Source organism: Alligator mississippiensis, chromosome 12 (assembly GCF_030867095.1).
Source record: "Alligator mississippiensis isolate rAllMis1 chromosome 12, rAllMis1, whole genome shotgun sequence".
Taxonomy (NCBI): domain Eukaryota; kingdom Metazoa; phylum Chordata; order Crocodylia; family Alligatoridae; genus Alligator; species Alligator mississippiensis.
Window position 1 is genome coordinate 47219700 of NC_081835.1, and position 144179 is coordinate 47363878.

Below are 144179 nucleotides of genomic sequence, written 5' to 3' on the forward strand. Positions count from 1 at the left end.
ATGGATATTGGGGTTTATTATTCTGTCTAGAACTTGTGCTAACTAAAGTAAAAAATGTTTGGTTTCTGGAACCTTTATGTATATTTGCTTCCACTATCACAATGTCCCTAAATAGGTGAACTTGAAACTGAGACACCCTGAAAGGTTGGGCACAGTAAAGGATCACTGCATTGTCACCTAGTGCTCCTTGTTTTATTAACTTCTAAGGATGGAGATGTTCTTTTCAATTTCTCTCTGTGTCTCTCTCTCTGTCTCTCTCCGTGCCCTATCTGAAATACAAAAAGTCTGTTTGAAATTCCCAAAGTAGTCAAGGTTTGTTTTTCATTCTGCTTTGGAACAAACCCTAAAGCCTTTCTGATGTTTCTGTAAAACAGAATTGTACCAAAACATCTGTTACTGGATAAAAAACCTGGGCTCTTTGATTCAAGCATCTTTCCCCTTCTCCCACCCACTCTCTCAAAAATCCCCTCCAATTAACACTGATCTCAATATTTAGCAGAAGCCCATTAGTTTTGATGAAATGACTCATTTCTGCCAAAAGTATCATGGCCAGCTCAAATGATATACATAGAAACCCCAGCATTCCATCCAAACTCCTGACTGAGACCTCTAGAAGACACTGTAATACAAATAATGGCGACCATCTGCAAACACGAACAAAGGCTGAATCTAGCAAATTATGCAGAGTATGATCAGTACTAATAGAGTAACCACCAGGGTCATCCATGGGGGGCGAATTGGGGTGACTGCCCCGGGTCCCGCACTTTTGGGGGCACCGTGGAGCCAGGCCAGCTTCACCTCCAGCCACTTGCCACCCCCCACTGCTGCTGCTGCTGTATCCAGGCCCCACACAAGCTGATTTAACCCGGGCCCGCAACCCTGCTATGGTCGTCTCTGGTAACCACTTCAGGTAACACCCTGAGGAAGGTAAACATCTACAGATTTTGCAGCTCCCCTTCTCTGATCCAGTCTCTCCCTCTCTTCTACCCTCTTTTTGACCTCACCATTTTCCCTTACCTCCCAGCCATCTCACCTCCCTTATAAAGAACATTTCAGTGCATTATGGGAATACTCCCAAAAAGCATACAGCAAAATTACTGCTCATGCTCAGACCTCAGTTGCTCACCTAAGCGGCAAAAAATGTCAGATTCCCCAAGATAGTTGCTAGGATGCGTTCTCTGTATTATATTGCTCAGCATTATGCAGCCACCTGCTCACTCATCCAGGTGTACCACAAATACCAAAGTCAGCCAGCTAAGTGGAAGCCAATATCTTTTAGGGTAATGAAAAAACCCCACAAGGATTCTTCCTCACTTCAGTGCTTCAAATCTGGGGGAAGCAGACAAGTCATCCATGACAATGAAATGAGAGAGCGCAACAACATGTGGTTCAACTTGAGACCGTACGGCTTGTCAAGCGCTGGGTGGGTCATGGATGCTCTCCATACGCTAAAGGGGATGTTAGGGAATGAAAAGTCAGAATCCTACCTTCCAAGCAAGGAAGATTTGATGAGCCACTGAGGAGTCTGGATAGAGATACATGGAACTCCTCCCTCAGACCAGCCCATCCATGTGGCTTCCGCATGGTTTTATATAGAGCAGTGCTTCCCCTGGCTGACCCTCACTCCTACATTCTGCTCCCCTCTCCGAGAGCAGTTGGCGTCAGCTGGGAAATCCATACTTTGCCAAGGTAAGCAGATCATATTCAACACCTGCTTCTCCCTCTCCCTATTCTGCAATCCTCTTGCTAGGCCCATGTGAGAAAGCTTATGTAGTGGAAGATTCGTAAGTCTCTTGATTACTCTGCATTATGCAGCCAACTTAAATAGACAAACTGGCCAGCCTTGTGTACACCTCTACTAATCAGCATCACGGTTGTAACCATATACTAAGGTGTTTGGGTTCACTCAAGCAGCATGTTGTAGTACTATCTCCTTCATGAATAATAGATCCATAGCTGTCTTCCCTCCCTTTTCCTCTGGAAGCAGTTTCATGCTGTGCATACTTGGAATGTTTATCAGGTGCGTCTCTCGGAGTAGGACCACACTATCAGATTCCCCGTTTAATTTCCTCCTGTTTCAGGCACAAGCTATGTGAGAAATGGCCCCAAGAAAATCCCAGGGAGTTAATTAGCAGGGGCAGGTGCAAGGGCTACCGTTTGCATTTTTCTGGTGGCTTTATTTTCAAAAAACATTTTTATTGCTTCTGGGCACAATTGACTGGATCAAGCTGCCAGGATCTCCATTCTTCCTGAGAAATTTCAGTACCTGGATCATGAAAGTGTAGCCACAAAACAAGAATTCACATTATTTATGCTCCAGAATCAGTTCTTTGGCAAAGAAACCCACAAAAACAAAGACAGTCAAGCCCACAGAGATTCATGAGATGTTAAAGCCAGAAGGGACCACTAGAATTATCTAAAGTCCCTCATGATGTAGCCTCATAATTTACCTACTAAACCCACTGTAACACCCAGCTAGTATTTTAGCTAGATTCCACTTCTTAAGGAATCTAGACATACAAGCCTAAAAATGAGATGGCCCATGATGCATGTTCACTTGCTTCCTGTCCACATTTTCACAGGTCTGCTCTGAAAACACTATACAGCCCTGTCAAAATAGGTGTTAAGAGACTTTTCTACCTTCTTGATGTAATGTTATCACATCACAATGCTGAACCATGGCACAAAATATAATGCAGCTAGCTCTCTGTTAGTTAGCGGAATAAGCTCCGTGGGATCTATAGGCATGGAAACTTGTTTGAATTTTTATCGCTCCATGCCCTGATTCTGATCAAGTACCCATGTATTGTCGGCCTCTTGTCGGCTCAGATCAAGCATAGTCCTATGCTTGCCTGGCAAGGGAAACACCGTGACCACTGAGGTGGTCTTCCTAGTCACATTCGGGAAAGACAGCTCTCCTGGCATGGGGAGAGTACCTGCCAAGGTAATGTATAGTAAACCTCCCACTTAGCTGCTGGGGTGGGAAGGTCTCGGCTTTTTGCCCACTTTATGGAAAGGGGAAACTCCTCCCTGACTTGCTCCTGGGGCCTTATGGCTGAGGGCAAGCAAACCTCAGGAGCATCCGAACCCCAAGCCTCCGGGCTTGGGCCTGCAAGTAGGGTGCCTGTCAAAGGTTTTGGAAACATCTGAAGCCCCAGATGGGGGTGGAAGATGTTTGCCGGTAGTAGGGCCACTTATGGTTCTGGACTGACTCTCGGATTTGGGATTTGTTTTGGCTAATTTGGCTTGGAATATAGAAAAATTTAAAAATGTATTGTAGTTAAGTTACTCTTGAGTCACTTCAGTGTAAGTAAGAGGAGTGGTCGGGACAAATCCCACTATGTGGGGTAGGAATCTTTTATTTTGACAGGTTTGTTACTGTCAACCTCAGTTCAAAATGGCCACCAGCCTGATTCTCCAATCCCTGCCACATTGTCCTAAAACTACCTTGTTTTACTTTCTTGAGGAGAAGCTGGTGTTGGCAGAAGTGCTGGAGGGAAGGAATGCAGCAGCTGCTTTAGCCCAAAGGTCAGAGGCAGGTGGTGTGAACAAGAGAGGGTTAAAAACCTGCACTATAAAGGGATTGTGAGGCTAACAGTCACTGAGAAGCAGAGAAGAGACTTAGAGAAGATGATTGGGATGAAGTAAAGCCATAGTTCTTATAGATAAAAGGGGGGAAAGTAGGGCCCTCAAAGACCCCAATGCAAGAGGCCCTTGGAAAACCTCAGACACAAAGCTCGTTGCCTGGAAACTAATGATGCCCCCTGTTATTGTCAGAAACAGGAAATGGCCACAAGCGCAATAATCCGGGCCCTGCTGCTGCCACTGTCTTTTCCTCTTGACTCAGAGAGGTAGTAAGGAGGAGGGGAGTGGGGGAGAGAGGCTTTATTGTTCAGCCGGCTCCCAGGGTGTCACCATGCCCTTGGAATCAGGGGAGACTCTAAACCCACTGCTGTTTAATCTGGATGATCAGTTGCCATGACAACCAAGCAGGCCAGGCATCCTGAAGGTTAGAGGCAAACCCATATCTCAGTAAGAGGGAATGCAAGGTCAAGGTGTATATGCATATACTTATGCTCACCATATATGCCTGTGTGCTCACACACAGACATGCACACACTCGCATGTACTTGCACATGTACACAGCTACAAATATGCAAATAAATGCACATATGCACACACACACACACATGCCCTTGGGTGGGTACATGCATGAATTCCTGTGCCCAGTTCCATTGACCAACTTCCCTTGGCAGAGCATTGTAACCTGTTACAAGATAGGAACTAGCCGGGGACAGAACAGCATGAGAAAATACACAAGATACTACATGCCAAAACTGCAGTATTATGGCATCTCACAACATTTACTAGAAACAATGTGATTACACAGCCCAAATCAAGAACCACACAACGGAGTTACTAACTTGATATTACAACTATGTTATAACACACTGCATAGCAAGGAAATGATCATGACATATCAATGTGGAAGAGCTATGACAAAGGGAGTGAACATTTTGTGGAAGATCTTCCCCATTTTAAACTGATTTTCACAAAATGTAATGAAATCGCTCCTTTCACAATTAATAGAAAACACTATTAGTATTAGGATTTTTCCAATCCCTGATGATAGGCTCAGGTCCTTACATAGTACTGCAAGTTAACTGAGGCCAAATAACATTCAGAAATCTGATTCAGAAGCCAATCCCTTTCCCAAGTATCTGTAAAGACCAAATACCATAGTACTTTGTTCCCCTTGTTACAGCTAATAGCATCTCTTATGGTGTAAGAGATGCAAATTCTTTCTGTGTGAATGATCAAGCAGGAGTAGTAGCAGCACCTAACAAGGTTGCCCAACAGTTTCCATTGTAAGACCCAACTTTCAATTGCTTATATAGCCAAGCTAACTGATTTGGCTGAAGTTTTCCCTGCTCATTCTCTCCCTCATGCCAGTTTTGGAAATGTCAATAAAAACCTTTCTGCCATTTCCAGGAATGACTCCAGGCAAATATTCCTTGTTTTGCTTGTGTGTGCTGGATCTAACATTTCCAAACTTTGCTTATAAGCCACATGAACATCTATGTGATGCCCCACAATGGAAATTCTGGTGATTCCTATTGCAACTTTAATCATGTTCTTTTTGTCATGACCCAAAGGTCTGATTTTTTTTGTGTATGCTTCGTCACTAAGAATTATCCCCGTGGGTTTGCAACTTCATTGCACGGAGGAGTTCTGCTGCGCAGCGAACCCGCGTGCAAAGGAGTGTTCCCGCCACTTTGCAGCGATCTTTGCAGGGTGCATTTCCTTTGCAACACAGAAATGCACGGTGCAAAGATTTCCCGCTCGTCGTATGCAAATTTGTGCCCCGCAATTGGCTAGTTCTAAATTATTCACACGTGGCGGCTAGCGATTGGCCTGCTAGCTGTATAAGAGGCTTGAGCAGTTTCTGCCCAAGCCGAAGAGGACTCCGCATCCATCTCGTGGGGACTCTGGGTGTGCGCGGCAGGGTAATAGAAACCCTGTGTGTCGCTCAGAGGGGTTTGGCGGCCTGATCCACCGCCCACCTCTTCCCGTCTTCGAATGGAGCCTACTATAAGACGTAACGACGAGTTTAATGCGCACTTGTCCTGGACATACGGAGTTTGTCGTGTTCTGTCTGCATGGAGCCTTGCAACCTCCACGTGTGTTCGTGTTTTTTGTTGTAACCGCACCTCAAGCAAGTTCTCAGCCTACACCACGACCATCTCGGTGTAAGTAAAATAATCTTAAAATCAACCGTTACGTGTCTGTGCCTAATTCTAGCTTGGCGCCCGCCCTCTCCGACCCGGCCTGCCCGGGCTGCTGGCCACAGCCCGCGTGCAGAGCGATGAAAGCGACCCGGGGTCAGACCCGGCGCGCACACTTGTAACAGTTTTTTGGTTCAACTCCCTAGGTTTTTAAAATGGCAAAGTCACACATTCAGAAGTTAGTAAATGCCAGGATTAAGGTTGCCTGAAAAACCTTAATTTGGTCCCCTACTGTGTAGCCATTATGAGATGGTCTTTAATTACTTGATCAGCCTATTTTTTTCCCAACAGGAGCCCGTTCTCATTCAGTGTCCAGGATGGACAGTACTCAGTTAATGAGCAGCTATCTCAACATTATGTTTTCTCCTGGTTGTTCAGTGTGTGGCCTCAGGCCTTATTTACTGCACATTATTCAAACCCTGCTATGAAGACAGAATTAGCAGTTTCCTAATGGGTTGTTCTGTGGCACACATCACAATGAGTGCCGAGTATTTCACAAACATTAACCAATTCATGTTCACAACACATTTGCGAAGTGAAAGGTTGGTATGGTCCCCATTTTACAGGTGGCAGAGGCACAAGAAGATTCAGGTAAGAGATTTCCACTAAGTTTGACTCCTGTTGTTTCTTTTGCAGCTATGGGTGCCACTCAATACTTCTGCAAATCAGACATCAGGGTCTCAGCTCAGATACCGAGAAGGTCAGTGACCACCTGTAAAGTCTGCTTTAAGCAGCTTGACCAGCACTGCACAGGAGCTTTGTGGTGGAGGTAGCAGTCATAGACAGCTGTCCTAACCTTGAACCTGTCGTTTGACTTTTAATAATCCTATGTTGCATTTACTACACACCTTCCAGCATCTGCAACAAATGAGGTAAGCAGACGTGTAATAAGGCAGCTCCATACTCTGGGCAGTGGCTCAGCACAGGACAGTGCCAGCTGCTGTACTGCTGGTAGATATGGTGCAGCCATTTCCTAGCAGCAGTGGCTATCCCCTTCCTCCAAAAATGGTACCTGGGGCTACTGCCCCAGTTGCTCCCACTCAGTTCTACTACTACAGGTACCAGACAGCAGTCTTCTTAACTACACAGTCCTGATTCATAACAGATTCTGACATATGCACTGAATGAAGTAGGGGGTCTATGAAAAAAAATTTCTGCAATCATGTAATTAAAGACTGGATCATTATGTATACACAGAAGGGTACCAAATTAAGGTTTCACAGGGTAAATTAAGTCATCTCAAATTGAGATGGAAATTAGACTTGAACACCTGAAATCCCCCTGGTTTGAGTATTCTTCGTATACATTGATTAGGGGTGTGCGAACTAGGCCCTATTCGATTTGGATTCAGCCCAAATCGGGGACAGTAATTTGATTCGTTTATTCGGATCACTGTCCCCGAGTCAATTTGGCCGAATCTGAATCTAAAGATTCGATGCTGATTCGGACATAGACACAGCTTTAAAAGTTTTTTCTACACACGTCGAGGTACCAGCGCAGCTCGTGAACGCTGCGATGCTGTGGCTGATGGAGCATCCCATAGGAGCGTGGTGGGCCCCCACGTTCTTGGCAGTGAACCTGGAAGTGGACCAGAAGCACTTCTGGGTCCACAGGGGCGTGTGTGGGGCTCCCCCCAGCTTGGCAATTGGCCGAAGGGGGACCCCGGGTGACCCCCAGACCCAAAAGGCACCAGTCAGTGAGCCAGGGAGTGCGGGGGGGGGGGCCCCCAGCGTGCTCTCCGATGGACCCAGAAGTGGACTGAAAGTGCTTCTGGTACACTTCTGGGTCTGTTGCCGAGTGCACTGGGGAGCCCCCACACTCCTGTGAGATGCTCCATGCACCCCAGCATCGCAGCATTCAGGAGCCGCCCGCTACCGAGAGGTATGTAGAAAAAACATTTAAAGCTGTGTCTATGTCCAAATCGCCGAATCTCTCCGAATCAATTCGGAGGGTCCCGATTTGATTCAGAGAGATTAAAAGGTCTTCTGATTCCATTCAGATTCAGAGATTTGGCCACCGAATTGGGCCGAATCTCCACCGAATCAAATCGGGGACTGAAGCTTCACACAGCCCTAACTTTTATCATCAATGTCCTGAGCACTTCAGAGAGTAAGACAATGTCCCTACCCGGAAGAACTTAAAGTTTGGTTAAACTGCACACTGGTAAGGGAGGGAGTTGCAAAGGCAAATTATATGAAAGAAACATAATTGAACAATGAAGTTAGGCAGCTGCCTTACTAGTTGTACAAGTACATGTGAGTATGTGTGTATGTGTGCACACCTGTTATTTCTCTGGGCCTTTTCCAGAGATCAGAGCCAATTGAAGCTGATGGAAAGATTCCCAAGAAGCCTGAATCCTCTGATGAGGCAGCAGAGTTGATATAGGAGGGCAATGGCATGTTGACAGAGCTGGGGTGGAATTTGGACAAAATGAATCCAGATTACAATTTCAAACAAAAACCAGTTAAACTGATATTCTGATGGACTAAGCCTAGAAATGGTGGGGGTGGCTTCAGCTTTGGGATCAGTTAAGGCAAAAACACCAGAGTAAAGCCCAAGTGAAGACTAGCGCAACAAACTGAATGGATACACATAGCTCATTCGCTGCATTGTCTCAGTACCGGAGCCATGTGGCTTTCATTAAACTTGTTTAAACTGATCCCTTTGCCCCTCAGTCCCCAGCTGTTTCCCTAACCAAGAGGGTGTTAATCTCTCATCCCTTTAGTTCAAGGAGTCATTGTCATCTGATCAGAGCCATTGCAATGCACCCCCTTCCTGATTGTCCCTGCTTGGCAGATTTGGCTTTTGTCTGGGCAAGTGCTCTTCTGATTCATTGAATGGGCTAGGCTGTGTGCACGAGAAAAATCAAAGAGACTGAAAATGTCTCAGCTCCCAAAGGGAGAGCAGAGAGCTTCAGACAGCCAGGGGCAGATCTGTGCACTACTAGCAAGCATTGGAGGGCACCCCAGCTTCTGTGATCCCTCATCTCTACCTTCCTCCTCCTCCTTCTCTTCACTGACCAAAACATCCAAGACCCAGCTGGGTATGTCATGGTCCTGAACTGCTTTTCTGCACAGAAGACCCAGTTTGCTCTTGTCTCTTTTCATTCCTCCCTCTCCCTCTCCCTCTTCAAACTGTAAGCAAGGAGACACATCAAACCTCTGACCAGCTTCCACATATTGATAAGGGGTAGGGAAAAGGAGGTCAAATGCTGTCAGTTCTAGAGGGGTGCAAGAGAGTCTAGGATACACACCCAGTTTTTACAAACAGCTCGAGGCAGAGGGGTCTTTCCATTGGGTCCCAATGAGACTCTAAAACCACCCCCATGCTCAGTGCAGGGAACATCATGGGAAAGTCAGAGTTCACCAACTCATAACACCCCTCACCTTGATCTAATCTGAGCCAAGAATTGTTCAAACAAGAGCTTTCAAGACAGCTGCCAGGTTAGTCAGCAGTGGGGTCTGAACCACTGGCCTCTAGACCTGAAAGCACAAATCAGAACAGCAGTAATCCTCAGCCTTCACTGGCCCACAAACACCAGCCAGCAAGTAATTCTTTGTGAGACAATATCCTACATTGTTCTCTCTGTCAGTTTGAACTTAAAGTTTCCAGTGGCTATGAGTTGTTGACCATTACTCTGTTGCATGGGCAACAGATCCAGGCCCTGAGGCAATGGGTTGGAACAGATTTAAATCCTGTGGGACAGCCATGTACATTAACATGGATGTGGATCCATGGGTTACACTCAAGAGAAAGCCAAAGCAGTGGAAGGAGCTGAGAGAGGTCTAGCAGCTGCACTTCCTGGAGGGAGTAAATCACTTTGGCAGGGGTCGGACAGCATTCAGGTGCGATATACATCTACACTGCCTGGGTGAATCTGGTGCCTCTCCAAACCATAATAACATCTCCCCTTGAGAAGTTGACACCCCGTCCCACTCTCCAACTGCTTCTTTGCCACATCCCTTATTTGCACCATCTTCCAAGGTAGAAGCTCAAAATGTGTGGTTTTAAATGTACGCTGCTGCCTCCATCCCATCCATTCTGCTTCCTCAGAAGGCACTGAGGAGATCCCCTCCTCCTTTTCTTGTCTCTGGTGATCTCTGTCTTGACACATCTCTGAGGATAAGATGATTGCCCAGCAAGGGCCCTCCTGATCCTCTGTCATTAGGGGGCTAAGACTCTTCAGGACAGGCCAGCAGCTGGAAGATTAGAGTAGGCACCTGGCTACCTCACAAAAGGGCTGAAAGAGGCAGAGGGAGAAGGACTCTGGACTCCCTAAGAAAAGAGGAAAAAGGGGGAAGGAGAAGTCGATACCACGGAGTGATGGGGAGGGCTTGGAAAGGAGCAGGTGTTATATGATGGGGTCAACAGGGAGGGATCAGGTGCTGTATAATGGAGAGGTTGAATAGACCCCATTAAAGCTTCATGCTGATGCTCTAACCATCTGGAACTGGGCCAGCCATTTTCTCCTCACCCTGAGGAGCGATTACAGAGGACACGTTGCTCTCTGTGCACGTGTAATTAGACCATTGTGCTGCACCCGAGGCTGGGACCCCTACGCTGGATGAGTTCGCTTCCCTTGCCTCACCTGCCCTGCTGGGAACACCGCAAGCCAGAGGAGAGCCCGCAGCACAGCCTCTGCCTGCCCTTGAAACCCTGTCTTGTGGTAGAAATAAATTGCCTCAGATTCCTGTAACTCAGGCAGAAAACCCAGGCCCCTTGCTGATAAAAACAGCCGGCCTGGACAGCATTGCCATGGCAACCTGCACTTTTTTCCCCCCTCCCTTTGTTCAGCTGCGGACCCAGACTTTTGTGCCCAGTCATAATGGGGCCAGGCTGTTGGGATGTTTGAGGGGTGAGGTGAGAGGAATTTCATTCAGCCGTGTCTTGCTTGGCCTGTCTCCTTCCGAAAGTTGAGAGCATGGAATGTTATTGACCGCGGCCCCCCGCAGGGAAGGAGCCATTCAAGACAGCACTAGACCGGAGGGTGAAGAAAAGGCATTCCTGGCCCCCTCCCTCATGCTCTCTCTCTCTCACACACACACACCCTTTTATTTCCTTATCTCATTTTCTGTAACTTCTCTCCCCACAGCAGCTCTTACCGAACACAACAAAACCCTTCAGAGTTTTACCTCATGCTCACCGGCCTTGAGCTGAGATGTATTAAGTCGCCAGAGAGTGTTGCCCTATGGTGGCACCTTCCACTGGAGCATCTCAGAGGGTTTCACAGACATTTAAGCCCCTGACACTTGCCAAGCCCTGAAAAGACCAGAGAGCCGTGGGGGCTCAACTTCTCCAAAACCCTGAAGAATTTCTGTTGGGCTCCCCATCCCCTCCCACTCACTCTTCCATACTAAAACCAATTAGTAGATTTGTGTGCTCTTGGTCAAGTCAGCCAAAAAGCCTCAAAAGAACAGACAAACAGAACCAGAAATACAGTGGCTGGTATTTTAAAGGAACTTAACAAAAGAGGCACCCAAATCAAGCAAAGGAAACATCTGGGCTGAGACGACAGGACGATTTCCCCAAATATTGGGCTCTTTCAATGAAGGTTGTTCTGTTTTGTTTTGTTTTGTTTTTATCCTCACCAAAGTAATCAATTAAATCTATATTCCTCCAGTCATTTTCACTTCAGCTGAACAAAGACAATGAGCAATTTTCAAAGACCTACCAGGATGGGGGTGGGCAAGATGACCTCTGGTAATGGATTCCTTCTTCCTGCCCAACATCTTATTATTCCCTCCCTATTCCAGCAATGCATTTGACACCAAGCATGTATACCCACCCATGGGCAGCAAACTGCTCCCTGACTAGATAACTTCCAAGTTGGCTGTGTGCTATGTAGGGGACAGCCCCTAGCCCAGTGAACAGGATAGACTTGCTATTAATGCCAGGATGCACACAACTCTACCGGGGTACTAGGATGGATATGGGACTTCAAAATGAGGAAGGAAACTCTTCTGTATTGATATAGTGATTGTGCCCTGAAATGGCAACAGTGGACCCTCAGGACAGGGCCCCACACAACATTGTGCCTTTCCATGTTAGCCATGTTGTACCATGGTCCCCCCCCCCCCACAAAAAAAAACTTCCCCATCATTACAGCTTTCTAGTGGAAGTGCTGGTGTTGAGCAGCCACTAGCATTTTGGTTACCATGTTTCATAGTTTCATAGATGTTAGGATCAGAAGGGAGCTATTAGTTCATCAAGTCTGACCCCCTGCCCTGGGCAGGAGTGAGTGCTGGGGTCAGATGACCCCAGCCAGGTGTCTGTCCAATTTCCTTTTAAATACCTCCAAAGAAGGTGACAGCACCACCCTACTGTTATTCAACTCTACTCAGACAGTACAGTGGACATGTGTTAGCAATATTGTTACCAGCTGGTGCTAGCATTGGCAGAGCTGTGTTAGTTGTAGCATTGATAAAAGATAAAAAGATAAGTGTAGATCAGGCTTGTCCAACATACAGCCAAGGCATTTTCTGTGGCCCATGGTGCTGCGACATGAGTTGATTGGTAACTGGGAACAGAGCAGCTCAGCAGCCAGGCCTGCAGTAGTGTCTCCCTTCCCTGTCCCAAGACAGACAGAGTCAGTCCCACAGCACCCATGGCACGAGTTTTGCTTGTCCGCAGCTTGAGGGGCAGTTCCCCCCAAACCCCTGCACCGACCTTCTTGAAACTTGGCAGGCTTTGTGGCCTCAGTAAGAGCTACCAGCCCTGCCGTTTTGACCCCCCTGTGGTGTAACACACAGCCCTGACATGAGTTTAGCTTTCATGAATTTGGGGTACAGTTCCCCCCAAACCCCTGCACTGATCGTCTTGAAGCTTGGCAAGTTTCATGCTCTCAGCAGAAGCTACCATCCCTGCAAGTTTTGTCCAAATTGGACAAAAAACAACAAAGTTACAGATATTTCATTGATTCCCCCACTATACCCTATGGCTGGATTTCTGATGCGGCTCCGAAGCTTCAGAGTCACTTCGGCCGGATCAAGGCACAAACCCGGTCTGGAGCTCCGGATCGGATCATGGCCGTCAGAAGCGGCCGGATCCGAAGCCGGATCAGATCACTGCCAACTTGCACAGGCCTAGTAGATAAGACCATGGAGCTTTTTCAGTTGAGTCCATATCTGGAGCACATTCAATAAAAGCGCTACACTCTGGCATCTTTTAGACTTGAAATACAGAAGTTGCTTTGGGCTGTGTTAGCTGTAAAGCATTAAATACAACCTCAAAGCACCGTAGGAATCACGTGGAAGCAAAACCCATGCTAGAACTAGTGGAACAAAAGCAACAGTACAAGGGAGATATGCATTTCAGCCCCTTTCCCTGCTCTAGTCTTGGCAAATTATGTCCAAATGCCTTTCAAAGCAGCTCCTCCAATTCTATATTCAAGTTTCTGAAAGCAACTCCCAAGTAAGCATTGAAATACTAAGCCAAGCTGAAATTGCTACTTTTACTATATTCCTTAGCATTCAAGGGTGGACCAGGTATTGCTAGGATATTAGCACTAGCAATTCTTGGGTATCTGTCATAGGATCCACTCCTAATTTAGAAATGTCAGAGCAGGTTTAGAAAAGCAGACTGACTGAGGCCACAAGGGTGAAAGGCCCATCGTACAAGGAGTTCCAAAGACAGGGCAAGCAGAGAAAACTTATTTAAGGAGATGAATGGGAACATGGACCCAGAATGAGCATATAGGTTCAGAGAGAAGTCACTGTTGAAAGGCACAGCAGGGATCTTGGAAAAGGCATGAAAAAGAAGACCAGTTCATGAAGAACAAGGAAGGGATGCAAAGATATATAAGGGACAAGGAGATGCAAAAGGCAATTCCATTGGGAGATATTTACCATGTTTTTTTTCCCTAAGGGCACAATTAAAGCTGACAGCTGGTTTAATCCAACTAGTTCCTACAACTCTGTACTAGTTACCCAACACCATGAAACCAATCAAAACAACAGTAGTTATTGGACTACTCGCTACTTTCCAGCTCCCTCAGTTTTCCCCCAGGGCCCATACTCCTCCACTCAAGTGTTTCCAAACAAGATATTCTCTTCTCAGGATATGGAGTATCTCTCTATTGCACTTGCACATATATTTTTGATAGTGCAGCTGGCAGGCAAACTTGCCAGACTGTTCTTCTTTGTAAATCTCCCTTCTTTAATGTCAACACAATCAATTTACTCCTCCATAAGCCCCCTCACAAGAGCATAAATTCATTCAGAATACAGTTCCACCACCTGAAAAGCTCAATCCCACAATCCTTCACTCCTCCATAAGCTTCCTTGCCATACAAATAAAGACAGCTGGATAATTTCTAAAGGTTGCTTTTAAATACATAGTTAAGTAAGTGGTGGCTACTTTTTTTATTTCACACCCTGAAAGCGTGCCCATAACATGCTGCACAAACTAAACATGCCAACTACAGGCGGAGCCAACAGCTGCAACCACTTGTCTGTCCGGCTGTGCTTAGGCTAATGCCAGTCCAGCTGCCTCAGCACTCCACTATTAATTGGGAACTTCGCTTTGCCTTCACATACTTTGTGCAAAATGCAGCAGGTGGATTGTGCCCTCATTAGCTGCTGAGCCGACTTTGGAAGCAAAATGAGGCATCTGTGGATCTGCAGTCTCCCAAGCACACACTACTGCACCACCATCCTACATCTGTTTGTCTCTCCAAGTTTGGATGGTCAAGATGAAGTTGTGTTCTCCAGGGCAGAAGTGTGCACCAGCCAGAACCACAGCAGGGCTAGAAACACCCAATGACAGCATTGTTCAATGTGCTTAAAGTACCCATCTGCCTGCTCACAAGAAGTTAGCAACATACAATCCATCTGTGTGTCACACACTCATTCACTGTACACTGTAACAAACCTGACATGGTGAGCTAGTTTGGATTGCCCCTGTCCATTAAGATGTTCCCAGGTTTGTTGGAGAGGCAACACAGGCCAGGATTCAGAAAGGGCCCATAGGTCACCATTTAGCTGCCTCACATATTTAAAATCCTGGCTAATCCAGGACACTGTGTTCCAGCTAATGCACTGCATTACAGCAGCACCCTTCATAGAATTTGTCACCCCCAACTGGGGCCCAAATAACTGATATGTATGCAGAAGACCCAGCTTCCAAGTGACCCAAGATATTTACACAGCCCCTGTGATTCTACAGCCAAGGAACAAAGTTTCTCACAATGTGTTTTCCTTCTATTTTCCAGCTAGGAAATTATGGAAGAGGGGGAGAGGTACCTTGCTCAGTGTCAGAGAGGGCATCTGCAGAACAAGGAATTGAACCCAGGTCCTGTAAGCTCCAAGTCTAGGTCTAAATCACTGAATCATCTCTAAGACAGCTAATATGAAAAGGCACAGTGTTGTAGCCCTGTCCTGAGGGCCCAGTGTTGCCATTTCAGGGCACAATCACCGCATCAGTACAGAAGAGTTTCCTTCCTCATTTTGAAATCCTATATGCATCCTAGTAACCCGGTAGAGTTGTGTGCATCCTGGCATTGATAGCAAGTCTATCCTGTTCACTGGGTTAGGGGCTGTCCCCTACATAGCACACAGCCAACTTGGAAGTTATCTAGTAGTTAGGGAGGAATTTGTACTATGAATGTCAAATATGGCTATGGCCTCAACTGTCCAGCTCAATGGTTGGCTGGAACTCCCTCCACACTTTCATTATAGCCATTTCAAGGCACCTCATGACTGGAGGAGCAAAAGCATTGGCCTCCCTTTTTAGAGGAGGAACAAAAAGCTGTACTGCCACCAGGGGATGTACAAGGAGCTGCCCCTCTTCCATTTTCTTAAAGCTATAATTTCAAGAAGCCAAGACATATTTTTTTAGGGCAGGCAGAGATGTAACTATTAGGCCTGTGCAAAGCAGCTAGTACAGGGGTGGGCAAAATATGGCGTGCGGGCCGGATGTGGCCTGCCAAGCACTTCCCTCTGGCCCATGGAGTCCCTTCAAAACCCACGTAATGGTGGCTGCCTCTTTAAAAGCCTCCAGCACCACCAGCCACCGGCTACAGCACCTCAGGCTGTTTCCTTGGGTTCTGGTTGCGAGGCAACCGACCCTGCCCTCAGCCTGCCCCAGCTGGCCTCACCCCAGCCCGGCTCAGGCCACGTTTGCAGCTTGAGAGGGGCGGGGGGGCTGGGCCAGAACCTGGTGGCGCCGGTGAGGGGAAACAGTGTCTGGGTCGGGTTCTGCTTTGCTCCATGGGACTGGAAAGCGCCCCGCCCTGCAGGTAAGCCCAGGAAAGCAGCTGCTGGGCAGGCTTTCCCCGTGCCATGCTGCTCGAGCTGTGCAGGGTCGGGCTGGGCCGGCACTGGGGAGGGGAGGCAGCAGCTGGGCCGCAGCTCCGGCCCAGCCAGCACCAGGGAGGAGAGGTGGCAGCGAAGCCATGTGCTGCTCAGGGCAGGATGAGCCCGGCCGGAGTGGCAGGGGCTCAGCTGCATTTTCCCCCTACCTGTACTGGTCAGTCCTGAGTGGCACATGGCTCCGCTGCTGCTTCTGCTGGCTGGTGCAGACCCCGCCGGGCTCACCCCATCCCCAGCAGGACTTGGGAAGCTGGCTTCAGCCGCATGCTGCTCTGGATGGGATAGACCCGGCCAGGTCTGCACCGGCCAGGAAAGGCGGCATGCAGCTTAAGTCGGCTCCTCACGTGCTGCTGGGGATGGGAGGAGCCCGGCCAGGTCTGCACTGGCTGGCAGAAGCGGCAGCGGAGCTGTGTGCTGCTCAGGACTGACTGGTGCAGGCAGAGGGAAAGTGCAGCTAAGCCCCTGCTGCTCCAGCCAGGCTCGTCCCATCCCAAGTGGCACACGGCTCTGCTGCCACTTCTCCTGGCCGGTGCAGACCTGGCCAGGCTCCTCCCATCCCCAGGAGCACATGAGGAGCCGACTTCAGCTGCATGCCGCCTTTCCTGGCCGGTGCAGACCCAGCCAGGCTTCTCCTATCCGGAGCAGCATGCAGCTGAAGCCTGCTTCCCAGGTGCTGCTGGGGACAGAGCGAGCCCAACTGGGTCAGCACTGGCTAGCAGAAGCGGTGGCAAAGCCTCCTCCTTTTGGGACCAGCTGGCACAGGTAGGGGGAAAGTTATGGGGGAGGTCTGATGCCCCTGAACCCCCACTGCTGGGGCAGGATGTTAGAGGGGTCACAACCCCTTGCTATCTGGTAAATTGTGCAAGGGGAGGGACTTCAGGTGGCAAAGGTCAGGGGGCGGGGCTTCTGGTGGCAAGGGTCAGGGGCGGGACGTCCGGTCCCAAGATGGTGACCAGGGGGTGGGGCAACTGAAGGAGCGGGGCTACCCATGAGGCCCTCGACAGCTCGCCAAAACTCATCAAGTGGCCCTCTGCCCAAAATAATTGCCTGCCCCGGGTTAGTATCAGCTTTGGATTTGGCCGGTTCAGGGGACAGTGATTCGATTTTGTGATTCAAATCACTGTCCCAATTTGATTCGGCCAAATCTGATTTGGAGATTTGGCAGCAGCCGAATCTCTGAATCAGCCAGGTCGGGCCCATCCCCCGCCCCTCTCCCAGCCCAGCAAAGGCTGCCTGCCGGCCCCAGCTCCCAGCACTTGGGGGAAAAAAAGCCCCGGCTCAGCAGGTGCTGCCAGGTGGGGGGCGATCCCCACTGCCCCCCACTGTCCCATGCTGCATGGGGTGCTCTGCACAAGCTCCCGAACCCCTCCCACATACACTCCCCCAGCCCCAGAATGGGTGCCCTGCATGGGCCAGCTCTGGCCCTTTAAGAAAAAAAAAAACCTGAAGAAACCCCGAGACACGCCCTCCTGCTGGTGGGGGAGGGGTGATCCCTGCTGCCCCCACTGCCCCACAGCATGTGGGGGGCTCTGCACAAGCCCCCAAAGCCCCGAGGCTACATCAGGAGTGGTGAGTCCCAGGCTTTTCCTTGGCTTTTTTTTTTCTTAAAGGACCAGAGCTCTGACAGGTGGGGCAGCCGAGGGAGCAGGGGGAGGGGCCCAGGGGGCTTGTGCAGAGCCCCCCATGCAGTGGGGGGCAGTGGGGATCCCCCCCCCGGCAGCATCCAGTGAGCACCGGGGTTTTCTTTAAAGTACCGGGAGCTGGGGTGGGCAGGGGCAGCCATGGGGGGGGGGGCCTGGGGGAGCAGGGGAAAGTGGGGGGGCTGGCAGGGGTCCCCCCATGGTTCCCTCCCCTGCCCCTATTACTTACCAGCTCAGAGTGGCTGCAGCTCCCTGCTGCAGCCACCTGGAACTGCCCGACTCATCAAAGCTCTTCGAATCTTTGCCAAAGATTCGGAGATCTTTGAATCAATTTGGACCTTTAAATTGGTCCCCTGATTCGATTCAGATTCAGAGATTCGGCCACTGAATCGGGCTGAATCTCCTTCGAATCAAATCACCACAGAAGCTTCGCACAGCCCTAGTAACTAATACGTTTTGTGCCTGGGCAAAACTCCCCTGTATGCAGAGTGCTGCCGAATGCTGGAGAGCGTGGGCAGAAGTGGGGCCAGGAAGAAGAGTGGTCTGACCTGCCCCAGATGTTCCCTCCACCAGTTCCTATTATAAGGTACTGTGGGGCTGCTGCAAAGAATGGGGGGGGTATCATTCTGGTGCCTCCTCTAAGTTTGCATCCAGGACTGGTACCCATTCCCCTCCCCCCTACTTACACTTGGGAGGCCAGGGATCAGCAACATTTTGCAGGAGAGGGGCTCTTTAATGGAGCTCAGGCAAAGCTGCTGCAGCTTCTCCCCACCACCTGGGCAAAGTCCCCTGCCACAAAAATGCTGCTGAATCCCTACCTCATGAAAATGCCATAAAAACCTGTCCCTCTGGGCCATAAATTGCTAACTCCTGCTCTAAGCCAGTGCTACACAACTGAAGTGCTTTTGGCATGGATGTAGGGTAGAACAGTAATAGGGACAAACCCAAAGCATTATGGGTGCTGAGGGCCCACTGTACCACTGTAGGACTTGTCTAGAGAGTCTCCTTTCCTGTTCCTAACCTACAGCTACAGTGACTTGCTAACCAAACACAGGTTATAAATCCCTGCCAGTACATCCTGATCCCGAGCCACCACTGCATATTATACCTCCAATTCTTATTTCCAAGCTTCCCATTTCTCTTCAGTTTGTGGCATTCTACTGAGTGCCATGGGGTCTGTAGGAGGTACTGGAGGCAGCTATATACACCACCCTTCTGCAAAGGGCTGCTAGCCCTTGACATTTGCTGATTTCAGGACCAGAAAGGTAAGCAGAAGGAAGCGAGACACAGACTTTGCAGAGGAGCAATATTAGAAGTTCTACTGTTAACTTCTCAAATTAAAAAAGATTAGAAAGCACAAGTTAAAATTCTTCCTTAGGACACCCTACCTGGTGGGAAAACCAGGACCATTTCCCTTATCTGCCTCCCAATTAGCACAGCCTAAATCATTCCAGCTTTGTGTTACCAAAAACAAAAGCAGGTCCCTCCACAACCTTTTAAACAAGCAGCATAAGAAACATAGGACTCCCTCTTTACAGCAATTCCTCTCTTCTTCCAGAGTAGATTGTTCAGAATATTAGGGAAGGAAGACAAAGAGTCGAAGACAAAGACAGGACCAGTGGATGAAATGTTCTATGACAGCACAATACTTGAAGCACCTGATACTTCACAGATTGATGCTCTGATGCATGCCACAGCCAGTGGAAAATTTCATGACAAGTTGGGACAGGACTTCAGTTACTGCAATGCAGTCCCTTATCATTTGGGCCAAAGGATAGTTTCTCATTAACTATTAGCAAGACAGTGCTTCTGAACTTCAGCACAACTGATCTCATCCAGAGGGAAAACATTAGCCAGTTCATTACAACATTAAGCATCTTTTAAGACTTTTGTGCAGTTAGAACTCCCATTGAGTTCACTGAATTTTTCGTGTGTAAGGAATGTAAAACGAGGCTGTATGCAGCCTGAATGAAAGGAAGGTAAAGGGTGCAAACACAGCCACAGCCAATTTGTTTTTAAAAATCTGAAAAGAACAGAGTATTTTGCAGCCTCCCTCCAGTTTTACTGCCAACTAATCTAAGGAACCAACCAACATTTTGTATGCACATCATTCAAAGACTTCTGCAAAGGAATATTTGACAGGGATCATTTCAGAGAGAGGTGCTGGATATATCTTGAATTTTCAAATCAACATACAAAAATCCACCCTCTGATCCTGTTTCCTACGCTGTGTCATAATATTGCCCTCCAAGAAAGTCTCATCTGCCCATCCAATTAGTGAAAGAGTATTACCTATGTTTCCAATGAGACAATAGACAATTAAGTTACCATTTCATTTGGCTATAATAAGATTCTTGTTTTCTATCCTAAACCTTTTTGTGGGGTTGCAGTTTACTGCTAGCACAATACTGCTAGCTGTATTTTATTCTCCCCCCACAAACATGTATACACTTCAGTGGTGGATTAAATGATTTATAAATGCTTCTAGGTTTATAAGCATAAGATCATTATCATTATTAATGAAGTTTAGTTACCTCACTGCAGCAAAACAGCCTGAGAAGTTCCTAGATTTGCTTTTCTGTGTGAAGACCAGAGATAAAAATTTAGAGAAGATCAAACAAATGAAAAATACATCAAGACAAACCATAAATGATGTCAACTTTTCAGCAAATTACACACTTTGCATTTGGTGTCAGCAATATTTTTTGATCCTAGAGGATTTTATAATGCATCATCCCTGAATTGTACTTCTTGTTAGGCTGCAATTTTATCTTAGAAGGGTTATATTGACTCAAATTTTGCTATTATAGTTAATAATGGCAGCAAATTACTTTTATTTTTTTTTTAATGGCCTTGTACTATAGACTGCATATTGTTTAGCTTCCAGAGCCATCCGTCAAGGACTGTTCATAACAACCTCTGATAAATCCTATTATTTTGACTGCATATTTCCATAGCATCGAAATCAACAGATGATGATACACAGAGGGTTGCCATAAACATTTATTGCAACACTCCACAAACCTCAGCCTTTAATTTCAAATGGTTTTATGTTGATCAGCATTTTGAGTGGCAGCTTGTTTTTATCATTACTATTGTATACAAACAGCACATGCAGGAGAGCAGCTGAACTATAGCTAGGGCACTGGTCTTTGCTCGTTAGAGGTATTTTAAGATATGATCTCGTAGCTCATGAAGATGAATGGCTTTTCCAAACCTGAGCTAGCACTGTACCCTTTTGAAACGGAATGTGTTTACACTGCATTGGGTGCCTAAGCATTTTAAGGGAAGGGGGAATATTTGTAAAATCATATACCCATCTTAGTGCTTTAGGGGAGATTCACAACTTAAACACCTCATCAGTTTGATGGCAAGAGCCAGCAATTAGACAATCTCATACCAGCAGAACTAATGCTTCAATGAGAGAGATGCTCTTCTAGTCAGCTCCCCTCAGGCAAAGACACAAGCAAACAGATGGGCCTTGTACAGAGCCCTGAAGGTCAGAGCAGAGTAGATCCAGGCTCTGTTGGTCCAGATGAGGGATGGTTTATTATCTGTATTACAATGGTGATCAGAGGTCCCTAACCAGATCAGAACTTAACCATGTTAGGTGCTATAATATTGTATAATTTCTGCTCCAGAGTGTTTATAGATGAACACTATCTTGAGGTCCAGGGAATTATAATGGTCAGATCACTTACATAGGAAGTCCATGGTAGAACTGGGAAATTAGCTCAGATTTCCCAAGTGTTAGTCCAGGGTTTTACCAAAGAGGCTGTCCTACTCCTCCCACTCCTCCAAATTTTCAAGACAACTTAAAACCCTGTACTAAAGTGCCACCAAGTTTAGATTTAAAACTTTCAGGAGCATCTTCACCGAATTCTTGAGCTACCATATTGGTGCACAGAGGGATATCTGGAGCACTTAAGAATATTATGGGCTAAAACCAACATCTTTTTGCTTTCAAAACAAAGAGGGAGCCAGTGTAGCTTACAGAGAAAAAAATGTAAAATGGAGTCTATCAGCAACATGAATTCTGTGCTACCATATTCTGCACCTGTTAAAGTTCCAAGTGGCCTTGAAGGATAGTCTCAAGTAGAGTAGAGCACCGTAAACCAGAATTAAATGGAGAAAAGCTGGCAGACTGGTCACTCTAGAAAAGAAAGACCAAAGGTCATTGGGCTTAAGGCAGATTAAAAAAAATACTTTTGGTCATCAGGTTTCAGGGCAGCCAATCTTCTAAAACCCACCAACAGAATTTGAACATAGTAGGCACTAGGGCTGTGCAAAGCTTTGGGTGGTGATTCAATTTGGAGGGGACTCGGCCCGATTTGGTGGCCGAATCTCTGAATACGGGTTGAATCAGGGGACCAATTAAAAGGTCCAAAACAATTCAAAGATCTCCGAATCTTCAGCAAAGATTCAGAGAACTTTTATGATTCAGACAGTCCCTGGTGGCTGCAGCAGGGAGCTGCAGCTGACTCGGAGCTGGTAAGTACTAGGGGCGGAGGAGTGGGGGCTGGGGGAGGGGGAGAAAACCATGGGGGGACCCCTTCCAGACCCCCTGACCCCCGCCCTCTCCCCCAGCCCCCCCATGGCTGCCTCGCCCACCCCAGCTTCCAGCATTTTTTAAATGCTGTGCCCAGTAAAAAGTTCACTGGGCACTGCTGGAGAGGGGGCAATCCCTACTGCCCCCCACTGCATGGGGGGCTCTGCAAGAGCTCTCCAGCCCCCCCCTCACTCCTCCAGCTTCCCCATGGGTGCCCTGCCTGGGCCAGCTCTAGCCCTTTAAGAAAAAAAAAAATGGAGAAAAACCCTGGGACTCACCACTCCTGCCTCAGGGCTTTGGTGGGATCGTGCAGAACCCCACACATGGTGCAGGGCAGTGGGGGGCAGCGGGGATCACCACCCAGCAGAAGGAATGGTGAATATGGGAATTTCCCTTGGTTTTTTTTTTCTTAAAGGGCCAGAGCTGCGGTGGGCAGGGCAGCCATGGGCAGCCTGGGGGAGTGGGGAGGAATTGGGGGGCTTGTGGCAGAGCCCCCCATGCAGCGTGAGGCAGTGGGGATCACCCCCCCCCCACCACCACCCGGCAGCACCCACTGAGTCAGGGCTTTTTTTTTAACAAGTGCCGGGAACTGGGGCGGGCAGGGCAGCCACTGACAGACCGGGGGGGGAGGGGGGGTGCTGGCTGATTCTGAGATTCAGCAGCAGCCAAATCTCTGAATCAGATTCTGCCAAATCGATTTGGGACAGTGATTCAAATCACCCAATTGAATCACTGTTCCCCGAATTGGCCAAATCCAATTCCAAAGTGAATACTAGCTGCTTCACACAGACCTAGTGGGCACATCTACATGTGGGAATTTAATGTGTATTAGTCCGATTTAAGACATGTTAAGGAAGCAAGTCTACACATCTGTGACCTTAATGCATCTTAAAATGGTGATTTTAGGCTTATCGCACCTACATTTGATACCTGCATAAAGCACATACCAAATTTGGGTGTGATTAGTTATAGTGAATTAATGCACATGTAGACACATTCATGCGCATTAATGCAGGGCCTTCAGTACTGGGTCTGCCCAGCCATTAGAGGGCTGGCCAGAGCTCAGCCCCAGGGCTCCTGGCTGGCCACCTCTCCTGCTCCAGGGCTGGGCTGCTCTCTGGCAGCCCCTAGCTGCAGGCTATAAAAGCCTCCAGCCATTTTGTGCCTTGGGACACACACACCAGGAGCCTGGACAAGCCTGCTGCTATGTACAGGAGTTCAGCAGGTCATATGTGCCCCCATGACGAGACCCAGGCAGCCTCTGCCTCTCCTATCCCCTAGCTGGATCTGCTTCTTGGTTACAGGTGAGTGTTGCAAAGGGCTGCAGCCCGCTGAGACCCTTGACCAGCCCTGAGATTCCTCCCAGGGCTGCTGGCCCTGCTTTCTATAGGGACAGGGCCAGGACCTTCTCCCTGCTCCTGCTCAACCCCAGCTCTAACTCTTTGAAAGCACTATGGTGAAATGCCTCTGCTGTGTAGCTCCCTTTCCCTGGCCATGCCCCTGTCCTAGGTGCTGCTGGGAGCCCTCCAAGGCCGGCATCGCAGGGACAGCTGTGTGGGGGCCCAAACAGCTGGCATTGGGAGCATGTCCGGAATATCCTCCCTGTTGAGCCCAAGCCCTGCCTATGTGCCCCTGCCCATCCTGAGCGCCCAGGGCCCCAACCAGACCCAGGAGAAGGTATGCAATCTCGTGGCACTTGGGGGTGCAGCCAACGTCTAGAGGCAGTTTGTGCAGGGCGGGCACTCAAATGCTTACATTTATGAGGTCATTTCAGCCAGGATGCATTCACAAGGCCACTCCCAGATGGCATGACAGTATCGCATGAACAGTCGCCAGACTTCAATTGCCGGTCCAGTTGTACCCAGAAGACCACCCCGCCCTGACACCTCCAGTGATGCATCACCAGAGGAGAGGACCTCAGGCCCCACTGCCCTCCCCAGCTGCTGCATCTACTAGCAGCTTGGGGAGCTCTGCCCCATGGGTGCCTTGCCCTCAGCTCAGCTCCACACCCTGCCATGAGGAGCAGCTGACCACCCCACCACCAGCTGCTAGGAGTGCCCAGGGGGTGCCCCTAGCTGGGTACTGGCCTCCTGCTTACTGCAGGCCATGGACACTAGGCACAGGCAGATGCTGGTGTTGATGGGGAGCCCCATGCCGAGCTGCCAGTGTCACCAGCCCTGGACACATGGTAAGTCCTGCACTGGGAAAGGGCCCTTCCAGTCTCCAGCCCTGCCCCTGCCCACACTCCCCTGGCCCCAGATTTCCCCACCACAGCATACAGAGGCAAGACACAGTTCTGAACTTTACTGAGCAGCCCGTGTCCCCACAGCTGGGCAGGCACAGGCCTCTCATACACTGAGAAAGGTGTCAATGCCAGCAGCAATGTCCTCCTCAGTAGCAGGGGGCAGGGACATGTAGTAGTTCCACAGGTAGCCCTCCAGGTGTTGGTGGAGGTTGTGGGGCATCCCAGGTTTGCCCCCCATGCCATCGTAGCTCTGGGTCTTGAACCAGGAGTGCAGGTCTGCCCAGGGTACCAGAAGAATCAGCAGCAGGAAGGCGCAGTGGCTCAGGCAGTGCTCCACCTGCACAGACAGGTCATCGCACACTGCCTGGGGCACACACATCAGGGGCATGCTTGGGTGCAGTAGCAGCATGGGGGAGTTCAGCCCCATGGCACCTCCCCAGGGAGGCTCCCTGAGAGGAGGGCAGGAGTGTGGCCAGCCCTTCACTCCAGTTGCCCAGGAGCCCTGCATGTTCCGAGCCTGGGTGCAATGGGCTGGGCAGCAGTGCAACAGAGTGGCTGGTCTACAGGGAGAGAGTGGTGGGGTGGGGTCTGGAGCTGCGGCAGCAGGTGCTGCCAGCAGCCTGGCTTGGCCTGTCCTGGGAAGGGGCAGGGGAGGCAGGCTGCCTATGGCCAGTGCCCAGTGGCCTGCCAGCCCCAGGGAAGCAAGTGGGGTCAGTGGGCTTGGCCAGCGACTGCCTAGGCCCAGCCCCACCCAGACAGCATACCATGGTCCCTGGGCACCTGTGTACAGCCAACCTCCAGTATAAAACTGGGCAGTGCAGGGACCCTGGTATAGAGCATCTTATCTCTGCAATGTTGCAAACTCACACAAAAGCCCTCTGTCTCTTACCTCTGGAAGGCCAATGTCTGGATGCAGGGGAGAGGCTGCAGGGTCCTGCAGGAGTGCCACAGCAGGGTCACTGCCATCTCCCACTGGACCCATCCAAATGTGCTGGCTGTGCCAGCGGCACACCAGGGACTGGAGCTTTCTGCTCCAGTGGCTGGTGGCAGCAGTTGAAAACTGGGCAGCATGAGAACGTTTGCAGCAGTAGGTGCAAAGGAAGCCTGGCAGGACAAGGACATTACCTAGAAGACCACCCAGGAGGAGGCACGGGACCAGGCACAGCAGGTGCACTGGGCCTGGCTGCAGGCCCTGGAGCAGCGCTGTCTGGAGCTACTCCAGCAGCAACTGGTCAGCCAGGGCCCCTTGGTCCTGCCCACTAAGGCTATGCAAAATGGTACTGTTTTGTTTCACCTTGAGTTTCGAGGTTTTGACAGAACAGCATTTTGTATGAAATTTCATTTCTATTTGAAACAGCTGTCCCGTTTTGCTTCATCAAAACAGTGAGGCTGTTTCAACTCTGTTTCAACATTTTGCTAGATCGGCCAGAGATGGGAAGTCAGCCCAGCTGGGCTGACTTGTGACTTCCCATCCCCGGTGCTGGATCAGGTTGGGGGATGAGAAATCAGCCCAGTTGGGCTGATTTCCCCATCCCCAGCTGGATCTAGCACTGGGGATGGGAAGTCAGCCCAGCTGGGCCGGGGGAGGGAGGCTAACTTCCCATTCCCAGTACTAGATCGGGCTGGAGGCAGGGAGTCAGCCCAGCTGGGCTGACTTCCCATCCCCAGCGCTAGATCGAAAACGTTTTGACTAGCTTCATTTTGTTTCGAGGCTGTTTCAAAGCCCTTTGTTTAATTTCGATTTTGCTGTTTCAACCTTGAAATGAGTTGAAACAGTGTTGAAATAAAACAGCTGGTGAAATTTCGCGCAGCCCTACTGCCCACCACTCCACAGCAGGCCCTGACCTGGGTGTCAGAGGAGTACCTCTTCTGATTCCTGCCTGTAGGAGCCCCTGGCATTCACCACAGCCCCTGGACTCATGGGAGAACTGATCACAGCCAGGGTGTTGGCCACCTGCCACCAGGCTCTGCACCCTAGGCACCCCCACCCCACAGCTCCCACTCAGGGACTCAGACAAAGGCTGAGACTGTTGTATATAGTTTTCAATTTGAGAGGAGGAGTTTTTATGGTTGGATGGGGAGGATGGTGGAGGGGCTCTGTGCATTGGGGTGGGAGGGGAAGGGGACTCTTTTGGTTGAGAGAGGAGGTGGGGTGAATGGGGGTTGGGAGTGTAAGGTGAATAAAGATTTTCATTAGGAACATATGCATGTCCTGGGGTAGGCAGAGGGTAGGGGAGTGTGGGCAGCAGGGCAGGTGGGTGTTAGCAGGGATGGCTGTGTGCTTCTCCATGTCTTGGAGCTCCAGAGGAGCCAGAGCTAGTGCAGCAGGGATTCAAAGGTGGCCTGGGTCATCTGGAATGTGTCGACCCACTGGTCATTGTCCCATTCCTACAACACAATGCACTGCCAATGCAGTGCTGGCTGGTGAGGTGGGCCTAGGTGGTGAGGCTGATGGGACAGGAGGGCTACAGAGGTCCCAGTGGTGGAATCCTGGAGCCCAGTCACCAGGGCTGGCAGGAGCAGATGTGTGGCAGTGGGGGCCCAGAAGGCCATGTACCAGTCATCCAGCTAGAGCATGTGGGGGAGTCAGGTGGTGCTAGTCGAGTGGCAGGTGCACGGAACAGTGGCGGGTGAGCAAGACAGCTACGGTAGTTGTAAGGAGCAGAGGACCCTGTCCCTGGGGACCAGGGCCAGAAGCTGGGGCAACCAGGGCTGGAAAACACAGCTGCAGCAGGAGTAGGGTAGGCATGTGCTGCCTGTGTCTCTGCCATGCTGCTACTCTGACACAGGAAATGTCAGCCCAGAGGTCACAGTGTAGAGGTATGCTTTCAAGGTGGCTGCCAAGTGTTGGAAGCTGGCACTGGCTTCAACGTGGCTGTCAAGTGCTGTCAGCCAAGTATCCGGAGGCTGGAGCTCTCCCCAGTAGCCAGAGGGCTTCATGGCAGGACTGCACTGACCTGGGACTAAAGTGAGTTCCAAATTCCAATACGTGTAGACACCTGCCAAACAATGCTTAACGCGCATTAAATGTAAGCCTGCTTAAATTCATGTGTAGATACGCCCAATCAGTAGGAAGGGACCATCTTGCCTCAGTTGGGCTGTGCCTGCCCTTTCTCATATAACTATCCAGGTGCCTCCCTCTGTTCTGTGAAACCCCCATCCCAAAAGGGCTGACCTGTGGACAGCCAATGTTCATGCAGGCCATCAGTGCACATTCAGTCCAAACCCAGCAATACAGCCAAGTGTTCTCAGCAGTCATGGCAATTTATCCTGGACTCCCTTGTTGCTTCTTTCTATCCCCCTTCCCCCAGCAAACCCACTTTCATGTTTGAACAAGGGGGTTAAGAATATACAATCCTACTGAAGAGATTCCTCAGGGCAGAGTAATTCCAATATCAAGTCCCAGCTAGGCTGCAAACTAAATTTCAGTCCAAGACCATTGTGTCCCCATGGGACAACACATCACAGAGAAGAGAATTAAGCACGAAAGACCTAGAGACAAAGCACCCTCTGTCAGGGCAACTCAGCTATGGAATGATCTTGGCCATCTTAAGGGAGTGCACAGACTTCCCCATTTGGTAAAGTTTGTCCCTCTTGTTGTGTTGGAAATGTACAATACTGACACCACTGCTACCTGACCTCTCCCATCTAAAGACAGAGAAGAGCTGAAAATAAAGCTCAGCATAACCCTACCCCAAGCTGAATTTTTATTTTCTAAGAATGGAGGGGTACTGGATAGTCCATGAAGCCCATTCAAGAAGTGTCTTTTCCTGGACTACCTTATTATGTGGAAGGTGTACTGATGTCATGGTACTAGGAAGCAAGTCATAAGCCCTGGAGAGAAAAATTTCCCAGTATCTCTGCCAAGCAGGAGAGAAGCATCCCCAACCATTCACACAGATAAGTCCACATGACTGCCTGGCTACCGGGAAAGGGCGGGGGGGGCGGGCGTTATTTCACAAACAACCAAAGCTCAGGAGTAATATTTCTGACGTCTATGGGGTTACACAGGTTATTTATGCTGGCTCCCAAGGTGTGTATGCAGTAGGTGGATGGGGTATAAGAGGTTAGATGGACATGGAGAAAATACAGCCATCAAGGAATTCTGCCATTAGGTACAGGGGATGGCTCATTCCTGAATCTTTTATTCCCTGCCCACACCTCACCCCCACTGCCTTTATTTTTTTTCTCTCTCTCAATGATCTGCTAACAAAAGGGGCTGCAGTTGGTTCCCTCTGGGAGCTCACTCATTCTGAGGCCTGCATGAGCCTCTTGGGGACATTGTTGAGCTGACAATACAAAGTGCTCCCCCCCTTGGAGAAGGAGTGCCTCCCCAGTACTCACCCCCTCCCATCCAACCTGGGAAGCAAGAGAGGACTACAAAGCTTAACTTTGCTATGGCAGTATGTGGCTTGCCAAGCCTGCAGAGCTTCCTTTCAAGCCCATGTCACAGGTCCACTATGCTGACAGACACTGGACAAACCAGAATTATCTTCCCTTTCTCCCCACCCCTACCAGTTCCAATTTTCTCTTTTTACTTCTAGACAGACACATTTGAACCATAGCTCAAAGTTAATTATTGCAGGGGAGTCACAGACCCCAGGAAGTAGGGTTTCTAGTGGAAACCCTGACCTAGCTTTGGCTCTGGGAGCAGCTAGAATAATGCTGCTGTTATCTGTGCAACTGGTGGAGACTGCAGCTTTCAGAGGGATGGGTTCCCCAAGGTGAACAAGATTGTTTTGTTGCTCTGAGACTAGAAAGATGGGCAGCTCTTCCCAACAGTTCTTCCCAACACTGGCTTACTTAAAGTAAGGTTTGCCTTACATTTCATCCACCACAAACTACCATATACACAGGCCTTTGCAACACTAGGTCTCACTGTGCTTGGTGCTGAACACATATATGATAGTCCTTGCTCTGAAAAGTGCAGTGTCTCAGATACACTATGATGCCTAGGGAAGTATTGGTGGGGAGGGAGGGGAAGACTTACCAGTATTCATAGTAGATAGTTTACTCAGTTTCCCTGATTACGGTCAGGCGGCAGTTTGTCATTCTAAATTGTACGTACAATAACCTCAGTGACTAATTCTCAGTTCATCATAAGCCTGAAATTCAGTTTGTGGGCTGTTTGGACTGAATACACAAGCCACACCTGACTTGTTTTCATTCCTTCACTGGACAGAAATGGCACCCAAAGTCACATTTCTGATGCTAATGTTTCAAGCAGATATGCCTGCCAGTCTGCTCAATAGAGCAAGAAGGTTCCTGGACAGCCAATGCAAAAAGTGACAGAAAAAGCAAAATATATTTGCAAATTTGGATTAGTGATTGCAGGCAGTCACAGCCAACATCCCAGTGTCTGATTCTCTATTCCCCTGTACAGCCATTTATTTTGTGCTGCTGTGGAAACAAAGCTCTACCAACCAGAAGTGATGCTTCATACCCACATGCATACTGGTACAGAGGTGTGGATGCTTAAGACACATGTAAAGACACTGTATTGGACACTAACAGGAACTAACAGGATGTCAGCATTCTCACATAGAGGTTGTTTAGTCTTGGACTTAAGATCATCTCCCTTCTGCAGCCCAATGTTGGGCCCTTCTATGTTTAGGAGGCTGTAGGCTGTGAAAGTTGCCACAGAAGAGACAGAAGCAGTGAAAATAAAGGAGTTCAGGCTCCAGCCATTTTTTAAAAATGAAAGAAGTAACACCAAGATCTCGGGCAACATTTAGGTAATTTTGGGTTGGAGCAGGGCCACTGGGATAGTTAAGTGAAGGAGTTGAGAACTGAATACAGATTTTTTTCTGGAGGATAAGAGGCATGTTTAGACCTCCTCCTGTTCCTTGGAAGATGGTTAAATTCCAGCATGGGTTGGGCAGGTCTCTGCATTACAATCATACCTGGTGGCCACATTACAAAAAATCAGGACTTTTGTATGTTAGGGAAGTGTTTAGCAAGTCACCCTCCCTCTAGAGACCACACAGGGTAAAAAGATTCCACAAAGAAAACACAATGGGAAAGGGATAATGAGCAGGAGACGGTGACTGTTATATCAGAGCATTCAATACTTATACCAGACCATCAAAGATGAAATGGCACAATCCTTGACTTGTGGTGCTTGATAGATTTGAGAATTTTCAGGTGTGAGTTCAGCAGACAACGGTGAAAATCCCTGTGGGCGAGGGGTGCTGGGTGGGACTCCTACGAGCTTCTCGTAATCCTGCCAAAATGAATCAACTCCAGTTAGCCTTAGCTGAAACATGGAACCTGCAATGAAGCCAGCAGCTGCTACTGAGAAAACAAGTCCCAGGAGAGTGAACGTGATGGGGCAAGAGGCACGTACAATATGGAAGGGGAGAAGGTGATAGGTGGGGATAGAGACAGCAACAGCAGCAATAAGAGATGTACTAGCAGAACTTCCAAAAATCCTAACTTCTCCTTCCTCCCCTACCATCTTCCCAGGAAAGTCAGAACCCTCAGAACAGCAGGAAAATGTCTTGAGCCAGCAATAATTGCTAGCACAGACCTGGGGAGGGGGGTGAGAGAGGCAAGGGCTTTGCTCGCTATAGAAATGAAGTTCACAGCTCAGTTGTCAACACAAAAGGTGGGGGCACCCCGGGAGAGGGATTGAGCAGGAGAGCGTGGGTCTTTAGCCTTCTGCTCACATCAGCGGGGGAAGGCAGTTTCATTTGCTGGCCTGATTGGACTGATGAGATTTCCATATTCTTCATTAAGGGGCTGCCAGAGAGCGCGGCTGGCCTGCCATTTCCCATTACTCACAGCCTATCCATTATGCAAAAGGAGAAGGGGAGAGGGAAGAGACAGCAGCCCAGATAGCAGCTGTAATGATCCTGTCAGCACCCACACCATGCTCTGTGGAGAGGGGGAGCGAGGGCTTCTAATGTACAGAGAGACCATGGCATTAAAATCTTAGCGTGAGCCACCTGCCTGCTTCCCCCACCCCCATTCATGCCACCCAGCCAAGGCCTATGAAGAACACGCCCCCCCCCCCCCCCCCCACCATGCCCACAGTTGCAATGCCCAGCCTTCTTTTGCTTTGATATGCTGAAAAGGGCTTGGGCCAGTTGGATTCTTGACCTACGGGATAGGAGGCAGCCCTGGCAGTTATCTCTGTGAGAGGCTTTTAATGCCCATACAGAGCAGACATCTTTCCCTTCTCTTCCACTTGTTAAAGGCCTGTTCTGAAAGATCCCTGGAAAGTTAGCTGCATCGATCTCAGCTTCTCTGCCTTGGCAGGGCACACAGCTGGATTAACTGTGCCAGGAGGAGAAGCAAGTCAAGGCATGCCAGCATTTCCTCCCAATACCCTTCAGGAATCGCAGTTCACAGCAGCTGCCTCCCACTCCTGTATTACCAGAGCACAGGAGACTGAGCTAAACCTTAAGGCTCCTCCTAACATTTTGCTCATCTAATTAGCTCTGAGACTTCTGTAAACACCATAAAACTTCGCCCACTTCATTTTCTGGGCAGAGAAAACAGAAGTGTTATGACTTACTCCTGATTGTATGGCAAGACACTGGCAGTAGGGATGTGCAAAGCAGGCCCTATTTGATTGGGATTCGGATTCGGCCCGAATTGGGGACAGTGATTCGATTCATTGATTCGGATCACTGTCCCTGATTCACTTAAGCCGAATCTGGATGTGAAGATTCGATGCTGATTTGGAGAATCAGAGATTCGGACATAGGCACTGCTTTAAATGTTTTTTTTACATACCTTGAGGTACCAGCGCGGCTCATGAATGCTGTGATGCTGGGGCTGGTGGAGCGTCCCACAGGAGCACGGGGGGCCCCCAAACGTGCTTGGCGGCAAACCTAAAAGTGGACCAGAAGTACTTCTGGGTCTACTGGAGAGTGTGTGGGGGCCCCCCCATGCTCCCCAGCTCCACTATTGACCACAGGGGAACCCTGGGTGCCCCCCCAGACCCAAAAGGCACCAGTCACCGAGCCGGAGGATGCAGGGGGGCCCCCCAACACGCTTTCCGGTGAACCCAGAAGTGGACTGAAAGTGCTTCTGGTCCACTTCTGGGTCTGCTGCCCAGTGCACTGGGGAGCCCCCCTCACTCCTGCAGGACACTTCAGGTGCCCCAGCATCACAGCATTCACGAGCCGCCTGCTACTTTGAGGTATGCAGAAAAAACATTTAAAGCTGTGTCTATGTCCAAATTGCTGAATCTTTCTGAATCGATTCACAGCGTTCCAATTCGATTCAGAGAGATTAAAGGGTCCTCTGATTCGATTCAAATTCAGAGATTCGGCCACCGAATCAGGCCAAATCTCCGCCAAATCAAATCAGGGACCAAAGCGTTACACAGCCCTAACTGGCAGTGCTCAGAGTAGTTCCATCTCCCTCACTCCTGCTCTGGCTACCAGACATGTTCACTGCAAGATTTCTGGGATATTGGCAGCATCCCCAAGAGCAGCCTGTATTCACACCCTGGACCATCTTTCTGGACTTCAACCAAAATGTCCATGGCTTTCTTGGCAGTTTGGGCATGAAGTGAGAGATCTCCCCTTTCATCTTCTGATATATTTCTACAGAAAATATTAACGCTATCAAATGCACAGACCCCACCTCACCTGAACTTACCACCCTTTTTGTTTTTCTAGCTACACTGGGCAAGATTGAAAGTGTGGATCCTACTACTTCAGAGACAGGCAAAATCCAGCCCACCAGGCCATTCTATCTGGCCTGTGGAGCCCCTAAAAATGTAGTAAACTAATATTTATTTGCTCCTGGCTGCCTGTCAAAGATGACAGGACCACATGGCTCCAGGCTGTCTCACTGGAACTGGGAGCATGGGGCCTGCATGTGCGCATGTGTGTGCATTTTCATAGGGTGAGTCCCACATGCACACCTCACCATACACATGCACCCACACCCACTTGCACTGGCATATATGCAGACCCCTCACACAGCTCAGCTGCACCCCCAACAAACCCCATACCCACCCACACCCCACATATTCACATGCTCTCTCACCCCACAGTCCCACACCTATCCACCCCCAACAGGCACACCCACACCCACATATCTCCACACCCACAGCCCCCAACAAACCTATACCCACCCCCTGGCAACATACAAGAGTAAGACTTCACTTCACACTATTGTGCAATCATCTCTATGTACACTACACAAACACCTTTAATTAGGACAAAAATAATTTTTTGAAATCAAATTAATGAACGTTGTAGATGTTCACTTTTTAGAATATAACTTGGTATTTTTCGGGTTCCGAGATGGCAAAACCTCCTGCTGAAAGGAGTGCTTCTACAAGCAAGGGGAGGGGACTTCTGGTGGCCAAGGTCAGGAGGCAGGACTTCTGGTCACAAGATGGCAACCAGAGCATGGGGCACCTGTCAAAGGGTGGGGCTACCCATGTGGCCCTCAACAGCTTGCCAAAACTCGGTAAGTGGCCCTCTACCCAAAATAATTGCCCACCCCTGTACTAATTGCTCTGCAATGGCTTTCAGTGTGCTCCAGCAGCCCTGCTCTGTCTGTTCACAACTGTCCTGCCTGGCTCCTGAAACAGCACTAAACCAGTACCACAGCATGGCTTTAAGGGACATCAGACTACAGATGAGATGACAAAACAAAGTCTTGACCATGTGTGTTGATGAGGACAGTCACTGCCCCAGTCTTGGGCAGATTCCAGCTGGGTGAGCCAGGGATTTATTCTTCTGTTTCTAAATTCTTCGGAAGATTCAATTACAAGTGGTTCTCCTCTTTACTTCTGGTCCTGAAGTGGAGCACATAATAGTTGGGCACATGCACACTATAAAACAGCTACTACATTCCACCCCAGAAATGGCTGCACAGATGAGGTGTACCTTGTCAACCAGTAATCAGAACTCTTGGGGAGATTATATTGTTTATTAGACCAACTAAATCGGTGCAAAAAATTCTTTATTTTCAAGTTTTCAGGCACATGCACCCTTTCTCAGGCATAGGAGGGTGCAAAGAGTGTAAAATTTCTCCCAGGTTGAAATAAAAACTCATATTTCACAGGAGAGCTGAAAGGTGGTGTAAGATCTCCTGGATGGAAAATTTCATTTTATGCAAATTAGGCTCAGATAAAAGTTGGAGCAGTCCATTTACCTCAGAGTTGTCTGATGGCAATTAAAAGATATTGCTTCCCCAAGAGTTCTGATTACTTTTGCCTGTAGACCAATACAGCTACAACCTGTATCTCTTGTCAACCACATATTTCAGCAACCTTTTGAATGATTGATGTCAGAGAGAAACTGGGCAGGGCTTGGTTCTGAGACCCTTCCTTATATTGGGAAGTGGCTTACTCCACCCACTCCAACAGGACCAGATGCCACAACCCTATTTAACACAAATGAAGTACAACTAAACCTGTTCCCAGCACCACCTGCTTCTGCTAGTCTTCAAACCCACCTCATCCCCCTACATCTGCTCCATCTCTGCCCCTCCAATTTGGTGGCACATCAGAGACTCTTCCAACAAAATCTTTCTAAAGTTAGTCAGTTTGCCTAATTTTTCCTGTCTGCACCAGTTCATGAAAATGCTCTCTCACAGGTGCCCAAAGTCAGCCAGGTGTGTGCATGGGAGGAAAACAGTCCACAAAATCTGCACACTTGGCAGAAATTCTCAGGGCCTCAAGGGCTGTGTTGCAGCAAACAAATCATCCCCCCACAGTAATGTTCCCTACATTCTGTACAGACTCCCTCCCACCACTCCCAGATCACTAACATCTGACTCTTCCTGCCAGAACAAGGAGGTAAATCCAGAGCCCACACAGAGCTGGGAATTTGCACAGCCAGGTGTTTCTCTGGTACCAGGACAAGCCGGCTCCACTCCTGGGCAGCTGCTCCATAGCAGGAAGCCAAGGAATGCAGCCCAGATTTTTCACTGCATCTTAATCTCATTAGGTGTGAGAAGCAAGCAAATAAAGAGGGGGGGGAAAGAAAAGCCCTCCTTTGATCACTAAGGAATGATGGACAACAGCAGGTTACCATGCTCTTTCCTACTGCTCCAGCAATGGAGGGGCCCCTCCCCTGCTCATTCCAAGATGCTCACACAGCCAGCACTAGAGGAGGGTGGCAAACTTCTTACAGTACAGCAGGGATTAGACTGATCACAGCCTGAGCTATTTCCCCCTACCACAGTCTGGAGCAGAAGAGTAGGCTATCATGGCTATGACCCCAGGAGAGAGCATACAGCCCTAAAAACCACACAGCAGGCTCTTCCTATGGGGTTACTCTGGAATGGAGAGCAGCACTGAGCTTCTAGCCAGGGCTCAGGCCCTCACTACGGCCTGAGTTGTACCGAAAAGCAAAAGGATCAGCTAACTCCTACTACTGAGATAGAGCATAGACCTCTAACCATGCCAAGGGGCAGTCCAACCATTAGGCGAATAAATAACAGCCCTGGCTGGCTACAGCTCTACCTTGGTCTAAGACCTTTGGTTCAGCAAGGGGAGAAAGACCTCTGAAAAGATCTCGGAGGAAAGATCACTAGAATCGACCACCATCACAGTTAGAGTCCTGTAAAAGTTCATTCTAGACTTCTTATTTTCCTCTGTATTGGAAGCGGTGGGGGTGCCAAGGTACACAGTTCTCCTAGGACACCAATTACCCTTGGACTGGCCCAGACCATGGCCACAGTACAAAACAGGTATATTCAACAGGAATATTCAGGAGTCTCCTGTTAACCTGCAATGCACCTCAATGCATTTGTTTGCCACTTTGAGTATAACTTACATGAGTCCACTGAGGGGCTTTGTCCCACTGCAATGGTTTTATGAACCATATTTTATGAACTCCCAGCGATATTAGGTCCAGTCTTCACATGTTACTCAAAGCAAGGTTCTTTGATACATGAACAAGATCGCTTTTACTTGAGCAAGCAGCAAGGCACCATGCAACAAATACTATTAGAATTAGTAGATTTGCTTAAAGAGTGTAGGTAACACAGCAGCAAACATTGCTAGTCACTTCAGATGGGGCTATGAATAGCACGGCCCCCATTTTTCTGTCATACTGACATAAATCCAAAGCTACACCACTGAAGTCAGTGACGTTACACAGTTGCAAAAATGGCTCATGAGAGCAAGATCAGGTGCCCCTTAGAAGCTGCCTTAGTAATAGAAACCCTCTTCCTCTTCTCTCCTCCTTGTTTGCTCTCATCAGGTGACTTTCCCCTAGAGTTCAGACTTCAGTCTACACATTCTGAAAAGCAGGGTACAAGTCCCTCATCTGCACTGAGGGATGGCCCTCAAGTTGGGTGGCTTCAAAAAGCATCATAAAAGTATGCCTAAATACCTTATACTGCAGCCTGCTCTTTTCCAGAGGTAGATTTCACTCTTCAGAAATTTCTCCAGGACCCATCCTAGCAAGTGCACAGCAGTATCCACCCAGGTGATGAATTCCATCCAAAACACCCCCAACTAAGTGCTGCAAAATGTAGGGTCTGCACTGAGCACCTCCACCAGAGCCTCACTGCATCTCATCCCAGCACACAACACCCACAGCAGCAAAGACCACTACAGCCTCATCTTGGTTACACATCAGGAGAGCTCCTTCATGGAAGCTCCATAGACAGGACTGACCCCGACCAATAAGGGCAGCAATTGGCTGTCAGGAGGCTCTGAACCAGCTTAACCAAGGTAAGCTCTGACATGAGCTTAAACTGGCTCAGGCTGATGGAAGTACTTGAGAGGGAAGAGCATGGACGTAGTCAGCAAAACCTTTTTCTCAAAGGAGAGCATCTCTATGACCCAAACTAAGCTACAAAAAGGCACACACTCTACCCTCCCACCTTCCCAGAGCCATCTTCATGCCTCTGTCTTCAACAAGCATCTTTATAACCTCTTCCCATGAACACTTGCAGAAGGAAGGGTGACTGAGCTGAAGTTAGCTCTTTGTTTGCCAGAGACCAAGGTATGCCCCTGCCAGTTGCATTCAGCTAGCTCAGGCAATACCCACCTGTGTTTTCATAGCCCAGCAGCTTGATGCAGATAGTGCCAGAATCAGCTCCAGGCTTATGCTCACTTCTAACAGGGAGATGCTTTCTGGCCCCACAAGCTCCCCAGCATTTGCCCTTTTAACTGTACCTCCTCCACCTCCAACTCTGCACGTTCAAGTTGCATCAGTTTAACTGAATTTATGAAGTTGCAACAGTTACTTTAGACTGGTGCAGCTTTGTGTGAGGAAGCCCCTGGCCCGGTCCGTACTGTATTGACAACCTCAACCTGTTTTCAGTACAACTAAAAACTAAAATACTGTTCCACCTTGCAGCCTTTGTTGGACACAAGTGCCCTTGCCCACAAACACTTAAGCATGGTTCACAGATATCATTTGGTCCCATCCACACTGCAGGATGGAACCCGAGGGAGAGGAGGAGGAGGCAACGTGTCATGACGTGTTTGTCAATATGCTTGACTCCTGCAGTAGAAACAGGTCTTAAAGCAAATCTGAGCCACAGGACTTCAGCAATGAGGATGCGTGTGCTCAGAATGCCAGAAAAGCAGCTTCCTGCGGCCAGATACTCAGCCAGGGCCATGCTCTCAGCTTCAGCAGACCTAAAAAGGTACATCATTTTGTCAACACAGAAGGGACGAAGGAGGAGGCAAGACAAGCCGTTCAAGGATGAATGAGCACCTCAGATCAGCTATTGCAGTGGAAAAAGCAAGATGCTCATCAAGTCCATCAGACTCACGCAGGCTGGAGCTGTTCAGTGGTTGTACTTACAGATTTGGGGCCTCAAGCCTAACCTAACTTTACTGGTACCCAGGGTGAATGTCACCCCTCCTGCATGAACCCTGAATAGTGCTTTTTTCCACCCTCAGGGCTCTGAGGAATACCAGCCTTAACTAGAAAGGCAACAGAGTTTACGCTGTCTCTCTGCATGTGCTACGTGCTGAGTTAGGGCTACCTAGTGAGACACTGGGCACATCTACACGAGATGCTAAATGCACAGCAGATTAATTCTACTGCACATTAGCACGGCAGGCAAAAACTGTGCCAATGCACTAATGTGCAGTAGAATTAATCTACTGTACATTAGCATCACAAAAAGGTGTGCTGACGCTACTGCACAGTAGCATGATCATGGCACATTAAGTTAGTACCTGTTATTATAGGTACTAACTTAATGTGTGGTAATTACAGCACATTAATGAACATGTAGACGCATCCACTGTGATTATGTCTGCACAGTGGCAATCATGCCACTTAGGAGAAAAGCCCCATCGACATACTTCTTTGTATGTGTCAGTCTCAGAAATGAGGCAGTGAAGATGCAGTGAGGAGCATCCCAGCACCATACTCAACACCTAGGTTTCTGGCATGCTCAGCCATGTTGCTTGGACCCCCCAGCCCCCATTTCTGCCTCATTTCTAGGGCTAACACACATGCAGCAGGAGGTGGCAGGTGAGACTTATTTTCTCGGTGGCACTCGAGCTCAGTGCTGCTGTGATATAGACCTATCTTTGGCGCCCCTTCCTTGTTCCTTCTCTAAGATTCTACTTTAAGTTGGACCAGAAACAGACTCCTTTGGTGGAATCAACCAGCCTATTGCTTCCCTACAGAGTTGCATCCCATGCCCAAAGACTTTTGGTCTTCCTCTTCAGGGTGAATTTCTCTCCTAGTGCATCCCCAACACAGCTTGGCTATTCTTTGCAAGAAGAAAGAGTAGGCAGCATCTGGGCTAAGCCACTTTGTTAGACCGGGACTTCTCTGAGGTAACCCTCAGTTGGCAACTTGCTGAGGGGACTAGCAGCCAGGCTGGAACCAGGGCTTGGGAAAGAACCATACCCTGGTAGTTAGTAAGTAATCAGACCCCACAAAAAGAGGCTTTATCAAGCTCACAAGCAAGTCAGCACTAATTCCAGCTGAGCTGTGACCTTGCCTCGGCAGGGGAGTGGGGAAGGCCCATTCCTGAGGACCAAAACAGCAGCAGGGCAGGTATTGGTGATCAATCTGAGCCACACAGTTGTCCTCTAATAGGGACAGAAATATGTCTGAGGTCTGGGACTATATTTGATTGCAGCTGAGCTGTGAGTTTGCCCTCTAGGGTGAAGGGCACACTGCCACAATCAGGAACCCTTGTCTAGTAGTTCTGCTCTGGAAAAGAATCTAGGAACCCCTGGATCCCAGCCCTGTGCTCAGCTCCCTAGACCAGGTCAGGCAATGTCGGGTGCAAGATCTTTCATAATCCCAGCAACAGACCTGAGCTCAGCACAGAGACTGAGAAATGAGGGCAAAGATGGCACCAAGGGACTGTCTTAGCTTCCAGCTGGTTGCCATTGGCTGTTCATGCAGACAAGGATAAGCAAGGCAAAGCAGTGTCCCAGTGTGCCCCCTTCACCAGGCAGGGATGCAGGGGGTGATATGGAGCCAGCTACCCTAACTGCATGCTAACAGAGCACTCCCCAACTCCAGGTAGAGGTGGTGGGCATACAGCAGGTCCTTGGATCCATGGGGAGCTTGGAACTGAGCCCCCTAATTAAATTCCAGAGCCTTATTTGCACTTCCATTCCCAGCACTAAGAGACACAAAGCCCAGGGCTATTGGGCTTGGGCTATCCCATGTTGTATTTTGCCTTCAGTGACCGTAGCCTTAAAGCAAGGCAATGACAGGCAGGGCAGCGAGGGGTCCTGGAGCAGGGAGCAGCTCCCGGAGATGCCAGTCACGCCTGACCTCGGCTGTCACTTGAAGGCAATTATCTGGCTGCTGAGAGATAACAGCCTCCAACTGCAACAATCCAGCCCCCTCCCCCACCCATTCCCCTTCCCCAGCCCCCTTTCCCCTTCCATCGAGCTGGAGTGTCACTGCCACATCTGCGAAAGGAGCAGTAACTTTCCATCAGTCTGAGTGTAGAGACAAGTCACCCCCCTGGGACACTGATGTGTGCACTGGCACCAGAGTATAGATTATGGATGGAGCTCTCTGCTAGGCTCCTGCCTCATCTCGCTCTGATTCATCACAGGGGTAATGGGGAGAGAGCTGCAGAATGCTGATGAATATATGGCAGGCACACCCAGCTTATTCATCTCCTCCCAGACTTCAAGCAATATTTCAAAGGGTAATCTCTGATTCTCTCCTGCTGGAGGGGGTTTTGCTTCGCAGTGCCCCCACTGGGCTGGCAACAAGGCAGTGGGTGCAGTCTGCAGCTTTAGGGTTGGTACTCAGATACCACTAAACTGGAAGGGGCAGGAAATGCATGGCTGGGGTGATGGTGCTTTTTAGTGAAAGCCGCACGGGGCTGGGTCCTGCTCTCACCTACGGCACTGTAAACCCAGTGACTCTATGTACATGGCAGAGTCTCTCCAGACACACAGGGATGCTGAGAGCAGAAGCCAGCATGTGCTCATTGTTTCTCTCAGTCTGGCACCTTGCCCCTTTCTGTCCTCTCCTCCCTTGCCATCTCTTTCTTTGCTCTCAGCATCACCGTGTGTCCCTGTTACAGAACAGCTGTCCTCCCCTTCTTCCTCCAAGGAGGGCTTCCATGTGTGAGCACAAAGAGCAATCCAGAAGACCCACACAGAACAATGGTACCCAAGTCTGCAATCGATGTCACTCAATACCTGTAGGATGTCAATAAATTTCCGTAGCCCCATTTTACAGCTGGTGAAACTGAGATACAGGGAGAAAGAGGCCCTTGACAGAAGAAATATTTACACTGGGTTAATCAGCATTACATCAGTGTGAAAGAGGCACATGGATGATACAAGCTCCTAAACCAGGATAACTTTGCCCAATCTGGTGGAGATTAACCCCTGAAAGAATCAGGGATGAAACTCTACCAGGATAATGGGGTAGAGTTTGTCCATGACTGTCTCAGAGTAGCTGTTTGCTAAAGGCAAACAGACTGTTACCTGCTTCCCCACTGCTTAGTGATGAGGCACAGTAGCAGCTGCCTCCTGTTAACTATTATTAGTAATAGTATTAATTAGATTTCTATCCCGCCCTAGCCAAGAGGCTCAGAGCAGCTTACAGTAAACAAACAACCCACAGACAAGATTCCCCCATGCCCCAAAACCTGAGCACTCAAACTCCCCCTCTCTCCCCCAATCCCTGCCTTCCTGCCTCCACACAAGCAAACCCTCCTGCCAATCCTAATCACGCCTCCCAAATGTCACTCTCATCCAGATATAGAAATATTTTCCTACCCACCCCCGACACACATTCCCACCACCCTATCTCACCCACAGAAGAGATCCCCCACACTCTTCCCCAACACCCTCTCCAAGCTCACAGCTCCTCTCCTACAGAGGGGCTCTAGCAGTGTGTCCCCTCACCCCCTGCTGCAAAAACAATACCCTGTGATAGCTTCACGTCTGTCCATTCCTAATCCAGAGGCAGTTCTATTGGTAGACAAACCAATACAAATTACACCAGGATATATATTAATCTATCAAGAATCTAAGTGACTCTCCCAACTTCATTGTTATTAGCACTGCACATAGAGGCCATGACTGAAAGCAAGCCTCAAGTGTGTTAGCTGTACATATGCATTGTGATAGATGGTCCCTGCTCCCAAGAGTTTACAGCCTAAATATACAAGGAGCAGGATTAAACATGGAGACCGAGGGGTGAAGTAGGTCAGTGGCAGTGCTGTATATGGAATCCAGATTTCCTAGCTCCCTGCTTTATCTGCTGAACCAAACAAGAAACTACTTCAAATTTCTGACAGGCACAATCTGGGATTTAATGAGACCTTCAAAACGTTCACAGGCCTGGCCCAGTTTACTCTGTACCTCTCCAGGTACAGAGCTATCACCCCATAGCTGCCCAAGTTCCATTCTGGCTTTGCCTCCTGGGTTCTCCACGCCAAGGTTAGCCCAGACACCGCACTGGGCACATCCCAAAGCAACTTCTGCATCTCCTTGCTCCTGCAGCAAGAATAATGCCAGGGAGGGGAGAAAATGACAAAGCTCATGAGCTGAGGGCTGCATGCTAGGTGGGGCTGCACCATGGTGGGTGAGCCACAGGCTATGCAGACACCCCCACTGCTGCATTGTGAACCCACATGCCTCTCCCTGCCCCCAACACCAGTGTACCTGCACAGACCTGGACTCAATCTCTACTCCCTACATTGCACTTCCCTGCCCCTGGGGCAGGAAGCAGTAGCCAGAAGAGGAAGGGGGAGCCAGGAGCCCCCTGCTGCCCTTGAAGTTGGAGCAATAGTGAGAGTTGTGCCTCTGGGCTGCATGTGGCCCATGGGCTGCCAGTTGGACAGCCCTGTGTTAGGTCATCAACAATGAGGGAGCAAGGACCCTTGGATCACCATTTACTCAGAACCAGCACAGGGCAACATGATACATTGGGGCCATAGCTTCCCCTTATTCCAAATGAGCAAACTAATCCCCATCCCTTTCCCTATTTCAGACAAAGCAGGGTGACCCACTATCCTGGGTGTTTATATGTGCAGAGTAAGTGTGTGCTAAAACCCACTGGGATTGCATCTCCCATGGATTTCAGTCAGGGAAGCATCCAACTTTGTCTTTCTGTATTAGTAGCTCCTTTCTTCCCTGTCTGTTCTTTCTCAAATGCCCCCCACCCGTGCTTCTTCCACATTATTTGATTAACACAGAGACTCATTGTGGTCATCCTATGACATTTGCTGGATGTTTCCTGGCAGATAAGAGAGGCATGTGATATTCCCCTGATCTGACATTTCCAGCAAGGCACAGTGACAGGCTCCTGAATAGAAGATCCGTATCTCTGTAGCAAAGAAAGCTGAGCAGATTCCAGCAGTCCAGACTTAGAACTGAAACTGGCAGGTTTCACATGGATGTCACAAAGTCAGACCAGGGCTGCAGAACCCATGCCAGATCGGCACTGATATCCAGCACAGACCTTTCTCCTCTTCCTGGGGGCTCCAACCTGAATCCACTCCAGCTGGGCACAGAAATTTTGTTCACCCCCCACTGGGCTTTGGACTGAGCCAGCATCATCCATCAGCATGCACCACCGGTGCGTGCCTTCCTGGCACAGTTGACGCTCCAAGACCTGCTGTGTTTGACTTCTGGTTCTGTCCCAAGCCAGCGTGAAAAATAGTTGTTCCTTTGGTGGCGACAGGGATTGCCTTATTTAACACCTGTTGCACAGACGTCTGTCTGGTCAGTCTGCCTAATTTAGGTGCCAGCAAAGTTACTAGTCAAAGCAAAAGTCAGAACACATCAAAACAAAAACCAGAGACATTTCCTGACCCAAGGAGCCTTCAGGCCAACTTTGTTTCTGGGGGGGTCCCAGGAGAAGGAATAATGGCACTTTCTTGTAGTGATTGTGGTTGAACATGGTTGCTCCCACCTACACAGGAAGAATAATTCTTTACAATGCCAGCTTCCTGGGGGGGGTGCATCAGCCATGTTCACACTAGGTTAATGTGGAACATGAGCTGGGTAATGGGGATTCCCTGGATGTAAGGATGTTGGGTAAAGACTTTTAGCAGTAGGCTGGAGCATGATCTGCAGGAAGGTGGGTGGGCAGGTGGCAGTCGGCTGGGTTCAGTAAGAGAACAATTATTACAGGAAGGCCATTTTGGTTTGGGAGAAGCCGCCTGAGACCATCTGAACTGCTGGTGGGCTCCACGGTGGTTGAGATCACAAAACACAAGTATGAAACTGTCAGTCCTGGTGTGGAGGGGGGCGTTAAATTGTTCCATAAATTGATAGTGCAACAGGAACAATTTAATTAGGATCAACACCATTGAATCACCACAAACCACAAACTCCCGCATTAGGAGAACATATACACCACAGCAAGGAGATACCTCTACAGGGGTCTAGAGAAAGAGGGGGTGATGCTACAGAGGCAACCAACTCCCCTCCCCTTACTTCATGTACAGGAGGGGGAGACCTGTACCTTGCTCCTTTGGGGATGTAGGGAGGAGCTGGAGGTCAAAGAAGCCACCTGTGTTTTTCCCCATCTCATGCCAAACTTACATCAAGCATCATGCACTCTCCACACTACTAGTGATGCCATCTTGACCAACACAGCAGGGACCCAAATGGGGGATCTCCAAAGCTGAAAGCCTAAGAGGCAGGGTTCTCTAACTGGGGCTGTCATAACTCCTGTCCTGGGTAGATTGTGTACTAACAGGGATGCTCAGCACACACACTCACTGGTAGATTATACCAGGTCACTGGGAAGGAGCCTTTTTCATCATCCTTCCCACATGGCCTTGCTTGGAGTAAATTGCAGGGAGTGCATTGATTTCTAGCTAGCCTTACACTTCATTTACAAACCCTAAATGGAAGTAAAAGAATATGCCCATCAACCGCAGCTAAAAGCAAGCAGCACCTGGAAGGAGACTTCTGCACAGAGGGTTGTCTCCCAACCAACCACTGCAGCAGGTAGACATGTGTGCTACACTTCTACACCCTGCAGTAAGAGCCAGTGATCAGCCCCAACCTGTTTCTATGAGCCTGACCCCTATCTGGGTATGAGTGATTCCCCAGGGTCGGGCCTCAGAGCTGGTTCTGAAGTTATGGGGTGTTCTGCCCTGGGACTTCAGATCAGGCCCTACTGTCTGTGTGGCCCATTGTTCTTGGAGTGAGGGCAGGAAGGGGTTAAGAGTCCCATTTACCATGCAGCCATCATTAGGTGCCCATTAGCCATTCACTGTTGCACCAACAGCGTGAGGCGTTGAATACCTTTCCCTTTGGCCAGGTTCCAGCCATCGGAGGAAGCTGCTGAGAAAATGCAATTACAGCAAACAACAGCCAAGCGCAAGAGAGCCGCAATCCACACCTGGCACTAATTAACTTAATTAGCCCTTAATGAGCTACACTGGTCGGAAGGCCTATTTTTACTTAATTATCCCCTAATGCATTTGGCAGAAAGCGGGGGGCCCTGATGGATGGAGCTGCTGTGCCTGGCTTCCTCTTCTCCGTCAGGAGGCTCCATCATCCCTGCATCCTTAATGAGCAAGTCTGGCTGTGAGGGTAGAGAGCATGAGGAAGACTAATCTGGGGTACCCCTGAGCCCCAGAGCCCTGATGGCACCCACATGGGGGAGTACTGTGAAGCAGAGTTAGGGTTGGGCTTGCTGAAGGCTTTGCTCTGGATCAGGCTAACTCCTCTACCCGTCCTGTCCCTTTTGCAGCTCCTGTCCTCCCACCCTCGTGATAGTGAGAAACAGTGTCAGTGCCAGGGCTGGGACTGGAGACTGCTGCTAAGTGACAGAGATGGAGAATCCAGTGTGGCAGGCAGAAAACAACTCAGGACAATGATGCCCCTGGAAGTGTGAACACCCACCATGCAGTTGAGTGAAAGCAGCTCTGGTGTGGTGACACCCAGAGTGCACACAAGGAGCTGTCCATGGATGGCCACACGCATCTGGACCCTCGCTCATAGACTCTGCTTATGGGGCTCTTACAGGGCCTCAGGACCTTGCTCTGGGGTTGCTCACTCCAAATTGCCTGACTTCCCCCCTTTGGAGTAGCACTGCACTGATCCATCTTCCTTGAGTCTCTGCCCTGTCTCAGAAAAGCGCTGCCTGGGTTCTGCACTCTGGTTGCAGGCTCCATTCCCTTTTGATGGAAGTGCCCAAATTCAACCTCATGCTGGCTTTGCCACCCTCCCCCCCACTTTCAGATGGGACTGTCCAAATCTCCTCATTGCACATCCTTAGGGAGCTGCCCTACTCCAAAGGCGCAGGCCATCCTTTCCATGCTAGCTGGAGACCTATGAGTGCTTTCAGTAGTGCTCACCCCCACATTATCTCAGGGCTTCCCATGTTAGACTTGCACAGTGAGGTTCCTAATGCATACTGGTTGGGAGGGGAGGAGGGAGAGAAGTATTCTGCCCTTCTCTTGCCTTACTCAGGCTCATCTTGCCATAGGAAATTATTATTGTTCTAGCATTTCATTCTGATTTGGGCGTGGAAGCTTTTCTCGATAGTGTTGTCTTGTGGTTTAACCAAAAGGGATTCAGACTGAATTCATTTCTTCTCCAAAGGGAACCTGCCTTATAGTTGAATCTCCTTGACCCAGAGGGGGTCTTTATTTACCCAAGCACTTAAGCAGATTTAGGCACCAAGTGTTCCTATCCACCCTCACACCAATAGGTTCCTATTCCACTCTGTTCAAGTCCCTGAAAAGCCATTAACACAAAAGGCAGGTGGGTCCTTGTGGTAGGCTCAGACCTGGCACTGTTACCCCAATGCTGCAGGCATGCCCTGTGCCCCTGGGCCACGTCGCACCCGACCCACTCGCTTGCCACGACTTGATGTTTCAAAAAATGGATGTGTACATCCCTGGAGGTGACCCAGTAGTTCTCTGCAGGCCGGGTGTGATCATGGAGGTTGTACATTCTGTGGGGCTCCTCCTTCCCTACACTCCACCCCTTTGTGCTTAGGTGTTATGCTGCTTTTGTGGAGACGTTGTAGGTGTTTGCCACTTGATCTGCCCCATGGGGGTAGGTCAAGATTTGGACTCCTATGGGTCCAGCCATGGCTAACATTAATACAAGAACATAAAAAGAAAAGAAACTAAATGGATAAGATGAACTCAAAATGGCTTGGCCTAGTGACTAGGCAAGACATTAGTGTCTCACTGCTCTGAGCCTCTTCCCCTTCTTGGGATGCAAGTTACTTTGGACCTTGTATGCCCCTCTCATGTCATTATTTACCCCGTGGGCTTCTTGGCAATACCCCCACTCCAGGGGGTCCCTCCCATACTGGTGCCAAGCCAGGTCTGGCTTTGCCTTGGGATGGCTGCTGTTGTGCCCCCATGGGGCCCGTGCTCCCTCCGAGCCACCTGCTGGTGAGTTCCTTGTCCGCAGCCAACCCTGGTGGGTGCGGGTGGTTTGGGTGCTGCCTCGGGGTGCTCTTCCCCAGTTACCCCCTGTGGGTTATCCCTGGGTACCCGTCCTCAGCCCTGCTGGGCTCATGTCCTTGGGTGTGGGTCCCTGCATGAATGCCTGGCCCTGGCTATGCCATGGGGGAGGGATGCAGCTGGCTCCACAGATGTCACATAGGGGTCAGCCCGCTGTCTAGCTCCTGTGGGGCACACGTCTGGTGCCTCTTCAGCTTCCCCTGTAGTGGGTAAAGTGTCTGGCTCTTCTCCAGGTGCTCTAGCAGCGGTGAGAATGGCCAGACCCACTTCCTGTGTCCCACCTGCTGTTCCCCTCTGCCCCTGGTGTGCTTTTGGCCCACTGCCCTAGGCCTCCAGGCCAATTGGGAGCACATTTCCGCCACCTCCCAGAGCACATGTATAAATGCCCAGTGCTTTTGGAGCTAGGGCCTGACTTGCTAATGACTTTGAAGATCAGGAACAAGGCTGGGTAATAGAATGGATGGGTGTGTGGTACAATGCAGACAGCACAGACCTGGTGTATAAGCCCTGTCCTGGCAGTCTGTCCTGTTGAGCTGGGAAACTGTATTTTGCACAAACTGATGCTCTTCTTTCCTGGTCCAGGTACAGGAACCTGGTTAGAAGGGCTGAGTAAATGACCCACTCACTATGCACAGGACTTCATCTGAAAGGAGAGCAAAATTTCCCCAGTGAGCAGGAAGTATTTTTTGTCCATGGTGCTATTTGATTAATCTCAAGGATGAATACAGCTCTACCCCAAGGGTCCTCCTACTTTAAAAAATAGGATGCAAAAGATGATACTGTGCTACTGCAAGACATTTCCTCCTTTTCATCAGTATCTTCTCAATCTTGGCACTGTCTGCTTCCAGCCAACTGGTATTTGAGCATTCATCTCTTAAACTGAGGCAACAGAGCCTATGGCACTGCACTCTGCCTCTGTGATTTCTCAGGTATCTGTTGAAGATGAACTGAGACAGGTCAGCTGTCTGAGGGCCCCCAAATATAGGAATTTGTGGAAGGAGCTGCCCACTGCCACTGTTTGGATCCTACTGGAGAGGCATGACTGGAGCCATTTTAGTGCTGCTGTTAGAGATCAAGGTGTGAGCAGTCAGGAAAAGTGTAATGGAGTCCCTACCCCATTACTGAAGGGGAGAGGAAACCCAGGGTCAGTCAGCTGGACCTAGCCCTTAGAACAGACTTACAATGACAAAGAGGGCTTTAAATAAAATGGCAATCCATCCGAGGTGCAGGCAGTGATTGACAGGCTTGGGGTGGAAGTGAAGGGTCAGGTGACTCAGGACAGGACTTATAAGTCCAGGGCCTCACTCAGAGGGGGCAGTCTGGCTGTAGGGGGCAGAGCTCCAGGCTGCCTACTGAGGAAGTACACTGTGCTACAGGAGGGTTGGAAGAAACCCTGAACCCCAAGCAGCAACAGATAAGTGCCTCAAGACTTTGTGGTAGTGCTACTCCAAGGCAAGCTTAACCCTGGGAGGAGAACCTTTGTTTTGGGAACAGATGCTCATGTTTTTGGTTTTTATAGGTTCCCTCAATTTATGTGGTACATTGTGTTCCTGGAGAACACCGCATAAATCGAATTCTCAAAGCAAACCCACTTTATAATGTAAGAAATAGGGATAGGTTCCTGTGTTGGCTGCTCCCAGGGCCACTCCAGCATGGGCTGGGGTGAGCGCAGACAAGCAGAGCCCTGGGCGATGCGGGGTGTGGCACTCACCCCACCCCACCTGCAGCAGCCCCAGGAGCTGCTGGTGCCAGCTGCCTGCAGCCACTGGGCTGCACCGTGTCCAAACCTCCTGGGGCTCTGCCTGTCCTCACTCACCCCAGCTCCTGCTGCACTACCCTGGGAGTGGGCGATGCCAGCTCCCTGTAGCTGCTGGGCTGCACTGTGCCCTGGTGCAGGCAGCTGGCACTGGCAGCTCCCACAGCCACTGCAGCTGAGGCTGGGGTGAGTGCCGCGACCCACACCACCTGGGGCTCCATGTGTCCTCACTCACCCAAGCCTGCACTGGAGTGGCCCCGGGAACAGCCAACACCAGCTACCTACACCAGGGCATGGTGCAGCCCAGCGGCTATTGGGAGCTGGCATCAGCAATTCCTATGGCAGCTGCAGCAGGAGCTGGGGTGAGTAGAGACAGGCAGAGCCCCGGGGGGTTCGGGGCACAGTGCAGCCCAGTGGCTACAGGCAGCTGGCACCAGCAGTTTGGGTAAATGTGATATCTTTTATTAGACCAACTACAGAGTTGAAAAAATTGTTCTTTACAGGCTTTCGGGCACAAAACCACTTCTTCCCCTCATTATGCCTGAAGGACGTTTGTGCCCAAAATGTTGCAAAGAGCAATTTTTCCAACTCTGTAGTTGGTTTAATAAAAGATATCACATTTGCCCAAATAACCTTGTCTGCCTATGTCTTTAGACCAACACGGCTATAACTAACACCCCCAAAACATGGAAGATATTGAATTCTGCTGTTGTTTGCCAAAGGTCTCTGGTGACAGACAGCAGGGACCAAGGGCACAAGCCCAGAGCCTGCAAAGGGTGAGACTAGGGGCCAGGGGCTCCAGAGCCTCAAGGGTATGGCCAGAGTTAGGGCTTGGGAGCTTGTAGTCCTCGGACAGTAGGTCCCAGGCCAAGGGGTCTCAGCTAGAGTAAAGTGGGCCAAGACTAGGGTGCCTCAGCCCAGACAAGGGCCTATCACCCAAAAACCACCTTTGCCCTCTAAAGACAGTATCCCTGTCAAATAACAGCATCAAGATGTGGCAAGCGAGATAACAGAGTAGGAACCTGAAGGGCCAGAGGGGTAACAAGGTGAAGTCCAGGCAGTGGTCAAGAGGGGTGACTTTGCCATCCTAGGCCTGGGCATGTTACATTTGGTGCATTGGGCAGGAAACTAGCAGTTAGCTCACGGTTGGGCAATTATTTCAGTTGAGTTTTGGTGAGTTGTTGAGGACTGCAAGGGTAGCTCCACCACTTAGCAGATGCCCCACCCCCTGGTCACTATATTGGGATCAGAACCCCCTGACCTTTGCCATCTGAAATTCCTCCCTTTGCCCTCCTCCCCTCCCCAGCCGCAGAAGTAGTCCTTTTGGGAGGAGAGGTTGCCATCTTGGAACCAGAAAAAAATCAAATCATACACTAAAAGTCAAATACCTATTATAACATTTAAATTTTATTACAATCTTTTTGTCATGATTTGTGTTTGCATATTATATATAGAGGTGATTGCATAATAACTCAAACATAAAGTGTTTCTTATGTGTATTGTCTGTGGGGAGGTGTGGAGTGTGGTTGGAAGTGGGTGTGTGTATATGGTGGATTGTGTATGGGTGGGGTTTGTGAGGGGGTATGGCTGCGGGTGGGGTGGCAATAGGGTATGTTGGGGGATGTATATGTGGGGGGTTGTGGGGGCACGGTGTGTGGCATTTGTGGAGTGTCAGGGGGGATGGTGTGGGGACCCCCTATACACTTCCTCCCATGGTGATAACTGCTGCTGCCAGAGGCAGCAGCAGAAGCAGCAGCAGGCCTGGGTGCTGCTCAGGGTGCTCATGGCCCACATGGGTGCTGCCACCCAGTGGCGTGCAGCTCCGGCCAGCATTGTACATGGTGGCAAGCAGCGCAGCCGCGCTGTCCCACCTCTATCATTTAGGGATCCACGTGATACATGTGCAGCTCCCAGCAGTTTCCTGCCATCGGGGGAATCCTCACACAATGGAGCTGGTTGCCGTCCCCACCCCCTGCTGTGCAGGTCCTGGGACTCTGCCAGAACTGGAGGCTCCATTGCATGGGGCTTCCCTTGGTGGTGCACAAGTGCTGCAAGCTGCATGTGCACTGAGAGGAGCCCCACATAATAGAGGTGAGCTGGCTGGGCTTCTCTCCTTGCCACCACATGCAGCACTGGCTGGAGCCAAGCGCTGTTAGGCACCAGCTCCTATGTGGGCCACGAGCACCTACTGTACCCTCCACTGTTGCTGCAGTTGCCAGTGGCAAGAGCTGTGCACTGTGGCAGGAAGTGTGTGTGGGGGGGAGGTCCCCACACTCCACCACCTTCCCTTACACCCACACACTGCCCACTTGAGCCCCGCACTCCTGCCGTCCCTCTGGGCATGGGCTCTCCACTGCCACCAGTCCCAGCATTGTGCTCCACAATCCCACCCAGCTGCATCTCCACCTCCCCCTGCCCCGACCACTTCCCTACCTGCTGCCTGGAGTGAGCAGGACACCGGGGAAGCAGAGCAGGTCCCCTGGCCACTGCAGTGGTGACAGCAGCAGCCCCGCCTGGAATCTTCGTGCTGGCTGGGCCAGGCCCTTCCACACGCAGGCTGGGTGGGGTACAATTAGTTGATGGGCACCTGTGGGCCAGATGAAATTGCCTGGCAGGCCAGATTTGGCCCGGAGGCCATATTTTGCCTGCCCCTAAGCTAGCTGGTCACTCCATTTCTCATATCAATTAAAGAGGACCCTTGGGCCAAACATAAGCCACTGGGTTCAACAGAATAAAGCATGGAGATGGAGCAGCTAACATAATTAGTGGCCCAGAAGCAGGTGACTGCTAATGAACAGGCCCAGAAATGGGATGGGAAAATCAAAGACATGATCACTTGCAATTTCAACAGGCCAGGCTGGAGCCCAGGTACTGCAAGCCATAAGTGGTGTGCGAAATGGGCCATATTCGATTCGGATTCATCCCGAATTGGGGACAGTGATTCAATTCACTGATTCAGATCACTGTCCCCGATTCGATTAGTCTGAATCCGAATATGAAGATTCAGTGCTGATTCAGAGAATCAGCGATTCAGCCATAGGCACAGCTTTAAATGTTTTTTCTACATACCTCGAGGTACCAGGCACAGCTCATGAACACTGTGATTCTGGGATGGATGGAGCATCCCACAGGAGTGCAGGGGGAGCCCCCCACATGCTTAGTGGTGAACACGGAAGTGGACCGGAAGTACTTCCAGTCCAGTTCCAAGTCTGCCAGGGAGCATGCTGGAGGGTCCCCCCGTGCCCCTCCCAAGTCAGCAATGGGCTGTGGGGGGACCCCAGGTGCCCCCTCCAGATCCAGGAGGCACCAGTTGCCAACCCAGGGAGGGTGCGGGGGGCCCCCCTGCGCACTCCCCAGTGGACCTGGAAGTGGACCGGAAATGGTTCTGGTCCACTTCTGGGTCTGCTGCCAAGTCCTGTGGGGCACTCTATGCGGCCCACTATTGCAGCATTCATGAGCCGCCTGGTACCTAGAGGTATGTAGAAGAAACATTTAAAGCTGTGTCAATGTCCAAATTGCTGAATCTTTCCGAATTGATTTGGAGGGTTCCAATTCAATTTGGAGAGATTAAAGGGTCTCCTGCTTTGATTCGGATTCAGAGATACAGCCACCAAATCGGGCTGAATCTCCTCCGAATCAAATCAGGGATCGAAGCTTCGCACAGCTCTACCAGCCATGACTTGTTGAAGCAGGTAGTGCAGATGTTCCAGCATCTAGATAAAGGGATCTAGACAAACTTCAGCTACAAAACACAGAAGGCCAGCAAGTGTGGATAGTGATGCAGCAGAGGCTGTTTGGCCATCTAGCCACCCACGGGTCAGAACACCCAAGAGCCAGTAATAAAGCTGTGGTAGAGATTGATCTGGAACGTGAACAGTTAAGAGCACAACTCTGCAGATCAGTCAGGTGAACAAAATGACCACCTACAGTGAGAACTGGAGTTTCAATGCTGAAGCCTCAAGCAAGCCAAGGCTGAAGTGGCTTCCTTGAAACAGCATATGCAAACGGGAAGCAAGGAAGACAAAAGTACAGAACTGAAATGCCTGCTGGGAGCTGAGGTAGCTAATCACAGTGGAGTCAGAAAGGAGTGAAAAGTAGGAGGAAAAGCTGCAAGCGCTTCAAGAGAAAGTGGCCATTGCTATTTTTTGGGCCAGGGAAAAGTACTTAATGAGAAAAACAAAAGGCCCCAACAACTCAGGAGAGGTAGAAAAGCAGAAGGTCATCATAACAGCCCTGGAGAAACAAGTGGGATGCACAAGATAAGTGCCAGCAAGAACTGTAGCATGAGGTACAGGAGTGGCAAGAGAAGTATGTAAAAAGTAAGCAGCTCTTGTCTTTGCTACAAAAAGACCTTGCTAGTGCCCAAGCTCTTGTGAAGGAGCTGTTGCCAATAAGATATCTACAGTACCATGAAAATGGTGAGCAAACTGCCAGGAAGAGTATGGAACAAGAACAGAGGCAGAGGGATGATGGAGCCTGGCAAGAACTCTCAAGGACCAACTTGGAGTTAATGAGACCTGCAAGCAGAAGGAGAGTTTGCAAGCCAAGGTGGCTAGCTATGAAGAGAGACTCGCAGTGCTCCAGCAAGCTAACACTAAGTTAACTAAGGAAAACCAGACTTGGCAAAGTGTTAGGCCTGGAGCACCAAAAGTGTGATGCTACAGTCTACCAGCTAAAGGAAGACCTCACTCAGGAGTTGAGGGCATCACATGGCAACTGGAAGAGCTAGGTACTGGGAGTAAACAGTAGGTAAAAGGACTAATGGATGAGCTGGAGAAAGGTAACCAACTGGTGCAGAAAGGCCAAAGCAGAAAGACAGAAATTGGAGCACAGCCACAAGCAGACAGAGGCAGAGGTGTTGGCCTTGCAGTGCCACATCCAGCAGATAGATGGGGTGCTGTACATGGCTCATACAAATCTGGCCACAGCTCTACATGAGCTGGAACAGGCATAGGACACTGGTGGAAACAATGGGATAGAGACTATGGGGGTAAAGAACAAAGCCCTGTGACTGGACCTGGAGAGGAGAGCTTCCCAGCAGAACCACACCCTTGGGGCAAGGCCACAAACTGCAAGATCCTGTGATAGGGGTTGCATGCACAGGAGGGTCCAGCTACCAAGGTAGTGCCCCTGAAGGTGAAAAAGTGAGGCAGAGATATCACAGAGGCTGAACCTTGGGTGCAGCCATGCCAGAAGGGGCCGCCAAAAGGAGAGGAGGCAGTGACAGTCCCAACTGCTCCAGAGAAAGGGAATTATGGAAACTGCAAAGAAACAGAGAATCCCAAGGATGGTGAAGGAGGGTCCAGAGTCAGAAGCAAATCCATCTGCAGGAAACCAGTGTGAGCTCCAGCCTGAGCAGGGGGATAAGAACTCAGATAATAGAGACAACACATCCTATGGAGACGCAGGAAGTCCAGCCCCAGGGAAAAGAGATAGTCGCCCACAGGGAAAAGGTGTCTTAAAAGTAGGGGCCACAGGCACTGGGAGTGCAGTTGCCCATAAACTAAAAAAGAAAGCCTCACTGGGCAAGGTAGTGGTGGGAAAACTGTTGGGAGCATGAGAGGGCCTGCTAGCCCCTACCACTGCAAGGGAACCAGAGCAGGAACCAGGGATGCAGTCAGCAGATAAAATACGAACTAGTTCCATTTATGAGAAGCCAGAGGTGATGACAGTAACACCACTAGGGGTAAATGAAAAGGATACAATAACCATTAAGAGCCGACCTCAGTGTCTGCAGCAAGATTGGATCCACAGGCAAGGGCACTGTCCATAGCAGTAGCAGTGTGGGAGCTGCAGCATTGAGAGAGATGCTAGAACAGTTAATGAAGGGCAGACTCTGAACTGTTAATTATCTCCCATATAACTTAGAGGGTCCAAAGTATAAGGGCCCAAGGAAGGAGGAACTGGGAGTTAATTATGTAACCCTTCTGCTGGGTACTGGTTGGCAGCAACAAGGGGTGGGTTCAATTTCAGGGTACCCAATTATTTTTTACTGTGGCTTGAGCCACCATGAAGAAATCTGGGATTACTGAATTTGGCTGGCGTGTCCTGCATAAACAAAACCCCCTCTTCACATGCAGTGTAAACACAAAGGCCAGATTTATTACGGCAAACAAAGGCAAGGAAAACAAAGGAAAACACTGACTGCAATTTAAAAAACTACCAACTACAAGGCATAGTCTATAGGTTGCACCTTTTTGCAGGGGGTGCACCGCCACGCTCAGGGGGTGCACGTGCACCCGCATGCACCCCCTACACATCGCCAATGAATACCCTCGTGGTAGTATCCCACCTTAAAACCCCAAAAACACAAAAAGGGGGAAAAAGAGAGAAGAGGAGTCCCAGACTCAGAGACTCTCTTGCTCCCCTGTACCTGACATTTCCCCTTCACATAGCTTTAACTTGCTTCTCCAGTGAAGAGGAGGGGAAACACGCCCCTCCTCCCCCCCCCCCCCCCCCGCCCGCCATGGGGAGCAGCTCTCCCCAGCTAGCTTTCAACTTTTTTTTGTTTTGTTGCAAAAATATTTCTATATGTATATGTGTGCATGTGTGTGTACACTATATACACACAAAGTCTACCTCTAACAACCTGTCAAGTGACCACTGTGGCTAACTTGGCAGATCAAAACATACTTTGACAGGTAAACTATTGTAGTCCCATTACACAGTTCACACCATGCACCCGCGCACCCATCACCACTCCAGTGCTTTCACTCATTGCTGTCCCTCAGAGGGTTTGCCTCTGAAAAAGTTGATGCCAGTCCCCTTCACCACGTGACGTTTGCCATTTCTTTCCTGTCATCCTGCAGCCCTCAGCAGCCCGAGAGAAAGAGGGTTGAGTCTTAGTTGAGTTGTCCCTATATACCTGGCATGACATCACTCAAGCTTTTCCAGTCAGGGCTTTCCAGGACTTCAGTTTTAATTCTAAGCCAATTAATTAAAAAAAAAAAGCCAGTCAGCCAGTTAAACTAGGGGTCGAATCCCCCTGCTTATGTGATTTAACTCCATGCTCTTCTGTTTACAGTAAACAGCGGGGGGCTCTACACAAAGGGGCTTTTTGCCTACTTGTCTCTTCAGATTACCCAAGCAGGGGAGAGGAGACAACATACTTAAATAAAGAAAGCATGAGTACGTACATAACAGCAGAAATTATTTACACGTACACACGCAATCATATTTAATTAAAACCATATACACAACAACACACTTTGCAATACAAAATTACTTGTACATTTTGCGTGGGTTACAATTATTAGGGACTTCCTAAGAGAGCTGGGAAAATGTTCAGTGGCTGAAGTACAAGGGAGTATGGTAATGAGAAACTCACCAAACCAGCAGAAACCATGAACAGGTATGACATGGAGGGGAGGCCCCTGAGAGTTGAAAAGGATCCTGGGGGTTGGCATATCCATAGGGTAGCATGGCAAGAGAGGGGACCAGTTCCTGAGAGGGGGGGGATTTTAGTGAGTTCCAAAATGGGGGGATGTGCAACCCTCTGGGGATAACATTCCAGATATGTTTCCCCAAGAAAACAGAAACAGGAAGGCAAATAGCCTTGAGTCAATGGTATTTGTAAGTGCTCTAAACTTTGCAGTTGGCTGGAGGAAGTTGAGACAGATGTTCTGACTGGCAGGAACTGTAAAGCAAGCAAACATCCAAGTGGACCAAGAGGGCCAGAGCAGAGGTATGAGGACAGTCACTTTTAAAGGACCCATATAAACCATTTTAATGCTGATGTTCAATGGACAGATGTTGTCTGATCGGCCCATGTGGGTGAAGAAGATGGATACAAGGACAGTTCCCCAGTGAGATTACCACATGGGGTTCTACAGTGTCCCCTGGCTACCCTGAGACTTGAGGAGTGTTGGGGTGGGACTTGACTGGAAAGATGGCATCTGGCAGCATAGCCCAACAGAATAAAGACCCAAGAGTTGGGACTGAACAAAGAGGAGAGATAAAGACTGTGGCTGCAGTAGTAAAGGATAACACAAAGCAAGAAAAGCCCCTGGAAGCAAAAATCAGGGGGTTGCTGAGATAATCGTAAACCTAAAAAGAAGGGGAGGTGTAAAAGGGCCCCTACTCCATCACTGAAGGGGAGAGGGAATCCAGGGTCACTCAGCTTGCCCCAGACCCTGAACAGACTTACAAAGACAAAGAAGGCCTTAAATAAAATAGCCACCCATACCAGAGGCAGGCGGCAATTGACAGGCTTGGGGTGGAGGTCCAGGTGACTCAGGACAGGCTTTATAAGCCCAGGGCCTGACCTAGAGGTCATAGGAACCATAAGAAGCAGAGCTCCATGGAAGAGCCAGTCTGTGTTGCCTACTGAGGAAGGGCTCTGCACTGCAGGAGGGTTGGAAGAAACCCTTCGCCCCAAGCAGCAATGGTTAAGTGCCTTGAGTCTTTGCAGTAGCACTACCCCAGATGAAGATTAACCCTGGGAGAGGAACCTTTGTTTTAAGAGCAGATGCTCATGTTTTTGGTTTGCATTTAGGACTGGGTTGTGGCTGTAGGGGCAAAGGCAACTGAACAGGGTGTCTGGGGGCACTTCAGATCCTAGGTGCTATTGTTGGCCAAAGGACTCTGGTGACAAACAGCAGGGACTGAAGGCACAAGCCCAGAGCCTGCAAAGGGTGAGGCCAGTGGCCAGTGGGGGTGCTTAGAGCCTGCAAAGGGTGAGACTGTGGACTGGGAGTGGGGGCTTAGAGCCCACAGAATGAGACTGGAGGCCAGGGGTGCGGGCCAGAGCCTGCAAAGGGCAAGACCAGAGGTGGGGGCTGGAGCCAGCAAAAGGTGAGACCGGGGGATGGAGGCAGGCTGCCCAGAGCCAGCAAGGGTGAGACTAGGGGCCGAGGAGCTTGTGGTCCTGGGACAGTGGACCCCAGGCTGAGGGGCTCAGCTAAAGTGAGCCAAGACTAGGATGCCTCAGCCCAAAGAAGGGTCTATCATGCAAAAACTCCTTTTGCCCTGTAGTGGAAACCTCCCTGTCATATAATACCACCAAGGCATGATCAGTGAGATAAAAGTGGGACCCTGAGGGGTCAGAGGGGGTAATGAGGTGGGATTCAGGTGATGGCTAGGAGGGATGACTTTGCCACCCCAGAGCTGAGTGCATTACAGAAGGTTACCTGGTTACTCAGGAAAAGTCCAGAAACTGGGTTCATGGGGAGTCAGGAGTCAAGACCAGAGTTCTAGGTAAGTTGGGAGCCTAAGCTGAAGTCAAGATAAGTCAGAAGTCAGAAGCTGGAGGCCAAGGTAAGCCAGGGGTCTAAGCCAGGGTCAGGGTAAGCCAGAAGTCAGAGCTGGAGCTTCATGTAGGCAAAAGTTAAGTTAAGGAACTGCAGAGAGGTTAAAAGCAGGCACCAGCTTCTTTGTCCAGACACCCTTCTACTTTCTAGGGCTTGTGTTTAAGGGCTGGAGCCATAGACAACACGTAGGGGAGGCACAGGGGAGGACCATGACCCCCCTGAGATTGGCTGCCACTGCCGCCGTCACCACTGCTGGCAGCTGCGGATGGTCCCTGCTCACCACCATGGTGCCGCCCCAGTCTTGGGAGGCACCAGTTGTTCATAACTGGAGCAAGTGGGTAATGGTTCCTGTAGCTCCGGGGGATTGGTTGTCTTAATTGCTCAGTTAGAACAGGTTGGGCCCAGAGTATTCATCTGAGCACAGTACAGGTGGAGCTGGTTTTCCTGCAGCCTCAGGGGACTGATTGCCTTAATTGTTTGACCGCGACCAGCTGGCCTCGGGGCACTGATCTGAGTGCATTACAGCTGCAGTTTACTCCAGCCAACCCATGGCCAGGAGGAAGCCACATTTCTTGGTTTTAGGGTTGTTCACACACTTTACTTTGAGCTGTCTGACTGTGAAAGTCATGAATAATTGGAGATTGGTTGTCCCTCTTCCCTCAATGACTTGGCCTAGGAATTAGCAATGAGAGACGGGGGCATAGTTTGGAATAGTCTTTTTCATTGGATACTAATTTCTTGAGGTGCAGGGAGACAAATGCAGTTTACAAGGAGGTTAGCAGATGGCAGGTGGTCACTAGGACTGTCCAAAATTTCGCTAGCTGTTTCGTTTTGACACTGTTTCAACCAATTTTGAGGTCGACACAGCATCGGAATGAAATAAAGGCCGTTGAAATAGCCTTGAAACAAAATGAGGCTAGTCAAAATGTTTTGAAAGTCAAAATATTTTGACCATAGGCTGGGGATGGGAAGTCTAGCTCTGGGGATGGGACAGCAGCCCAGCTGGGCTGCCTTCTGCCCCGGCGTGATCTAGTGCCGGGGATGGGAAGTCAGCCCAGCTGGGCTGACTTCCCATCCACAGCAAAACTTGAAACAGCATCCAAACAGCCTTTATGTTTCAACAGAACAGAACGGAACAGCTGTTTTGACTCAAAATGAAATTCGAATCGGAATGCTGTTCTGTTGAACCATCGAAACTCAAGGCAAAATGGAACGATGCCATTTTGCACAGTCCCATAGTCACCTCAGTTAGGTCTGTGCACTATTACTTTCCACTGGCTCTTACCAGGGAGGAGGAGGGATCCATACCACAGAGGGCAGTCTGAAGCACCTGTGATTATGATGGTGCCAGGCTCCATCAGGCTGTCAGTGAGATCAAGTCTGGGTAAGACTTTTCCACCTGGATGAAACCCACTTGTCAATCATTTCAGCAGAGCAGGAGGAGAGGTTCCTGTAACAGTTGATGCTTGGATGTGATGTTTGCATTGTGCAGCCTGGTTGATTAGCTGGTTCACTCTGTGGAATAGCTCTGTCAGCTGTGATTTGGCTGTGGCACTGGCAAAAGAGAAGGAGATGCTTTTTGCTTTTTTAACTGTGACAGCAAATACTTGCAAGCAGTTGTGGTGCTATGGGTGGATGTATCCAGATTAGGGGTTGGCACCATCCAAGTTATCATCTTTACCTGCTGTACTTCATCCTCCAGAATCTGTCACCGGACTACGATAATCTTGATCAGTGCTAGGGGGTATGGGTCAGCTGAGGTCCAAAGCACTGATGGTAAAAATCAAATGATAGTAAAATTGCTGGACTCTGCTACTCAGCCAGCTATCTGGCCCCTTGATTTGTATTTGGGGTCTTTGTTTTGTTTGGTGTCATGTGATTGTGATTAGACACATTGGACTGTTTCTATTTGCTGATTGGCAGATCATCTGTCATCAATGGGTTCTGGATGTGAGATCTCATGGGAAATGTAAAGGTAATTTTCACTGAGTACTTGAGGTTAAAATTCACTTTCCTCAAATATTAAGGCCAGTAAAACTCAGTCATACAACTGTCTGCAAGAAGCTAACAAAACATGGAGGAGATGAACATGGCTATCCCCAGCTTGGCTAGAACTGGAAGCAGATTGAGTAGTATTTATAAAATCTTAGAAAAGTATGGCTTGGAGGGACTTCAGGAGGTCATGTAGTTCAACCCCCTTGTTCAAGGCAGGATCAGCCCTATCTAAAGCATCCTAGACACATATATGTCTAACTTATTTTTAAAGCTGCACAAACAGGTCTTTCGCATAACTACTAGGCACAATGTCTTCAAATGGCAAGACAACTTTAACCTGACACAGGTAAAACAGGAGGGCAAGGGCACCATCAATGTCCTGCCAACACCAGGGCACACACTTGAGAAGTTCAAGGAACAAAACCATGCTCCCCAGTGCAGAGGAAGGAAAAAAACCCCCACAGTCCATGCCAATCTGTACATGGGGTAAAACTCTTTCCTGATCCTAAATATGGCAATTGGTCTGACTCGGAGCAGAGAAGTGAGACACTCTAACCAGAAAACTTCAAGTTGTTTTAGTCCCGGCAGGAACATCAGCACACCCCAGTCAAAATCCCCAGCCTTGGCTGCCACCAACACTCAATGCTTCTGAGGAAAGAGGAAAAAACCCTCGATTCCTGTAGCAACAAGGTTGGAGTGGAATTTCTTCCTGGCCCTAAAGGGCACTGACAAATGTGCAGCTCCCCACTGTAACTCATGATGCTTCACAAAAAGTGCCATGAGTTACAGAGACCCCTTCCCTCCCCCTCCCCAACAAACATTCTCTGCTGGATTAGGGGAGGGTGAGGGATTGAGATCCACTTTGGAGTGGGCTACATAGCTTTAGCCTCTCTCCCCTCACCCACCCCCCTCCCAGTTCTGGTGCTGTCTTCAGGATGGAAGTGGGGAGAAGGGAGGGGAGGGAGCTCAGGCTGGGGTTTGCCCAGTCTATGCTGGAGGGGGGTGGTAGATTGGAGCCCCCCACCTTGGGGGTGGGGGCAGCTTCAATCTTCCCACCCCACCCTCCAGTGCAGTCTCAGCAAACTCCAGCTTGAGCTCCCTCCCCTCCCTTCTCTCCCCTCTTATTCTGAAGACAGCACTGGGGGTGGGACTGGGCTGGGCTGCAGGCAGGCACTGACAGAAGTTAATGAGGGTGCTTTGCTTTGGAACACCTTCATCTGCCCCCCTCATGTAATGAGGGATCAGATTGCCATGCAGTCGGGCACTTTTAAAGCACTCTGCTATCATGCACTTCTGTCAGGGCACGGCTGAAGTGTGCTTTCAAGGGACTGATTGCATGACAACATATCACTTCTGTTGGTGCCCTCTTGTTGTACCTAGCAGGTTTCATAAACACAAGTTTGTTTCAAGCAAACATCACAGTTCCTGGTGTCAGACAAGACTTTATTCAGCCAACATGGTGCTAGAAAAGTCCTGTGAAGCTCATTTGCATTCCAGGTCTTCCCATCAATTTCTAGATCTGTAGAGCATACAAACCAAACCTGGTTCAGGCAGTGATGGTTATCAGGAAGCTAGCCTTGTCACAACCACATGGAGATGAAGAACTACAACCATCAGGAATATATCCTCTTGGCTTCTCTGCAGGGGGCCCTACCCACTCTTCTAGTCATACACCCACTTCCTCACCAAGGCTTAGAGCCCTGGGGGGGGGGGGGTGTACATCTGTCTTCAAGAGGATTGCTCTCTACCATGCCTAAGGGTGTTCAAGTTAGCCAGACAATAACCTGCCTCTTTCCCTTCCTTTACCAACAGGGTGAACGTAGAGGAGCCCTACCTACCATAACTTAGTGTCCTTTACTAGAAAGGAAGGTGGGTATGGCTCCCACCTGTCCCCCTCCAAGAATAGCACTGAATATCTGTGTCCTTGCTAGGCATAAGAGGCAAATAAAGCTAGTTTAGCCCAGGTCAAGATGGGAGGTAACAGTGTTAAAAGCAGAGATCAACCTACTATCCCAGTCTGCTTCCGTCCAGCACTCCAGCAAATCTCCATCCTACCCCACCAAGCATGGGGATTCTTCCATTAACAGCTTATGCCTCCTTGGGGATGTGGAAGTGGCACAAGGGCATTCTGACAAAGTTAAGCACACAGCATCCTGACACTGGGGATATGAGAGAAAAAGATGAGGTGTTTTGTCTTGTTTCAGTCTGCTGTTGCTTTCCTCTCCCAGTCAGTGCCAGGTAGTTTCATCCTATTTACTATCTGAATCCATTCTGAGCCATCTTAAAATGATAAATACTAAAATATTGCTTTCCCTCCAACAAAGCATATCAAGTGCACCATGGCCAGACTAGCAAGCTTTCCAAAGCTGGCTGTAATTAGGTTCCCCCACAGTCCCCAGTTTGCTTGTTTGCATTAGTTTAAGTTGGCTCCCTCCACTATGTGACACTACCCATCTCAACCCTGTAGACAATGGCATGTGTAACATAAAATGAGGCAGTAGCACAGTGGGTCACAATAATCTGTCTGGGAAAGAATGAGTTGCTATTTCAATTAACACCTTGGATTGCTGCCTGCCTGAAGGCAATGTGGCTTACCAGGTAGGACACTTGACTGGAGCTTGTAAGACCTGGATGCTGGTCCCGCTGACATCTGGGACCCTCTGTTTCCCTTCTGACTGGGGCAGGGGCCGTGCCTCTCTGTAAATCTGTGCAGTACACAGGATAAAGGAGCCTGATCCTGGCCACTGGGTGCTACAGTCTTATAAGTAATGATTATCTGACCTCAGCTAAAAATTGGGCTTCTAACATCCTGACAGTTAACAAGTCCCTTCCTGCCTGTGAGAGCTCCTCTAACAAACCACCCTATTATTAGCAAGTGTGTCTCACCTGCCCTCCCCCAGCATTCTCTGAATTCAAGGGTGCTGGGTTTCCCAGTTCTGGACATCGATTTTTATGCTACTGTAGCTCCAATGAAGTCACACTGGTGCAAAAGCCAAGGAGAGTGGACTCAGACTCACATATTGGAGTCTACAAAGCCCTGAAGTCTCCCTCCTCTTGGTACACCCCTGCACCCTGCTGCTATGTCTTGTGAGTGAGAATAAGGAGATAGCTGTGGGCTCAGCTATGGGAGCTCTTAGAGGGTCAGGACCTGGTGGTGTTGTGTGGGCAGAATGCCAAGGGTCTGGAGGAGGGAGGCCTTGAGTGCCCTACTGCTCCTAGGAGGTTCTTGTGCCTGACTAGCTGACTAGCAGAAGTTAAAATTGGAGCCTTCTGGGTGCCCTACACCCAAAACTCACTCGTGGCAATACAGAGGTACTCAACCTCTCACGGGAGGCAGAGTTGCGAGGGACACTGAGATACCTGCTCTCCCTTGGCATGCACCAGGTTAAGCCTTAACATGAGAGCACAAAACTGCAACAGCTGCGTGTTCTCTGCTTTTCCTTCAGCAGTGGCACAATACTGTTTGATTCTGAATGCCATAGTGATAGTGCCCTGGATCAGTTTGCTGGTACGTTTGCCCCAACCCTCAGAGACTTTGCCCTCTCTCTTTGTCTCATTCTATCAGGAATCCCCAGCACCAGTGATGCCTTATGCTCTAATGCTGATGTCCTGTTTGAGGGTTACTGCAGGCCTTGCTCAGTGTAGCCTGACAAAGTGATGGAGCTGCTTGTGCATTAAGGGTTAAAGCCAGCCAGGCCCTGGCAAGGAGGATCACTGGTACCTTAATTAATCTTTCATCAGCAGCTTGTCACTGGCATTATCTGGCAAGATGAATCCTTTGTGCTGTGGGTAACGTGCCTGGAGCGCTGTGAGCGATTATCGGGGGATAATTAGCGGAGGCATGAGGAGGCTGGGTTGGGGTGGGGAACAGATTGATTTTATGCTAATGACCATCCATTCTCCCCCCACCCCTGGCTATGTGAAAAAACAACCTGAAGTTAATTTGTGACAAACTTATTGCATTAAGCTGCTCAAAGGACTCCGACAGTGATGTTCCACCAGCCCAGCTTCCCTCTGAGCCCCTCTTGCCCCTGGCTCTCTCTCACACAGTGCCAGCTGATGCCAGCTGAATGCGGAGGGTGGTGGCAGGGGAGTTACGTGTTCAGATGAAGACACTCTCTCATTCACAAAGACCCAAGCAGAGGGCCAGAAGAGAAAGGCATGTGAGGATAAAAAGGATTGAGAAGGCTCAGGGGAGAGGCTTGGACCAAACCACAGTAGAAAGCAGAGAATGAGAGGCTGTAGAGGAAGAAGGAGAGAGGCTTCTTTCTCTCTCACTCCCTGGGAGTAGAGATGGAGGAAGTGAAAGGAACCAGACACCAGAGAAAGTTATTGTCATCCACTGGCACTCAGGTGGCCTCTGTGTGGACAGTGGTGGCTTTACTCCTGTTCATAGGTGCTGATGTCACACAATCCCAGGTGACACTCTTGTTAACAGACCCAGAAGTTAATCCAGTCTCTTAGTGTGCCATGGAGACAGAGCTCCATGTACCACCTCAAAGCCACAAACTGAGGTGCCTTTGTGGGGCAGAGTCAGGGGAGAGACCTCAGGGCCCCATTGGTGCTCCCACTACACTAAAGCTAGGTTGGGTTTTTCATTTCTTTTTGTTAAGGTGGCTCCTGTCCTCCCAGACATCAAAATCAAGTTAAAAAAATAAAATCCCTTGACCCTGCTAGGTCTCTGTATCTGTTTGCTAGAACAAACCAATCTCTTAGCACTCATTGTCAAGATTAGGAAGAGAGGCTGTGATGAGATAACATACATGGTCATAATCTTTTGTAGCTGCAGGTTAACACAGTCTTAAGTTTGACCTTAGGCCATATACTTTGATATCTAAAGGGGACTTAAGCTCTTTTGAAAATCTCACCCCTATAACAATACAAGTTCAGCAAAGGTGCTTAAGTATATGAATGAATTTAAGCCTGCAAGTCTGTCTTGCTCACTTGCTTATATATTTTAGGGTCATAAATGTAGGTGTAAACTTGAAGCTAGCACATAAATATGTCCAAATTACACATCAAGGTGAATTTTTATGTGGTGTGATTAGAGTTAAGGCTGCTCTGTTAATATTGATCTTTCATTCATACTTAAATGTGACTTCATAGACTGGGACACTGGGTATGAAAGGGGAAGGGTTCACTAAAGTTTGTAAAAGAAGATCTGTGTTTTCAGAAGGCAGGAACAAAGGGGCATTCAGTGTAATTGAAAAGAGGCAAATTCAGTGCTGCTGAAAGGAAATACCTCTCCACACAATGCACCCTTCAGATCACAGACAGACAACAGTAGAGAGTAGGCAGGTGAGGCAAACTGGTTGGGGTAACTGAGGAATGCCGCAGCTGTGCAATAGAGCAGAGATTCCCAAACTTTTTTTTATTGCGTACCCCTTTCCAGATTTACCAGCTTCCCGCATACCCCTACTAGCATATGTTTTATATTTTAACCCCTAAAATGCCAATTAATGAAAATTTAAATCTGTCATTACACAATTTCTCCCACATACCCTCCCCCTCTCCTTCCCAATATATCTTGCATACACCCAAGGGTACACATACCACAGTTTGGGAAGATTGTGACAGGACTGAACAAACTGCCTAGCCTGGGCCCTACACCCCCAACTACCTCTGGGAAGCACACAAGCACCCTTTGGGCTCTGCGCCTCGGGTCAATCAAGGCCACATTTGACCTCCAGGCATGGCTTGTGTGGCTAACTATAATTCCTTTATGAGAAGGGACAGTACTGGCCTTGGTGGGATTCTGTTCACTTATCCCATCCCATCACTTCCAGTCCATCTCAAGCCAAGTTGCTGCACACCTGTGCTTCACCATCTTACTACATCACTCAGCCTCTGCGCCTGGACTTTCCCCCCTTGCTACTTCCCTCCAGCCTGCAACATCTTCCTTGCATGTCACTGCATCCTCAAGGCATCCTTCAATGCCTGTCACTGGACCTGATGTGGTTGTCTCCCCACTTTCTGCTTTCATTATTTACAGGGCTTCTGAGACCCTCCAGAGTTCCTGCCTATCAATCACTGCTCGCACCACTGCAAATTGTTAATCTGTAGCCATGGGCAGAGACCCCACCCTATGTGGTATCTTGGGTGGTTTAAACCATCAAACTGAAAACCCAGGTGTCGTTGTTCACATTAGGAGCACATACAGGGGCAGGTGGAAACAAAAAAAGAAAACAGAAGTAATTTTCTCTGAGAATGTGCAGAGAGAAAGCCCTACAACAAGAACATTCTCCAAAGGGGATTTTACAGACAGTTTTGGTAGCCGGGGGAAAAAAATGTAGCATTTCTCATCTTGAAAGCAGCAGAACTGTCCAGAGACCTTCACAGTTCAGTGTTTTGTTGATAAATATCCCTGAGCGAGGGTCTGACAGGACTGCATCTGCACTGAGCAAATACTGGGAGCTTATTAGCTTGAACGAATGCTATTATATCGCTTTTTGCTAGCACTGAAGCTTTTTTGGCTAAACTCAGCTAATCATTTACCAGGGCTGTCTTGCTAAGCTAGCTGAACCTTTGAAGAAGAGTTAGTGGGGAGGATGAAACTAAATGCCATTCAAAGATGGCCTATGTGAACAGAAGTCTGCTTCCTGAGACTGATCCAACTCTGTCAGCATTACTCATGTGTAGGGAACCAGCAGGAAGCAGCCAGGCTGGTTGGCACAAACCAAGTGGTTCTATTGATCTATTCCCCTATCACCATCCATCCATCCAGCCCCAACATCATTATATCCCAATCATCAGCCAATCTGTCCCCCATTATTGTCATTATCTACCCAACTATATATCTACCTTCCTTCATCTATCAACTGTCTGTTCTCCTGCCTATGTACCTGTTTCCCCCATCATTCTGTCTGTATTGCTGTATTGTATCTGCTGGGAGCCACTCAAATCACTTCACATCATGTCTAGCCCAATACCATGAGATACAATCCATGGGCATATTAACTCTCTCTCTCTCTTGTGCGCACACACACACACACACACACACACTGACTGCAAAGTATGCCAGTCCCTGGTGTGTTGCTGACAGCAAATACCCAGCAGCGAGACTTTGATATGCAGAGTGAGGCAAATGGAGTGTGCAGGATTCAGAATGTTTTGCTCTGGGTTCTGGCGGCGGTTGTCAATTTGTTGAGGTACATGTCAATCAGCACAGCAGAAAACCTTGGTACTGGCCCAGCACAGACAGATCCTGCGAACCCCCATTCACAAAGGGTAGGCTCAGAATCGGGGAGTCATGGAAAAATAGTGCTGGATGGAGTCTCAGGGATCATTTAGTCAAACCCCCTACTCCAGGCACAATCACAAACCAGCCCAGATAAATGTCTGTCCAACCCATACATAAAAAAATCCTTGATACAGTTTCTCCACGTAATCTATTCCAGTGCTTAACCACCCTCGAAGTGAGAAAGTTCCTCATTTAGGCCTCTTCTGTGGCTGAAGGGCCTGGGTCATGAGCTGGTAATAAAAAGTCTGGGTGTGGGCAGTGATCTGCAAGTCTACGTGTGAGCAAGTGATCTTAAGTCTCCATTTATGGCTGTGGCTGGGTTAAAATCCCACCCCCTGCCCCCCTTTTGAGGGGAGAGCCTTTCAGCTTGCTGTGAGGAAGCAGGACAAAAGGACCTTTTGGGGGCCGAGGAGCCGTAAACAGGCCAGCTTCCAGGCATGTTCGCTAGGGAAGGTGTGCTTGGAAGAAGGGCAGTAAGAGAGAAGAGGCAGATTAACAGGCCCAGGGGAATGGTGGAGGATGTTGCAATGCCAGACCCACTGCCACTGCCTCTGCTTGCACTTGCACGGTGTCTGTCCAGGCAGGACTGCTCAACGTTGAGGCTTCCACTAGGGCTGTGCTAAGCTTCGGGTGGTGATTCGATTCGGAGGAGATTCAGCCTGATTCAGTGGCTGAATCTCTGAATCTGAATTGAATCAGGGGACCAATTCAAAGGTCTGAATCGATTCAAAGCTCTCCGAATCTTTGGAAAAGATTCGGAGAGCTTTGGTGGTTTGGGCAGTCCCCGGTGGCTGCAGCAGGGAGCTGCAGTCAACTCCAAGCTGGTAAGTACTAGGGGCGGGGGAGGGGACCATGGGGGACCCCTGCCAGCCCCCTTAGCCCCCTTAGCCCCCCCATGTCTGCTCCCACCCGCCCCAGCTCCTGGTACTTTAAAAAAAAAGCCCTGATGCTCATCAAGTGCTGCCGGGTGGGGGGCAATTCCCACTGCCCCCCACTGCCCCCCACTGCACGAGCCTCCTGACACCCCCCTCCTCCCCCAGCAAACTCACGGGTGCCCCGCCCAGGCCAGCTCCAGCCCTTTAAGAAAAAAAGAGCAGAGAAAAGCCCCGGGGCTCACTGCTCCTGCAGTGGCCTCAGGGGGCTCGTGCAGAGCCCCCCATGCAGCATGGGGCAGTGGGGGTAGCAGGGATCACCCACTCCCCCTTCCTCCCTGGCAGCACCCGCTGAGGGGGGCTTTTTTTGTAAACAAGTGCTGGGAGCTGGGGCAGCCATTGCTGGGCTGGGAGAGGGGCCTGGCCTGGCCAATTCAGAGATTCGGCTGCTGCTGAATCTCTGAATAGATTCAGCCGAATCGAATTGGGACAGTGATCTGAATCACCAAATCGAATCACTGTCCCCCGAATCGGCCGCCTCCGAAGCGAATACTAGCCACTTCGCACAGGCCTAGCTTCCACCCCAGTCCGGGTTTGGCACCAGGGGAGACCCTGAGACGATCAAAACTGACTACAGGGCTGTGGGTGCAAAGGCAAAGGGGTCTGGGGCTCAGGTCGTGTTTTCTTCAATCCTTCCAGTCAAGGGACAGGGCCCAGACAGGAGCCAGGTGCATCCTGCAAATCAACACCTGGCTGCACAGGTGATATCACCAGGAGGGATTTGGCTTCTTTGACTGTGGGATGTTGTTCCAAGAAGAAGGACTGCTGGGAAGAGATGCAATCCACCTGACGAAGAGCGGTAAGAGCATCTTTGCAGATGGAGACCAAAGCCCTTAGGTTAGTGGGGAAATGGGAGACCTGGAGGAAGAGCAAGCAGGAGGGGGCAACAGGGGAGATGTTCTCGTACTTCCTGAGAAATCAGAGCAATCAACTAGTTACCTCAGAGCCAAAGAGGCTCAGCACCACTGTCGCAGGAGATGCTCATTCTACAGAACCTAGTGTATATTAATGAGAAACAACATAATGTCCCCTGTAAGGGGAAACTGCACTGAGAGACATGCGGAGAGACAAGCATGCCAGCAGAGTGAGAAATGTGGGGAAAGGGTATGGGGCAGGGGCTGTCTGTGCTGTGTTTGTACAGAGCCTGGCACAATGAAATTCTGGTCTTCTACCAGGGTCCCTTGGTGCTACTGTAATGTAATTATTATAAATGCAAACGCGGCAGCAGGAAGAAGGGCAAGAGGGATTACAAAGAGAAGGAGTGGTGGAGAGGCAGCCAGGCTCAGCAGGAGCAAGGGCGCGCAGGAGCTAATGTCTGTCTCTTCTCCTGAATTTTACCCACAAAATCTCTTATTAGTTCACTGGAGCCAGAGAAATTGCAGGGAAAATGAGAGAGTGAAATAGAAACCAGGGAGCTAAATGGCAGCAAGAGGCAGCTGAGGAGCGGCTGGCAGGTCAGATCAGACCATCTGGCCACCCTGAGACAAAGCACTCCCTGCAAGAGCACCTCGGTCTCAGCCGAAAGGTTCTGATCTGGTTGCCTGAAGTTTAGCACCTGAAAGCACCTGTTGGTACATAAAGAAACAGGCTGATGTTCAGAGGTGCTGAGTGCTCACAACTGCCACTAGACTTACATTGGGACAGAGGCTGTTAATTACTAAAGTACTTTTAAGGTGCTACATTTAGGCAACCACACTTGAAAATGTGTTATGCTCCCCAGTCCTTCTCTCACATTAGCACCTGATGCAAAAGCTGCTGAAGTCAAGGGTATTGACTTGAGTGGCTATTGACTTCATTAGGCTCTGAATCAGGCCCTGAGACCAGGCTAAATAAGGAGCAATTCACCTGGAATCATCAGGTTTACATCAGCTTTCCACTGGCATAAATGAGAGGGAAGTGTATGTTTTCCTGCCACAACTCTGCTCGTAAACACACATAAACCAAAGGTTAAAAAGCTTGGGATGTGGAAGGGGAGAATGAGAGAGAGCAAGAAAGAGGATAAATAAATAGGAACAGAAAGGCTTGGTGAACAAGAGACCCTTTTGGTCCTGCTTTGCCCTTGGAAATCTAGTAAAGATCAATACTGACCAAGGGTCATTGCTTGGGTGGCAGGAAGTCTATGGGAAGTGACCTAGTGGCTTCTGTCTAACCCCTAGTGGACAAGTAATTTTGTTGAAATGTATCTCTCTTTCTGTTCTTAGCACATTCCCAAGCAGGCTGATACATTCATGACTGGGCTCCTTATTTAAAGTTATTCATGCATTCCTTTGCAAAACACCCTCAGGAAAGCAGTTGGGTATGTATGTAACTTGAAGTAGTTGCAGTGGGACTTAAGCATGTCCTTAAGTGCTTTTCTGGACTAAGATGCTTCCTGCATTTGGGGATTGCAGGAAGAGCTTGTGAACTGCTGGCTGACTACATTCAATCTTTGTGCCAGGTGGGTGGTTTCAGGGATTATGTGTCTTGGTGTCTTTGCTCCAAATGGACAATTCCTGTAACCAACCATCAGGGCATGAATTGCAAATTTCAAATATTTCAGTCAACTCCACACCCTGAAATTCACCTTTTGGGAAACATGAAAGCTTCACACTTCCCCTGTTTGCATGTATTTGCACTAAGGAAAGCATGAGGACTCCAGAAGTTCAGGGAAAGCCAGCTAGAAGCACTGAATGTAGATATAGACTTTCAGGTGGGAAGTGCAGACCACTGTGAGCATCTTGTCTGAACTTCTGTATCAAAACACAGAGTTTCACTCTGGTTCTGTAATGGAGAGAATTCCTCAATAAGGAAATGTTACTGACCGTAGTAACTTGTGGTTGGAATAAAGCATATCTTTAACAATGCTTCAGTCAGATCCCAACTACATAGTCCATGCTAGGATGAGTTTATACCAAGTCCCTTAGCTGAACTGAATCCCCATTGCAGGCTGAATGGCTAATGTGCGGACATTTTTTCTACTGTTCGCTCTGCTCCACCAGTGGACCCATGCCAGCCTGATAATTGGCACTAATTGGCACCTTTGTTGGCAGAGCTGGTAGGGAAGCCAAGAATAGAATGAGCTCTGGGGAGTGAATTCCCTTCTTACAGTCTGGGAAGAGAAGAAAGGAAAAGCAGGAGAAAAGACAGATGGGAAAGAATGAAAGGGGAAAAAGAGTAAGAAAGAGAGAGCCAGATGGGAAACATAAGGAAGGAGAGAATAGGATGGGAAGTTAGGAGAGGGGAAGTGGAAAGAGAAAGGCAGAGGGGGAAAGGAAGAATCAATGGAAAGAGGGGGGAAAGAGAAATTAAAAATATCTGAGTGGGAGCTGGAGAGGGATTGCTGTTACCTGCTCTTCAATGTATTTCCTTTCACTATTGAACATTTAATTCAATCCTCTTTTGTCCTGCACCTGCTGACGAGGGAAAGAAGGGGGATAGTTGGAGCTGAATGGTAGAGTTAATACACCCTCCTACACATACACTTCCTGAGCCGCAGCCCCTGAGCTATAGTGTTTTTGATCCTGCCGTCCCAGCCGCCCTTAGCCGGTGTGTGAGCCGAAGGTATTATTAGGATGGTTTAGTTCATGGGTTCTGGCTCTCTGAGGTTTCCATGGCAACCAATCCAATTCAGCCTGTTCTGTTTAGCTACAGCAACTCTCCTGAGGTTTCTTGAGAAAATGTGTTTGTCAAAACAATTTTATTTCTCCCACTTTGGGCCCTGCTTAGCGACAGCCTGAGTTAAAGATGCAGGAGGTGGTTTTATGTCGCTGCCTTGTAAAATTCGTGTTGATCTAGAATCCATTTTGCCAGTGCTTTGCTGCCAGCGCCATGAGAAACAATGAAATCTCTGCAGTCCCGTCAGGGAAAGTCTAAAGAGCCGAAGGGCCAAACACATCCCTGAAGTAGCTTCACTATTGTCAACAGACGTAATGAATCTGGCCACAATTTTTTTTGCACTAATGTGTGCACTTGTGCATTATTGTGTGTGCTATGTGGATATGCGTGTATTGTGTCTCCATGTCTTTTCAGGGAATCATCTGGGAGTATGCATGTTTTGGCTGCTTCATCATGTGTGCTTCTCTGTGTGTTTCCTACAATGTGCGTGCACACTCTGCAAGGTTGGATACGCAGTCATACAGTAATTGCACACACCTGCATGCCTGTGCATCTGTGAGGATATGTGGACACACATCTCACCACAGGTTCCTATGCATATGCATTCATAATTGTGTGGATGTGTGTGTGCACACGTGTGCATGTGTATGGGGCTCTGCGTGTATAGTTTTTTGTATGTGCTTGTCTGTGTGCATGTGAATAAATGCTTTCAAAGTCAGTAAAGACAAATTCAAGATAAACCAGTCTGAAACTGAAGGGCAATGATGCTTGACCACTGAAAAAATCTCCCACCCCTGTTGAACTCCCTCCTGCAGAGGAATACTTTTGTATTTGCTGGCAGATACCTTTCATCAAAAGACTTCAAATGAGGTTAAATTATTTACCCATGAAGGCTGGGAGGCCTCTGCATTCACAGCACCACTACAGCAGTTACCATGGGATAAGCCAGGCCCTGAGGAATGAGTCTTCCCTGCTCCCTGTGAATAGAGTACCTATGGGGAGGGTGGTGTTTAGGCAATGGAAATGGAATAAAGCACATCCCTGGAATCTGCTCTGCAGAGAGGGAACAACCTTTCTGTATTAGAAATGAGAAAGCTCGGTTCGGGTAGGAATTTTATATTCCTGGTGTGTAGAACATGAGCTCTCCACTGTACTCAAATGCAAACAATAACTTTCAAAGTGAAAAGCAGGCTACACATCCAAGGATTGGTGTCAAGAGGTAACAAGATGAGGGGTCACTGTCAAGCAAACACCCTGCCCTGCACCTCCCATCTGGGCTAACTGAAACTGGATTAGTGCTAAGAATTTCTTTGGATAGTAACAATACAACTCTTGTCTTCACATTGGAAAGGTATTCAAGAAAGTTGAATGACCTTGTGGAAACCATCACCCAGTCAGCCAGCAGGGGGTGCTGTTACCTGTTCATCAGCCTGGACCCAAGGGTGCGGTTCTGGAGGTCTCCTTTAGTCACACCTCTTATTCCACCCATACTTCCCTCATCTGATTTATGTTCCCAGCACCCTCAACTGTCCTGCTATGTATGATTAGGCATTGAGGGATATCAGAGGTTTCAGACCGTGCCATTCACAAAACAATGCAGAAAGATGAAGTTTGTGCATGTCAGTTCATGTGCACAGTAAGGGTGGAGCACAGACAATTTGATAGCACTGAATACATTTGTACCTTATTTACTGGCAGGAAGAGGCCACATAACAGGTTCTGAAGGGACTCTCAGGACACCAGGCTTTGATTCCCACCTCTGCCACAGGCCAACTGAGAAGGCAAGACACTTCACTGTTCTTCCCATCTGTAAAATACAGATACTGATAGTGTCCTGCTTTGCAAAGTACTTTGAGCTCTACTGATATGTAAGAGCATTATCCTACTGCTTGTGGTGCTGTGAGGGTACATACATTGAAAAACAGGAGGGAGGTGCTTGGATACCACAATGATAGGGAGCAGACAAGATACACCTGACCCAAAGATTTCTTTGTCTAACAGCTAGAGAGAGAATTACTAATATCTACTGTGAAAGCTAGAGAGAGGGTAGAACTAAAGGCTCCCCATGCTAAACATGAATTTCGGCAAACTTTGCGTGTATAACTAAACCTCATTGCATCCTGCAATCTCCATAAAGGGCTGAAGCAAAACTCTGAATCCAACCACAGTGGGACCCCACCTTTGTAGCTTTGATTCACAGTCTGAACTGAATAAACACATGGTATTATTGAGACCAGTTCTGGGATGGGATGAGAGAACAAAGGATGACCTATGCCTGGTTCGTCATAATGGATATAATGAAAAATGCTATTAAAGGCCATTAGAGCATGCAAAGAGGTGTAAATGCAACAGAAAGGTTAAGGAGATACATTTTGGGCTGTGTTGATTAAATTTGGACTGAATGGAAATATGCCACTGTTAGCAGCAGTCATATTAAGAGGATATTGTGTATGAAGGATACAGAAAAGAAGGGTTTCTAGAGTGGTGCAGGAGATGGGTAACTAGGGAAATGGGATGAACCTGAGCAAGAGAAAATGAGTCTGAATATTGAGTCAAACCTTCAGGTGGTTAGAACTTTTGGGGTGATGAATCATTTCTCCGCTGAACTGGTAAAAGCCCCACTGCTTGAGCAGACTGAGCAAAGCTGTGGAGAATATCATGTAGGAGTGGACTGACAAGGATGAACAAGCTGAGCTAGCTCCTGTGATCCAGGTACAACATGTTCTACTGGGTATGATGAAACGATCTCTTGAAGAAGTAGTCTCAACAACTTTAAGCAAATTGAAAAATTGCCTTCACATCTGACACCAAATGGGAAGGATCACTTTGACAGCATGGCAGCCTATGCCATTTTCTCACTTGAGACTCATATGCTGTGTCCTGAGGGCAATTACAGTTGTTACTTAGATAACTTCTGCATGTGCCTGGATAAAGAAGGAAATCATTTCCTTCTGGGCCAAACAAAAAGGATGGCAGTGGGTAGAACACCCCAAAGTGAACACAGAGCTCAAGCCCTGACATCAGCTGAAGCCAGGGACACTTCAGTCAAATACTCAAACTCTCAGTAGGGAGATGGCCTTTTCTCCCCCTGGATGAATCCTCCTCAGCTGAGGTATGAACCATGGTAAAGGGCCACAGAAGAAGCTGCCTCCTCACGAAAATGGAAGGAATGGGGAGAGAAGGAGCAAAATATAGGCTAGTGCCTCAGACAGGGTGGGACACTTTAGCACAGAGGTTCCCAACCACTGGGCTGAGGCCCTGTATCGGGCTGCAAAGGTTTGGCTGCCAGGTCGTGGCATGAGCCCTCTGCCCAGACCCCGGTTTGTCCACCTCGGTGAGCGGCTTCCACCACCACCAGCAGTCACGTGCGGGGTTAAAGCTGGGGGCCAGGGCAGCCCCAGGAAGGAGGCAGCAGGCTCCGTGTGCCCCGTCCCACTCCCGCGCCGGTCTGCAGTATAAAAATTTGGGAATCACTGCTCTAGCAGGAGTACAAACAAGCCAGTCCCAGGCAGGGAGTCTGCTTGACTGAGACAATGTTTTGGGGGCTTCTAAACACCACTGCTGGAAAGGCTGTGGCCAGCTCTTCTTGCCAGGCCCTGGTAGCTTTGTTACCCCAGGAATGGAAATGTAGCCAAGCACATGAATTTCCCTCTGACCCTTGTTGAGTACTTCCTGTGGAACAGGGACTGTGGGCTTTCTCTCCATCCCACTGCAGTGGATGTGGCTTTCTGTGCACCTGCCCAGGGCCTGGCTAGGTTCTGGCCCAGGGAAGATGCTGAAGGGCTGCGAGCAAGCATGTTGTTCTGACATGGTAAGAGCAGAGAAGCAGGTGCCTGCAAATGGAGTAAAGGAGGAGAAAAATGGGTACAAGAGATGTGTCCCCTTGCCCCGCTTTCCTCCCCTCCCCTCCCCTCCCCTCCCCTCCCCCCATGCATGGCACTTCTTGCTCAGTGCCAGCACAGGGAGCACATCAAAGCATTGCAGAGCCAGTTTCTCTGGGGGAGAAGGCAGGCAGAGGTGTGTGGTGAGGACGTGGGGGAAGGGAGGTGATCACGCCTGTCACATGCGATTATTGATACCACTCCTTGATGTAAAGATTTTTAAAATTAAAAGAAGAGAAAGAGGCAAGTGGGCAGCGTCTATTTCCCAGCACATCAAACCGCTCCCCAGACGGACATCTCTGTAAATTATAGATCAAACTCTTCACGCTTTCCATCAGATGTGGAGCAGCACAGACCGTGAGCGGGTTGTGAATGGAATGCCTGTGACCCCGGAGTTTCAGGAGGGAAGGAGAGCAGGGAACCTGAGCGCAGAGGAAACACCTTCCCCCTTCACACTCGCCAGCCACACAGTTACTGCTCAGGGGGAACTGTTGGGGGTTTGGGGCGGGGAGGGAGTCATCAGGTGCTTTTAATTAATAGTGAGCCTCTGTATTAAAAGGTGAAGAGCCAGCAAATTTGTTGAATGCCTCCCTACTATCTGGAGGTCTCCCTAGAACTAATTAAACACATCCTTGTATCCTGACACAGCATGCACTGGGTCTCAGCTAAGAACTGGGGTGGACTCCGGTGGGGCAGTGCCTGCAGCAGGCTTCCCCCAAGTCCAGGGGCATAGAGAAGGATCTTTACAGCATATTATAGCAGGAAGGGGAGGAGAGAAGACAAAAGGATGAATGCAGACATTTAGTTAGGAGGGAATCAAAACCCCCAGGGCCAAACGGCTTGAGTTTTTAGTTGCTCAAAGGCAAACAGAGGTAGGTTTGAGCCACAAAGTTCAGATCAGAGACACATGAGAAGCTCTGAGTGGCTTGTTCAAGAAAAACCAGCTGCACTGTTTGACATTGGCCCTAGGTCTGGACTCCCCTGACATCGTGGGGTCTTCATCTGCATATGACTGAGTGTAGGCCATCTCTGGTCTGTCTTATAAGTGAGCATATTTTACTGTTGTCCCACCAGGGAGTGGTAAGCAAGATACAACTTCAAAGGTGCCTTGCTTTTCATGCTCAGGTTACATAACCTAATCCCACAATTCCCAAACTAGGGGTCATGGCCCAGAGGGGAGGCAGGGAGAGGAAGAGAGGGGGAGGCGGTGGGGGGAAATCATAAGCATCATAGCATACCAATTCCTACAAGCCTGCACTTACACAGTGTCCCCTCAATTGGCAGAAGGCAGGTTCTACCACCTCTCAGCTGCTCTTCAGTGAATGTCCCAGTGCCAACCATTGTCCTACTATAAATAAAAGATAAACCAGGTCAATTTAACTCTGCTTCATCCAGAAACAAAGTGATTACCTGACTGCAAATGGGGCTGCAACCAGAAAAGTTTGGGAACCACTGGCCTAAATTGCATGTTGTCAGTCTTTACCATAATCTCCATGGCAGCAAGGTACCCAACGACACCTCTTAGGGGAAGGTCACCAGATTTCCCTGCTATAATTCAGTGTTTCTAGGTCTTGTCATGGTACCACCTCGGGGTACTGCTATCTCAAGGTTTGATAGCTTAGTCACATAGCCCAGAGATCTGAGTGGGTGAGGGTGTGTGTACACAAAAGTGCATTTGAGTTTTGGGTGAAGCTTCTCTGCTATTGGACCTGGGTTTCCGTTTGAGCCCATGACAAAGTCCTTGAGGCCACCAGTCTGATCCAGCAGCCAATCCATATTTTTCCAATGTTCAAGGTGCTCTAGGTTCAAAGTGCTGAATTTAGCCCCAACTTTAAGGAAAAGGCATGTCAAACTGATTGTTTGCATTGCAGCTGTACCAGGCATCCCAGTCCAGGTCTGGGGCCCATTCCGCCAGGCAGTGTGCAGGCAGTGACAAGCAGTACTGTAACTAGGGTGGGACGAGCAGAGCACTAGCCCAGGTGCTGACTATGACAGGACACCAGAGCCGTCCCCTCCCCAGGACTCGGCCACTGTAGAGCAGCCTGGTGCTGCACAGCCATAGGAGATAGGCAGGGCAACACTGCATTAAGCAGTGTATCGGGGACAGGGAGAGGTGAGTGGAGTGAACAGAACGATGCTCCCTTGCCCCACCTCCCCAGAGCCTTGCACAGCCCTGTACCCTGTACCCAACATTTATGTACAGGGGTGGGGAGGAGGGAGAAAATGGGGCAGCAGGGGCAGCTCCTAAGGAGCCTGGCCAAAGGGCTAGTGCCATCAGAGCGTAGCTGACACTGCCACAGAAGCAGCTTCAGCAACAGCAGTAGCCCAGGAAGGGTAGCTTTCCTTTCCCCTCACCCATGTCCATCCCCCCTCTCTCCCCAGGGTCTACAGAGGTCAGCATACACCCACCCCTGCCACTGACTTTCAGCGAGTTCACTGTGCCTCTGGTGACAGGCCACCCTCACAGGCAGGTTATGCAGTCTAGTTAGACCAAACAGAGGATACAGAGAAGCAAGGTGACTTGCTTAAGGTCACAGACCAGGGCAGTGCCAGAGCTGCAAATAGAACCCATTTATGTGTCTCTTAGCCCCAAGCTCCCTCCTGGTAAATCATGCTGCCACCCTGGGCGAGGCTAGCCAGGCATTTAAGTGCACCCATCACTGTGGTGTGTAGATGTCAAGTACATGACTGAGTCATAAATTGTCCATTGAAAGCTGTCAGAGCTCTGAGGCCCCACGTGGCTGCTGCATGTTCCTCCTCTCCTTACTGGAAGGCTGCTTTATTTTCAGTTTGGTTCCGAGAAAGAGCAGCACTTCACCCAGGGCGGCAGTCCTATTCTCAGACTCTTCCCTTCCTGCGCAGCCACATCCCTTGCTTATCCCCGCCTGCAAGCACTGTAGTGACAGTATCAGAGTTTGTTTCCCAGTTCTTCCCCTGGGCCCTTTTCCTGTTCATTATTTCCTTGAGTAGATTTATTAAACAGTACAGTGCAGTACATTACCTTTTCTCGGGTTTTGTCCCTAGACTTATTACCTGCAATTGCTTCTCATCTCATTGCTTGGTAGGATTATGTCCCAGTCTTAATGCCATTTTAATAGAGTTTTTATTTCTAATTTCCTTGTTGTTAAGTTATTGCTGTCTAAGCCTCATCACAGGCATTGTCTATTGTTTCCTGCTGGCTCATAAAGGCTCCCTCTGAAAGTATTCGACAAGGTGACAAGCTAGGAAAGAAGTCCAACTGGCAACGCTAGCCACTAATGTCCACATCAGCAAGCAACTCAGCCTTGAGCCTCTGGCCTTGTCTAATTGTAAGCAAAGCAAACATCACAAGTGTGCTTTAAGTGGAGCAGGTCAAGATGTGCACTATGAGCATCAGGCTCTGATGGCTAGCTGGCGACGCACACTCATCTGGGCAGTCCTCCGCGGAGTTTATTTTTCTTATGTAGTCACCAGGTTAGATCAGGGCTATGCAAGTACACATAGCAGAGAAGTAAACCTCACCCCTTTACATGTTTCTTGGGTTCTACAGCCAGTATGTCTGTGTGAGTGCACAGGATGGAGAGAAACTAGAGAGTGTCCGGAGGTAAGCAAAGGAGATAACAAAGGGGTTGGAATTAAAGCTGCAAGAGAGAAAGGGAAGGAACTAGATAGGTTCAGTCTCAAGAGAGACAAATAAAGGGGAGACATGAGATCAGTTTTCAAGTATCTGAAAAGCTGCCACAAAGAATATGGAGTACTGCTGTTCTCTCTGGCTGCAGAGGGAAGGACAGAAGTCAATGGGTTTAAACTGCAGGAAAGCCTTGCCCCCCAAAAATGAGTAGAGACCTATGGAATTAGCTGCAGAAGTGGGGTATGCAGTGGCTCCTTTAATCTTGCAGGTTCCCCTACGTGACGCCCTGCTGCTGATTGATGGAAGGGTCCCACTGCTCACTGCTTCCCACTTGCTTCTGATCGGCGGGGAAGAAAAAAGCACTGTTTCAAATATGGTGCCATTTTTTGCCTCCCACTGCTGATTGGCTGAGTGGCTCTGGCTGCCCCACTGCTTGCTGCTGACAAGCAGGGAGGCAAAAATGGCATCATATTTAAAAGTATGGTTTTTGCCCCATTGATCAGAAGTGAGTGGAGAGCGGCGAGTGGCAGGGCCACTCCTCCAGTCAGCAGTGGGGAGGTATGTGGGGGAACCCACAAGATTAAAGGAGCTGCCACACACCCTGCTTCTGCTGCAAATTTGATAGGTCCCTAGTAATGAGATAAAGCAGGCTCAGTGTCAACCCATGCAAAGCCAGGTCTAAAGAAGGGCTGAGTTCCACCCAGTTTTACAAGAGGAAGCACCCCTACTTCTCCCTGCTGCTAACCTCAACCTAGCTTCCCCATGCTCCCACCTTGCTGCTCCCCAGTGCATGGCTCTGGTGACTGGGAAACAATGGAATAATTCAGAGCAGATCCATCGCTCAACAGTGCCCTATCCTCTACCAAGAGGAATGATTAAACCCATGAACAAGGGCTTGTCTATCTCCTCTCTGGTGCAGGCCAGGCAGTAAACTGCTCCGATTAGTAATTATATCACCCTACTTTATTTCAGTTTCCTAAAAAGCAGTATTTGCCCATATTGAGATAAAATTGGGTTTGGCAATTGAGAATTATGGAGAAGTCCAGTCTGTCTGCAGCTCCACTAATAAAAAAGCTCCCTGCATGGCTAAGCAGCTCCTGAACAGAATCATCTGTTACCACCTTTTTTCTCTAGCCCCTCCAAGCACTTCAATTATCTTATAGATTAGACCATCTCTTCTTCCCCTGCACACTCTACATGGATTGCTGAAAAATCATTAGTTGTTCCAGCTCCTACAACTTCATGTTGGCCTACAACTGAGTTGTAGTCTCTGATAGCCCAGCAAGTCTGCTTCTCAGCAAAGATCAGTTCCTAGTGGGTCTAGGGAACTATGTCTTCAAGAGGCTCTGATGTGAACTAGTGGGTGTGCGGGCCGGGAGCGGTCCACGGCCCTTTTTTCACGTGGCGGGCTGTGGCCAGCAGCCCGGACACGCCGGGTCGGGGAAGGCAGGCGGCACGCTAGAATTAGGCACGGAAGCTTAGTGGTTGATTAAGACTATTTTACTTACACCGAAGATGGTCACGGTGCAGGCAGGAAAACTCGCTTGAGTTGCAGTTACAGACAGAAAAGAAGAGAGGCGGACTAGAGTTCCTTCCACGCGAACCTTCTAGCCCAATCCGGTTGAAGGCTCTAAACCCGCGAGCCCGTCGTGTCAACCGAAGAAAACAACTCGGAGAAAAGAGCTCTGAATACACTCACACGAAGTTTGCTAGGCTCCGTGGAACTTGCGCGCAGGGAAGGGGTTCGTTGAAGGATTGCGCTCGGCGACGGGGAGAGGCTAGAGGCTGATCAGGCCCCTATAGCCTTCTTAAGGTACATGCACTGGGTCCGATAGGGTCCGCAGCACTTAGAGATCTTCACGAGACGTGAAGCCCTCCTCTTTTTCTTTTTCTCTCTCCAGATGGTTGTGGAGTCCTCCAACTTGGGCGGAAACCGCTCAAGCCTCTTATACGGCTAGCAAGCCAATCACTAGCCGCCACGTAGGAATAATTTAGAACTGGCCAATAGCGGGACACGAATTTGCATGCGGGTGGCAGGAACTCCTTTGCACCATGCATTTCCCTCTTTGCAACTCAGAAATGCACCCTGCAAAGGAAAGCTCCGAGTGGCGGGAAGTAATTTAGCAGTGCCGAAAAACACACAAACAAAAATCACACCCTTGGGTTGTGACAGTGGGTATCAAGTGCTGCAGTTAAGGACTGTCCATCTCTTAGGAGGCAAGAGTCAATGTCACAGGAAAGCAGCCACAAACTCAGCACTGTTACTGGAGCAAAACTGGCTACAGAGTTTGACCTCCCCTTTCATTGACAGAATGGTTCTTTCAGGTTAGGGTTCAAAACAGTCTAGCCATGCTGCTGCCCTTGCCTGCCCTGTCCTGGGAATAAAATGGATGTTAGTCTCCAGGGGTCCTGTCGGAAATGCATGGCAGTCAGTAGTAGGATGGAAGTGGCATACGGGAAGAGGCTCCAAAGGGTCCCATATGCAATAGAAAAGATGTGATGGACTGAGGAAGAGGCTCCTGCTTTCATCACAGTGTGTCTCTGCAGTCTGGCAAGTAGCTTTAAAAAGAAAATTGAAGAAACAAAGAAATTCCACTGCCTTCAGCTCATTTATGAGATAGTGGCTGAAAGCTCTGTTTGGTGCCTGTGTGCAATCAGCAGGACAGGAGCCCTTTCTTCATTTCATGCCTCCTTGCCCACAGTATATGGAAAAAAGCTGAGTCCAAAGATGAACATGCAAGTCCAAAACCAGTAGCACAATGTCAGCCCTAGGAGATCCTACTGCAAAATCTAGTGGCATGTGCCATGTATATTTTTAAATTCTTTGTATTCTTACTGACAAGTCACAACTGATTTTCATCAGAATGGGAAAAAGTTTATCTGAGTCCCATGGCTGATACAACCAGATTTCAAGTCGCTCTCACTTTCCTGAAATCAGGAAGGCCAAAGCACAATTGGAGTTACAGCTAGCAAGGGACATGAAGGGTAACAAGAAGGGTTTCTACAAGTATGTCAGCAACAAGAGGAAGATCAGGGAAAGTGTGGGTCCCTTACTGAATGGGGGAGGCAACCTAGTGACAAATGATGCGGAATAGGCTGAAGTCCTCAATGCTTTTTTTTACCTTGGTTTGCACAGGCAAAGACAGCTCCCAGACTACTGCACCAGGCAGCACAGTTTGGGGAGGAGGTGAACTGAACAGCCAACAGTGGCAAAAAAACAGGTTAGAAACTATTTAGAAAAACTGGGCACACACAATCCATGGGGCTAGAAGCAATGCACTAGCAGGCGCAAAGGGAGTGGCAAATGTGATTGCAGACCCATTGGCCATTATCTTTGAAAATTCATGGTAATCAGGAGAGGATGGTTTGGATGATTGGAAAAGGGCAAATATAGTGCCCATCTTTAAGAAAGAGATTTCATAGACATTAGGGCTGGAAGGGATGTAAAGATCATCAAGTCAAGCCCTGCCCCAGGGGCAGGAAGTCAGCTAGGGTCAAAGGATCCCAGCAAGATAAACATCCAAACATTTCTCAAATGAGTTCAGTGTAGGTGCCTGCACCACTTCTGGAGGGAGGCTACTGCAGGTCTTTGAGGCTTGGACAGTAAAGACATTTTTTTCTTATGTCCCGCCTAGAATGGTCTTGGAGGACTTTATGGCTGTTGGTCCTTGTTTTCCTTTGGGGTGCTCTGGTGAACAGACACTCTCCCAGATCCTGATGCACACCCCTTGTGTATTTATAAGCAGCTACCAGGTCACCCCTGAGCCTGCACTTTTCTAGGCTGAAGAGTCCCATGTGACAAGAAACAGGATCCAGGGAACTACAGACTGGTCAGCCTCACCTCAGTCCCTGGCAAAATCATGGAGCAGGTCCTCAAGAAATCCATTTCTAAGCACTTGGAGGAGAAGGTGATTAGAAACAGTCAGCATGGATTCACCAAGGGCAAGTCATGCCTGACCAACCTGATTCAGAGAGACCTAGACAAATTAGAGGATTGGGTCAAAAGAAATCTCATGAGGTTCAACAAGGACAAGTGATGAAACAATCCCATGCACCAGTACAGACTTGGGACCAAATGGCTAGGCAGCAGATCTGCAGAAAAGCACCTGGGGCTTACAGTTTACAATGAGATAGATATGAGTCAGCAGTGGGCCCTTGTTGCCAAGAAGGCTGTCACTGAGCAACCAAGCACACCCAGCGACACAAAGTGACAGGGAGCCAGGCAGTTCAGCCAAGACGCCAATCACCTACTTGTTTTGCCTGGCAAGGGCAGGAAAGGGCTAATTCTCACCAGGTGGTGTGGAGCCGGAAGGACCAGAGCAGTGCACAACACCAACACCACACTTTGTGAGCACCTGCACACTGAAGATTAAGAAACAGACAGGTTGTGATATCATATACCCAAATCCGCCATTGGAGCTTAAAGGATCAGGAACACTGGTCAGCTGGGGAGAAGAGGGCAATATGCCTGCATTGCTCACCCTAGCAGGGAGCAGGCTAAACAGCCATGCCAGTTCCCCAGACTGAAGACCCAGAGGGGTCTCCAGCCATCTGACAGTGTAGGACAAAGGAGCAAAAAACTCTGCTTGGAAGCCCATGTCCAGATGCCAGAAAACAAGATCCTGGAAGAGGACACTGGGAAACCCTCGTGCTGAAGTCCAGAGGATGAACACTCCACAAGAAGGGTAAAGTAAAGAAAAAACAAAGAAAAGCGGGAAAAACTTAGGGTAGAGGTACTGGCTCACAGCACACGCAAGACCTTTTATATTAAACTAAGGGTGACAAATGATTGAAGGTAAGGATACACAACCCCATGTTGTGGGCATAGTTGATGTGGGGTGAATTCTCCTAACAACTGGTGAATTGATCATTGAATTTTCAGTTGGGATTATTATTTATTGTATTGCCTATGAATTGATTGCATTTTTTATTTACATGCCCATGAATTAATTGAGTGAGCAGGAAAATTCAGAACCACTTCTAGGCATAGGATGAGCTATGCTATCAGGCTCCCAGGTACCCCTGATTAATTTATATGTGTACATCTCCCCCCCCCCCGCCGCCGACACAAAGAGGACTGAGAGTAAATTAAGGGTGAAGGAAGACCTAGATACTGCCTGCTCACAATTTGCAACAACTGGAGCCATAATAATCTCAGTTGGCACATTGATGGGATGTAGGGGAGGTGGAGCCCCAAGAAACATCATCAATGGGAACATGCTCATGATAGTTTTTACCAGAACAGGAACCTCCCTTTTCTTTATTTTATTTTTTTTTTTTTTGAGATCAAGACATGGTGGGTAAATTAAGGGAAACTTATCATGAGCGGGTAGCCCAGGGGTGGGCAAAATGCAGCCCGGGGGCCAGATGCAGCCCGCCAGGCCATTCTATCTGGCCCGTGGAGCCCCTAAAAAAATTTAGAAAATTAATAGTTATCTGCCCTGGGCTGCCTGTCATATGGCCCTCAATGGCTTGCCAAAACTCAGTAAGCGGCCCTCTGCCCAAAATAATTGCTCACCCCTGGGGCAGCCCAAAGTACCCGGATGTTGACTGCAGAAGACTGCCAGAACACAACAACTTGGTTCAAGAGTATAAGACACCGGCTGTTTTGGCTCAAATGGGTACAAAGGCTAACAGCATAGTAGGCTACATTAGTAGGAGCATTGCCAGTAGATCAATAGAAGTAATTATTCCCCTCTATTCTGCAGTGGTGAGCCCACAACATCTGGAGTGTTGTGTCCAGTTTTGTTCCCTCCCTCCCCACCCTGAAAGGATGTGGACAAGTTGGAGAGAGTCTAGTGGGGGGAAACAAAAAGGTTTTGGGGCTGGGGCATGTGACTTCTGAGGAGAGGCTGAGGGAACTGGGCTTATTTAGTCTAGAGAAGACAGAGTGGCATTTGATAGCAACCTTTAACTATCTGAAGGATGGTTCCAAAGAGGATGGAGCTAGACTGTTCTCACTGGGGACAGATGACAGAGCAAGGAGCATTAATCTCAGGTGGCAGCAAAGGAAGTTTAGGTTAGATATTAGTGTAGCAGGGCACTAAAGTGCCTGCTACTTTGAAAGCAGGGATAGGAACCCAGGTGCAGGTTGCAGGGACAACTGCTTAATGAGGGAAGTGGCCGCACCTGCACCTGGCCTGTGGCTGGAAGGGGCAGGACCTGGCTCCTATATAAATCCCAGGCCTGAGGCTGGGGGGGGGTTCCCTGCTGGCAGCGAAGGGGGAAGGAGCTCTGCCTGAGCGAGCAGAGGGAAGAGGCCTGAATGCACGAGCAGCTTGATACTGGTGAGACATGGAGCACCCCAGGGGTGGCTGGAATAATGTTATAGCCGAGCAGCTAGAGTTTATGTTATAGCCAAGGTGCTTGTGTTTTGTTTGCTGTTTTTCACCAGAGGTTTGGTTGAGGCTATTAGGGGTTGGAGGAGGCCTCATAGGGGGCTCACGGTAGCGTGGAGTCACCAGCCCCAGAGAGGGGGCAGCGATTCAGAAGCCCCAGAGAGGGCGTGGGGCAAGACAGGGCTGCAGAGAGCCCGAGCTCCCCATGAGGTGCAGGGCGAGACCGAACAACGTCTGTCACATCTGCAATGCTTGGGGCGTGGTAAAGGGATGGTTGGAGCCACACATAGCCCATAAGGCGAGGGTACCCCGAAGCACCCATTACTGGATGGGGCCCGCGTACAGTAGGATAACCGCGTCCCAAGAGGATGAAAAGGCAACCTCCCTATAATATATATATAAAATGAAAGACATGGCGGGCGAGAATAGAGGGTGCCCTTTAGGCAACTTGGCATGGTAAGGGGGTGTTTGGGGAGACCACGGTGACCTCTAGGATGCCCTCATGTTACAGTGGTGCATTGGCCAGGAAGGCTCAGCCGTGCGTGAACAAGGAGGGAGAATGGACCTGTGGGCAAGAATAACTTAGGATGGAGTTATAGGAAAGCAGCGGGGCAGCAGCCTGCAAAGTCGGGTGGAATGAGAAATTCCCATTGCACAGGATCTCGTGGAGTAAGACTGAGGCCCCGACCCAGAAACACAAGGCTGGGATAGTTATGGCTCAGGCAGGAAATATGGGAGGCCAGAGACAGGAAAACATGGCCTGGCAACTGAGGACGGATGAGATGGAGGAGAAGATGACCCGGTTGGAGTGGGAGCTAGGAATAGCAAAAGCCCAGGAAGAGAGAGCGGAGGCGAAGGCCTCCACATTAGAGCTACAGGTACAGTCGGGCAAGAAAGAGGGAGGATCGAAAGAAATCAGGCACCTAGTGGCGGTAGAGGCAGAAAAGACTCAGGCAATTGAACAGCTCATTTCCCAGGAGGCTCAGAGGAGCTGGGAGAGGGAAGAGAAATTGAAAAAATTGCAGGAGGAAATGATAGCAGGGAGGACAAAGTCTCTGGAAGCCGGCACCAAACAGGTAGAAGAACATAAGGAGGTGCTACAGAAATTACAGGTAGCAAGAGGCCTGATAGGGGTACTCCAAAAGGAAGTCCATAGCCAAGAGGACCAGATAAGGGAATTACAGGAGGAATTAGAGAGTTGGCAACAGAGAGGTATACGTGCAGAAGATCTTGCACAGGAAATGCGGGACAAGCTGATGGAGAGCCATACACAGGCAGCAGAGACCGACAAGGTGCTCTTGCAGGAGGTGGAAAAGATGAAAATTTTCAGGGCAGGTTATGAGGCAGTGGAGAAACAAAGGCTGTCCCTGGAAGGGGAGCTAAAGACCAAGGAGAGAGAGAATGACTGGTTACAGACCCACTTATGGAGTATGGAGGGGGAAAAAGACAAACTTGGGCAACAGGCACAATCCCTTAAAACCCTCCTAGAAGATAGCCTAGCTAAGGAAGAGGGGACAAGGGCAGACAGTGTGCAGTTACAGCTGGAAGTGCAAACGATGAGGCAAGAAATCCAGGGGCTGGAGACTGAGAGAAGAAGGTTACAAGAAGCAAATGACCAGATGGTTAAAAAGATCCAAGACCTGGGGGAGGGTGAGAGGTTAGACGAAAGATGTGTAGCAAACCTCGTAGAAGCAGGGCAGAAACCTCAGACCTTAAATACCGCGAACATAATGCAGGCCAGGTTGGAGGCTCTGGGAACCCAGCTAGCGGAGCACATGGGGGCCGCCAAGTGTGAACACCAAGAACAGTATAGAGAGATGGAAATATTGAAGGGGTCCTTGAAGGAGGCAGAGGCACTGTTAGAAATAATCCGATCGAGACCTCTGGAGTATCTTGAGCCAACAAAGTTCCCCAGAGACCTAGCCCCAGGGGATCCCAGGGAGGAGGCTGGAACAGGACAGTCCGGAAAAAGCACCAGGAAGGAAAAATCCGCAGGGGAGAATTCTGTGACCCTATAAAAGCAGGCCCCGCCGGCAATCTTAGAGTATTGGACCCGGAGATGGGACCAATGGCAGAAGCACCAGGCGATGGAGATGAGCTGGCTAAGACGCCAGCTGGGAGAACTATTCAGACCCCAGGCTAAGGGAAGAGTTACAGGACCCAGTCAGGGGCAGCCAGGTGGAGTGGACCAGGTAGATGTGGGGATGGCAGGGAAGGGTAAACAGACGGCCCCAAGGAGTGAGACCTCCTGCTTAATTTGTCAGGACTATACACAGGCGGCCCGGGGCCTGGGGCGATATGGATCAAAGATAGGCCCCGCAAAAAAAAGGATCGGTGGAGCACAGACAAGAAAACTGGGGAAAAGGGCAGGAGATGAGGAGAAGGGAACAAAACCCAAAGGGGGGACCGAAGCCTGAAAAGAAACCGCAAATCTATGTGAGGAATATCCCTAGGCAGCTTAAGTGGTGGATGTTGAGGAAACTCATTGAAGAGAAAGTTGGATGGGTAGCCTATGTAAAGATCTATAAGGGACTGGGAGGAAGATCTACTGGCCAGGGGAAGGTAGAGTTGTGGAGGGGAGAAGATGCCCAGAAAACGTTGGAGAGACAGTGGGAGATCTGGGGGAGTCTTCAGGATCTCCAGAAAGTCATAAGGAGATGAGAAACCCCACAACTGGCCCTAGGAAAGAGAGCAGGGTATACAGGGGTTGAATATAGGCAAGCTAGATGTGAGGGAGAGAAGAACCCCAAAAAGTAGACAAGAACTCCCGGGGGAGAAATGAGAAAGTGTAAGCCAGCACACAACGGGGCTCAGTTTTAGGGGAGCAAGGGAAATGTCTTTTCTTCCCCCTCCCCTTCTCACAGGAAACTAGCATGGGAGGAGAGGATAAACCCTGGAAGGCGAGAGCTCAACCGACTGAAAGTTCAGCCTACCAAGGTTGACTAATGTGGGGGGACTGCCCGTGGCGGGGCAACTCCTATGAAATCCCACATGGTGCACCTTGGGGAAAAGGTGAGTAGGGGGTGCCTGAACACCCCCCCCACCCACCCCCCGCGCCGGCCTCTGTATAGATGAATGGTCGGCGAGCAAGAATGAGAGCTTAAGAAGAACAACAGCAAAGACCGCCCTGGTGAGTCAGGGTCTTAAGGCGGGGAGGTGTGTAGCAGGGCACTAAGGTGCCTGCTACTTTGAGAGCAGGGATAGGAACCCGGGTGCAGGTTGCGGGGACAACTGCTTAATGAGGGAAGTGGCCGCACCTGCACCTGGCCTGTGACCGGAAGGGGCAGGACCTGGCTCCTATATAAATCCCAGGCCTGAGGCTGGGGGGGGGGTCCCTGCTGGCAGCCAAGGGGGAAGGAGCTCTGCCTGAGAGAGCAGAGGGAAGAGGCCTGAATGCACGAGCAGCTTGATAGTGGTGAGAGATGAAACACCCTAAGGGTGGCTGGAATAATGTTATAGCCAAGCAGCTAGAGTTTATGTTATAGCCCAGGGGCTTGTGTTTTGTTTGCTGTTTTTCACTGGAGGTTTGGGTGAGGCTATTAGGGGTTGGAGGAGGCCTGATAGGGGGCTCACCGTAGTGTGGAGTCCCAGCCCCAGAGAGGGAGCAGCGATTGAGAAGCTCCAGAGAGGGCGTGGGGTGAGACAGGGCTGCGGAGAGCCCGAGCTCCCCATGAGGCGCAGGGCGAGACCGAACAACGTCTGTCACATCTGCAATGCTTGGGGCGTGGTAAAGGGATGGTTGGAGCCACACATAGCCCATAAGGCGAGGGTACCCCGAAGCACTCATTACCAGACGGGGCCCGGGTACAGTAGGATAACCGTGTCCCAAGAGGATGAAAAGGCAACCTCCCTATAATATATATCTAACATCAAAGTTGTGGCAGGCGAGAATAGAGGGTGCCCTTTAGGCAACTTGGCACAGTAAGGGGGCGTTCGGGGAGAGCACGGCGACCCGTAGGATGCCCTCATGTTACAATTAGGAAAAACTCTCCCACTAGGAGGGTGGTAAAACACTGGAACAGATTACCTAGAAAGGCGGTAGAATCTCTATCCATGGAATTTTTTAAGGCCTGACTCAACAAAGCCCTGGCTGGAATGATCTAGTTGGAGATGGTCCTGGTTTGAGCAAGGGGCTGGAGTAGATGACATCCTGAGGCCCCTCCTAACCCTAGGATTTTTAATTCTGATTTCTCTGATATTCAAGAGGTGGAAAAGTTATTCTCTCCAATCATGAACAACATGTGTCCCCAGCAGCTGGGAAGGCACGGCAGCAGTGGGAGCATGGTGACAGCGGCGGGAGTATGGTGACGGTAAGTGAGAGCTCCTGTAGATGCCGCTGGCACTGTTGGCAGTGGGGGGGTGGGGGGGTGAGCGCTGACCAGGGGTGACTTATTGCTAGCAGATGCTGCTGGCAGTGGGGACAGGGGAGGGAGGGAGTGGCGACCGCCTGCAAGTGCTGCCAACACTGTTGGCAACACCTTTTTGTAGGGGGTGCACCGCCACACTCAGGGAGTGCACGTGTACCCACATGCACCCCTTACGCGTCACCCCGGTCTCCAATGCCTGCATGCTAACTGTACTTGAAACAAATTACCCTATTTGAAGTAGGGTTGGAATGTTGTTGTAGCTGTGATAGCCCAGGAAAGATGCAAGAAGCAAGGTTTGTCTGATAATATCTTTTACCAGACCTTTTCCCTAGCTGTGAGAGATATTAGATAAGCTTGTGGGCTCAAAGTCATTGTTTTACCTGGCATTTTGTTTAGGCTGTTTCTGCCCATTTTTTGATGCATTTAGCAATACCCTTGCATGAACAGTATTTACTATTTCCTATTTGTTACTCATTTTTTCTACTCTATTAAATATTCTAGATATCCAGTGGGGAGGCGAGAAATAATATCATGTGACTAGTGACCAATCACATGCCACAAATAGCAAACAACTGAAAAGAACAACTTGCAGGCTTAAGTTTGTTGGTATAAACTATTTGCCTGAAAGTATCATACCCATTTCCAGAAACTAAGATTGGTCTATCAACAGCACAAGAGCAGGAAAAAGTTCACTGGATATTTTTTCCCTAAGAAATAAAGTTTCTCAGTCATCCTGCTCATCTGTTTTCAACAGGGAACTTGAGATACTGTGTCTAAAAAAAAAACCAACAAAAAAACTTGACTAGAGAATCCCAAACTATTGAACTATCTTATATATACTATAGGAGTTAAAGCTGACATTTGTCAAACATTTGCTAAAGAAGTTCTTTTTATATTGGTAGACATGTGTGCAAGAGATTCATTCATTTAACGGGTTTAGATACTATTAGCAAGTCTAGTGATCATTTCTCTGATTGCTTTGCCTGATGAAATTTGTATTTATTCCTTTACTGTGTATTAAAGGATTTTACTGGGTACATAAAAACCACAGTTTGGTCTCATTAAAGGCAAGCTTTTAAGAGATTTATCCTTATCCACAACGTGTTTAATTCACTCTATTCTGCCTAATGACATAAATCAAAAGTATGAGGCCTTTTATTAATACATTAAATGTGTCAAGTGTGTAAATTAGTTTTTAGAAGAGAGTAGCAGAAATGGAGTAGACTCTTGGGATTGTGGTCAGAGGAGCAAGAGTATGTTGTGAAACAACCCTCGGAGGCGGAAAGTAAGGCAGAGACTCTTGGCCATGCAGTGGCCATGTCCTACCCAAGAGAATGAGTGCTGGGAGGATGAAGGCAACCATGATCATGGAAAAATGCTCCCATGACATCATCTGTGAAAGGCATTTCAGGGGAGCCTTCTGGTGTGGTTCACCTGCATTGTCAGGGTAAACCAGACCTCTTTGCAATATGTTTACACATCTGTGGGGAAGTTGAGGGCCTTTCATTGTGTTTAAATAGTTGCCAGGCTGAATCAGGAAGCCCTATAGTTGCTGCCGATTAGTGGAGAGGGGTGGGGCCACATGACAAGCAGCCCTCTCAGCCAGTCCGAGGCAAGAGGTGGAAGCAGAAGCTATTTTGGGTTCCCATTTGTGCCAGCAGCTCTCCCTTTCCCCTACCCCTTCCGCCTCCCATCAGGCTGCACAGCCAGGCTGCTGCGCCATGAGAACTGCTGGCTTTCCCTGGGGAGCCAGCATTTTATTGTCAGTAATGTTTTTTTTTCCTAAGATTTCACAGGGCATTGCCCAATTTTGTGGACCATGCCAGATGTTGTGATTTCCATAAAATCCACAAAATCGCCGTTTTGGTAGGTCCCTACCTATAATGAACATGAAGGGAAGTGAATGAGGCAGGAGCCCTCTCCTCATTCTGTAACTTGACACTTGCTCTGCACTTCCAGCTCTTATGATTTGCTGTGCTTTTCTTAAGCCCTCAACTCCCAGAGCCCTGTGATGATGGGAGGCTCCCAGCTTTCATCTTAAACAAAACAAAGGAAGTTTCTAGCTGTGGAGGAAAGCTGGAAAACGTGATTTCTAGACACTTAAACACCAGACAGCACCTAAATTAACCCAAGATTTATTTATTTTTAAATCTTATGATTTTAAGCAAACCTCAAAGCATTTGAATGTTAGCATGCATGTGTGTGCGCGCACGCACGCACACACACACACACACACACACACACACACCCTACCTGGGAACAGATGCACCCTGTAGAAACTGGAAGTTTTTAGCTATTTGAACCCCTCAAATTAAACATCTCAATCTCTCCCAAGACACAGATAGGAACTAGGGCTGTGCGAAATGGTCCCTATTCAATTTGGATTTGGATTCGGCCTGAATCAGGGACAGTGATTCGATCCATTGATTTGGATCACTGTCCCTGATTCGATTTGGCCGAATCCGAATCTGACGATTCAATGCTGATTCAGTGACTCAGCAATTCAGGCACAGGCACAGCTTTAAAAGTTTTTTTTTTTACATACCTTGAGTATGTAGCAGCAGTGCAGCTCGTGATTGCTGCCGTGCTGGGGTGCTTGGAGTGTCCCACAACAGCACGAGGGGCTTTCTAGAGTGCTCAGCAGCAAACCCAGAAGTGGACCGGAAATAATTGATTCAGAGAGATTAAAGGGTCCTCTGATTCAATTCAGATTTGGAAATTTGGCCACCTAATCACACCAAATCAAATCAGGGACCTAAGCTTTGCACAGCCCTAGTAGGGACAGATATATACCAGAATCATTAAAGTAGCAGACACCATTAGACAGCTCACACTGACTTCATACAAGTCCTGATGCCCAAAATGACACTGTCTCCAAGATACTAAACCAGCAGCCCACGTATAAAGAGGCAGGGTAGTAGTGCACTAATACTTCTGCTGCTATATGGTGGCATAGTTCCTTTAGATTTGGGGAAGCTATGCTGATTTATGAAAACCTGACCCAAGATGAAAAAGTTTTTTACACCCCTTACACTGAGGAATCTCACTGAAGCCTTGAGCTGCCCGAGTACAAAAGGTGTGAAGGCTCCCAGAAGTTGTAGGATGGCTGTCCATGCTTCTTCCACACACTCCCATAAGGCTGAGCAGAATGTTACCCCGAGATTTAATACCACTAGATCCCTACCCTGTATATATTTGTGCTTCCTGGGAATGGGGGAGGAGCCGTGAAAGAGGTTCAAGACTCCAAGAAATTCTCCTCTAATATCCTGTCAGTAAATAGTAGGTTCTTCAGATGCATCCTTGGTGACACAGAGGGCACAGCTGTGTGTATGTATCACACAGATGTTCTGCTTTGTATGTTTACTACGGCAAAGCTAGATTTTATCAGGCAGGAGTCAAACTTGTTTCCAAGGAAGATGGACTGTCTGTGTTCAAAGATCTAATTACCAAGGATCCGGATTTTCCATGGGAAAATCTGGATCCCTGCTAATTACAACCACCACCCACCTCCGCCTGGTGCTTTAGCAGGAGCCACTACACTCTCAACCCCTCCTTCTGATACAAAAATCACTATACAATGTGTCAACCCACTCCACTGGACTGGCAGAGTCTGGGTGGGAATGGGACAAGCAGCTTAGATACTAGGACCTGCAAAAAGTTCTCTGGTAGCAGAGTTATGGATGGCATTAATTGTCAATGGGGAAGGAGGAACGGGGCTTGCAGTACCACTCTGGTGGTACCCCAGTAACCTGGCTGCTTTCTTAGGCTGGCAGCCAGCACTGACATCTGCTGCTTTGTACCTGGGATTGTCCTCCAGAGGGATGTTTGGTATCTCAAGGGCACTGAGCTGAGAACCAGTTGCAGGAACAAGTGAGGAGGCAGTAGCCTGAACTCTAGGTGATAAAGCAGCTCTGGAGCTCTAGGTGATAAAGCAAAAGGCTTGTAGAGCTGATGAAGGAAATGATTTCCTGTCTCACAAAACTAAGACATCAGAAATGTCCCTGCTCTGCACTGGGACAAAAACCAAACCTTTGCTGTGTTCCTGAGAGGACGAGAGAAGAGAGACCGACTGATCCACCCTAGAATACTTGATAGCCCAAGGGTAGAGCAGTCTGGGTTGGGAGACAGAGGTTCAGGTCCTTGCTCTGCAATTCTCCTGAGCACCACATGAGTGCCCTTACCATCATGACATTGGCTATTCCAGGATAGGTCTGAACCAAGAAGAACAAGGACTTCTTTTTATGTTCCTTGCATCCCTGGCTGGTGCCTGACTACACCACTGCTCTGGTCTCTCACTCTTTTCTGTTCTGGACATAAGAAACCTTTCCCAAGAAAAAATGTTTCATTAGAACTGGTACCTTCAGGCAACACATCTTTGTTTGAGAAATATCTGCAATTTCTGACAAAAGCCATTTAACTGAAAAATTCCTACCTTGCCCTTGTTCTAACCTCTTTCTAGCTATCTCACATTCACTGCAGCATCTGAGCACCTTCAAAGAAAATGAGTAGGTGGTTTCTTGATGCCTGGTTCTTTATCCCTTCCCATCTCAGGGCAGCAGGGAGTCATTTTAAGATCACTGTTATTTTGCTGTTGAGGGAAAGCTGTGGCACAGAGGTGGCTTTGCATTCACCCAAGAAAACTAGAAGGGCTCCTAGGCATCTCAATCCCTTAAGGAAAGAAGCTCCAACACCAGCACACAGCCACTGCAGAAGCTGCATCTCCCAGTAGAGATGGCCACAAGATCTCTTGTGAAAATTTTTTACAGAAAAAAAAGATGGGAGGGGGAAAGGATTTTCAACTACATAAAAGGAAAAAAAAAAAAATTCCCTTCAGAACTGTAATTGCTTTTTCAATCTGAAAACTGAACCCCCATAAATGGAGCTGTTGCGTTTTTAGGCAATTTTCATTCACAGGTTCTATGTCTTTCAATTTGTTAACAAAAAGCTGGAATTTTCTACTGAAATGTTTGCTTCCTTCAAACGGTTTAGTTCTGCCAGGCATTTGTCTCCAGCCTCCTCAGCTCTTACTCTTGATGTAGACACTACACACAACTTATCTCCCAATCCCTCCGTCCCCTCTCCCCACCAATATTGTGCTTCCTCCGCTCCCTTGCACACCCCTCCAGCTCAGTGCCTACAACATTACCCATACTCCTTGTAGTAAGTTGCCCAGGCAGCATTGTCCAAACTGGGCCTTGAAGGTAAAATGTTGAAATATTGTACAGTCAAATGAGCCTGGGACAGCATTGGCCTCTGCAGGAGCTTTGTATTTATTTTTAATCTCTCACTGCCTTTGTTTGAAATGGATATGTAAGGGGAAAATAGAGATAAATTAGCCCCATTCTTCTAGGGAGAATAAAGTGACCCTGAACAAAGACAAGCTGAGGAGGCGAGGTATTGTTCCAGTGGCACAATGCCTGCCCCAATCAAAACAGAAATGAGATGAACAAATGCTAATTTCTCCTTTCCACAACGAGAAGCAGGAGCAGAAATGCTAATGGTGTCCACAGAGGGCCGGAGATAAAAGTCTGTGTGTTTGTGTGTGTGCATGCGGATGGGTTTGAGCTCAGAGATAAGCTGGCAAACAAGGTAATTAAAATAATTAAAATGCTAAACAAAGGGGGGCATGAAGCTGAATGAGACAAAGGGTGGGAGGGGTGAAGCGGCAGCGGTGGTGGTGGGGATAATACATTAGCTCTGTTTCTAAGAAGTGTCAAACCTTTTATCTTCACCACCGAAAAAGTGGAAGAGTGACAGACAAATAGGGGGACCTTGGGAAGGGCAGCCAGATGGGTTAAGTCACTATGAATGAGCTCAGCAGGATGAGAGGCACATTTAAAATGGTTTTATATTACAGCCTCTTACCTTGGGGGGACCCAGGGATCGCTGTTAAGACTCTACTCTTTTTCATTCTGGAGCTGCAAGTCCAGAGGACGGAGAGGAAAGATTCAGGGCTTGTCAATATTGAAGCACTCAGGAAAGTTAAACCAAATTAACGCCCTCTAGTCAGAGGGGACCAGCAGGCATTGGGGGAGTCCCTGTTCCCCTGAGTACTACCAGGAGTGACTAGAAATAACGGTCACAAGCTGGCAGAGGGGGGATTCAGACTAGACATCAGGAGGTGCTACTTCACAGTTAGAGCGGCTAGGATCTGGAACCAACTTCCAAGTGAAATGGTGCTGGCTCCTACCCTGGGGGTCTTTAAGAGGAGGTTAGACAAACACCTTGCTGGGGTTGTTTGACCCCAGTACTATTTCCTGCCATGACAGGGGGTCAGACTTGATGATCTGCTCAGGTCCCTTCTGACCCTACCAACTATGAAACTATGAAACTAAGGTATGAATCTCAAGTGGATTTGTTAACTTGTATGAAACCACTGTGTGGGCCATTTGATTCATAAATGAAGTGGCCTTAATTCGGTTTACCATAGTTCCCACTGAAATGAAGTGAAATCATAGAATCAGAATTGGAAGGGCCCTCAAGAGTCACCTACTCTGATTCAGTAAAAATGGACTGAATTAAAGCAGGTTTAGCTGATTGTGTTGATATCAGGATTTAATGCTACTCAACAAATCCTGAAAAATATCTTACTTTATTATTACTTCACACTTGGTAAGTCACTAAGCATGCCTACACTGGGAGTTAATGTGAAGTAAGTAATGTGCTGTAAAATCACCCCCTTGCTTACTGTTCAAAGTCCCCTGTACACAAGTTCCTCAGAGGAACTTACCAACTACTGACAAACTTACTTTCAGGACAAGGCCAAAATCACTTGTAGCTGCCTACCAAAAACACAAGAAGTTTTGCTTTCAGCTATTTTGGGAGCAGACAGAAGTGCAGCTCCCTGGACTAACTCATGGCGTTTTACAGAAAGCACCATGAGTTAAACCAATCCTCCTGACCCAACAGATGCTAGTTCCAATTTGGAGCAGATCCAGAGAGAGAGGCTGAGTCTCTGCAGCCTCATCCTATAGCCCTGCCTCCCCTCTCCCAGCCCCCAGTGCTGTCTCAGGATGGGAAGGGGAGAAGGCAAGGGAGGGAGGTCCCTTCAGGGGTTTTCCCAGCCTGCACTGGAATAGGCAACCACTCCACCCACCAGCACTGTCTGGGCACCCCCCAGAATGAGCTCCCTCTGCTCCCTTCCCCCCCGCCTCCCATTCTGAAAACAGTGCTGACACAAGTTAATGAAGGTGCTCCATTTGGGAGTACCTTCATCTGAACCCTCATGTAATAAGGGTTCAGATGGTTGTGGACTGGGCCCTTTTAAAGCACTCTGCAGCTGTGCACTTGTGTTGGATCATGGCTGTAGAGCGCTTTCAGGGCCCAGACCAGGAGAAAATTGTCACTTCTGTCTGCACCCCTTGTGACAACTAACTCTAGTCTGAGACACCCTCCTTACTGTCCTCTGGAATTTAGGCTCCCACCTGTACCAAATAAAAGCTTCCTGGTAGGTGGGGAACATCACTGCATCTATCACAGTTGGAGGCCAAGGCCTCCTTTGCCCATGATATTCTGGTCTGTATTAGAGCAGAGCAATGTTCTCCTATCAAAATGGGGTTTCATATGTGGGGATGAGAGGATCAACATTTTTGATGAAAAATGAGAACCAGAATGTTCCTCTGTTCAAATTTTCCACAAACCTCTTTGCTATTCTCCTATAAATGTTTACTGGAAACCAAACAAACATTTTTTTCCTAAATGGTTCATTTTTTCAGCTTTTAAAAAAGTTCATGGGAAATGTTGATGATAATGAAAAGTTTTGCAAATTTTCCTCAGAAAATTATTAAAACTCTTTCTTCTGCTGTGCCCTATGCTGTCCATTGCTCTGTCCTCATCTGCTCATGCTTGATTCTACCCTGCCCTGCCTGGAGGTTTCTGTTCTCCAGAGGAGGCAGAAGAGTGGCACCCACGTGAATCTAGAAGGTCCCATATAAAGTACTCCTCTCCCAGTCCATGGGCAAGAATGGGGCTAACTAGACTGGACGTGCTTGTGGACACAAACACTCTCTAGGCTCTAGAGCTGCCCCAGGAATCTGGGAGCTGGTCACACTGCAGTTCTCCTGGGGAGAAGCCAATAGCTCCTGAAGTGAGTAAGACCTTCCCTTTTAGAGCAGGTTTATCTCTAAGCATGTGTCATCCTGGATAGCAGCTTTTTTCATAAATCAAGATTTCCCTCCTGTCCCTGTCTTCTGGCTTCTGTCCCATCCAGAAAGAGCACAAAACAACTCCTCTGCCTAAAGAAAGGTGTTTGTACCTGAAAGTGTGCAAAGAAGAATTTTTCCAACTATTTTAGTTGGTCTAATAAAAGATGTTGGATTTACACAAAGAACCTTGTCTGCCTATGTCCTTAGACCAACACGGCTACAACCAACACTCTTCACTGCCCCTGCACTCCTCTTATAAAAACACCCACAACTAGCTTCCCACTCCCCCGTTATTTGCCCAGATTGTTCCATGCCTTGCTCTTACCCCTCTTCACCTCACACACACTGCTGAGAGGTGCAACAGTTAGGAAGGAAAAGCTGCTATCTGCAAATAGAGATGGAACGGATGGATTCCCCTCCTAAGCTGGGAAATGAAAAAGAGAAACCTTTCTCTTCTCAGCAGGTTTTTCAAGTCCTCCACCATCCTTTTCTCTTGGAAAGAAGTAAATAGGGTGCTTAATGTTTTCAAATAAACTGTCTGAGACTCTTTTCTGCTCTTCTAGAGCTAAGATGATAACAGAGTACCGTTCACCCTGGGCTGGTGAGCAAGATCTTTGATTATACAGATCACACTAGGAATCTCTATGCTCTGAGCTTTACCATTCATTTTGTCTTTAATGCCAGCCAGCTGCATTCCTTACTAAGCAAAACAGCAAATTAATTGGGAGCTCCCCAACATTATTTAGACTGTGAACTCTTTGGGACAGAAGCTCTTTTTATTCTGCCATTGTGCAGTGCTTAGCACAGTGTGGTCCTACTGCAGGACTCGGGTGCCTGGGTGGACTGGAGGAAAATATCCAGTGGGCAAAACTCTTTTTGTATGAGAAATGCTGATTGGGCCACAGTGAAGGATGAAAATTTGTACTAATTTTGCCAAACTCTTCTTCATGGCGGGGGAAGAAATACCTACTCTTAAAAATAAGAAGCAACACTTTCAAAGTGAAGCATTTGGGTTTTTCCAAATTTGAAATCTTCCTTAAATTTTAATTTGGAAAAAGTTAAGGACTCTCAAAAACAAGGTGACACCGTGTTTCTTGCCAAATGAAACATTTTATTGGACTCTGACAATTTTTTTGTCCTCTTTCAGAACTGCCAGCAAACCGGAAAAAAAAAGAATCAGCTCTTTGCAAAGCTTGACTCCTGCTCTTTATGGTAATTCAGCTATATAATACCCACACCATTAACTGCTTCACTGCTTCTCTGCACTACAGAACTCATGCTGCCATGTTCTGCTCATGATCCAGTGCTGTCACAAAAGACTGTCATGACATATCTAGTAGAGGCATAAAAGAAGAATTTTGTCCATTGTGTATGGCTGAATGTGCCTGCTACAAAGTTTACAACACTGCTAGCCAGGAACCTATGGATCATGCCTATTGTCATGCTTGTATGGAATCCGTTTATTTTAAAACATGGGGAAATAAAAGAAAACAGCTACCATCGCAAACAGGTTTCCATACAGTTTCAGAACCAGCTTTGTCACCCTTGTTTATCCAGGGCTGCACCCTGTGTAGAGCTCTATATAGTTCAGAGTCATCTAGTGGCCAGAAAATACACTGCCAATAAACATATGACAGCTCAAGCTGTCTGTCTATACATGTATATGAACTTTTAGATGCACAATAAATGCACACAGATGTTGTGTCTTTGCTGATTGAAGAGTGGAAATTGCTTGTTGCTTGACTTGGCCAGCAATAAAACTCAGCAGTTCTGTTCTCTCCCTGCTGTTCCAGGGACAGAGAATAATCACAGTGCAAAGCCTGAAAGTGCCAAGTGCAGAAGCCTGGAGAGGACACCCCACTAGCAGTTCCGCTGAATCGCACAATGCCTGTGGAAGAGGCTTTTCCAATTAGTTATGTGACAGTGGGCTTTCAGCCTATGTGCATTCAACTGCTACTTTCTCTGGCCCGTGAGAACATGGAAAAAGGACAAACACACCTTTATGAACTTGGGAGGAGAAGCTAGCTCCATGCTCAACATCATAGTTAACCCTCAGTTAACCCAAACATTCCCCAGACTGCCACCAAATGGATGTTCAGGAGCATGGGGAAACATTCATCTGCCCTGTAGCAATCACTCTGTAGTCTTAATTAATTTTCTTTATTGTGGTTTCCAAATGGCCCATCTCTCTGTAGTACCCTCTTAGCTCCCTGCGCCTCCTACTAGCATATCCTTTGTGAAACCCTCACAGCACAGATCATGCAACAGAACTGGTCAGAAAAGTGAAGCACATGCATTTGCAAGAAATGATGCAGCCATCTTCTATTCTGCAGCTTTGGAAAAAGAACATTATACAAATTTAAAGCCTTAGTTTTGCAAATGGGGATTTTCAAAATATTTTGTTTGGAGTTTCAGGGGGTTTTTGATTTCCGCTCTATTTATCTTCTTTTTTATTTCATCTTTTCACTTGGTCATGAGGGAAGAACAAAAGAGGAAGAAGAGGGAGGGAAAAAGGGGGTGGGGGAAGTAGTCAGAGGGGATGAAACAGAATAAATCAAACTCGTTCCTGGAACATTCAGATTCAAACCTGGAAACATTTTAGTTCTATGGGAAAAAAGGAAAATAAAAAAATAAAAAGCAGACTTTCCCCATTTCCAAACAAGATTTCTGAGTGGTAAAGAAACTTCTGAATGAAAATTTTTGTCTGACTATATTGTGTGGTTCCCCAAGTGCTCTTTGTGTTGTAGATATGTTTGCAAGAGAGGCCAGAGTGTGGTAGGGGCTAGAGGAAGAGACACCTTACTACAAGCAGATGCTGGAGTCACTGGGCATGTCTACATGAGATGGTACGTTACTGTAGCAATGCACTACAGCAACGTAGCATGCGTGGGCAAAAATCATGAAATGACCTCCCAAAGGAAGTACTAAATGACAGCCCAGTAACAATGGCACCATAGGGGCACGTGTAGACGCAACCATCGTGATGTAGTAGAACACAGACTGGTCACATTCCACTAGACTATAAACAGACATTGTATTTGTCCCAGGATCAACCAGTCAGCAATCATCCAGATGTCCATGTTCATTGTCCCAGGATAAATAATTTATTCCAGGACATCACAAAGTGCATCTGAACAGCTATCCTGAAATTGCATCATTGAATCAATGGCACAAAATTAGCAGTACATTCAGCTGCGCACTAAACTCCGATTAGCATGATGATTTGTGTACAAGCCAATCCCAGGATATTTCTGTTCTGGGACAGAAAGAGGCACAACAATCATCTTTACATGTGCTCTGGGGGTAAGGGGGTGGGGCGGCACTTAAGCTCTCAGGAGCTGCTCTAATTAAAGCACCTGCAGTGTTTCATATATTCAGCGTCCCACATTTCAAAATGGCGGCGAGGGCACTTTAACTAAAGCTCGTTCAAGGAGCTTTAGTTAAAGTGCCTCCGCCACCATTTTGAAGCATGGGGACAGTAAATACACCAGACGCCAAGGCTGCTGGAGCATGCACACTCCAGCAGACTCGATCAAGTCTGCTCCGACACGCTATAATTACAATGCATCAGAGCAGGCATCCTGCATGTCTACAGGCACCCAGCTTGTCCAAAGACAAATGTAACATCTGGTCCTAGCTTAGGAGAGCATACTACAGTCTGTGAAATGCTGCTTTGCACTTCTAAGGGCTGCAGACTCACTTTTTAGCCTGACCTCAGGTAACACGGCAGTTCAGAAGGGGCAGAGGAATCCATGGGCTCACCTTTCTTGTGGTGTCTCTTGGTGCGCCCAGCATGATGATGCCCCGCTACTTGTGTTCAGGATAGGTGAATCCTAGGACTTCCAGGGTCACATGCCCCCCATGCTCGCCTGGAAGTGCACACAGCGGCACCAGTGTATGGGATTGTTCTGTCCTAAGTGCAGGACTTTGCACTTGTCCTTATTGAACTTCATGAGATTTTTTTGGTTCAGTCCTCCAATTTATCAAGGTCTCCCTGAATCCTCACCCTACCTTCCAGTGTATCTACTGTTCACCCTAGCTTGGTATCATCTGCAGACTTGTTGAGGGTTCAGTCCATCCCATCTTCCAGGTCATTAATGAAGATATTGAACAAAACCAGCCCCCCACCAGGACCAACCCCACTTGATACTGTCTACCAATTAGGCATTGAGTCATTGACTACTACTCATATGAGCCACCCTATGACAGCCTGCACAAAGAATTCTGGGCTGCTGCTGGAGCAGGCTGGAGCTGAAATGCTCCCCAGCTAGAAAGGCTCCAAGGAAAAAAGGTGTTCAGACACAAGGGAAATAAGACCATTTCAGGGGAAAGCCTGACAAATGGACCTGCCCTTGATTAGCCACAGTGCTGTGCTTTATCTGTGCTACTCCAAGAGTTTGTGTCCTTATTTGGACCCGCTGGTTCTACCAGCCGCTCTAGTTTCCTGTCCATGGTGCAGACTAATATTATCAGACCCTGTGGCACCAGAACAGATACAGGCTGAAAAGATTCACCCTTTGTGACAGAGGAGAAAGCTAAGTCTCTGTGAAAGGCTAGGAAATGATGTGCTAATTCTAATGTCTATTGGGATCAATTTGGAGTCTCCCAGTAATCTCACTGGGGTTGGCTGAAGCCCTCAAGGAAGTGTCACTGAAACTGGTTTGTGGCTGGTATTCACATGAGTGGAGAGAGAATGGGAGTGGGGCTGCTTTGCTTCTCAGACATTCAGGAGAGAGAGGTCGGGAAGCTGCAGATCTGCAATACAATGTCATCTCCTAGCATGCCTTTTAGAGACAGTTGCAAGGCTCTTTCTATAAGGCAGCAGGATGGAAAGAGGAGGTGTAACACAGCTGGATATGACACCAAAAGAACAGGAGACACTGAGACCAAGAATAGGAAAAGAAAGGGGAGGCACATGAAGAAGGAGCCAGGATACATGTGAGTGTGTGTGTGCAGAGACTGGTTACAAGAGGAGATGAACACGTATGAAGGAGAAAAATGGGAGTGAACCTTGTCGCAGGCATGGAGGAGTGGTGCTGAAGGAAGTTACAGCAGACGCCTGCCTGCCTGCCTGCCTGCTGCTAAGAAATGGGGCTGAGGGGATTTGAGAAGAAGGAACAGATGGAAGAAGAGGCAAACTTTGTTTTCACTCTTGTGGAGGCTTTAACAGGGTTAGAATCTAAGATGGACTCTTAGGGAGTGACACCAGGAAGTATCTGACCCTTATATTTCCCTAGTCTTGTTCCCCTTTGCCTCCACAGTGTAAGGGATGAGTGTTTTCACTCCACGTACAGAAAACATAAGGGGAGGAGAAGGAGCCAATTTGTCAGTCTGAGGCATCATAGCCAGTGGCAGTGTGCTGGATCTACTCTTTCAGTTTTTTCTCACAGAGATGGTTTTGAGCTGCAGAGCTTAATCCAGATCTCAAATCCCCACACCTCAGGGTGGCTGGGGTGGATGGGTGGTACTGCGATCAGGTGCCTTACTGTTAAAAAAAGGGGATATGTGTATCACAACATAGTTTCATAGTTGGTAGGGTCGGAAGGGACCTGAGCAGATCATCAAATCCGACCCCCTGCCATGGGCAGGAAAGAGTACTGGGGTCAAATGACCTCGGCTAGGTGATTGTCTAGCCTCCTTTAAAGACCCCCCAGGGTAGGAGCCAGCACCACTTCCCTTGGAAGTTGGTTCCAGATCCTATCTGCCCTGACTGTAAAGTAGTGCCTCCTGATATGTAGCCTGAATCACCTCTCCGTCAACTTATGGCCATTATTCCTTGTTACTCCCGGTAGTGCTCGGGGGAACAGGGACTCTCCCATTGCCTGCTGGTCCTCCCTGACTAGTTTGTAAACAGCCACCAGATCCCCTCTCAGCCTTCTCTTGCGGAGGCTGAACAGGTTCAGGTCTCATAGCCTCTCCTCTTAGGTCCTGCCCTTCTGACCCCTGATCATGCAAGTGGCCCTCCTCTGGACCCTCTTGATGTTGTCCACATCCCTCCTGAAGTGCGGTGCCCAGAACTGGACGCAGTACTCCAACTGCGGCCTGACCAGTGCTGCATAGAGGGGGAGGATCACCTCCTTGGACCTGCCTGAGATGCATCTGTGAATGCATGACAAGGTGCGGTTAGCCTTCCTGATTGCGTCCCCACATTGGCAACTCAAGTTCATCTTGGAGTCTATAATGACTTCAAGATCCCTTTCTGCCTCTGTACTGATGGGAAGGGAGTTCCCCAGCCTGTAGATCTGCTGCTGGTTCTTCCTCCCTAGGTGCAGTACCCTGCACTTGTCTGTATTGAATCCCATCTTATTCTCATCCGCCCACCCCTGTAACCTGTCCAGATCCAATTGCAGCCTGTCCCTCCCTTCTAGTGTGCCCACATCTCCCCACATCTTAGTGTCATCTGCAAATTTGAACAAGGTGCTTTTCACCCCCTCATCCAAGTCGCTGATGAAGATGTTGAACAGTGCAGGTCTGAGGACCGAGCCCTGGGGGACCCCGCTGCCCACATCCCTCCAGGTCAAAAATGACCCGTCCACCACCACCCTCTGGGTGCGGCCCACCAGCCAATTTGCAACCCATCTGACTGTGTAGGCATCAACACCACAATCTCCTAATTTTTTAATGAGAATGGGGTGAGAGGCAGTGTTGAAGGCCTTCCTAAAGTCCAGAAAAACTACGTCCACCGCGACACCTGCATCCAAGGATTTTGTGACCTGGTCGTAGAAGGCCACCAGGTTGGTCTGACAGGACCTGCCTCTAATGAACCCAAGTTGGTTGACCCTAAGCATAATCTCCCCTGCTGGCCCCTTGCAGATGTGCTCCTGGATAATTTTCTCAAAGAGCTTCCCCAGGACCGAGGTAAGACTAACAGGCCTATAATTTCCTGGGTCCTCCTTCCTCCCTTTTTTGAAAATGGGAACCATATTGGCCCTTTTCCAGTCCTCTGGCACCACACCAGAGCACCACGAGTGCTTGTAAAGCTGTGCCAGGGGTCCCGCAATGACCTCTGCTAATTCCCTCAATGCTCTGGGGTGGAGATCATTAGGACCTGCTGATTTGAACACGTCCAGTCCCTCCAGAAGTTCCCTAAGTCCTCACTGACCCTGGGCCTGGCTGGGAACATGCTGACCAAGGGCTCTCTTAGAGCTCTCCTTGGGGATGAGCCTTTACCTAGGAAAGAGGTACTAGGCAAAGAACTGGGGGAAATGGAGCCATTTACCACGTCCTGACCAATATACCTAAGCTGCCTCAGAGGTAAAGACCTCCAACGCTGCCTAGCTTCTGTCCCAGATTTGTGGAACTGGGAGACCTAGCAACAGTGGGCCAGCTGAGCTCAGCTGCTGCCACAGAGGATAGGGAAGAAGGCCCAGCCACATGGCTTTGTGGATCTAAATCAGCATCTGGAACAGGGAGCCAATGCAGATTTCAGAGAGCAAGGGTAATGAGATCTGCGGGCCAGCTCAACTGGTGTGAAGTAGTGAAGTACTGCTCTGATGATTTATTTCAACACAGGGATTGACCCCTGAATCAAAGAGCTCAGGAAGTGTTCAATGGGAGTAGTTTGGATATGGGACACTAGATTCTGTTAACCCCCTCAACTAAGTCCTGAGTACAACCTGCAGACTTGCTGATCCCACAAAGATCCTAGGGGACGCCCCCTTCTATCTACCCCCTGCAGATTTGCTTTGCAGGACAACTGAGCTCCCCTACATGCTAGGCCACTGGAGGAGACAAGTATTTGTGGTATGTTAGCAAATGCTAGCTCCTATTGCCATAGCACCCCTTGACCTGTGAAGAGAGGGGGAGCAGTGATGGATGGATCATAGGCTGCTTCTGGATGATTCAAAACAATGTAAAAATGTAGCAGGTTATAAAAGATTTACACTAGAGGTTGTACAGTTGGTTGGGCAGGGACTCCATAGAAAGGGTGTAGACACCTCCTTGAGTTCTCCAGTCGGTGAAGACTGAAGGGGGCAGGAGACGAGACAGCAGCAAGATCTGTGCCCTTTGCATAAAGGGTGTAGCTTTTGAAAGCTGGCTGAAGGTGTAACAGGAAATACAGTCTCATGGCTCCACAGAGTACCCTAATGAAGGCTGGAATTTGGCATCATATTATCCTGTGATGTTAAATGGCCCCAGTCCATGCTGCACCCTGAGATAGCTTGCCTTGCCGATCCACTGACAATGGGAAATCTGCCCAGCGCTAGTCATGCCAAGCCACTGAGGCAGCACTGTGGAAAGTCAGATAGTGAAGGTCTCTGCAAATCTAAATGCAGGTACCATTCCAAGCTCCTTAGCTTTGTAAGACACTCCAACCTATCAAGTGAATGCACAGGGACAGGTCCATACACTGCCACACAGACCACATGACAGCTCCATCTAATCCTGTAACAGGTCTCCTGCCCCTGCCACTTCAGCGGGAAGTTCAAGAAACCCTGTGGTAGGCAGCACATGGTAACCCAATGCCTTGGGAATGTTTCCTCAGAATCCCTATTAATTAGAGGCTAGCTTATTCCTTGGAGCAGAAATGTGATTGGCTGCCTGGCAAAATCCAGTATCTAAAAATCTAGTTGTACTCTTCCAAGAGTACAAGTCACATGTGTCACTCAATGTGCTGACCTTACTGTAAGTGCTGGCAATGCTAGAGGTCTGCAGTCACCCATGCTCAGTCCCTTGAACAACAACCCTGAACTGCTTCTTGCTTTGTTTCCTGAAGGCTGCAGCCAAAAAACATGATCTTGCACTCTGATTCCACTAAAAAGATAGGGCTACCTTGACACTAGCTCTGAAGACCTCCAACAAATACTTCAGAACAGGAAAGAAATAGTTTGAGTGACCCTTCCCAAGTCAGAGCCACTGCACAGTGCTAGGAGATGCTCTCTTTCCGATGAGGTATCAAGGTCCTGACCAGTTGTAGTTATTAAAAAGACACATTAAAGACATTTTATTTTTGAAAAGTGGGAAAGGATACCCCAGGTAACAGTCCAAGTTCCAGCCTGGCTATGTACATCCTGCCTCTTGAAACTTCTCCTATCATTTTCAGTCAGATTCAGAGTCTGTTACTTCCTATCCCAAGTTCCTGTAATGCACTGTTTAACAGCAGCCAGATGGGGCTCCTAGTTGGAGGCGGGTGAATTGATATCTGTGGGTAATTGGCATTTCATTTTAAATTTAGGAGCCACTTGGGGATTCTGAAGGTTGAAAGGCGCTCTAGAATTAAAGTTCACAGAAACAGGATGCACCAAAAAATAGCACATAGTTGGAGCCAATTTTGTTTGCTTCATAGGAGGCCTTTCAATGGAGGTTGCACAAAGCCCTCTTCCAGCCTCAAGGCTCCCCATTGCTGCCACCTCTCTGGCTCTGAAACACAAGGGAGTCCTGTCCCAGAAGGCATGCAAGCCCTTCCTGTACCAGCCTGGAGGGATCACTACAGAACACACAGCATTCCCCTGTCCCAAGGCCAATTCTCTTTCCACCATTGTGCTCCACTCAGGGAAGCAAGAGCAAGGATTTGCATTCTCAGGTAGCAATATCGTACTGCCATCCTTGATCATTCAAATATCACACATCATCAACCTACTCTTCCCAAAAATCAGGACGTTGGCTTAAAAAGCATGACATTTTAAGAAGAGAATACATGCCAAGATCTTTTCATTCACTGCCTGGGGATTGAGCTGTTAGGAGCCACACTGCCAATTTTTTCTTTGAAATCAGGAGGTTTGGAAACTTACATGCAGTTTAAATAAAAGTTGAGATTCTTCTATGACTCCAGGAGTTGGAGCTTTAGAATAAGTATAAGGCAAGACCTGTGATCCAACTGAGTGAGTTGCAAGTAGGCTGTGCAATGTGCTCACTGAACTAGTTGTCTTTGAACCAGATCAGATCTGTGTGAAGGTGTGTTGCTGGTATCAACCCCAAAGGACAGAACACTCTGGGTTTATAATGAGGAGCTTGGCAGATGCTTAACTACAGCACCAGTGCCTTGTGCTACTCAAATACCGGCTCTGGGGCAGCACTGCCTCTGGGTTACTCTTGTTTCTGAGCATGTGGAGCAAGGGGAGAGAAAAAAAATGTAGCTACCTCAATTGTCTGGCTAAACCTTGGAGGCATGGGAACTTTCATCTCAGAGGTCATTAGTGAAATGAGTGTGGTCGGATCTCAGCCTATTCTCTCAGGGATGGAAGTTTTCATTTCAGTGCCATTGCACAATATGGCATAATTGGCCATGTCTGCTAAAAAGAGGTCCAGTGCTGAAGTGGCAGGGGATGTGGCCTGGGCTGGGATCCTGAACAGATCTGTGAGAAGAGTAGAGACTGGAGGGACTGGGGTGCCAGGGCAAAGGGAAGTGGGGGTGGGGAATTTACACAGAGTGTTCCCCTTGCTACACCAGGCTGAGTCCAAGGCCACCAGCTTGTTGCTTTCCCAAGCACAAAGAGCAGAAAGCAGATGTCACTGGCTTGGGTACAAAGCACTGTTTTTGATGCACCTGCTCACAGAGCATGTCCTCGTTTGCCCACAGAAAGGAGCCAGGGATGTGTTTTATCTGAGGCTGTTAAAAAAAAAACCCATGTGTGAGGTGCAGTGTGGAGACACGGTCTGAGCAACTCCCAGTCAGAGCTTCCTGCTGTAAATGAGATGTATCTGAAGCCAGGTCCCTGCTCTTGGCAGCTTGCCCAGTAGCGGTCTAAATCTCATTCTGCAGTTTGAGGCTTGCAGACAGCTATTTAACACAAAGAGCCAAGCTGTTATCTTTTCCCTTAGGGCTACCATCTCTTTCACTTCTCAAATGCCAAATTATAGTCTACATTTAATTTCAGTGCCACAGGGAGATTCATGTCAGGGGAGGGCAGCTTCATTTAAAATTAGCCACATTAGATTAACAGTGATAAAGCCAAGAGAGCCATGGGGGGAGGGATTTAGAGAGAAACATCCTCCTGAACCCACCTTACTCCCAGCCCAGCCAAGGGAGGATGCCTTCCCCACATATGATTGGTTTGATATATCCTAGCACTGTGCAAACATTCGCTTGGATGCTATTTCAGGCATCTCAGTTTTCATGATGCAACATCACCCTGGATTCCTGAAGGAGTTAAAATGCCCAGTTCATGGAGTTTGTATACAGTCAGTTACTGGGCAATTGGTTTTAGTACAATGCCTTCAGAGTGACACCACTACCATGCTGATATGTAGTCTAGACTGGCTGGACTACATATCAGCCCCCCCCGCCCCATAAGCCAGAGACCTAGATATAAAACAAAAGAAAATGGAGAGAGCTGTGAATCAAACAATCCACAAGACCAACCGGATCCTGAAAGAAGCTGACAGTATGAGCTCAGGGATTTAGCAACAAGCAGGGCTGGCCAGAAAATAGGAGAATCAAGTAGCAGAAAGTCTGTTTCTTTTTGGTTTTAGGAACAAAAAAGGAAACCCAACAACCAAACTATTTTGCCAAAAAACCCGAAAGTTTCAGGTTCTAGCAAAACAATGTCAGCTTCCCAGCAGCAAAAATAACCCTTCCGGAAGAAAGCAGCTCCTTCCTATGAAGTGTTTCTGTCCTGTCAGAAACCCAGTTGTCTATCGGGGGGGTTTTTTTTTGGAATATTGGTCTAATCTTTGCAATGAGCTTTGGAGCCCTGCAGCTTTTTGATCTCATTTCAGCCTCACGCTTAAAAGATAACTTGCAAAGGATGACCTGGGATTTGTTTTAAAGTTTATTTCTCCCTCATTGCTTTCTCTTTCAGAAATGGCAAATCTGCATTTCCTGGTTGTTCAGAAGGCTTGATGTAAGGTCTCATGGATCTTCTCATTAGCTATGACACCTTTTAAGAGAGGCTCTGAATCTTTATTAGACATAGCTTCCCTCTAAAATAGAGGTGATCCACCCACAGCCCATGGGCCAGGTGTGGCTCATGGATCCATATTACCCAGCCCATGGAGCTCCCCAGGGTTCTGAAAATGTGGGGCTGGGGGAGCAGTGGCAGCTAATTGTGGCTCCCCTGGTATCACATTTCTAGATCCAGGGGGAGCCCTGCAAGCTGGACAGCATGGCCCTGTGCACGTGACAGAGGGGACAACCACAGTGGTGCAGGTCCAAGCAGCACAGCATGGAGCAGCATGGGGTCCGTTTGTGATTCACAGGGCCTGATCCGACCGATCCCACCCATCTTATCCAGCCTGTGAACAGAACTAAAGGCAGTGTTTGAAAGAGTCTGAATAAAACTTGTTCCCTCTCAGTTGTTCACTTTCCCCTCTTATGAGGTCATTTCATTAGATGTTCACTCACCACAGATTTTTCAAGCCTAGATGAGACATGAATTTTCTTTTCTTTTTTTTTTGTTTTTTTATTAACCTTACAAAAATACAGGTGAAGACTCAAGAAAAAAAACCTTTTAGACTTCCTTTATGCAAAATACAGCAGCAAAAAAAAATGGCCCAAAGCCAAATTTTCTTCTACTCCCACTGGCAGCTCTTCCATGCCTTCCTTTCCTCACACTTGAGGCAGCTGGTCCCCCTGACCTGGGAACAGTGGGTTCTTTTCCTGGGGCTGCCACTGGGCACTAAGGACGTGAAAGGGACAATCATGCCTCATGAAAGGGACAATCATCAGCCCACGCCTCAGTTTCCCTGCCTCTAAAAACAAGGCTAGTGATATCAGTCTTATTTGTAAATGGGCTTTAACATCTCTGCTGAAAGTCACTTAATGCAAAATAAAATACATTCCTGCTCAGCCTAGTGACCACCCTCACAGTCAAGTTTCCCCTTATGGCCCACATCCAATACAAGGCCTCTCTGTAATAACAACCCAGCAAGAAATAGTCTTTCAAAAAAAAAAAAAAAAAAAAAAAAAAAAAAAAAAAAAGGGCTGCACCATTCTGTAATCACACTTGGTGTGTCTACACAAGACACTTTACTGCACAGTAGATCAACTTACTGCACAGTAAGCATCATCATCTACATGTGCAGATGCTTACTGTGCAGTGCATTTGCAGGTAGCAAGTTAACTGTGGAGTGGTTACTGTGCAGTAAGGCATATGTAGACAGCCATAACCAGGAGTAAATTTGCTCCTGGTCAGCTGGGCAGCAGGGGGCAAGAGATTGCTTCCTGCCCCCAGGAGCTGCCTGCTGCCAGGGCAGGCTCCGATGGTGGAGCCCAGGCTGGAACAATGTCCCCCTGCCCCAGCAGCAGGGAGCTCCTGGTCCTGGCTCCATGATTGGAGTGAGGGTTGAGAGATTGCTCCCTGCCCAAAGGAGCTGCCTGCTGCTGGAGCAGGCTCCGATGGTGGAGCCCAGGCTGGGACAATGTACCCCTGCCCTGGCAGCAGGGAGCTTCTGACCATGATCAGGGGTAGGGCACTGGGAAAGAGCTACGGGGGAGGTGCAGGTCCCAACACCATGTCCTGATCATGGAGCCAGGGCCAGGAGCTCCCCTCTGCCAGGGCAGGGGGACACTGTTGCTTACCCCTGGGAGCTGCCTGCTGCCAGCGTGAGCTCTGATGGTGAGCTTGGCCCAGGACAATCTCCCAGCCCCCACTCCAATCACAGAGCCAGGGCTGGGAACTCCCTGCACAAGGAGAGTTCCCTGCTCAGCCTGGAGCTGGCTGGGACCTGCCCTGGACCAGGATAGTTCCTGGCCAGCCCTGGGCTGCACAGGAAAGTCTGTATGTGCAGGCTGGAGCTGGCTAGGAACTGTTCCATTTTGGGGCAGGTCCCAGCCAGCTCCAGGCTGCATGTGCAGACTTCCCTGCACAGCCCTGGGCTGGCTAGGAATTGTCCTGGTCTGGGGCAGGTCCTAGGCCCGCAGCTCTTTACCATCCCCATGCTTGATTGGGTGATTGAGGCATGAGGCTTGGACAGAGCTGTGTGGGAGGGGCAGGTCCCATTCCCCAATCCACCAGTTGGGCAGCTAGCAGCAAACCCCTGGCTGGGTGACGAATTCCTGCCCAGCTGGGAGCTCACTGCTAGCTGCCCCACCAACAGTGGGATAGCTCCAGCCACCCTCAGCTGAGCGGGGAATCCCCACCTAGCTGGGGCCTCACTGCTAGCTGTCTCATCAGTGGATCCTGGCAGGGGGCTGAGACCTGCCCCTCCCCAGCAGCTCTTCCCCAGCCCCCTGCCCCTGATCATGGAGCCAGGGTCAGGAGTTGTCCGCTGCCAGGACAGGGGGACATTGTCATGGCCTGGGCTCCACCACTGGAGCCTGCCCCAGCAGCAGGAAGCTCCCAGGGACAAGGAGCAATCTCCCTACCCCCACCAGGAGACTGCTGTTTCCTGGCCCTGTGCTTCCTGCCAGCCCCTGGGCTAGCGTCCAGGGGGAGCCTTCCACAGGGGCACTCCCGACACAAGATGCAAACTGGTTGAAGCGGGGTGACAGGCCCCCCGGTGTTTGGCGAGGTGCCCATATAGTGCCGTTTCTCTGGTTAGCCAGCTTACGCCGGTCACCACTTTGCAGAGCTGCTTCACCCTTTTCCATACTTCCTTGGCACAGGTGCAGAGCCAGAGGAGGCGACTGATTGTCTCGGTGGCCCCATGGCAGTTGGGCCACGGGTAGCTGGGTCTTCCCAACTGCCCCTCTCTATGTCTGCAGGCCCTCACTAGTAAAGGTTGGTGGGCTATGAGCCAGTTCAGGTCCTTGTGATCTTTTCACAAATCCTTGTGGTGGTTGCACTCCCACATGGCCTGGCACGCGTCACCCAGGAGCAGGTCCATGGGCAATGTGGTGTCCCTTAGTCTTACCATCTCCTGGATCTTCCTGTGGCTTCTCATAGTTGTTGGGCCTGCGTTCTGCAGGCTGTACAAACTGCGGCACTGGTTCAGGGTCTCGTAGAACCATGGTGCGCCCATGATCCACGGTCTGTGGTTGGTCAGGGTGAATACCCCACAGTATCCCAGGCAGATCCACACTTCAGCCACACCCTTGTCAGCAGCCTCAGCCAGGAAGCCAAGGACTAAGTGGGATACAGAGACTGAGCTCCCCTCCTCATTCGTGGAGATGTTTGCTCCAGTCAGAGAGGAGGGACACTAGTAGGACAGTGTGGAAGAAGCTCTCATTACTTGCTCCCATCAGGACTGTAGGGAGTAGGAGGAAACACTTTTCTAGGCCTCTCCATCTAGCACCTAGCAAAGTGCAACTCAGAGTGCTGCACCCAACTGAGCAGGTAAAACCAGGGCTGAATTTGCATCAACTTGTGCTTGCTTCCACATCCCACTGAATCTCCTTCCTTCACAAGGCAGTGCTTGTGGGAAGCCCAGACAGCTTTATAGATATATATGCAAGGCAACTGTTACTTTGACTTAAGCAAGGTTTGGTTTTACTGACTTCTAGGACAGCGCAATCCATCAGCTTCCAGAGCTAGAGCAACATCATGCTATCAAGGCTAACAGGGCTTAAAAACACCTGCTATAAAGGCTACCACCCACCAATTTATATTTTACAGAGAGCTTGTGTATCCCCAGAGTGACCCTGATGTGGGCTGCAGGCCAGGTGCACCCCACTTAGCTCTCTCATGTGACTGGTCATTGCATGGCCTCCTGGGTATAAGGTCCCAGCCCATGTTGCTCCCAAAGCACTCAAAGCATGCATGAAGGCTACATGGAGCTGCAGCCCTGCAGAAAGAGGATTGCTGCAGTAGGCCTAATGTTGTCTCCCAAAAATGGATTCAATTCTGCTTCCATTCAAGTCAATGGCAAAACTCCTACGATATCTGTCTGCACAGGATTGGGTCCTATTAATGCCCATGGTCTTTGATGTTGTAATCCTGATTGGGAGGCCCTTTACAGGTGTTCAGTTGTCGAGTTGATGACACGGAGTTGTGCTTTAGCATGTAACAGGAAGACCAAAAGAAGGGTGTCATCTTCTTCCTAAGTGATCTTCCTGTCACCACCAGCCAGAAATTTGGCTATGCCGATGACTTGGCACTTGCCACTCAAGAAAGGACTCAAGCTGAAGTCCAGACAAATATTTGTGAAGACCTCCAATTACTTGAAGAATATTTCATGTGTTGGAAACTCCACCCAAATCCAAGGAAAACTGTCATCACATCATTTTATCTAAATAACTCCCACGCCAACCGGAAACTCACCATCACTATCTGTGAAGAAGAGGTTAAGCATGAGAAGTTCCCAGAATACCTCTTTTGTGAACACCTACAAAACATTGCTAAAAAAAAATGAAAGCATGAGTTAACCTTGTCCATAAACTGGATGGAACAACATAGGGAGCAAATGAAACCATGCTTTGAAAAGCCATTCTAGCACTTGTTTTCTCTGCATCAGAATATTTCTCCGCAGTCTGGAACAAAAGTGTGAACACAAAGATTGTTGATACACAGTCAGATGCAGCTATGCAGATTATATCAGGAACACTAAAAAGTACGCCATTGCCAAGTCTTCTAGTCCTAGTGAACATTAATCCCCATGTGTGAGGGAATACCATAAGGCCATCGGTAACCCAAACCTCTCAATCAATAAGGACAATCACCACGCCACCACCAGAAGAGTTTTCTATATTTGAACCTTCTGGAAATACATCAAGAAGCTTTATGATGATAAAAAGAGCACTGAAGAACAATGGAGGAAAGCCTGGGCAAATACCAGCCTGCTACAGAAATATATCATCAGTGACCCTACATTCCTCCAGCCAGGATTTGACCTACTGAGAAAGATTTGGTCCACCTTGAATCGCATCTGGACTTTTCATGGAAAATGTTGATACCTACCCCATAAATGCAGAATCAAAGAGAGTCCGGGTTGTGAATGTGGTGTGATTTCTCAGATCGTTCACAATGTTGCATCATTGCCCAATCAGTTCATTTAATGGCGATCTAAAAAAAAATCAATCCATGCAGCTACCCCTGAAGCACTTAAATGGTTATAAAATTTAGATTTTAATCTATGAATGTTGTAATCCTAAAAATGTCATATGAATGAAGAAGAATGCCTTTGGTTTCGTAACAAGTGGTTGCTTGGCCCCTCAAGAAGTCTAGGCGCCTCTGCTATTGGGTTCTTACACTTGACCACCTCCTGCAGGTAAACTGGATTATGCAATATCTCCTGAAGGAAGTGGTGCCCTGAGAACTTAATCCAAGGTCCACTGAGGTCAGGGGAATCTTTCTGTTGCCATCACTGGGTTCTCAGGACTCTTGTTGCTTAACGGAAATCTGCACTGTCGAACCTGCTCTTGGAAACAATCCTGTGAAGGGTAGGGGGAAGCTACGTACCTCAAGCAGTATTGCCCTCTTCATGTCCTGTGATAGCAAAGAAACCTGATGACTTTCAGCCCTTGCTATTGGCATGAAGGGAGTAAAACAGCACTGTGGCCCCAGTGTGAGCACTGCTTCGGCCAGTGCAGGTTGTGCTTTCCCAGGGCATTGAAGTGATTTATGGGCATGTATACGGAGAGACCTCACCAGGCAGTAGGTGTGAAGATTAACTGTCCCAGACAGACGCAGTACATTAAGCATGTTTTCAGCAATCAGTGGTTATTTATTTTGCTGAACAATAAATCATGGCCCGTCAGTGAAATTTATCTTGGGGAACCTTCAGTAAAAAAATGCTACTTTTCTTTTCCTTCAGTGGAAAAAAGGCTGTAAAGACTCCTTGCCTGAGAGGGAAAAAGATGGCCCAGCCCAAGGTTATTTCAAGAAAGACATTTTATAATATTTCTTTGTGGAGATGAATGTTCTGCTATGGCCAGGGTTTCACAGGAGTTCGAGGCCATTTGCTGTGTAGGTGGATGGATTATGGTGGTAAAACCTTCAGAAAATTTTGTCCTGTCATCCAGGAACTGAGACATTTTACATACCCAGACACAGGGACTCCAAAAAGAAAGTCTTTTTTTTTAAACCTATTCCACCAGTGTATGTAGAAACACAGATTATTATGGTATTGATGGCAAGTAAGATTTTTTTTCCAAGGGGTGAAGAATGTAGAATGCCAAGTTCCAATGAAAGTCAATGAGATGCAGGCTCCTAGGAAGAGCTGTCCTCTTGTTCCTTTCAGTATTTCTTTTAAATATAAAAGAAATATATATATCATATATAAATCAATATATAAATACATTTCTGGGAAAATTGTTTTACTAGAATCAACATCTTCATTCAAACAATTTTTGGCAGGAGGTCATGTGTTTTGGCAAAACAAACAAACAAACAAAAACGGCATTAAAATTTCCTCCAGGTCTTCTTGGTCCCAGAAGAGCTATTAAAAAATTATCCTACCTGGCATCTCATGAAGACCTATCAGCTGATCACAACGGACCCAGTGGGTTTTCTTTGAGCAGATTCTAATCCAGCTGGATTTATACTGTAGCCACCAACTAACCTTTGTTTTCCTGGCACAACACTTAATGCTGTCTCCCCAAGTCTCCTCAGTGTTCTTCCACTTGCAGATGAGTTGGATTCTACCTACCCAGTTATATTCCAGGAATTAGAAGTAAGAATGACCAAATGTCATAGCTGCTAAGGGCTGGAAGGGACCTTACAGATCAGGTCCAGCCCCTCTGCACTTGGGCAGGAAAGACTGCTGGGATCAGATGACCCCAGCAAGGTGGGTGTCAAGACACTTTCTGAAGATCAACAGGGTGGGTGACTGTACCACCTCTGGGGGGCAACTTGTTCTAAACCCTCGGTATTCAACTTGTAAAAAAGTTTTTCCTTATGTCTAGCCTGAAGCAATCCTCAATCAGCCTGTGCCCATTATTTCTTGTCCCTCTGGGGGGCCTTGGTGAACAGATGCTCCCTCAGGCCCTGATATACTTATAGGCTGCCACCAAGTCTTGTCCGAGTCTTCTTTTCTCCAGGCTGACCAGTCCCAAATCTTTCAGCCTCTCCTCATATGACCCGGTCTCTAGGCCTCTAATCATGTGTGTGGCCCTCTGAACTCTCTCGAGCTTCTCCACATCTTTCCTGAAGTGCGGCACCCAGAACTGGATGCAGAACTCCAGCTGCAAAAGGAGGATTACATCTTGCTCAAGATACCTTGGTAGATGCATGCCAGTGTTTGATTAGCTCTGCCGGCTACAGCGTCGCATTGGTGGCTCACGTTCATTTTGTTGTCTATCATGGCACCCAGATCTCATTCAGATGTGGTGCTGACAAGCAGAGCACTGCCAAGCCTGTAAGTGTGTCATGGATTATTTCTCCCCAGCTGGAGAGCTTTACATTTCTCCATATTAAACGACATCTGGTTGAGGTCCACCCATCTCACAAGTCTATCCAGGTCAGCCTGTATTGCCAACCTGTCTCCAAGTGAGACCACACTCCCCCATAGTTTAGTGTTGTCAGCAAACTCTGCTAGTTCACTTTTAATACCCGAATCCAAATAGTTGATGAACGTGTTGAAAAGCAGTGGTCTGAGTACTGAACCCTGAGAGATATCCTCTGCCAGGATGACTCAGTTCCGTCAATCAATACTCTCTGGGTCCTACCACAGAGCCAATTACCTAGCCACTGGACCATAAAATAGTTGAGGCCACATTTTCCCAATTTTTTTCACGGGGACTTCATGGGAGACCAGGTCAAAGGACTTTTTGAAGTCCAGGTATATGACATGGATCTCATTTCCCACATTCAGGTGGTGAGTAACCTGAGCATAGAAGGAAATGATGTCGGTCTGGCACGATCTGCCTGTAATGAAGCCATGTTGGCTATCCTTCAGAATACTGCCTTTTGCTAGCCTGTCTGTAAGGGCCTCTTTGATCATTTTCTCCAGGATTTTACCAGAGATTGAGGTCAAACTGATTGGCCTGTAATTTTCTGGGTCCTCCTTTATTTCTTTCTTAAAAATAGGCACCAGGCTGGGCTTTTTCCAATTTTCTGGGAACTCTCCCAAGTGCCACGAATCTTCAAATAACTTTGCCATTGGTCGCACAATGACATCAGACAGTTCTTTTAGCACCCTCAGGTGTAGTTCATCTGGTCCTGCTGACTTGTAGATATTCAACCTTTGTAGGTGCTCCCTCATAACATCTACGCCAACTATGGGGGGTGGTCCCTCCCACCATGATCATCCTGTATCCTGTCAAGCAGGCTAGTACCCTTGGACTGGTGGAATACTGACATGAACAAAATAAAATACTGGTAGATGCAGCTGCAGTCTGAGGACTTGAGATCTTCCTAATTTATATTCCCCAGCCACCAGAGAGCGAGACAGTTATGCACACACGAGCATGGTGCATTCTACCTGGCCAACAGCAGTGGTAAGTCGTGGCTGCTTCCTGTGATACTGTAATCCCTTTCACTACTTATCTGTTAAGACTGAAGCACTTTGGGCAAGAAGCAGTTTCACTCTGCACCTGTACAGCACCCAGCACAACAGAGCACCAATCTCAGTGGGGGACTCTAGCCTAAGCAGATCTAGGATTTTGAGACGGGGGGATGCAGATGATGTGGTGTGTCCTCACATATTTTTCGCTATAGTATTTACTTTCAGATTGAAGCAAAAAACATATATAACTTTATTGAAATGTGCATTAATTTCCTATATCATGTCACATATAAAAAACACAACTAGGCAAAAATAAGCAAAAGATATTGTTTCATTAGTCCTGTAGTCATTAGAATTAAAATGTACATCTCTTCCAGACTTGTTAAAAAAAAAATCTAGCCTTCTTGAGCATCTTGACAACACACCTAATATTTCACTGAAAGTTATTTCCACATCTGAGTTAATGTTCCCTTGAATTAACATTTCCACACCTGGAGTTATTGTTTTTAGCTAGAGTTAAAAAACAGTCTGCAGAGCTGTTAAATAGGAGTTACATTACCAGGAGCAGCTAACAAGCAGCAGAATTGCAGAAGAAAAGATAGCTTGATTAGTGGAACATCAAGACCATTAAAAAGGAGAAAGTCTAGTTAACCCCAATGGGACTAAGAATTTAGAAGGAATCAAGTAGATTACAATGAGCCATCAAGTCAAGTAACTCCCTCACTGCTGCCTGAACAGAAATGTTGATGCTATTGCCAAGCAGTTGGTTTTAAACTTAGGGTGGAATCAAAGAGGGGTGCAACTACACCAATTTCCCCCACCTACAATCCACACCTGGACTCTGCACAACGTCTAAGTAATGTTAATACACACATTTTTGTTTAAAATGTAACCAGAATTGCAGGCCAGGTATCCAGATGGCAAAGTATTGCCAGTCACAAGAGCTTAATTGCAGACTTGCAGAAACAATGGACTACCATTTGATAATAAATACACTTGTTTTTGTCCTCTTCTTGTATTAGGAAGAAGCAAACACTTATTCTCCTAACTAAAAAAAACTCCCTGCTAAGACATAATCAGATCACAGCCACTTCCTTCAGATATTGGTGTTCAACTGCTCTGGAGTCTGCCCAAGGCTAAAACAGCCTAGTTTGGTCTTTTTCTGGACAGGGATAATTATATTTTCAATCCTGACATGTAGTTTATCATTATCAGCCTTAAGCTCAGAAAGCTATTATGAAACTGGGATCTAGCTCCAGATCCCAAGGGTGTGGGGAATCTGCTACCAGTGTTTTCCAGACTCACGTTGGTTTTTCCAATCCAGATTTCAGGTTAGAAAGATGATGGTATTCTTGCATTCATGCTTCCTTCCACCATCCTCTGAGGACCTCTAAACAAGGAGTGGCTGTAGGACACCACTTCACAATATATGCATTCAAGGAAGCAAAATATAGATTCAGATCATGAGAAATCTATAAATTTTGTTGAAAATAAATGTAGCATGAGTGACTTACCATCTTGGGTATTGCATTTGCATCTACACTGAGTCAGTTTTTCCTCGAGAATACACCAGCAGAAGGAGCCCACATAAAGAAGTCCTGGAACACCTCTGGAACCTATACAGCTACAGGGGAGTTGCAGAGTTTATCTGCAGGGGGAGAAGTGGGTGGAGCTTAGAGCCTTTGCAGGTGCAGAACTGGCTGGAGCTTACAAAGCCTGCAGGAGGCAAGTGAAGAATGTGTAAACTGTGCTGAAAGAAGCTGGCAGAGTTTGTCATCTCTGCAGGAGAACTATACAAACTTTACTTGAACTAGAGAATTCTTGTGAACTGATTAAAATAAACACAAATGCATCCAGTCTAGACTGAACTGTTTAAAAGCATTAGAGATAATTATCGTTAATCGCAAAGTGTCCAACTGTGCTAGGTGCGTTATAGACATATGATAAAAGACAAGTCTTTCTCCCCATCTATTTCTTCCACATAGGCATTAATCATGCAAGGGCAGACCAGAGTCTGACCCAAATCCAAACTTCCTCACAACTCAGACTCAGAGCAGGTGTCCCGACCACAGCCCATCTCCAGAAAACCACCAGATCTGTGGGAACCTGCCCTCATCCACTTGGAGCTAAAACAATGGTAGCTGTGGGAGAGAGGAGATGACAGGATGCGGGGCTTGCTGGCCATGAGAGTTGGGGAAAAGCAGCTGGGTGGAGCAGAGTGGCTGCTGTGTGGGAGTGAGACTGAACTGGAGAAAAAATATAGGGAGATTAAATAAAGAACAAGTCTGATGTCTCTAAGCAGCCAGGAGGATTGTGAAATAATTACACAAGTGCTGGAAAGGAAAATGACTGGGTAAAGCTCCTGCTCCCCGGGGGACTCTGATCTGTCTGTTTATTTCAGATGCTTTATAATGTCTCCTAATCTCAGACAAACGAGCCCTGCTTCCCTCTTCTGCCTGCTTGGAAAGCCATGCAGCTTTGGGGGAAGAGGCTGAAATGTAGGAGTATAAGCCCAGATCCTGCTTGATCACTCTTGGGTTCCCTGTGCTCATTAAGCAGCCAGAGCAATGAGGCCAAGGGAAGGGTCAGAGAACAGAGCAGGCTGCACAGCCACCTGTCCCAAGGCCAGCCTCAGTGCTGCCTGGGAAAGTCCTGATGCTGGAGCAGCTGGATGGTGCAGGCTACTCATGAGCAAGGAACCATCCATCAGGGAGGAGAAGAGGATACACCTTTCCAAGCAGCAGAGAGGAACCAGTGTTGTCACATGACTGTTTGGATTTTATTTCTTAAAATAGTCATGTCTAGACTGCTGGGTTGTAGGGATGGCATGAAAAATATAAGTCACTCTACCTTATGAGCTCACCTTCCAAGGGTCAAAGAAAAAGAATCCCAAGATGCATTATTTTCAGCCAATCTCAGGATTTTTTGGTCCTGAATCACAATTCCAAATACCTGGGATTTGTGGCTTGGGTACCATCCTTCTCCAGCACTCCCCATGGTCCCTTCAAATCAAACACAATGCAGTGCATGGGATGCTGGTGCACAGCTAAGAGTTTTCCCTATTTCAGGCACTTCCCTGTGTCATCAGCCCACCAGCTCTGATCCAGGAGCACCATGTACATCTAATATAGTCTAGACATCACGAAGGTCTCTTGTCAGGTGCTCTTTCTGGCTTCTGTTCCTCAGGATCACCCTGGCCATTCTGACAGCTCAGCACTGTTGCACATTGAGAAAGGACATCAGCGTCCTACTGCTTTGTGCTACTTGGGGGGAAATAGCCTTAGCAATGCCAGAGGGACTGAATGGCATCTCCTGGGCAAGTGCTTTTCCCAGCTCTTCATGGCATGTGCCCCTGTTCCATGGAACTCAATAAAGATGTTTTACAATGCCACAGATTCTAAATAGATAATTACATGTTATAACTACGTGATTGAACAGAGTTACACTCATTATTTCATTAAGATAATTAAGCAAATACTCAATGATAATTAGCTAAAAATTACTTTGGAGAGAAAAGAAAACCCAGAAAAGAATAGGAACATGGCAAAAGCTACCATGAGGCAGTGAGGTGGGACTGACTGGGAGAAGAATCATGTGGTTAAATCCCCACCTTGGGACCCAGATGACAGGCTTTTAGTTCCTTGTTCTGTCAAAATGTTCAGTGTGTGATGTTGAGCAAGTCCCCCCCATCTTTCTGCCTTCAGTTTACTCTAAGTAAATCTATCATTCCTTGACTCCCAGTCCTACTCCCCTCCCCAACGCATTCACAAGAAAGGATCGCAGGACACTTTGCAGACCAAGCATAAAAGGTTCATTTAATAAACCACTGACACCTGTATGCCATTAAAATAAAACAGTGTAGCCATACTGCATTAAGAAAACACAGGGATGAAAGGGGAGAATTATGTAGTGTCACCTCTTTTGTCCTGAACAATCTGGCAATAGCTAGGACTATGCCAGACTCTTTCCAACAGCAGAAACTGATACTAGGAGTCATGTACTCCTTTGGCTCAGGCCTGTTTATTTACAAGGAACATAGAAAAAGTCCTGTTTGTCTGAAAAACCATAAGCTTTTTGCTTGCTCTCATCTTCTAAGTCTGCTCTTCCAGCAGACCCTATTCCTCAAAGAGCTCAGTATCTCTGCTTGCTTGCAGGAACTTAACCAAGACTGCATCTCTTGCCTTCTGGTCACTTTTTGTTACCTTCCTGGCTCCAATACACAGAGAAACAAATGCAGCTGCTACCAAAGAAACCCCTCAGCCTACATGGTTAGTTTCTAATCCATTCTATCATGTGGTCTTTTGCCTTGGGCAGTGGCTTCCAACATAAATTCATACATAACTGAAAAAAGGGGAAAGAGGTGGTTAGCTCTGTTAGTCTGAAGTCAGATAGAAGTTAGAGTGTTTTGGCTATGGGGGCACAGAATCACTCATAAAGTAATTTTTGGTGATAATTCTTACTTACTTAAGATAACCTTTTTGAAGATTAGCAAGGCTAAAGAGTTGGCCCATTTGGAGGTCACTTGAGGACTTTGCCTGGAAGAGCATGCTGCAGGTAGATAAACTGGCAAGGGTAGAAGTTTGGACTGGCGTATTTTTCAACATGAGCAATCACTTCTCCAAAGCAGATAACATAGCAAACCTGCTGCTCACTCAAAAGCTATTTGTTTGCTGCTCTCTCCTGGGAAAGTTGCTGGTCTGAACTCCGATGTCCTCTCTCAGCCCTCTTTCATAACATCCAGTGACTTTTGGGAGAGCGCTGCCGACTCCTGGGTTCAGAATTTGGCCGTGCTCCATATGTACAGTTTTTAAGATCTGTGCTAAGGTGGAAAAAGCTTAGAAGCTTGTTGGAAGAGTCAGATTTTAGTGACCTGGAGAGAAGGCTTCAGAAAGAGGCAGCAGTTTAAGCTAGCCGCAGGTTGTGAGACTGTTAGTGACACATCTGTAACAGCTGTAAATCTGTGTCAGTAAGAAAAGTAGCAAGCTGTTTAGTTCACCCTCTCATTCTACATGCCAGCTATTTTTATACCAAGTAGAAACCAATTCATTGAAAACAGTCTGAATATAGGCACAGCAGCAACATCACCAGTAATACAGAGATCTGAGGCAATGGCATGGATAGGAAGCATCTTGTATGAATGCCCTGCAACTTGTCCAAGTGCTCCCCATTACAGAAAAAGATTATAAAATCAGCAGAGACAGTATTGATTGAAAAGGACCAACCAGTCATCCACCCCCTTTCCCATCACCAGCCAAGACAAGATTGTTCCCTACAATTTATTTTCCATTCGTCAATGAACAGTTCTCAGAAAACGTCAGATCAATGAAAGAACTGCTGTATTTCTTTTTTAAAATGTCTTCTGTATGGAGATTAATAGCAAAAATTAGGCTGGATTGGTATGCAGCATGTGGTGATGTCAGGGTGCTTTTTTCACTCCAGTCTAGGCCGGAACAGTGACCAAAAATTGGTGCCATCTGGTTGCCCATGTGAAATGAGCTTGATGGATTCTGTCCAGTTTGCAATGGAGGAGAAAGTGCTGAGATTCTAAATATTTCAGGACAGAGACTGCATCTTCCTGTGGGCATCTGGAGTGAGAAGTGAAAGCAGGGCCTAGCCCACTGTGGGTGAAACTACACTAGAAAGAATTGCAAGTGGCCACACAACACGAATTCAGCAAATGAATTGTGCCCCGCCCCCAGTCAGGCAGATTCTTGTTGGGCTGCTGTGGCCAAGCATGGCTCTCTCTTCTGCAGGTAGTCCCACCAAGGCAGGGTTGGCAGGAAGGGGCATAATAAGCTTGTGCTATTTATCCTGTGAATACAGAGAAGAGGTCAGTCTCATGAGCTGCCATCTTCCTCCAGCTGTAGGTCTATGGAAGCAAAAAATCAAGACAAGAAGTGGGTATTCCTAAACCTTCAGGAAAATTTGGGCAGGACCACCTGGTGGAGATCACTGCTGCAGCTCCACTGCATCAGAGCCAAGTCCCCAGTCATCCTGACACTACCCTGGAATCAACAGTACCACAGCAGTGCAGAGATAGTCTGACGGGACCACAGGTCTGTTTCTCTGCTCCAGAGGTGTCAAACATCTGGCCCATAGACCGACCCCCAAAGCCATGTAATCTGGCCCACAGGGCTTCTAGAGGGGCCGGACCCTGGGGCACGTGCTGCCAGTCCCACCACCCCAGGCATGCAGCAGGGCTGGAGAAGCACGGCAGCCAGACTCCATTTCTTGGTGGTGGTGGCTCCTTCTGGCTGCCACTGATGGGCTCAGACCCTGTGCCCAGGCACCCTGGCCTGTCTGCCCTGCACCCACCGCCAGGGGTGGGACCTGCATAGGCAGGACACTCAGCTAGGCGGCTGGGATAGGACCGCAGGCCAGCAGGGACCTATGTCCAGAAGTGAGACAGGCAGGCAGAGTCAGGGAGACCCCGGGATCTTGGGGTGATTACAGTGCAGGTCTCCATGGAGACTGGCTGGGACCTGCATGGGCAGGTGAGCAGGATGGGGCCAGGATCTTGGGGTGGTGCCAGGGTGAGGCTGGGTCTCAGGACAGAGCCATAAACCACTCCCTGCACGCCCCTGCTCATGAAGCCTGTGCCCAATGCAGGGGCGTGCAAGCAGCAGATCACTGTTCTGCTCCGAGCTCTGCCTCTGCGCTATCATTGCTCCATGATCCAGCCTCATGATCCCAGCCTCACCCACCTGTCCTACTCCTGAACACTGCTCCCTGCGCACCTGCAGCTCCATCCCATGTCGGGAGTTTTGGTGAGTTGTTGCCCTGGAGGGAGTGGTGCTGACCTGGCTTGCGACAGCTCAGCAAAACTCCCTATGTGGCCCGTGGGCCCAAATAATTGCCCATCCTTGTGGTGGAGGGTGTGTGACAGCTGTGTTAACTCCTGCAGCTCACTGATGTCCCCTCTCACTGTCACCATGTCTAGATCTGAATTCTCCTCTCCAGGAGCCCTACAGTCCAGATCCAACCCAAAGGGTCAGGTAGGTTTAACACCCTTGCTCTACCCCATGTGCAGAGGAAATCCTTTCCCTTTCCTGCCACTGGTTTTTACTTTCTTGCCTAACATGATTTGCAAGCATCTCCCATAAGGCCAAACCCTGCTGCATCTGGCTCAGCGACAGACAATTATGAGTTATTAATGCATCATAATGTATTAAGATTTGCTAAATATAGAATAAACAGTTTGTTAAAAAAGAAATAAAAGCCATGCGCTGAAATTAAAAACACATTAAAGGTGCGAGACAGGAATCCAGACGCGGGGATTACTGCACTTAAGATACTGAAACACAACTGGGCCGCTCCCTCTCATCCCCAGCCAGTGCTCAGGCAGAAAAGCTATTAGCTGGATTAAATTTGCTACTAAAAATAATAATATACTAAAGTTGACACGTTGAGATAGAGGGAGAGATTGATTTCTCTCCCTGGATGATCGGATATCAGTCCAAAGGAGAGTAAGAGGCTGTGTCTGTTACCGGCAGATATTGAACCTTCATAGGTTGTCATGCAGGAGGATTTGTGTGTTTGTACCACCCTTCAGTCTCTTCCTATTATTTGGTTTTTGCATTCCAATAACAGTTAAAAACTCTATCTGAGAGCAGGTATAAGGTACTGTATGTGCCAATGGCAGGAAACAGGCTCTGCCTCACAGAACTTACAGTGCAATTAGAAAAGCCAGAATCATTGCCTCCATTTTACAGAGAGCAAACTGAGGCTGCATGACAAGCCCAGGATGAGTTATAAAGTCTGAGGCTCAGTGCTGTGGGGTTGACACCTCAAAAACCTACTGAGTGACAAGCTGTCCTCTGGGCATAGTTCCCAAAATACCCTTCTGAAGTTTGCTGTCCATTGACCCTCCCCCTCCAGAAGCATTGAATCCCTCCTGACCCTGGCAAGACCCGGGGCCTGGCTCACAGAGCCTGTAAGCATAGTCAAATGCATTAAGGTTTGTATTTTGGTAGCAGTTCCAATTAGCCTGAAAAGGCTGGATCTTCCACTGACGTAAATCAGTCATTCCACTGACGTCCCCAGTGCCACACCAGTTCACTCCAGCTCAGGCTCCAGCCCAGTCTCTTAATTTTTTTGCTTTCCTGGAATGTTGTAGAACCACTTTCTACAAATGGAGACACTGACGTTCATTAGAGAGAAAGGAAAAGGAGGGGGAAAAGTCACATTTGGGACCAGCTTCTGAGCTGGTATAGTGTGTCATTGCCCTATCGGTTTGGATGAAAGCTATACTAATTTACACCAGCTGGGGGGATCCGGCTCATCATTTGGCTTGAACTAATGTGACTTGCATGTGTAATTTATTTTTAAAAGGGGATTCTTGCTTTTCTCCTTGAGCTGCCTGCAGAGGCTGCTGGGAGCTCCTGGAATTTCCAGAGCAAAGGGAAGGGGAGAGGGGTATGAATAAAATATCATCATAACAGCTTTTATATATATACATGAACCCACTCTGTGGTGCTGCAAGCTTCATTTTTAAATAAGAAGCTCAAATCAATTCCCTGAGAGGGAAGGTGAACACGTTGGGCTTTTCAGCGAAGGCACCAAAACAGAAAAGCATTTGCTTTTTCATCAAATCAAGCTGGAGCTGGGTTAATTACATGGCTCTGTCCTGATTTAAGTAAGGGAGCTTTATTCAGTACAACTGTTCCTTTATTAATGAATTGCAACCCAATTTTAACAGAAGGAAGGAGGAAAGAAAAAAACCCTTTGCCGACATGCTCCGTTTGCTGCTGCTGACTTTCATTTACATAACTTCAAAGTCAGGCATTTTTAAACCAGTTTATTTTTTTCGTCCAGTTGTTGGACTCTATTTGATCCCATATCCCCCTCCATCCTCTGCAACCTATATGCCCTCTGCACACGCTCTGTGCTGCTCCAGGATGGAGTGTTTAGATGGACAGGAATTACAGATTTTGGACCAGATTTCCCTAACTTCCATGCAGCCCCCTGTCATTTCAATGCAGACATGCCAGTATAACTGAGATCCAGTTTTTTACCTGTTGCCTATTGGTCATTCCAGTTCATCTAGCCCCTTCCCCAGAGTGCAGATGAAACAGAAGATGGAAAAAAATACATACGCATCTCTTCACTCGTACATACGCAACCACATACATTTCTCCAAACAGTAACACACTGTATTTATCTACATATACAAAAAACAATCAATGTAAGCTGATAAGCCAGTGATTCTCAACCCAGGTGCCATGGCACCCTAGAATGCCTTGATAGTCTCTAGGGATGCTGGGGGTGCCACACAATGTTAGCACCGTTTGGGATGCAAACGCGATTCACAAGGTAAACCCATATATTTCAAATAGGAATCCATTGTGTTAAAAATGTTCTGACCTGCTGCGGCTTCTGAGTTCTTTGCAAATAAGCAATTGCTCTAGTATTTTTCCATAATCAAAAACAAGTGAAAACTAAGAGCTGGCATTTTCTGAGGGGTGCCTTGAGTCTAATGAGGGGTGCCTCAAGTCTGAAAAGATTAAGAACCACTGCTATAAGGTAAATTAACAAGGTAAATTACCCCATGCCAAGCTCCATGCTGCAATGGCTCAGTTGCTACCAGGTACCCAAAGCTGCTAATTTAAAACTAACTTCAGTGTGCCTACATTATGCTGCGGTCACTTCTGAGATTGCAGTGTATGCATGCCCTTAGAGACACACAACACTCAGGAAGACACACAACTTCTTAAACTTTTCTGGGGACATGTACCTTCATACACAAGCACATGCACGCACATACACACACACTGCTATACACTTAGACACCCCCTGCCCCTTTACTGATGCACAAATGTGTTTGCACCAAGGATACATCAACTCTGCAATCAGGAGGTGTGATTGTAGCATGGGTGTGCACAACCAAGCTAATGTTAATCTAGCTTGTTCAGGTAGCAATGGCAACAAAGAGCGAGCGTGAGCAGCACTGAACTCAGCACAGGCTGCTTTGCTTATACCCACCTGGCATCCTGGGTACCTATGTTGTGGCTGGTGCTTAGGCTGCCAGCACTTCTCTGGAAAACACTGGGGACCTGATTCTCACTCGTTCTGCTCCTGGTCTTCCAGAACGGATGGAGGGCAGAAGGCAAATGTGGCTTTAAGCCTCCCCAGATCTGTAGCACTTGGTGTGTGTTATAACAGTTCCTGAGTTGCTGTGCTTCTCTAGGCCTGAGATGCAGATGCTACCCACATTGCAATGTGTTTCAGTTACATCCCTCACATACCCCCAATCTGCTCTGTGCACTGTGAGCACAGCCAGTATAGAGCCCTTCTGGCAACTATTGGCACTCAGACTAGTTAGATTAAAGCTAGTTCAGAGAGGTATACATTCCCCCTCAGACTGCAGTTTAAAGGTACCTCCCACAGACACCACTGTATAGTCTCAGGCACCCAAGTGTGTGTGCATGTGTACTCACACCAGCTACAATTCAGTTCAATTTCATGAGACATCCTGACCCAGATAAGTTGCAGGAGGTTGGCCTAGGCACAAGATGGACAGATACCCAGGGGCCTAGTTGGAGGCAATAGGGCCTTACACCATCTTTGGGGTTGGAGCCCATGTCTGTTTGTGACTGGCAACCCTACCTGATCAGGGACAAGCTACTGGGTGGCATGCAGCCTCTGGGCCATCTCTCCGCCGTCTTTCTTTTTTCCCTTACAGCATTTTAATAAAACCCTGTTATGTTTCCTGGTGGTCTGATGAATTCTCCTCTTTGCACACCCTCATGGTTCAGGCATCAGAGCAGCGGGATTGCCTTTCAGTCCTTCCTCTGCTACGTCAGCTGCAAAGTTGTGTCTCTCCGGGTTCACCCTGTACTTTGTGTCCTCCCTACTCTGTAGTTGCTGAGTCTATGTTTGGCAAGAGTCTGCCTTTGCCCTGCATGGCTTGCTACCGTGAGGTGGCCTGCTGTCACAATCATGCTGTGCAAAGAGCTGGAGCATCTTGGATGGTCACTGAGTCTCCCCAGCAGTTCAGAGAGGGATGGGCGAGGTGCTAATTAAGCACATTTCAGACATCCACTCCTTTATCTGCATTGCAGCAGTGCCAGGGAGTGCCATGTACCAGCACCCTGTTGTGCCAGGTGCTGTACAGACACAGGCAGCACTCCCGAAAGAGCTTAGTCTCGGTACACCCACCTCTGTGCTCTCCCTCCCCAGACATACACACAGAGCTCTGCTTTCTCAGACACTCGTATAGACACTCATACACAACTGTGCTGTCTCCCTTTCTCTGTCTCAGACTGCAGACTAAATGAGCAACATATGGCCTGATGTGATTAAAAACAAGTTAATTGCTCTGGTTTCAGCATGTCTTTCCTTCTCTCAGACATTACAGGTGGTAGCAGGGCTAGTTTCCTTGCTACTCGCCTGAGTGAAATTCAGTCCTAGGTGGCTGGAAACTTGGGTAACCTGCTGTTGTCTGCATGGATGTGAGGCACAGGGGAGGGAAGTACACAGAGGGGCACTGCCACTGGGTGGGACTCCCTCAATGGGGTACTCTCCCCCTGCTCTTCCCTAGCCCAGACACTGCACCATTGCCTCTCACTGGCATTTGGCACATGTGCCCACAGGCCAGGTGCAGGCGCTGAGCTCCTCCGTCTGATGACTGCGTCCTGCAGATTTCATTACTGTCATGTCCTCTGCCACCCCCGCTGCCTTCCTGATCGCTGCTTGCTGCACCCTCATTAACAGGTCCAGATTGCGTCTGCAAGGTGTTTTACAGGAGCTGGAGCTGTTGCTGCATCCCCTTTGCTTGCTCCTGTGCACGTCACAGTGAGTTGATGATGGTTGTTGCCTAGAAATATATTTCAGGGATGGCACCAGCTGATTCCCTGAGTGCCCAATGTCACACACGTTAGTAGTGTCCTTCACTGTCCTCTTGTGAGACTGTCCTTGTGTCACCAGACCTCCCCCACCCACAGCTCCTCAGCAACAGCTCTTGTTCCCAGGGTAGGAGGTAGGGACATAGTTAAGGAGCACTGCATTGTGGGTACTCTCTCTACTTCTCAGGTCTTGTACCAGCACAACACGGAGGCAGCTTTTATTTGCACCAATGGCTGGGCAGATGTGGAGAGACTTCAGGCCACCTTTGCCTCCCTGCCCCAAGCCACAGGAGCAGAATGGCTGAGACTCAGGCCCTGGTTGTTGTGGGACAAGCTCTGAAAGCCTGTCAGACTAGCCCTTCCTGCTTGACACTCACAGCTCTCAGCATGGTGGGAGCAGTCCCTCGGGAAGTGTAATAGAGCACTCTTCTGTTGGAAGCCAGCTACACCTATCCCCGAGCGACCTCCTGTCTAGTCACCAAATGCAGACGTAAAACTCTCTGCGCCCCCCTTCCCCTCAGCCTGAAACCTCCAGACCCCACGGGGCAGCACTGCAGAGCCGTGCTCCCCTCCCGCTCCCCTCCCCCAAGCCGTCAGAGATCTGTGAGCTGGCCCCACTGATCTGCCGGCTCCGCTTAGGGTGCTGGGTTTCCAGGCCTCCCTTTTGATTGTATTCCCACCCGGGGGTGGCACACTCCACTCGCAGCCCGGTGGGTGGTAAATACCTTTCCTTCCAGTGCTACGGATTGCCCAGGCCTCGCGCTGCCTCTCCCCTCAACACTTTCACCTCCTGAGCAGCAGTTTCCGATCGCCATCAATCATCCCAGCCCAGCCAGCTTCAGGAAACCCCCCGCCTTCCTTGCTTCAACTCTCTTTTACACTCTGAATTCCAGTGCCAGGCAACTCCTGCCTTCGAGCTCCTGCAACAAGCCAGTACCTGGCAGGGACCCGAGAAGCTGCCTTCTGGCCATCTAATCCTCCACCTGCTTCTGGTCAGCGATGCCACCCCTGAGGTGCCCATTGTCTTAGTATCTGTGTGCCCAAACTTGAGATTATTATAGTCATCCTTGAAGACCCCAGTTGCAAGGGCCCCTCTGTGCCAGGCTCTGTGTCTATACATAGTGACAGACAGTCTGCCTTGCAGAGCTCACAGTCTAGGCTAAAGCGAGACAGAGGAAACATCATTGTACTCATCTTAACTGATGTTCAGTGGTAAAAAGGGCCAGATCTACAAAGGTTTAGGTTCCTACAGATGCAGCAAGCTGCCCAGCAAGAAGGCACCTACTCAGTTCAGGAACTAAATCCCAGTGAAAGTCAATGGGTCTCTGGCACCTCCCAGTAGGTGTCAGGGTTCTTTTGTACACTTGGCCCCAGGTGACTCACCCAAGGTCACACAGGGAGTTCGTACCAAGCAAGGAAGCAAAACCTGGTCGTCTGAGCCATCATACCAAGCCTTAGCCACAAAGCCAGCCTTCCCCTAAGACAACACGCAGGGTCTGTCTACCCCAGAAGTTTGGCCTGATTTAATATAGCTTGTTGTGGACAGTTCTCTGGGATTCCAGTTCTGGCCTGTCCGAATTTTATTGAGACTACTACAAGCAGCAGCAGTTCACTTGAAGCACTGTTTTCTGAATACCTCATCCTACCCGAGGCATTAGTGACTCATACTAGTATTACGCCATTCTGTGTGTGCTTGAAGAGCTCCACAAACCACTCACTCTTTCTGTTGGATGATAACACCCCTCTATGAACATTAACAAGCCATCCCTCGCAATGCTTCTGCAAGGGAGGGGTCACTATCTCCACTTCTCAGTTGGGAAACAAGAGGCAGAGGGCCAAATTTGGAGCAGGTGTAAAACAAGGCTCCACATACACTCTCACAACATGCAGAAGATCTAATCTGGTGTAATGAGGAAACCCCAAGAGCTGAAAGAAGGTGAATGTTAACACAAGGTGGCATCTCCTTTAACTTACAGCTTTTTATATCTACCTGTACCACTTGTACCACTCCGTTCTCCTGGTCCATTGGTGTGCAAGTCACACCTCCTTAGATTCCCTTAGGCACTCCCTTAGGCATTCCCTCATGGTCTCATGAGGCTGAGTTCAGACACAGCAGGTTAGTTAACTGCCACTACAAGGACAAGAAATAGTTATTAAAATGCACTCAGGAGTGGGGCAGGAGGTGCTCCTCAGCTGTCACAGAACTTTACAGTGGACCCCAATCATACTCTGAAAGTCTGTGTCAGGCTAGGAACCCAAGTCAGAAGGTAAGTCAAGGTCAGGAGCTGGAGTCTTGCCCTAGAACAATACAGTGGAGCCAAGAGCAATCCTTTAGGAGATTTACCATACAGCTTCCACTGGCCTCTGTACTGTTTTAAGGGAGCATCTGGGGTGTGATCAGCTTCCTCCAGCACAATTGCCAATGGCTGGCTGCTGTGGAAATGGAGAGCATGCAAGAGGGATGGTTCTTCCCTAGCTGGAGCAGTGCAAGCCATTCTGGAGCAAACAGGGGCAGCAAACAGGGGAAGCAGTTTGCAGACAGTTTCCTGAGAGCAAAAGGAGGAAGGGGAAAAGGAAGCGGAAGAGAAGTCAGGCACCAGACCCTAGTGCATGGAGCCTGGGAAACAAGCAGGAAGAATTGGAATTCCTTGCACAGTCACGGCACTATGATATGATTGGAATAACAGAGACATGATGGGAGCTCGCATGGCTGGAGCACTGTCATGGACAGGTACAAACTGTTCAGGAAGGGCAGGCAGGGGAGAAGAGGAGGAGGAGTTGGGCTTTATGTAAAAGAGCCATATGATTGTTCAAAGCTCCAGTATGAAACTGGAGACAGGCCTGTTGAAAACCTCTGGGTTAGGGTCAGAGGGGAGAGCAACAAGGGTGATGTTGTGGTGGGGGTCTGCTATAGACCACCAGACCAGGAAGCTAGCGGGAGATTTCCAGATCACAGGCCCTGGTTTTCATGGGGGATTTCAATCACCCTAACATCTGCTGGGAGGGCAATATAGCAGTGCACAGGCAATCTAGGAAGTTTTTGGAGAGTATTGGGGACCACTTCCTGGTGCAAGTGCTGAGGTGGCCAACTACAGGCCGTGCTCTTCTTGACCTTCTGCTTACAAACAGGGAAGAATTGGTGGGGAATGTAATAGTGGATGGCAACTTGGGCAGCAGTGACCACAAGATGATTGAGTTCAAGATCCTGAAAAAAGAAAGGAAGGAGGGCAGCAGAGTAAGGACACTGGATTTCAGAAAAACAGACTTCAACTCTCTCAGGGAACTCATGGGCAGCATCCCCTGGGAAGCCAGTCTGAGGGGGAGAGGAGTTCAGGAGAGCTGGCTGTACTTTAAAGAAGCCTTACTGAGAGTGCAGGAAAAAGCCATCTCGATGTGCAGTAAGACTAGCAAATATGGCAGAAGACCAGCTTGGATTAGCAGGGAGCAGTTCAGTGAGCTAAAACATAAAAAGGAAGCTTACAAGAAGTGGAAAGTTGGACAAACAACTAGGGAGAAATATCTGGCATGCAGGGATAAAATCAGGAACGCCAAAGCACAACTGGAGTTGCAGCTAGCAAGGGATGTGAAGGGTAACAAGAAGGGTTTCTACAAGTATGTCAGCAACAAGAGGAGGATCAGGGAAAGTGTGGGTGCCTTACTGAATAGGGGAGGAAACCTAGTGACAGAGGATACAGAAAAGGCTGAAGTACTCAATGCCTTTTTCACCTGTAGTTCAGGTCCCAGACTACTGCACCTGACTGGCAGCACAGTTTGGGGAGGAGGTCAGCAGCCAACTGTGGTAAAAGAACAGGTTAAGGACTATTTAAAAAATGCTGGACATATACAAATCCACAGGGCTGGACAGGATGCACCCAGAGGAGTTGGCCAATGTGATTGCAGAGCTATTGGCTATCATCTTTCAAAAACTCATGGCAGTTGGGAGAGGTCCCAGACAACTGGAAAAGGGCAAATACTGTGTCCATATTTAAGAAAGGGAAAAAGGAGGATCCAAGGAACTACAGATTGGTCAGCCTCACCTCAGTCACTGGAAAAGTCATGGAGTAGGTCCTTAAGGAATCCATTTCTAAGCACTTGGAGGAGGAGAAGGTGATTAGGAAGAGTCAGCATGGATTTACCAAGGGCAAGTCATGCCTGACCAACCTGATTGCCTTCTATGATTAGATGACTGCCTCCGTGTATGCGGGGAGACCAGTGGATGTGGTATACCTTGACTTTAGCAAAGCTTTTGATACAATCTCCCACTACATTCTTCCAGGCAAGCTAAGGAAGTATGGACTGGATGAATGGACTGTAAGGTAGATAGAAAACTGGCTGGATCATCAGGCTCAGTGGGTAGTAGTCAATGGCTCAATGTCTAGTTGGCAGTCGGTATCAACTGGAGTGCCCCAGGGGTTGGTCCTGGCGCCAGTTTTGTTTAATATCTTCATCAACAACCTGGAAGATGGCATAGAGTGCACCCTCAGCAAGTTTGTGGCCAACACCAAGGTTGGGGGAGTAGTAAATATGTTGGGGGGTATGATTAGGATTCAGAGAGATCTAGACAAATTGGAGGATTGAACCAAAAGAAATTTCATGAGGTTCAATAAGTACAAGTGCAAAGTCCTGCACTTAGGACAGAGCAATCCCATGCACTGATACAGGCTGGAGGCTGACTGGCTGGGCAGTAGCTCTGCACAAAAGGACCTGGGGGTTACAGTGGACAATAAGCTGAATATGAGCCAGCAGTGTGCCCTTGTTGCAAAGAAGGCTAATGGCATACTGGGCTGCATTTGTAGGTATGTTGCCAGCAGATCAAGGAAAGTGATTACCTACCTCTATTCAGCACTGGTGAGGCCACATCTGGAGTACTGTATCCAGTTATGGGCTCCCTACTACAAAAAGGATGTGGACAAATTGGAGAGAGTCCAGTGGATAGCAACAAAAATTGTTAGGGGGCTGGGGCAAGTGACTTATGAGGAGAGGCTGAGGGAACTGAACTTATTTAGTCTGGAGAAGAAAAGACCAAGAGGGGATTTGATAGCAGTCTTCAACTACCTGCAGGGTGGTTCCAAAGAGGATGGAGCTGGACTGTTCTCACTGGTGACAGATGACAGAACAAGGAGCAATGGTTTCAAGTTGCAGCAAGGGAAATTTAGGTTAGATATTAAAAAAACTTTTTACTAGGAGGGTGTAAAACACTGGAACAGCTTACCCAGAGAGACTGGAATCTCCATCCTTGGAAGTTTTTAAAACCCAGCTAGACAAAGCCTTGGCTGGAGTGATCTAGTTGGGGTGGTCCTGCTTTGAGCAGGGGGTTGGGCTAGATGTCTCCTGAGGTCCTTCCCAGCCCTAATTTTCTATGATTTGATGAGTTTGTACTGGCTTTCAGTGGTGCTACAACAGCTGAGGGTCTGGCCATGAGGCTCCATCTAGGTTTGGAACCTGATACATCCCTCCTACATCAGCTTCACATCATCCTATCTCACCCAATTTCAGTGGAAATTCCTGAAATCTCAGTATAACACTGCTGCAGTAGGGTGCAGTCCCTTAGACTTCTGTGGCCATAATGCACTGGAATGGCAGTGAACCTGCACAGTGGTTACCTATACCTGAGCATAATGTATATAAAACAGTTGGCATCAATGGAAGGGATATGGAATTCCACAGAGTAGGGAAGTGGCCCTGTGAAAGCTGCCAGCTCTCCAGGAGATAGTGCTGCAGTTAATGGGGAGGGTCTGGAAGCCCCCTAGGCTGGGAATTTGGAGAGCTCTATCAGAGAACGTGAGTAGCAGTGGAGGGGGAGCCTGTGGGTCTCCACACCTGCCCTCCCAGCAGGTGTCATCAGAAAGCTGGCAACGGAGGGGGTGCTTCTGTGCAGGGGAGGGTGGAGGGGGTGGTATACAGCTGAATAAACACATACAACGCAATTAAGTGGAGTAAAGATTCTTTGATTAAAAGGAGAATCTGGGCTCATCTGTTTGTGTTTGAACTGCCTAATCTCCCTCCCCCATTGTGCATGGAATTAAGCGGCTGGGATTTCTGTTTCTAAACAGCGAGCTGTGAGTGGCAGGGTCACAGAACAATCCCAAGCAGCTCTGGCCAATCAGGCGGAATAATGCCGCATTCAGATGGAAATGTGGCGCTGTGCACTGTTGCTGCCTCCCCTGGGACGTGGCAGCCATGCCTGGCTCTCACAAGCAGGTGTTCCTGGACACCTGCCCACACCAATGAACATCACCCTGGGCACCCACTAACTTTCCTCCTAGGACTGCTGATGCTTTGTGCGATAGACAGCAGGATGGCCTGTCTAGCCACCCCCATCAGACTCAGGGGAAGGTTGCTCATAGTTATGGCTTCCTGCCCACCTTCCCCTCCTGCTCCTGAGCTCACTGCTTGCCTCTGCTGTAGAGGTTTTCTTCTGGGATATTGGAAGTTGGTCCATTTCTTCCAGTGGGCATTCTGGATAAATCAATGGGGCATCAAATCCCAGAGCCAGGTGAATGCTGCAAACACCACCCAGCAGGCTGAACATGTGCCTGAACTTGGAGAAGTTGAAACACAACGGAGGAAGTGATTTGTTCAGGCCCCCACCAGCAGAACCAAAATTAAGCCCACCTCTCCCGTTCATAGCCCTGGGCCCTCCCTGCTGGACAGCGCACCCTTTCTAAATAGCGAAGCCTGGAAGAGGACTTTAACTCACACAGAGGTTGGCAACAAGCAGTTTCTGAAGGCCATTCTCAAGCACGTGCCCTGCACACCTAATGATTTCTAGGGCTGTGCTCAGCCAATCAGGGCAAGAACGCCACGTGACCAACTGCAACCAAGCAACACAGCTCAAAATTTGGATTTGCAGAAGCTGGTAAACAATATTTGTGAAATAATTAGACGAATAACAAGTAAATGTGAGGAAACTGCCATCTGTTTATGACTGTTCCTTGGACTGAGACACAAGCTAAAATGGCCGAATACACAGTGCGCTCAATACTCCTGGCCCAGCTCTCCCCAGGCAGCAGAGCGGGGAGCGGTGAGGGGGTAAGTTAGACAAGCAAGTCCATCCCACATCTGTAGAGACACTGAGGTCTCCACGACCAAGGAAAGGTGCTCTGTGTTTTGATGGAGGCTGGGTTTTCTGTGACCCTCGCTAAGGAAGCGAAGCAGGGAAAAATGAGGAGAAAGAAGTTAGATGACAGGTTTCAGGGCATCTTTCTGGCTTCATCCAGCTAGTGCAAGGCCAGAGATGTATGCGGTGCCTGTACTCTTTGTCTTCTTTTAGGTTCTGCTGTTCATCCACTAGGACCAGAGCAGTAACTTGCTGGCCTCAGGTGTTGGCTCAGAGACTACCTCCTTTATGCCCAGGGGAAAGGGAATTGCCTTGTATCTCTGGATGGCAACAGGAACAGTTTGAGACAAGCTGTGTTATCATGGAACAAACTTCTCCCTCTCTGTTCAGAAAAGGCAGCAAGGACTTAGAGAATTGGCTCCTCGCCCTCTGAGGGAGATGGTGTGGGCAGGGGATGGCAGAGGCTGGAGTCTACCAGTCACTGGCTGCTCGTCATCACCAGTGCACCCATCACCACCTTACCTGGGCTGCCAGCTGCCCCCCTGGCGGTCAAACATGCAGAAGCGGGGGACACTCACTGAGAGGCTGGCTTTGGGCCAGCAGCAGCAGGAGCCTCTCCTGTATATTTATTTCCTCCTTCCCCTGCAGCGCTTCCCTCTGTGTCCCTTTGCTCTGCGGGCTGTGTGCTTTTCCGTTGACACACAGCACCCGGCAAGTGCTCTGCCTCCCAGCGCTACTCCCCACACTGTGGAAACTCAAGACATATGCTGCTTTTTCACACTGTAGAAACAACAAATGTTCAATTCTCTGCTCAGTCCCTGCAGCCTTCAGAGAGACAGAAGGGGACCAGATTTCCTAGGCACCCAAGCAGGCCATGGGTGCCTCTACAGAGGAGGGAGGGAGGGGAGGCTCCCTGCCCTTGTCAGGTTTACAAGGGATGGTGATCAAGGCTGGTGTCCCACCTGCAGCCAGCACTTTCTTTCACTATCCATGCAGCCCTGCCCTCTAGCCCCTTCTGTCCAGGCCCTGCTTTGTCACATCAGTGCTGCCCTGTTGTACTGATCTGGCCAATCACACCCTTGGTGGTGGCATCTGTGTTATTCCACTCTCCTGTCATGGCCCTGTCACTGCTTTCCCCTCCATTCTTGTTTGTAGCCCCCAGGCTTGGTGTGCTGTCTGCTCCTTCACCATCACCCCTAACAGGCTGGATCCCCTAATATTAGAACTCTGCCCTATCTTACCAGCACTGTCCCACTGTTCTGCTCCCATTGTCCACTCTGCACCTGGTCAACCCAATACCATCTTGCTCTGCTAGTTTCACTATTTGAGCCATGGCTTTTATGTGAATCTGGTGCTGTCAGAAGGTGCTAGGGGAATGGTAGGCAGGGCTGGACCTTCAGCTGGTGTATCTGGATGTAGCTTCACCAAAGTGAAAAAAATCATGCTGAGTTGCATTCCATAAGGACCAGCTTCCCTCCATTCATCCCCCAATAAACACAGCATGGTCACAGACATGGGCAAGTACTTTCTGGAACACCTCGTCCAACCTGCCTTAACATTGTGCTGCAAGGAAGGTGGGGTTCGTCTCTAGAGCCACAGATGAAAAAGATCAAGTCTTCTGGCTCATTTCTCTCCTCCCTGACTCCCAGCCAGGACAGAGATATGTTCCAGATGTAGAAATTGGGGCACGGAACAGACTACTGACTTGCCCAAGATCTTACAACTCAGTGACTGAGCCAGGAACACAGTCTCTCATTTAGGACTTTTGGTGACACTTTGCTCTAGTGACTAATCAAGCCCTACCCACAAAATGGTAAAGTAACTCAGAGACTATCCATCCCATCGCTTACAAGATCTTAGGGAGACAGGGTCACAGCAAGGGGAACTGACTTGCCCATGTGAAACAAGAAGTCAATAGTGGAGCAGAGAAGAAAATTCCCAGCTCCTAAATCCCAGTCAGGTCCACCAGCTGCTGGGCCTGAAGCCCTCAATGGGAGACCATCCATTGACTCCAAATCAGTGGGAGCTTTTCCCTAGAAAAGCATAATGCCCTCCCTGACACACACAGATGCACACACACATACACACCAGGAACAGCAAGGCTGCCTGGACCTGGGAGGAGACGGCACCAGCCAGAAAATGTGGCGATGACAAGGAGACAAGACAAACTCCCCACACACAAATGCCGCAGCGTTTCTGGTCTGCCGGTTTTGAATGCCCTCCACGGCAGTGGCAGCTCCGGGATAACAGCTTGTGCTGCCTGGCATGGCAGCATGGAGTGGGGTTTGGGGGAGCCATTCTTATTCCCCCTAAATATCATGTAAATGCAGCATTGGATATCAGCTGTGTCAGAGGAGCCCATATCGCACGCCATGCCTCACAAAAGACGCAGGCTGGAAAGCAAAGCATGTGCAAAGGGGGAGGGGGGAGAGCCAGATGCATATTCATGAGCAGAGAGTTCCCTGATCAAAAGGCGCAATCCTGTTTTCTTTTATAATATATCTGGTTAATACGGACTTAATGAACGAATGAATAATAAATTAGACCAATTTTGTTTTCTTTCTTCTTGGAGACGAAGGCTTGAAGGGGGACTTTGGGTGAGTGTGATTGATAGCAGAGGCTTGCTGGGAAATCTGCTTCTTGATTGTTTATTAAATATGAAATGAATAACAGCACAATTGTTTTAATCTTGTTATGGCAGCAAATGCTAGTGATGGGGGAGGGGGAGGAAGAGGAACCTTTTCCTCATCTTCCTCCTGTGCTGATGTTTTTCTGAATGGGAAGGAGTGATTCCAAAACAGCAGCCTCCCAACCTGAGCAGATGTCACCTATGGCACACACCTCAGGGCTTTCCAGAGACAAAAAGCGATGCAGGCTGTGTGGCTCAGGGTGTGGAGAATGGAGCTTCCAACTCCAGATCATGGGCAGAGCCAGGTTCTGAGGTCCCAAACAGAGAAGGTGAGCATCTCCCTTTTCCCATCAGATGACTTGAACTAAGCTCAGTAGGGCCCCAGTTTCTCCAGTTGCTCATCCCTAAAATTGACTCCGATAATGGATTGAGACTTGGCCACGGTTGGAAGTCACTGGTGACTAGTACTGTCTGACAGCTGCTCTGGCTGCCCTTCCATGAGCTGAGTCAGTGAACTCAGTTCCACAGAACACATGTTCATCTAAAAGCAGCACAACCACAACCAGCAACCTGGGCAATAGGGTTAGCTGATTCAACCACAGCCAGAACTGCAGGCCCCCTGTTCCCTGGGGTCTGGAGCATGTAGTTTGGAATGTCATCCCTCAGTCCACTTATGTCTGTGAAGGACTCTGGTGCTGTGATGGACAGTGATAAGCAATCCCATAGCACAGTCATTATAAAGATTATTATGAATTGCCAGTGATGGCAGCAACAATCCCTTGATTCAAGAATGAGCTATACCATGACTCACTGTTGGGTTTGAAGTGATTTAAGAGTCCAATCCTTGAGTTACAGATCCATCCACAAAAGTTTCAGGTCTTTCTGCAAGGGAGAGTAGGCTGTAGACTGGGATTTATCTCCTTTTCCTTCTCAGTCATGGTAGCAGCTGCCCAATTGCACCACTGTCTCAAGCCAGGTGTAGGACAACCATCAAGCTATTGACACCTTTCTACAGATTTGTGGCTGGAAACTTCTGGATTTACTGGTTCTGTCTCTACCACCACTGATCCACTACCACCAACATTCAAAAGGCCCTGTATGGGAGAGTGTTGTTTCCTGTGGCAGAAGCCTGCATGGGACTTCATTTAACATAAGGAAATGGGTACACAGAAACAGCAATTCCACAATTTTAACAAGGTGGAGATCTGAACCCAGCGGCAAGGGAGAATCCTAGGCAATGGAAGACCTTGCTGCAGCCTTCTTCCATTGTTATAGCCATTGAGATCCTGACATCTTCTTATGCATGAACAACTGGTGCCTCCCAAGACAGGAGGCGGGGGGGGAGGGGGCACCATTTGTAGGCGGCAGCATTGGCGGCGAGCGGGGACTGCCCTCACATGACGGTGGTGGCAGCAGAGGGGGATGGGGGGGGTGAGCAGGGACCGCCCACAGACACTGGCAGATGTTGGTGTCTGCAAGCAGTGACCGCCCACAGATGCCAGCAGCGGTGGTGGGGTGGTGAGCGGGGACCACCTGCAGACACTGGCATTGGCGTTGGCATCAGCAAGCGGCAATCGCCTGCAGACACTGGTGGTGGCATTGAGGGGGGAGGGTGGGTGGCGAGCAGCGACCACCCACAGAAGGCGGTGTAGGCCAATCTCTGGGAGGGACATATGCCCCTCCGTGCCCCCTCTACGCCTCGTCTATGTTCTTATGCCTGATCTGCCATTAAGGACTTGGGGTTGGACCATAGTTTGCCTGGAACCTCCCCGCAGACCTGTTTGCCATGGATGACTCTGCCAGGCTGGACTCCAGTCAATGTAGCTTTAAAGATTGTCAGGATACACAACTCTCTAACACTACAAGGTCTTGGTCCATGGAAAGTTATGAATAGCACAGGTGTGCAGATAATTCAGAATGATTCGTGTTTTCTCTAAGCTGCCCTCACCTTTTTCCCTGTTTCTGAGAAATCTGTGAGCAAATTGCAGTGGTATCAAATTTCATTTTTATTGAAAATGCCTTACAGTATTTTTGGTAATCTCATTTGCTCACAGTTCCAAAGACCTAGACTCATGTTGGGCTTGGCTCCACAAAGCATATGGTATTGTTTCTATTTTCTGATTGGATGACTTGATAACTACATTTGGTTCAAATGTTCCAGATTTGTTTCCTCTGAGTTTGTGACCTTAAAATCACTTTCTACAAATCTTTGTGCTGATGAAATATGATGACATTTACTTCCAAGGCATGAGAACACAAAAAAGTGGCAAGCATGTGACATCACAAAATAACATCTTGACACCATCAAATCAGCAAATGATAACATAGTCAGGTGTTGACAATGCCTCATGATGTCAAAAAGAGAATGCCATTGGACTCTGTGTCATGGGAAGATCATAACATCTGAAAACTCTGGGTCATTTTACATGGCCTTTGGGCCTGGGAAAAATGGACAACCCTGATATTTTAAGGATGGAGGAGTTCAGAGACAGCTTGAACCAGATGTTGTGCACCAAAGAAAGAGGGGAAGGAAATGATTTCTGGAGGAAAAGCAGCAAGGCCAAGAGCAGCAACTGCCCTATCCCTTGACCCCACTGAGAATACTTGGATCAGCTGAGGAATGAGCCCATCAGACCTGAGTCTTCACCACTGCAGCAGCTTTCTGCTAGTGTCGTGCCCTGGAAGCCAGCAGAATCAAACTGACATAATGGAGGAGAAATTTGGGCACCTAATTTTATACACATGCTCAGAGCCAAGGAAAGGGACCTGGCAGTGTCTGTAATCGTTTGGCTGCATTGGCAATATCACCATGGCGAAGTGCTTTTTGCCTTCTCTTCTCTCTCCCACATTTACCAGCCTGGACAGCTTAGTCCTGTGTGTGGCAGTGCAATTCACAGAGCCAATCAGCTGGTTCCAATTCCATGGCTCACTGAAAACTTTTGGTTTGTTTAACATCCCACCTGCTAAAGTGAAGTGATGCATTGAGTATCACATGCACATGTTGATGGGTGGCCCTTTTTGCCCTGGCTGAACTGGAGGAATCCACCCCCATGTGAAGGACATACGGACTATTTAACACCTTATGTGGTGAGGCCAAATGTCCAAGGTTGGACTAGAACTTGAGTCCTCAAATGCTCAGCTTTAGGGCTGATAATGAAAGACCTGATTGGAAGCCAAGTAGAAAGAGTCTCCTTGCCTTCATTGATCTTTGGATCAGGCCCCCTGTGCTCTGACCTAAACAAAAAGTGCTATTCCTAGTGGCCTTATAAACCCAAGATATCAGGAGTTGTGTGTGTTCTCCTAATCCTGTGGGTTTCCCCCTAAAAATTTAGATGAAGGTCCAGCCTTTGTGGAACAGAGAGTCCTATCTGCTTCCCCAAACTTCTTGGACTTTCAACATAATTCCTAGACCACAACCTTTGCAAGTTGAGAGTTTCTATCTGACCTAAGTAGCTTCTTGGGATCCTCTGGGCCGGGACTTAGCCATTTATACACATACTACAAAAGTTGTCAGAAGTTACCATAACTGAAATTGTAATTGAATCTAGGTTTGGTGGTCAAATACTTACCCAAGTGACCTTCCTCTTCTCTTCCCAGACAAGTGGCATGCTGTTCCCAGGCCACAGACTTTTGAATCACCAGGTGAAGATTTGCTGCAAAGTGAGGAAGAGCACTGTCAGTTTTCCTAGACACATGATTGACTGTCATTTCATCAGGGGAAACCTCCCCAGTATCTCTCGGCAGGGCTGATATCTCTTCGGCATCCTCTGGGAACTCTCACGTTCATTCTGAAGCTTGGTGAGAACATTGCTAAACTATAGGTTATTTTCCCACGTGGCCTCTTTAAGAACAGCACCCAGCTGAGATGAGCTGAGCACAGCTCCAACTGGCTTCGCCCATGCTGACTTTGTTGCCTTTGACACAAAGCTTCTGGTTGAGCTACAGCTGCAGTAATAATGGTAATCCAGCCACAGGAT

At 48.6% G+C, this 144179-nt stretch overlaps 1 long non-coding RNA gene across 1 annotated transcript; it reads left to right on the forward strand.

Moving 5' to 3' along the window:
- The first annotated feature begins 1601 nt into the window (after positions 1-1601).
- On the forward strand, positions 1602-100254 carry LOC109280269 (uncharacterized). Its single transcript, XR_002086514.2, has 3 exons — positions 1602-1689; positions 6423-6486; positions 99616-100254. It is a non-coding gene; the product is annotated as an uncharacterized LOC109280269 (long non-coding RNA).
- Positions 100255-144179: the final 43925 nt, after the last annotated feature.